Here is a 144,179-nt window from a genome sequence, read left to right as displayed (position 1 = left end):
AGCTGAGCTATATACCAGGTGACAGACAGCAATAGGCTGAGGACGCACAAGGGGTGTGACCCACAGCAGGTACAAAAAGCAGGAAGTGATCGGGCGCCGCCCTTAAGCAGCAGAAGCAGACACAAACAGACAGCATGGAGGGAAGCCAGAGAGACATTCTGGACTGGAGATCAAGTGCGCGCTCTTGCACAGTGGGAGATGGACCACCATGCAAGGACGCCGCCAGGTATGTTACACACAGCCTCAATAGCAGCCCCTATTCGAAAAGAATGAGGGGCAAAATTACGCGGATCCAACTCCAACTTATTCAAACACCTCCTAAAAATGCCGGTGAATTGATACTTTGATAAAAATGTTCCATCTTCGTGACACAACAATGGCCCTTTGGCCCTTCCAAATTTTGCCCCAACCCCCTAAAACACTCAAAAGTTTTTAAAGGACACATCCCTGACCCTTGTACCGCTCCGAACCTGTCACGCAAGGTGTGGGAAAGACTGCAACACAAAGGGAAGAGGGAAAGGGAGCCTAGACTCTAGGGAAAGGGGGAAAGTGGAGACCTAGGTTGGTCTAGTGCCACCCTGTCTCCCCTAACGTCCCTTTACTGGCTCTTCACCAATCGCCGCATTCGTGCCTCGCTCTGTCTTTCCCTGGCGTATGGCTAAGGCTAGGGAAGGGAGGAGATGAGCACTAGTTGATCTCCACTAAACACTATAGACAACAAGGGTGGACAAACAAGGGGAAATTGCTTAGCTTTAGATGAATCCAGACAAATGCACATGTCCTCAAGCTCCAGAGAGGACGAGGTACCGCCCTTGCTAAAGCCTTCACAAGTACTAATGAATATCGGCGGCAGCCCCTTCTGAAACACAGCAGGTATTTATACACCCAGGCAACCAACTGCAGGGCAACTGTCTTTCACCTCTGACACACCCGAGACACAACCATACCTTTTTCCCCCTTTCGAACTGGTCTGTTTTTGAATGCCTCAACCAAAATTCACCACCTTATTTTGTTGCGAACACATCTCCTGCTAGTACCCCCCCACCTTTCTTCTTAGATGGAGCCACCAACTCGCTAACCCTTAGTGCCCCAAAAAATGCCCATGTAAAAGCTAACTGGAAAAGCTTTACCTCATACTCCGTGCTAAAAATGTTAGATCCCTCCTGTTAGTTCTTTTTCTATTTTGTTGGTCACATGACTTTCTGCCTATATAATCCAGCTCCGCCCTTCTGGCCTTGCTGGACTTCAGTGTTACATTTACTCTTAAGCTAGCCAGGTGCCTTGTACCTAACTCTGTAGTTTGCTTGGTCTTTGGACCACTAGTACTTTTTGTTTGTTTGTCTTTGCTCTGCTACAATTTCTGCTAGGAGGTGTCCAACTATATCCCAGTCCTTAGTTCTTGTAGGGACCCCTCCCTTATATCTATAGTTCTGCGTTCAGACTAGCCGAGGACTTAGGTCTGTTCACAAGGAACAGGTCCCCCGCTGCATCGTAGGGAATCAGCTTAGTCCTATTGTAGGGACAGTTTTCCTTTCTTTCCTTAGTGCTTGTAGCAGTTCATAACAAAAAATACCTCCCAGCTCTTTTCCCAAACATTCCAGGAGCCTAAATGAAACTGGGCGCTGGCCATCTCTATGTGCTCGCCCCCTACGAAAACCCTTAACCGCTTGTTTCACCAGGAAATTCTTCATCAGATTCCTACTACCCCTGATCCTGAAGCCGAATGACAAACCTGCAATTAACCGGTTAACCTTGGATATCGACCAGTCCTCCTGAGCCCCCTCCCCTAACCATAAAAGCAGCAAGCCCACCTGGTCTTCTTCAGACAGAATGTTTTTGATAACTCTGAAACGGCCCTCTCACAACCCCCAAACTGATTGATAGGCCTTCCATGTGCTAAGGGATAAGGATGATTTAATTAATGGTTGGGATGCACAAATACCAAGTTCCATAAATGTTGGCACTCGAGCCCTCTCTCCTCTGCGTCCGGAGCCAGCGACCGAAAGCAATAACACTGGAAACGAGAAAGGGCGTCAGCAATTGAATTCCTTTCACCTGGCACATGAGAAGCAGTTATGCAAGCATTTAATAGCAAACATTCCAACACCAGCCGCCGTACACCCTGATTACTGGTGGGGAAGATGCCGTAATATTGTTGATTGCCAACACTACCCCTATGTTATCACAGTGGAAACGAATCCGCTTGTTACGAAATTGATGACCCCACAGTGTCACCGCAACCATTATTGCGAAAATTTCCAGCAACGCTACATTTTTTACCAGCCCTGCCACTTTCCCACTCTCTGGCCAATCCCCTGCACAACACTGGCTCCTGAAATAAGTGCCAAACCCTGTGCTATCTGCAGCATCCGTGAACAGCTCTAAATCGACATTGCCTGTTGCTTCCTCCATTATCAAAGAATGCCCATTGTATGCTTCAAGAAAACTGGCCCAAACCAATAAATCTTCCTTATGCTCTTTTGACAATCTAATGAAGTGATGAGGGGTCTTTAGCCCTGCAGTCACACTCGCCAATCTTCTGGAGAAAACATACCCCAGGGGCATTACCCTACACACGAAATTCAGCTTGCCTAGCAGCGATTGTGTCTCCCTCAATGTAAACTTTTTTAGAAGCCTAGCCCTTGCAACTTCAGCCCTTAGTGCCACCACTTTCTCCTCTGGTAACCGAACTTCCCACTTCCCCAAAAACTAATACAAGAAGACGGGCCCTCCGTTTTTTCAGGAGCCAAGGTGACTCCAAACAGCGTAGCTGTTATGATCTGCAACATGTACTAAGGAAAGATAGGGGAAAGCTGTCCCTACAGTAAGACTAAGCTGAATCCCTACGATGTAGCGGGCTGCCTGTTCCTAGTGAACAGACCCGCCTTAGTCCTCGGCTAGTCTGAACGAAGACCTATAGATTTAAGGGAGGGATCCCTAAAAGAACTAAGGACTGGGACAAAAATGGGACACCTCCTAAACAGTAGTTGTTGCAGCACACAAAAAGACAAACTGACAAGAAGTACTAGAGGTCCCAGAGTACCAAGAGAACTTGACAGAGAAAGGCACAGAAGCAGCAGGCTAGAGAAACAGTGAAACACTGAAGTCCAGCACAGCCAGAAGGGCGGAGCTGGAATATAAAGGCAGATGGTCACGTGACCGCAAACCACAAGATAGAAAAAAACAAACAGGAGGGTTCTAACAGTACCCCCTCTTTTATGAGGATCCTCTGGATCCTCCAGGCCCAGGCCTATCCAGAAACCTCCTGTGGAAAGCTTTAACAAGCCTAGGAGCAGAGACATCATCCGTCCTTACCCAGGAGTTGTCTTCGGGACCGAAACCCTTCCAGGAGACAAGATACTGTAATCTCCCTCTATGCCATCTAGAATTCAAGATACGAGAAATTTCATATTCGCCGTCTTCCACCACAGGAGGAACTGTGACAGTGGCGCCCCTATCAGATACGTCAGCCTTTTTCAACAACGAAACATGAAACACAGGATTAATCTTCCAGGAAGTAGGGACATCCAACCTAACAGCAGACGGGTTAACAACCTGAAGCACCTTAAGTGGACCCACAAACTTAGGACCCAGTTTTTTAGAGGGAATCCTCAACCGCAGGTTCTTCGAGGACAACCAAACCATGTCACCCACAGTAAACAAAACCTCTTTACGTTTCCTGTCAAAATACTTCTTGGACTTCTTGTTAGCCTCTTGAAGGTTACAACATACATTAGTCCAAACTCTCTCCAAATCACCGGAAAAATTCTCCTCCTCCGGCACCGCCGACCCCAATTTGGAGAACGAACCAAAAGACGGATGTCTCCCAGTACAACAAAAAAAAGGAGAACACCCAGCAGAGGAGGATGTATGATTGTTAAGAGCAAATTCTACGAGAGGCAGAAACTCAGACCACACCTCTTGATTGTCCGCCACAAAACAACGCAAAAACTGTTCAACATCTTGGTTCTTTCTTTCAGTCTGTCCATTAGACTTAGGATGATAACCAGACGAAAATGACAAATGGACTCCCAACCTGTCACAAAAAGCACGCCAAAAGCGAGCCACAAACTGAGGTCCTCTATCAGAAACAATATCCGTGGGAACGCCATGGAGCTTGACAATCTCCTTAACAAACGCCTTAGTGAGTGTCTTGACGCAGGGCAACTTAATGAATGGAACCAAATGACACATCTTACTAAAACGGTCCACGACCACCCAGATGACAGTAAAACCCTCGGACACAGGAAGATCAGTAATAAAATCCATAGTGAGATGCGTCCAAGGTGCACTAGGAACCTCCAGAGGGCAAAGCAACCCCGCTGCAGGAGTATGTGAAGCCTTTGACCTAGCACACACAGTACACTGACGCACCCACTTGATGACTTCCTTCTGCCATCCAGGCCACCAAAAACTGCGACTGATAAGTCTGTTAGTCTCCGAAATTCCTGGATGACCTGCCAACCGAGACTCATGACACTCCACAAACAAATCTCTCCTAAAGGCTCTAGGCACGAACAACCTCCCATGGGGAGTGTTAGATGGAGCATCATCTTGAGCTTTCAGAATCCCATTCTCCAAAACGGAGTACAAAGCCGCCACCACAACTCCTTTCTGTAAAATGCTCTCCTCCTCCTCGGCACCGACCGTAGGAGAGAAGCTGCGAGATAAAGCATCGGCTTTAACATTCTTAGTACCAGGGATATAGGTAACAGAAAAATGAAACCGAGAAAAAAAAAGTGCCCACCTAGCTTGAAGGGCATTCAAGCGCTTGGCAGCATCCAGATAAATCAAATTCTTATGATCTGTGAAAACCTGAATAGGAAATCTAGCGCCTTCCAAAAAATGACGCCAATGTTCAAACGCAAGTTTAATAGCCAGCAACTCCCGATTTCCAACATCATAATTCAGTTCGGTTTCCTACATTTTTTTCGAACAGAAGGCACAAGGATGTACTCCACCCTTGTTCTCCTGAGACAAAACTGCTCCGACCCCCACCGATGAAGCATCGACCTCGACCAAAAAAGGCTTGGTTTCATCAGGCTGCATAAGGATAGGGGCAGAACTGAACCTCTCTTTGAGATACTCAAACGCTTCAATGGCCTCAGTAGTCCACTGGGCCGTATTTGCACCTTTCCTGTTGAGATCGGTTAGAGGTTTAACAATTACAGAAAAATTTTTAATAAATTTCCTGTAATAATTGGCAAAACCCAAAAATCTCTGTATAGATTTCAAACCAATAGGCCTAGGCCATTCCTGCACAGCCTGAACCTTCACAGGGTCCATCTCAAAGCCGTCGCTGGAGACAATGTAGCCCAAAAAACTAATTTTCTGCACAGCGAACTCACATTTCTCCAGCTTAGCAAAGAGTGAATTATCACTCAATAACTGCAAAACTTCACGTACACTCTGCCAATGGGACTCTAGAACTGGTGAATAAATCAAAATGTCATCCAAATACACAACCACATTCTTACCAATCAAAGGTCTCAGGATGTCATTAATAAGGTTCTGAAAAAAATGCAGGTGCATTGGTAAGACCAAAAGGCATCACCAGATTCTCAAAATGACCTACCGGAGTGTTAAAAGCAGTTTTCCATTCATCATCCTCCTTCACACGTAACAAATTGTATGCTCCCCGGAGATCAATTTTGGAGAACCACTTGGCTCCCACTAACTGGTTAAACAAGTCAGGAATTAACGCCAATGGGTAGAAATTGCGTACGGTAATCTTATTAATTTCACGAAAATCCAGACATGGACGTAAACCGCCGTCCTTTTTTTTAACAAAGAAAAATCCAACTGCCACAGGCGACTTAGAAGGTCTAATGTGACCAGCAGCCAGGCTAGTCTCTATGTACTCCTCCAAGGCCTTTCTTTCAGGGATAGTCAGATTAAACAAGCGACTTTTGGGAAGAGTAGCACCCGGAACAAACTCAATGGCGCAATCATAATCCCTATGAGGAGGTAAAACTTGCGACTCCTCCTCCGAAAAAAACTTCCAAAAATCTTGAATAGGTACCGGTAATTCCCCTTTTTCCACAGCCGCAATGCGACCATTACAACATTTATCATTTATTACTTCGGACTCCAAGACTTAATCACATTAGTAGACCAGTCCAATAAAGGATTGTGCAGTCTTAACCAAGGCAATCATAGAACAACTGGAGAGGGCAAATTATCCAAAACAACCAAGTCCAAAATTTCTTGGTGAACTCCATTGATAGTGAGGGGAAATGCAGCAGTCTTGTGAGTAATACATTTCAAAGGAGTGTTATCAATTGCAACCACAGAAATAGGTGATGACAAAGGTTTGGATTTCAATTTAAGGTTTTCCAAAAACCCTTTATCAATCACATTAAGTGTTGAACCACAATCCACAAATACCTGAAATTCAATCAAATCTCCCTGCAGAGTAGTACTCCCAGAAAGAAATACTCCTGCAGAGCGTAAACAAGCTATACGGGCATAACTGACCCTGGACTTACTGTTATGATCTGCAACATGTACTAAGGAAAGATAGGGGAAAGCTGTCCCTACAGTAAGACTAAGCTGAATCCCTACGATGTAGCGGGCTGCCTGTTCCTAGTGAACAGACCCGCCTTAGTCCTCGGCTAGTCTGAACGAAGACCTATAGATTTAAGGGAGGGATCCCTAAAAGAACTAAGGACTGGGACAAAAATGGGACACCTCCTAAACAGAAGTTGTTGCAGAACACAAAAAGACAAACTGACAAAAAGTACTAGAGGTCCCAGAGGACCAAGCGAACTTGACAGAGAAAGGCACAGAAGCACCAGGCTAGAGAAACAGTCAAACACTGAAGTCCAGCACAGCCAGAAGGGCGGAGCTGGAATATAAAGGCAGATGGTCACGTGACCGCAAACCACAAGATAGAAAAAACAAACAGGAGGGTTCTAACAGTAGCCACCCATTCCATGGCATGTAATGTGAATTCGCACAGAGATTAATCTTTTGGGCCAAAACACAAAAAATCATCGAGATAATGAATGATCGGTGCCCCACCAGACATGTCTCGGACAACCCATTCCAGGAAGCTACTGAACGCCTCAAAGAGCAACCAATGGAACAGCCCAAGGGCAGGCAACGATCTATGAAATATGCTCCCGCCCAAAAACAACACTATCCGGGTGTACCGGCAATAACCTGAACGCCCCTTCAATGTCTGTCTTGGCCATCAGCGTACCTTTTCTTAATTTCTTGACCCACCCAATCGCTTATTCAAAAGAGGTATAAACCACGGAACATAGTTCTTTTGCAATGCCATCATTCACCGACCTACCCCTCGGATAAGAGAGATGATGGATTAACCTAAATTTGTTGGGTTCCTTTTTCGGTACGACCCCCAATGGGGAAACAACTAAATCTCCCAACGGTAAATCCTTAAATGACCCTGCCATTCTGCCCAATGCCACTTCCTTTGTCAACTTCTCTGCAACTACTGACGGATGCTGGTAAGCCGATTTCAAGTTTTTAAGTAAAAGGGACCTCAACCGCAAAGGAAGGAATCTTAAAACCCTCCTCAAAACCAGACACCAACAACTCCGCTGTTGCCCTATCCGAAAATCTGTTTGGAAAGGGGAGCATTTTTGCTAGTTTCACCGGCCTCACTCCCTTGGAAATTGCCGGGAGGGGCCCTTCCCCTTCCTTTCCTGAAGCATTTTCCCGCTCCGTGTGAGGAACCATTACAGAATGAATAGACGTGTTTGAATTTACAGCTGGTGCTGAACTTACACTGGCTGTCGTTAAATTGCCAACATAAACCTGACTTCTGCCCACCTGCTTGTCCCGACTGCCCATTATCTTTTGCCCCGCTTCCTTAGCCGGACAACCTGGCCCCGCCAGGAAAAAACTGCCCTTCCCCCTGCCTTACCCTCTCGCTACTCACGACCGCACCCCCCAATGGGACTTAAGCCAGTACTTGAGATGACGGGAAACTATGAGCCTCAAATGTACAGTAGCTACGCAATTTTTTAAGTCTGCGAGCATGCTCTGAATACCAGCCCCACTTGTGAGGATAAAAATTCTGTGGTGGGCCCCGCTGGATTCCCTACCACTGAACCTGCCTCTCCCTGCCCGCCTGCTGACTATGCACTGGACTTTGCGACATTAAAATTGGAGGAAACGGACATGACATAGAGTGATACTCACCTGGCCGCATGGGAGGTTCCACTCCACCTGCCAGAAATCCAGCATCCAGATGTCTGTCCCGGTCTCGCGCTGTTACCCGTCCTGGTGCCGATGCTCCCGCTGGGATGAAGGAATCCCCCGCCGCTGTTGACGGGGTGAAGGGGAGAGAAATCTGAGGGGCTGAAGTGCTGGGCTGGTCCTGGGTACTAGGCTCAGGGGGTTGAGTGAGAGCAGCAGGCAGGGGGGGCAAAAAGGGGGGTCCAAAACCCTTCCCGCTGTCCGACCTATGGATACTGGCCGTGTGCTGCAGGTCCTCCCTTGCCCTGGGCGAAGACCCGTGCTGTAGATCTTGATGTCCCTCCCACCGGTCACGAGGCCGCAGGTCCTCTATATCATGTGACTGCAGGTCCTGACGGTCACGTGGCCGCAGGTCCTCCATATCACGTGACTGCAGGTCCCGATGGTCACGTTGACGCGGGTCCTCCGGCGCCGCTGCAGCTGCTGCCCACAGCTCCTCCTCCCAGACCATCGCTGCATAGTGGCACCGCATCTCGTCACCGGGCGCACTTGCAGACCGCCCGGCCAGCGCATCACCGCCGCGGCCAGTCGCCAATGACGCGCTTCCTGTTGTGTCAGCGACTACAGGCCCACCCCAATCATGGGCAGAGGCCCGCTCACCACCGTGGAACTAGGCCGCTCCCGCGGATTCCTCCCGGTCCGGCTCCGGGCACAGGTCTGGATATTGGGGCCGCCACCGGGGGGTCCCTAGAGGGGCTCTCACGGCGACTCCTAGTTCTTGGGGACCATTCGGGGAACAGCTTTACCAGCGGCCTGGTATGTTGGGGACGCCGCTCTTGCAACGATGTTCCTGCTACTGTCCGGGTCCCACCGTCGGCGATCCGGGCCACTTGCTCCTCCAGCCAACCAGGGGCGTGACCCATGGCCGCCATCCTAAGGGTCTCCAGCAGCTGCTCTACCGATGACATGATTCAGGTGAGCACAGGGGACTTGATTAGTATATTGTACTGTGCCCTGGGAGGGGGGGGGGGGATGACCAGACCCCCTCCCAGGGTGACCTTATAAATGACCCCACCTGACCACACCCTCACTATCCCGGTCCTCACCTATTCCAAATCCCTCGTCATGCCGGCTTCTGCCCACTTGTCCTAGACCAGTGCTCCAGCCTTTCGTTTATAAGGGTAGCATCACAGGACCGTATAGAAAATAATTCAGAGTTTCATCCAGAAAATGGGATGATTTTTTTCTCACTTGTCAGCCGTATACAATCCGTTTTTTTGCTCACCATCTTTTAATAATTTCCTAGACCATTTACAGTTTGCTGTGTTACAGAATTACAATGTAGTTACAATTAATCTCATCCGATTTACAAAAGACACTCATGCATGCTTTTTTTTTTACACAGAGAAAAAAAAACGCTTATCTGACAGCCCCATGGAATAACATTGGTCCGAGTGCTGTCTGTTTTTTCCACGGATAACGCTGAGACTGAAAATACAGTCGTGTGAACGAGCTCTGACAAATTATTTTTGATGCACAATAGCATACACAATATAGGGCTGTACAAGTGATATGTGGCAGCAATGGTTCCTGCTACTTTGCACTTTAGCCTGTATGTATGCCGGGTGCTGAAAGTTTCACTTCTCTCCTATTTTTATGCATGGCTTCCTACTGTGTAAGGGTATGTGCCCACTGTGGTGCAGCGGCATTGCTATGGTGATCTAGTATGTCTGTTTATGCTATTTTCTTCCCCCTCAGGTGACTGGTCACATGACTGTGACATCAGCAAGGTCCTGTCTGTGTGTGTGTGTGCTACAGGATATATAAACCCTGGGTGTTCCTGTGTTGGGTGTTCCTGGGTGTTGAGAGTTCCTGTGTGAGGTGTTCCCGTGTGGACACCGTGTGAGAGGCATCAAGCTGTTCCCTGTGTGTGGGGGGAACACCTCTCGTGTGAGGCCCGGTGAGGCCTGGTGAGGCCTGGTGGACTCCTGGAGGGTGAAGCCTGGATCGCTGAGAGTGTGAACGTGATGCCAGTAAGCCTTGGAGTGCCAGAGGCTGGAATGTAAATGTCCTGGAGGACAGAGCCTGGATCTGTGTGTGAGAGATGCCAGTGGTCTTGGATGGGATAAGGTCAGGAGACCACGTGTGGTAAGCCTTAAAGCCACAGTAGTGGAAAACCTAATGGACTGAGACAGCTAAACCCGGCAAAGGTAATACTCTACGTTATATGGACATTGCTATGGACATTAGTATATGATTACCTTGCTGAAGGCTGTACCTGGAGCAAGTGGGCCTGTGTGCCACTTGGCTCACGAATACTGTATATATGTGTGTCGGCGTGCCACTAAGTTGAACCCGGTTATATGCGGTTTATGAGATAATAAACCCATAAATTGAGAAAAAACGGAAAGACATTGCATATGTGCATTGATTGTCGCAGCGAAGCGAGTATCCCCCAGGATGATGACAAGCGCTGCCTTACATGTGGTGGAGAATGCGGGCAACTGCAGTCTGGTTGCTAGGAGCAGCTGCAGTCTGGTTGCTAGGGGCAACTGCAGTCCGGATTCTAGCGGCAACGACAAGCCCGGTTGCTAGGGGCAACTGAAGCCCGGTTGCTAGGGGCAACGGCGCAGGACGACGAGTGTGGATGAAGCATCTTGCTGCAACTCGGCGGGGTTACGAAGATTGTCGTCGCACTCAAATCCCGTTGTTTTCTGCAACTCGGCGGGGTTGCGAAGATTGTCGTCGCACTCAAATCCGGTTGTTTGCTGCAACTCGGCGGGGTTGCGAAGATTGTCGTCGCATTCAAATCCGGTTGTTTGCTGCAACTCGGCGGGGTTGTGAAGATTGACGTCGCACTCAAATCCTGTTTTGCGGTGGCTCGGCGGGGCCACGAAAATTTTTTCGGGGAGAGCGGTGAAGTTCAAGTGTGAACAGTGTACCGTGATGGCTGTGAGCAAAGCAGCAGATGTGTCTGGCGCTATTGAGCGTTTGAAGGGCCGGTTGGGACCGGAGCAGGTATTTGAGAAACTCTTACAGGACATGGTGCAGGAACCGCAGGAGCTGTGGGCACCATATAGAATGGCAGCAGTGGACCATTCTATGAACTCTCCGGGGGCGCCAGTGTTGTCCCAGAGTGCCCGGGGAGGTGGTAAGAGATGTTGTGAACTGAGTCCTAAGACTGTCGCTGATGTTTTTGGTAAAAATGCCCTTACAGGTGTGGTTGTTTAAAAGGGGGTGGAGTCTAAAAAAGGGGCGGATTTTCACAAGAGGGTGGAGTGTAGAAAACTGGAAATTGTTGCTGATTGTGGGTTGGTACCTCCTAAAATTGACAATGTGACCGTTGATAATGGGGTAGCTCCAGTGGAAGGGGGTGACGTCAAAGTGGGAGGTGACCTGTTAGTCCACAACACCATAGGGAGTGACACAGACCCCATAGCTGACGGTAACACTACGGAAGTAGAAGGAGAGGGCGCAAGGGCCATAAAAAGGTTGCTCCGGTAGTCTTGGCTGAAAATGAAAATAAAGGAGATGTAATGCTGTGTGCTGTTGTTACAAGGGTGGATCCTCCTTCAGAGGCAGATGAGGAGGTGACGAACCTGGAGAACGTGTCCTCAGACCAGCGGAGCCTGGAGTCTGAACGGCAGAGGGTATACCAGGTTGTGAAGAACTTACAGCGAGATCTAAAGGGAAGCAACGAGGAAGTTGTCCAGTGGAAGGAGATGTTCCACGCAATTAAGGAGGACCGCTGCAAAATCAAGGAAGAGGTTTTGCAGTTGAAGCTTGAGAAGGAGGCGCGGCAGGATGGAGTTTCTGGACGTGAACAAATCCTAGAACGACTGCGCAAACAGCTCAACCAGGAGCTGTGTGACTCCAAGAAGGAGTGTGGTGAACGCAGTAGGGAACTGCAACAGATTAAGAGAGATTATGAGGATCTCCTCAAGGTGAAAGAAAAACTAGAGGAGGATAAGGCGGGTGCAGAGCAAGTGCGCCAAGTGGTTGAGACCACTCTGCAAGATATCCGTGAGGAGAATGATGATCTCCGCAGAAAGACCCTAGGTCTGGAAGCTCAGGTGAAGGAGCTACAGATGTCCTGTGATACTCTCTGTAACGGGTCTGGGAGGCAGAACCTCTGAGCTACTATACAAGGGGGCGGTCCTTGTAAGGGAGCGGGTGGCGACCAGGGTAGACGGGCAGGCAGTCACAGCAGGTGACCGGGACAGTCTCTGAATGAACGGACAGGAGGTCACAGCAAGTGACCGGGGCAGTCTCTGGATGAACGGGCAGGAGGTCACGGCAAGTGACCGGGGCAGTCTCTGGATGAACGGGCAGGAGGTCACGGCAAGTGACCGGGGCAGTCTCTGGATGAACGGACAGGAGGTCACGGCAAGTGACCGGGGCAGTCTCTGGATGAACGGGCAGGAGGTCACGGCAAGTGACCGGGGCAGTCTCTGGGTAAAGGATTGGTAAGACCTGTGGCGGCAGATGATAGACTTGAGCTCCCAGGTGAGCAGGCGAGAGTCTCTGGATGAACGGGTGGTCACAGCATGTGACGGCGGAGCCTCCAGGAAGACCAACAGACAGGTAGCAGATGAGCGCTCCCAGGTGAGCGGGCAGGAGTCTCTGGACAGGCGGGTGGTCACAGCACGTGACGGCGGAGCCTCCAGGTAGGCTAGCAGGCAGGTAGCAGATGTGTGCTCCCAGGTGAGCGGGCAAGCTGGTCCTTAGACAGACTGACAGGAGTTGGAAGGCAGACCGTCGGACCTCAGGCAAGCAGGCAGGTAGAAGATGTGCGCTCCCAGGTGAGCGGGCAAGCTGGTCCTTAGACAGACTGACAGGAGTTGGAAGGCAGACCGTCGGACCTCAGGCTAGCAGGCAGGTAGCAGGATATCAGGCAGGAATTAGACAGCAGACTGGCAGGTATCTGGCAGGTAACTGGCAACGGGACCTGAGGGCTGAAGCAGAGTAGTGAACAGTGCTACAACATTGCTCGGGCACCTCCATTTTGGAGGAGGTGCCTTTTATATGGGAGGTCCTCCGGCAATTGGCCGGGGACTCCTTAGGACGGCGCGCGTGGTCCCTTTAAGAGAGGGGGAGCGCGCGCGCCCTAAGCACGCTGCCGGGGAAGGAGCGCGTGCCGGAAGCAGCAGGGAGAGAAGCGCTGGAGGACGCCGCGCCAGGAGCGGGGAGGTGAGAGGGACGGCGTCTCTGCCTAGAAGGGGGCAGAGACGCCGATGCTACAGTACCCCCCCCTTTAGGCCCCCTCTTTTTTTGGCCAGAAAGAAATTTCTCAAGGAGAAGCGGGGCGTTGATGTTCTCCCTGGGTTCCCAAGTTCTCTCCTCAGGACCAAACCCCTTCCAATCTACCAGAAAAAAGGTTTTTCCTCTTACCCTCTTGGAGGCCAGAATACTCTCTACCTCAAAGATGTCATCAGCGGAAACCGGAGCAGGAGGGGCACCTGGATTTTGGGAAAAAAAGTTAAAGACAACGGGTTTGAGGAGAGATACGTGGAAGGAGTTGGGGATCCGTAGGGTGGCCGGGAGTTTTAATTTGTAGGCCACAGGGTTAATTTGCCTGAGGACTTCGAAGGGGCCGATGAATCGAGGACCCAACTTGTAGGAGGGTACTTTGAGCCGCACATGTTTGGATGAGAGCCAAACCTTGTCTCCCGGACGGAATTGGGGCGGATCCAGACGTCTCTTATCAGCATATCTCTTCATCCGCTCAGAGGAGAGAAGAAGAGCGGACCTGGTGCGCTCCCAAATAATAGAAAATTCGCTGACAAGAGACTCCGCAGCAGGGTTGTCCACAGAAACGGAGACAGGAAGTGGAATCCGGGGATGTTGGCCACCGACTATAAAGAACGGGGATTTGGAAGAGGACTCGCTCTCATGGTTGTTATAAGAGAACTCGGCCCATGGTAGGAGATCCACCCAGTCCGAGTGGTGAGCATCAACGAAGTGCCGGAGGTAGCTGGTCAAGATCTGATTGATCCGCTCCACTTGACCATTGGACTGAGGGTAGTAAGCGGAGGAGAAATCCAGGGTAATGTCCAGCAGCTTACATGTGGCTCTCCAGAAGCGAGAGGTGAACTGAACCCCACGATCCGACACGATGTGGAGGGGCAGACCATGGAGACGGAAGATGTGGCGGATAAAATCTTTAGCCAGCTCGGGTGCAGACGGAAGACCAGGCAGGGGAATGAAGTGGGCCATCTTAGAAAAATGGTCAGCGACAACCCAAATGACAGTACAACCGGCAGAAACTGGAAGGTCGGTGATAAAGTCCATAGCGATGTGTTGCCAAGGAGCAGCAGGTACGGGAAGGGGCAGGAGATGGCCGGCAGGTAGATGTCGGGGAACTTTGTTACGGGCACAGGATGAACAGGCCGCGACGAAGTCTACCACGTCCTTACGCAGGGTAGGCCACCAGTAATGCCGAGTAATGAGTTGGAAGGTCTTCTTTTGGCCAGCATGGCCAGCTAGTTTAGAAGAATGTCCCCAGCGAAGAACCCTCTCCTGATCTGGCACAGCTACGAACGTCTTACCGGGTGGAAGACGAGTCAGATCCAAGGGGGCCACATTCATCACCTTGGAGGAGTCGATGATGTGCGTAGGTTCCTCCTCTTGATCGGAGGACAGGAAGGACCGGGAAAAGGCATCAGCTTTGACGTTCTTGTCCGCCGGACGGAAATGAAGAATGAAGTCGAAGCGGGCAAAAAACAACGACCACCGGGCCTGGCGAGGATTGAGTCTCTGGGCATTTTGGAGATATGCCAGGTTTTTGTGATCCGTGTAGATAATTACCGGGTAGAGAGCCCCTTCAAGCAGATAGCGCCACTCTCCCAGTGCCAATTTGATGGCTAGCAATTCACGGTCTCCTATGGAGTAGTTGCGCTCCGACGAGGAGAAGATTTTGGAGAAGAAGCCGCACGTTACCATTCTCCCGGTAGAAGACTTCTGGGTGAGCACCGCTCCGGCTCCGGAGGAGGAGGCATCAACCTCCAGGTAGAATTGTTTATTACAGTCCGGACGGTGCAGGACGGGAGCAGAGGCGAAGGCTTTCTTTAGGGAAAGGAAGGCCTCCTCGGCTTCAGGCGACCATGTCCTGGGGTTAGCCCCCTTACGGGTAAGTGCAGATATGGGAGCAGTCCGAGACAAGAAGTGTGGGATGAAAAGACGATAATAATTAGCGAAGCCCAGGAATCGCTGTATCGCCTTCAAACCTTCAGGACGAGGCCATTTTAGAACGGAAGAGAGCTTCTCGGGATCCATTTGCAGACCTGTTTGGGAGATGACATAGCCCAAGAACGGAAGGGAGGTCTGATCGAAGAGGCACTTCTCATATTTGGCATAAAGGTGGTTCTGCCGAAGCCTAAGCAGGACCTGACGAACATCCCTCCGGTGTGTGGGGAGATCCGGAGAGAAGACCAAGATATCGTCCAGGTATACCACTACGCAGGAGTACAGGAGGTCACGGAAGATGTCGTTGACTAGTTCCTGAAAGACCGCGGGAGCATTACAGAGACCGAAGGGCATCACAAGGTACTCGTAGTGACCGTCCCGGGTATTGAATGCCGTCTTCCACTCGTCTCCTTGACGGATACGGACCAGATTATATGCTCCTAGTAGATCCAGCTTGGAGAAGATCCTGGCGCCCTTGAGACGGTCAAACAATTCGGAGATGAGTGGCAGTGGATATTTTTTTTTTACCGTAATGAGATTGAGTCCTCTGTAGTCAATACAGGGACGTAGCGAGCCGTCTTTCTTTTTGACAAAGAAGAATCCGGCTCCAGCCGGGGAGGTAGATTTTCGGATAAATCCCCTAGCCAGATTCTCTTCAATGTACTCAGACATGGCTCGGGTCTCGGCTGCAGACAACGGGTAGATACGCCCACGGGGAGGAGTGGTACCAGGTACCAGGTCGATCGGGCAATCGTATGGCCTATGGGGTGGCAACGTCTCAGCTTCCTTCTTACCGAAGACGTCCGCATAGGGCCAGTAGGGAGCCGGGAGACCAGGTAAGTTAGCTGGAGTAGGCTGAGGGCGAAGTGGACGGACCGGGACCAGGCAGGTCCTATGACAGTCAGGACCCCATCGGAGTACTTCACCGGACCGCCAGTTCAATACGGGTTCATGTGTCTGGACCCAAGGTAGACCTAGCAACAGGGAGTGAGAAAGTCCGGACAGCACATGGAATGAGATCTCCTCAGAGTGCAGCATTCCCACCTGCAGGGTTATGGGTTCAGTGACGAGCAGGATGGCCTCCGAGAGAAGTCTTCCATCCACGGAGGCGACTGACAATGGTTCAGCCAGGGACTTGGTGGGAATATGGTATCTCTCTACCAGAGACTGGGAGATGAGGTTTCCAGCAGCTCCAGAATCCAGATGGGCGAGTTCAAAGAGACGGTTCTCTCCCCAAGCAATAGAGACCGGTAAGGTCAGAGACGGAGAGGGCTTACTTTTGTCTAGGACGACCTCTCCGAGTGGTCCTAGACACTGGCGTTTCCCGGCTTTTCCGGGCAGGAACGGATGAAGTGCTTCATACTGCCACAATAGAAACAGCTTCCCTCGGCTCGGCGAGATTCTCGGCGAGAACCGACCATCTTGGTCTGGTCGACCTGCATAGGCTCAGGAGAGTGTACCTGAGGAGAGACGGAGGGAGTGACGGGTTTCTGAAAAGTAGGAGCTAGACGTGGAAACCTCCTCTCACGGGTGACCTCTTTGGCACGCTCCTGGAACCGCAGGTCAATCCGGGTGGCAAGAGTTATTAGGTCATCGAGAGTGGTAGGAATGTCCCGACCGGCAAGTTCATCTTTAATACGGCCGGACAGACCTTCCCAGAAGACGGAAACCAGAGCGTCATTATCCCAGGCCAGCTCCGAGGCAAGGGTACGGAACCGTATGGCATATTGGCCCACGGTGAGACTTCCCTGACGGAGGCGTAGCAGAGATGATGCGGATGAGGTCTTCCATCCGGGTTCGTCGAAGACTTTCCGGAAAGCCGTGAGAAAGGCAGGCAAGTCGGACACCAGGGGGTCTCCTCTCTCCCATAGAGGATTTAGCCAGGCCAGGGCCTCCCCGGTGAGATGGGACATGATGAAGGCAATTTTGGCCCGGTCGGAGTTAAACTGGTGAGACAGGAGTTCAAAGTGCAGGGTGCACTGATTTATGAAGCCCCGAGCCTGGGCGGAGTTGCCTCCGAAACGAGGAGGTGCAGAAAGCCGGGGTCCGGGGTAGGATACCATGTTATTAGTGGGCAGTGGAGCTGCCGGATTGCGAGTCATGGCACTGGCGGTGGTTGCAGGCAGAGCAGTCAGAGTGTCCAGGCGAGAATTGACATTCCGCAGGTGACCCAGGATGGACTCCTGTTGGGACCTCTGATGGAACAGTTCATGACACAGGTCCGAGAGCGAGGGAGCTTGGGTGCCACCGGGTTCCATGGCCCGAGCAAACTGTAACGGGTCTGGGAGGCGGAACCTCTGAGCTACTATACAAGGGGGCGGTCCTTGTAAGGGAGCGGGTGGCGACCAGGGTAGACGGGCAGGCAGTCACAGCAGGTGACCGGGACAGTCTCTGAATGAACGGACAGGAGGTCACAGCAAGTGACCGGGGCAGTCTCTGGATGAACGGGCAGGAGGTCACGGCAAGTGACCGGGGCAGTCTCTGGATGAACGGGCAGGAGGTCACGGCAAGTGACCGGGGCAGTCTCTGGATGAACGGGCAGGAGGTCACGGCAAGTGACCGGGGCAGTCTCTGGATGAACGGGCAGGAGGTCACGGCAAGTGACCGGGGCAGTCTCTGGATGAACGGGCAGGAGGTCACGACAAGTGACCGGGGCAGTCTCTGGGTAAAGGATTGGTACGACCTGTGGCGGCAGATGATAGACTTGAGCTCCCAGGTGAGCAGGCGAGAGTCTCTGGATGAACGGGTGGTCACAGCATGTGACGGCGGAGCCTCCAGGAAGACCAACAGACAGGTAGCAGATGAGCGCTCCCAGGTGAGCGGGCAGGAGTCTCTGGACAGGCGGGTGGTCACAGCACGTGACGGCAGAGCCTCCAGGTAGGCTAGCAGGCAGGTAGCAGATGTGCGCTCCCAGGTGAGCGGGCAAGCTGGTCCTTAGACTGACAGGAGTTGGAAGGCAGACCGTCGGACCTCAGGCAAGCAGGCAGGTAGAAGATGTGCGCTCCCAGGTGAGCGGGCAAGCTGGTCCTTAGACAGACTGACAGGAGTTGGAAGGCAGACCGTCGGACCTCAGGCTAGCAGGCAGGTAGCAGGTTATCAGGCAGGAATTAGACAGCAGACTGGCAGGTATCTGGCAGGTAACTGGCAACGGGACCTGAGGGCTGAAGCAGAGTAGTGAACAGTGCTACAACATTGCTCGGGCACCTCCATTTTGGAGGAGGTGCCTTTTATATGGGAGGTCCTCCGGCAATTGGCCGGGGACTCCTTAGGACGGCGCGCGCGGTCCCTTTAAGAGTGGGGGACCGCGCGCGCGCTATAAGCACACTGCTGGGGAAGGAGCGCGTGCCGGAAGCAGCAGGGAGAGAAGCGCTGGAGGACGCCGCGCCAGGAGCGGGGAGGTGAGAGGGACGGCGTCTCTGCCTAGAACGGGGCAGAGACGCCGATGCTACACTCTCCAGAAGGCGGAGACGTACCTTAAGGAAAGGCTCAGCAAGGTGGAAGCTGAGGGGGAAAAGATGGAGGAGTCCATCGGAGAAGCCACAGACCAGGGCCAGGAGTGGGTCGCTGGTGATGGGAGGTATGAAGCAGATACCTCCTCGAGTGATGTGAGTTCGGATGATTCGGTGGATGTAGGAGCCGAGATTAAGGAGCTCAAGGAGTTGATACAAGTTCAATGGACGCAAGAGAAGCTTGAGAGACTGACTGTTGAGAGCCGAGTGGGCGCATTGGAGACAGAGATGTCTGAGAGAACCCTACTGTTAAGGGAACAGTTGAAGCAGGAAGAGCTTCAGAGATGGGCTGCTGAGAGGCGAGTAGCTGAGGTAGAAGAAGAAGTTTTAGAGCTCAAAGGTCACCTAGCAAAGTGTCATGCAGTGGACGAGGCCTCCTTGGAGAAGGGAAAAGGCAAACAAGTTGCACTCGCTCCCTTATACCATGAGAAGGTGGACCTGAGGAGAGCTAAGAGTATGGTAACGGAAGATAAAAGTGAAATGGAAGTGGTCAGGACGAAAATTTGTGAAGTTGTGGCTGTGAGTCAGCTCAGGGGAAGCATACAGGGTGAAGAAGCTGGAAGTCAGTTGTCCCTGAAACCTGAGCTGGTTGATCATCTGGAAACCACTGGTGAGACCGAAACATCTCGGTACAAGTGCCTCGTAGATGTACCCGGGGATTTGAGGGAAGAATGCACCAGTGAGTCCGTGCATGCAGAGTTTAAGAAGGCCGTGGGAGCCTGTAAGGTGTACTTGACCTCAGAGGCTAAACAGCTGGTGGTCCTGTCCACAACCGAAGTCACGGTGAAGAGGGTGGCGATCCTAAGTGACATACATTGGCGATGTATTCGCACGAAGCGGTTTCTCCAGTTGAAGACGGAGCAAGCCGCTAGACAACTGGAGCTGATGAGGAAGGCTCACAGTCTGTGTGAAGAGGTCATCCGGGTACCTCATGTTCTGGTGAGAGAGCTCATTGGGAGAAATGGCCGAGCCATGCAGATGATGGTCAAGAAGTCTGGTGTGGTGAAAGTAAGCAGTCCACGTGATCGTCAGGACTGGATACCGGATGAAGACGGCATGGTATCGTTCTACGCTGTAGGAACGGAAGAAAGTCTTGCAGATATAATCATGCTGGTGGAGTACCGTGTGACCTACCTGCGAGAGGTGGAAAAGTTGAATCTCGCTAGACTGCGAGTGGATAGACAGCATCATCTGAGCAGCAGAAGATGGCAGCCGTCTGGAAAGTGTGAGACCTCCAGTGACTCAGGGTTGAGTGGCCCATACAATCGACCCAATAGAGGACGGAACCATGTGGAGTCACACTGCTATATTGACTGCTGGGAGCGGGGGAGACCTGGTAGGGTTTCGACTCACCGCTGGGAGCGGGGGAGACCTGACAAGGTTATGACTGACCGCTGGGAGCGGGGGAGACCTGACAAGGTTACGACCCGGAAATGTGACTTGACGAAGTCCGTGACAATGGCAGATAGTAGATCCCTGAGGAATGGGCTAATGTCATTGGCTAGTGTTCCAGGGGCTGAGCAGCGCAACTGTCAAGTTCACGGTCTCTGTGTGAGCTGGGGGTTATAGACTGTTTGTGTACATTGTGTGTTCAACCCCACAAGTTTGAACAGAGGGGGGGAATATGTGGTGCAGCGGCATTGCTATGGTGATCTAGTATGTCTGTTTATGCTATTTTCTTCCCCCTCAGGTGACTGGTCACATGACTGTGACATCAGCAAGGTCCTGTCTGTGTGTGTGTGTTCTACAGGATATATAAGCCCTGGGTGTTCCTGTGTTGGGTGTTCCTGGGTGTTGGGAGTTCCTGTGTGAGGTGTTCCCGTGTGGACACCGTGTGAGAGGCATGAGGCTGTTCCCTGTGTGTGGGGGGAACACCGCTCGTGTGAGGCCTGGGGAAGCCTGGTGGACTCCTGGAGGGTGAAGCCTGGATCGCTGAGAGTGTGAACGTGATGCCAGTAAGCCTTGGAGTGCCAGAGGCTGGAATGTAAACGTCCTGGAGGACAGAGCCTGGATCTGTGTGTGAGAGATGCCAGTGGTCTTGGACGGGATAAGGTCAGGAGACCACGTGTGGTAAGCCTTAAAGCCACAGTGGTGTAAAACCTAATGGACTGAGACAGCTAAACCCGGCAAAGGTAATACGTTATATGGACATTGCTATGGACATTAGTATATGATTACCTTGCTGAAGGCTGTACCTGGAGCAAGTGGGCCTGTGTGCCACTTGGCTCACGAATACTGTATATATGTGTGTCGGCGTGCCACTAAGTTGAACCCGGTCATATGCGGTTTATGAGATAATAAACCCATAAATTGAGAAAAAACGGAAAGACATTGCACGTGTGCATTGATTGTCGCAGCGAAGCGAGTATCCCCCAGGATGATGACAAGCGCTGCCTTACACCACGTATCGTTTTACAAGCGTATTTGCTGTGGATTTTCCGCAGCGGAAACGCTTGTAAAACGCTTGTCAATCCGCACCCCATGGTCCCCAATGACAATCCGCAAGTTCTATGCCCATGCTGCGGATTTTTCCGCAGCGTTTTTGATGTGCAGAAAAATCCGCAGCATGTCAATTAATTTTGCGTTTCCGCAAGCGGATTTGCCTTGTCAATGCAAGAAAAAACGCAAGGCAATTCCGCATGTGGAAAACGTGTGAAAAACGCGCGAAAAACGCTTGCGTAGTTCCTGCTTCATTTCCGCAACGTGGGCACATAGCCTAAATCATTAAAAACGAAGACCCTGCTTCATTAAGATTGGCGTCTGGTACATCGGTCTTAATGAGGGGTGTGCAGGAATAAGATGCCCCAAATTCATCAAGAGGGGCACACCAGTAAATTAATTTGGCACATCTTCTCAGTGGCGTGTACCTTTCCAAAAATGTTAATACCTTTCCAGGGTGTTAATATAGTGAATGCGGGGTTTGCAATCGCATCTGGAATTTGAGGATCACTTTGACCCATATAAGAAGACCAGTACTATTAAACACCTGCGATAATTGAGGGCCCTTTGGAAATTTTGCATTGGGGCCCACCTGCTTCACATTATGCTACTGTGCTCATCCCTCTATGAGCCAGAACAGAGAACCATTAGCTAGCTGCAACTTCTCGAGAACTGGAAGACTGGAGCCATCAGAATATTCCAATACTGACAGAATGAGCCATTGAAATTTAAAGTGAGTCTGTCACCTCCAAAACGTGATTTAAAGGGGTTGTATTTTGAAAACAAGTTATCATTTATCCACAGAATTGATCAGGGGGATGTGACCGATGGGACCAGCATCAGTTGGTAAGATGGGACAGTTTTATCCCTGTTAGAATAGAGCAGCATTACACAAGCCCAACTGCTGCTCTATTTATACCCTATAGGACTGCCAAGCATCGGGCTTGACTTTTTTCAACAGACCCATAGAAAATGAATGAATGGAACGTTGGTCGGACATCCAACCCATTGCTACATTTTGTAATGGGGATGAAAGTGCCCAGCTGGGGATAAAAATGTCCCATTCTGATGATTGGTTTGCGTCCCAGCGGTTGCACCCCCACCGATCAATAAGTTATCACTTATTCTGTGGATAGGTGATAACTACTCTGTGTGCAGAATTATTAGGCAATGAGTATTTTGATCACATGATACTTTTTATACATGTTGTCCTACTCCAAGCTGCATAGGCTTGAGAGCCAACTACCAATTAAGTAAATCTGGTGATGTGCATCTCTGTAATGAGGAGGGGTGTTGACTAATGACATCAAAACCCTATATAAGGTGTGCTTAATTATTAGGCAACTTCCTTTCCTTTGGCAAAATGGGTCAGAAGAGAGATTTGACTGGCTCTGAAAAGTCCAAAATTGTGAGATGTCTTGCAGAGGGACGCAGCAATCTTTAAATTTCCAAACTTTTGAAGCGTGATCACCGAACAATCAAGCGTTTTATGGCAAATAGCCAACAGGGTCGCAAGAAGCGTGTTGGCCAAAAAAGGCGCAAAATAACCGCCCATGAATTGAGGAAAATCAAGCGTGAAGCTGCCAAGATGCCATTCGCCACCAGTTTTACCATATTTCAGAGCTGCAACGTTACTGGAGTATCAAAAAGCACAAGGTGTATGATACTCAGGGACATGGCCAAGGTAAGGAAGGCTGAAAAACGACCACCTTTGAACAAGAAACATAAGATAAAACGTCAAGAATGGGCCAAGAAATATCTTAAGACTGATTTTTCAAAGGTTTTATGGACTGATGAAATGAGAGTGACTCTTGGTGGGCCAGATGGATGGGCCAGAGGCTGGATCATTAAAGGGCAGAGAGCTCCACTCCGACTCAGACGCCAGCAAGGTGGAGGTGGGGTACTGGTATGGGCTGGTATCATGAAAGATGAACTTGTGGCACCTTTTCGAGTTGAGCATGGAGTGAAGCTCAACTCCCAGACCTACTGCCAGTTTCTGGAAGACATCTTCTTCAAGCAGTGGTACAGCAAAAAGTCGGTATCGTTCAAGAAAAACATGATTTTCATGCAGGACAATGCTCCATCACATGCATCCAACTACTCCACAGCATGGCTGGCCAGTAAACGTCTAAAAGAAGAAAAAATAATGACATGGCCCCCTTGTTCACCTGATCTGAACCCCATAGAGAACCTGTGGTCCATCATAAAATGTGAGATCTACAGGGAGGGAAAACAGTACACCTCTCGGAACAGTGTCTGGGAGGCTGTGGTGGCTGCTGCACGCAATGTTGATGGAAAACAGATCAAGCAACTGACAGAATCTATGGATGGAAGGCTGTTGAGTGTCATCATAAAGAAAGGTGGCTATATTGATCACTAATTTTTTTGGTTTTTGTTTTTGCAAGTCAGAAATGTTTATTTTTAAATTTTGTGCACTGATATTGGTTTACGTGGTGAAAATAAACAAGTGAGATGGGATTATATTTGGTTTTTATTAAGTTGCCTAATAATTCGGCACAGTAATAGTTACCTGCACAAACAGATATCCTCCTAAGATAGCCAAATCTAAAAAAAAAACCACTCCAACTTCCAAAAATATTAAGCTTGGATATTTATGAGTCTTTTGGGTTGATTGAGAACATAGTTGTTGATCAATAATAAAAATAATCCTCTAAAATACAACTTGCCTAATAATTCTGCACACAGTGTAGTGTTGAGCGAGAATGTTCTATTAACCCTTTCGCCGAGTATGCTCGGGCCGAGCTCTGAGTATTTATAGCTGCTCGGTGATATGGTTGAATCACTCCCGTGTGCATGATTTGCAACTGTTTGACAGTTTTATTACATGTGAGGAATGTCTATTTCTTACACATTCCTTACATGTAATAAAGCTGTCAAACAGTTGCAAATCATGCCCACGGGAGCGATTTAACCTTATCACCGAGCAGCTATAAATACTCGGAGCTCGGCCCGAGCATACTCGGACAGAACATACTCGCTCCACACTAGTGATAACTTATTTTCACTGGAAAACACCTTTAAACTACTTAAACTGTCCTATAGGGGACTTAGACTCTACAGTATAAAACTAATATGCAGTATGGATTTTCTTATTTTAGTTGGACAGAAAAATGGTTTTATTGCATATGGAAATGGCATGACCAAGGTCTCAGTGCATTGTTCTGCTGTGTACCTCCCTAAAGCTTGATTGACAGCACTTGGTTGCCCAGAGTGAGCACTGTTTAAAGCATCTGTTGCTCTCCACATCCATAATAACACTGCAGGAGCCCAGAGAGCATGCACAAACAGGGTTAGGGCTCTTTCACACATCCAAATATTTCCAGCTGGAAAAAACAGTACCGAAGATATCCGTGTCCATGTGTATAATACGCGTGGCAACTGTGTGCTGTATCAGTATCACACATACCAGCGCCTGGGAATCAGCGGTACAGTTAGAGCTGTTCCCACGCTGCCCTCATCATTGTCCCCTGACAGCGCTGCGATCAGCGCCAGCAGTGGACAATGTTGAGTAATATTCTGCTGCCACTGTCTCAAAACCTGTAAAAATAAGAATAAAATAAAAAAAAATCCTTATACTCACCTGTCCTAAATGTCCCAAGCTGTAATCCATCTGACTGCTGTGAGTCAGTGAGGGGGAATCATATGCAAGGGATGGTATGTATCCCTCAGGATGCGCATAGAAGGTTATTGAAACCGCTGGAGTGCATTGCAATCACAGACACAGCTGTGGTTGCAGTGCAAAATAAAAGTAAGTTTGAACTTGGTCAAGCTATTTGACCAAGCTGGATTAAGAAAACCCGACATGGGCTTTTATTTTTGGACCGATCCACATGATGGAAGTAGGGCAGATCGCTCCCTCCAGCCGGGTCTTATAAGTGGCTCATGTCCACAATTTTCATTTAAAAACCTGCAGCAAAGGTTTGGGTGTGTCAGTGGTTTGTTTGCAAGCTGAAGCAGGAGGCTCTGTGCACTACAAGCTTGTGTGAAGGCACAACACAGGCCTGTGAAGGCAACGTAACTAGTGCACCTCAGAGTGAAACGGCGCGGCTGTCTCGCACGGCAACAGGTTTACACGGACTGTTTGGATCACTGGCTGTGATCCGGAGAACATCTTTTGCATTTGAGTTGTGACTTTTTGCAATTAAAGAAGTTTAAATTTAACTTTCCTTGGGTCACTGCCTCATTACCACACAGTGTGAACACCGCCGCACTACAATATGGTGGAGAATGCGGGTAGTGAACTGAGGTATACCCCAGCGCCAGCTGCATGTCTGTCATTAGGCATGCCACACTGCAGCCCAGGCCCGCTGACAAGATGGAGGAAATCCTGAGACAGTTGGTCCTCACACAGCAAGAGCAACAACAGACGAATAACCTGTTACTGCAGCAGATTGCGACTCTGCAAGAGACACCCCCAACATTGATCCTGATCCATTGTGAGGCCCAGGACAAAGTAAGAGCAGCGTTGAGGAAGATGAGTCCTGAGGACAACATGGAAGCCTTCCTCACAGTCTTCGAGCGTACAGCGGAGCGGGAGTGCCTGCCAGCCGACCAGTGGGCTGAATTGGTAGGTAAGTTTCCGATGGGAGATGCTCAGAAGGCCTACTTTGACCTCAGCCGGGAGGATGCCCAGGACTATTGGAAGCTGAAAGGTGAGATCCTTGTCCGACTGGGGGTTAATACATATGTGCGAGCCCAATGGGTGTTTCAATGGGGCTTTGTGGAGGCCCGGCCCGCCAGATATCAGGCGTATGACTTACTTCAGCTAGTCAAATGGTGGCTCCAGCCTGAGACCTTGACTCCATCCCAGATGGTAGAGGGTGGTGGGCGACCGGTTTGTGAGAACTCTGTCAGTCGCTATACAGCGTTGGGTGGGGCAAGGGGACCCGGGTAACCTGGACCAGGTGGTTAGCCTGATCGAGCATTATACAGCCACCCAGGACTTTGTACGGGACTCGGCCCCAATGTGAATAGCATGCCGGCCCCTGCAAGCCCAGGAGACTGGGAAGGGTCACATTCCGCTGCTGAGGACAGTCAGAACCAAGCCCATACTGAGGGGGTATCCCGGAGTGAGGGTGGCAGGAGACCAGTTTCCCCTAAATTGGTCTCGAGAAATAGTGGTACCACCGCTATTAGGTGCTGGCAATGACACACTACTGATGACAGTAGTGTGCAAAGTTTTTGAGGGCATCATAAGAGATGACCTGCAGAATTATATCACAGAGAATAATATAATAAATAATAATCAGCACGGATTCATGAAAAATAGGTCGTGTCTAACCAACATGTTGGGGTTCTATAAGGAGGTAAGTGCAAATCTGGATGTTGGTAATGCGGCTGATTCGATACTGTACCACATAGCAGCCTTATACTGAAGCTACAGACTTTGGGGAACTATATGTACTGTAGATGGGTAAGGAATTGGCTAAATGATAGGAAACAGAATCATCATAAATGGTACGTTCTCTAAATGAGATATAGTCAGTAGTGGGGTGCCGCTGGGTTCTTTGCTAGGACCGATTCTTTTTAACCTCTTTATTAATGACCTTGGGGATGGGATTGAGAGTAAAGTGTCAGTCTTTGCTGATAACACCAAACTATGTAGGAAATTAAAACCTGATCTTGACATTACGATATTGCAGAACGATCTGGATAAGATGACTGAATGGGCAAACACTTGGCAGATGAGGTTTAATGTAGATAAATGTAGAATAATGCACCTAGGACGGAGTAATCCTATTGCTGCATACACATTAAATGGGAGTATACTCGGGACTACAGAACAGGAGAAGGACTTGGGTATTCTGGTTACAAGTAAGCTGAGCAGCAGTACTCAATGTCAAGCAGCAGCCTCAAAAGCAAAAAAGATTTAAGGATGTATAAAAAGAGAAATAAAATCCCACGATCCCAATGTACTATTACCCCTTTATAAATCACTGGTGAGGCCACAGCTAGAATATGGGATCCAGTTTTGGGCTCCACATTTTAAAAAGGATATTCAGAAGTTAGAGTCAGTTCAAAGGCGGGATACTAGATTATTACAAGGGATGGAAGGCCTCTCATATGATGAGAGGTTGAAAAAGTTGAATCTGTTTAGCTTAAAAAAACGACGCCTCAGCGGAGATCTCATTTACATGTAAAAATATGTGTGGTCAGTACAAAGGACTAGCACATGACTTATTCCTTCCAAATACCATACTAACGACCAGGGGGCACTCATTGCGGTTGGAAGAAAGGCGATTCCGGCACCTAAACAGGAAAGGGTTCTTTACAGTAAGAGCAGTTGGACTGTGGAATGCCGACGACAAGAGGTAGTGATGGCCGACACTAACAGTTTTCAAAAAAGGGCTGGACGATTTCCTCGATACACATAACATTGTGTGCTACAGTTAAATTAGACATAATGTTACACCTATAGCAGTACATTTAATAAGGTAATAGTAATTACATAACTAGCAGCATAATTAGGTTTGATCCAGGGTTCTAGGACTGATCGCCTTTCCTCGGGGTCAAGAAGGAATTTTTCCCCGTGATGCAAATTGGCTGAATGTGTCCTGGGGTTTTTGCCTTCTTCTGGATCAACAGATTTAGGTATTGGGATTTTAGTAATACCATTATTAGAGTCATAAGAGTATCACAAAATATAAAACTAATTACAACAATATAAACGGATTCATTTTAATTGTAATAGTGCAGCAATAATAAAAATGGTAATAATACATTTGTGAGGCCTATTCCCAGTAAGTTAGTATGTTAATGTAGGGAGTACAATTGGGGGAGAAAGGTTGAACTGGATGGACCTAGGTCTTTATTCAACCTACGTTACTATTTAAAGAGACAGCGTACCTGTGTCTACCTCCGTGTGCAGCCGAGTGAGCCATCTACCACAGGTGGCGATAGAAGTGCAGGCAAGATCCCCAGGAGGCAAGGGTAATGGCTGAGGACAAACCGCATGTCCTGGGTAAAGGCGGCCATAAGCCAGGAGACAAAGACAGACAGTATGGAGGACCTTGTCAAGCATCTTGTGCTAGCCCAGCATGAGACAAGCAAGCCACTATTGCAACAGATCCACCAACAGTAGCAGCACCAACAAGACCAGCTCTGACAACAGCAGCAGCAGATGGAATTGCTCGCAGATGCGGTTCGTGGAAGGCCAACAGCCCCTCCCCCAACTCCAGGTGATGACTCAAATGTCTGGAAAGCGGTAAGACGAGCCATGCAAAAAATGACCCTGGGTGATGATGTGGAGGCATTTATGACTGTGCTTGAGCCCAGAAGGCTTATTACGACCTGGCCTTGCAAGATGCCCAGGAGTATATTAAACTTAAAATTGAAATACTGGCACGTGCTGGAGTGACTTTGTCAGTCAAAGCCCAAATTGTTCACCACTGGGCGTATTATAGTGATAAACCTCTTCGCTCCCAAATGTTCGACCTTCTGCATCTTAATCAGAAGTGGCTGCAGCCGGAGTCTTCCACTCCAACCCAGATGGTATAGCGGGTTGTCATGGACAGATTTCTGCACTCCCTACCTAGGCCGGTGCAGACCTGGGTTGCCTAGGGAGACTACCGGAATGCGGATGACCTGATTGGCCTTGTAGAAAGATACCAGGTGGTCAAGAGGTCCCTAAGGAAGCAGGGTGGTGCTGCATCCCCATACTGGGGTACTCAGGGGGAGCCAGAGTCCCAAAAGAGGGGGAGCAGAGCCACGATTGGGGGGAGTCCAAGGTCCCAAGGGGTTGCTGAGGGGTTGCCAAAGGCTGCTGGGAAAGACATGATCTGCTGGATGTGTCGCTGTCCTGGAAACAAAGCTGCCCGTCGTCCTATGTCGTCTGAGCAGATGGACTGCAGCGTAGGAAGACGCTCCTCATACTATGCCTACATCGCCTGCAGTGTAGACAGTCAGTCCTGTGAGGGACCCCAGTCATGTCCCGTAACCATAAATGGAGTGTTCATGTCAGGACTCCTGGACTCAGGAAGTTTGATGACCTGATGACCCTAGTAAAGACCACACTCCCCCACCAGTTGATCCCAAGGAAGTACGTGGGCATCCGCTGTATCCACGGGGACGCCAAGGACTGCCCCGTCGCCTGAGTGACAATAAAAACTAACTGTGGGGCTGAGACCCATGAGGTTGGGGTGGTTGAGGGCCTGTTACACCCGGTAATAATCGGGCGGGACTTCAGACTGTTCTGGGATTTGTGGGGAAAGGCGGAGGTACCCACAAACTCAGGTAAGAGCCGGTTTATCCATGAAGAATCCTCTTTGCAGTTGGAGGCAGAAGAGTTTCCCTTGTGTGTCCTTGATGGCGACGAGGACAAGACAGTGACCTATGAGGATGAGATTCCAGAATTGGTGGTTTCTGGGGGGAATTTTGGGACTGCTCAAATGGAGGACCTTACTTTAAAAGGGGCATGGGACAATGTGACTGTGATAAATGGAGGCGCCCAAGAGCCGGGGGCTGACACCAGGCTTCCTTATTTTGCAGTTAATGAGGATTTTCTATATTGGGTCACTGAACAGAGAGGGGAAGTGTTAGAGCAGCTGTTGGTACCAGGACCCTATAGGAGTAGGGTACTAGACCTAGCCCATTCTCATGTCTTGGGGGGGCATCTGGGCATAGACAAAACCCAAGAGCGGAACCTTCAAAGGTTTTACTGGCCTGGTTGTCACCAGGAGGTTGTTAATTATTGTCGGTCCTGTCCTACGTGTCAGCTAACTGCTCCCGTGTCCCACTTTCGTAGTCGCCTGGTCCCATTACCCATTATAGAGGTTCCGTTTGACTGAATTGCTATGGACCTGGTAGGGCCCTTAGTAAAGTCCGGTGGTGCTGGACTACGCAACACGGTACCCAGAGGCGGTACCATTGAGAATCTCCTCTGCCCAGAGTATAACGCGTGAACTAGTCCATATTTTCTCCCGAACAGGCCTGCCAAAGGAGATCCTGACGGACCAAGGAACTCCGTTCATGTCGAGAGTGATGAGGGAGTTGTGTAAAGCTCTGCAAATTACCCAACTTTGGACATCAGTGTACCATCCGCAGATGGACGGCCTGGTTGAGAAATTCAACAAGACCCTAAAGTCTATGCTTAAAAAGGTAGGTGGAGAAGGATGGCCAAGACTGGGATTGCCTACTTCCCTACCTGCTATTCTCCATTAGGGAAGTTCCCCAGGTTTCTACGGGGTTCTCACCCTTCGAGTTGCTTTATGGGCGGCACCCTCGGGGACTATAGGACATTTCAAAAGAGACCTGGGAAGCTGAGGTAACACCCCACCGGAGCGTCATCGAGCATGTGGCCCAGATGCAAGACCGGATCGCGAGGGTAAGACCGATTGTAAGAGAGAGTCTCCTTTAAGCACAAGAGGCCCAGGCCAGGGTCTACAATCGGTCAGCGAGACTGAGGCAATTTAGCCCTGGAAACCGGGTGTTGGTGTTGATCCCCACGGTGGAAAGTAATTCTTGCCTAAGTGGCAAGGGCCATATGAGGTGGTCGAAAAGTTGAGTGACGTCAACTACAAGGTCCACCAACCAGGAAGAAGGAAGCCGTATCAGGTGTACCATGTTAACCTGCTCAAACCTTGGCGAGACAGGGAGCTGGTGGAAGCTACGTGCCTGGGGGCCCATACGGAAACCCGAGTCAAGGATGTCACAGTGGCAGAGACACTATCACCAGCCCAGAAGCAACAGAGCCGAGAGCTGCTTCAGCGGAACTGGGACCTGTTTTCAGAGCTGCCAGGTTGTATGCAGGTGGTCGAACATGAAATCTTGACAGAGCCGCATGCGAGGGTGAATCAAAGGCCGTATAGGATTCCTGAAGCCAGACGCGAGGTCATCTCCAAAGAGGTGAGGAGAATGTTAGGCCTGGGCGTCATCAAGGAGTCAAAGAGCGGCTGGTCCAGCCCCATTGTCCTGGTGCCGAAGCCGGATGGAGAATAGTGGTTCTGTAATGACTACAGGAAGCTGAATGAGGTGTCAAAATTTGACGTGTATCCGATGCCCCGCATCAATGAGCTTATTGAGAGGCTAGGGTTAGCCAGATATATCATTACCCTGGACCTAACGAAAGGGTACTGGCAGATTCTCTTGTCCCCAAGTGCCAAGGAGAAGACGGCATTCTCTACTCCTGACGGGTGCTTTCAGTACACCAGGATGCCGTTCGGTCTGCAAGGAGCCCCAGCTACCTTACAGAGGGCCATGGACCAGATACTAGCCTCTCACAAGAAGTACGCTGAAGCTTACATGGATGACATTGTAATATTCAACCCGGATTGGGGAAGTCATTTACAGAAGGTCCAGGCGGCACTGGATGCGCTAAGGAAGGCAGGGTTTATGATAAACCCAAAGAAGTGCGCCATCGGGAAGGAAGAGGCAAAATACTTGGGCTGCATCGTCGGAAGAGGCAAAATAAAGCCGCAAGTAAATAAGGTGGAGGCTATCCAAAACTGGCTGCAACTGAACTCCGAGAAACAAGTTTGTGCGTTTCTGGGAATTGTGAGGTATTATCAGCGATTTATCCCAAATTTTGCCATGATAGCCATCCCCCTGACTGATCTTCTTAAGGGCACGAAGACATCGATGGCCAAATGGTCTTTGGAAGCGGAGATGGCATTCCAGGAGTTGAAGCTCGCCTTATGTAAACAACCGGTCTAAGTCGCGCCGGACTTCACTAAGGAGTTTGTGGTGCAGACGGACGCCTCCGAGGTTGGTTTGGGAGCTGTGTTGTCCCAGGAATTAGATGGGGACGAACATCCATTCCTGTCCCCCAGTAGGAAACTATCTTCCTGTGAAAAGAACTATGCCATCGTAGAGGAGTGCTTGGCCATCAAATGGGCAATTGAGACACTAAGATACTATGTTAGGCTGAAAAGTCAGGGTAGTGTCAGACCATGCACACCTGAGATGGATGAGGGACAGGAAGGGGAAGAATGCCCGGGTGACTAGGTGATTTCTAGTGCTCCAGGACTTTAATTTTCATGTGGAGCACAGGCCTGGGAAACTACACACTAATGCAGATGCCCTGTCCAGACTTCCTTGCTTAGCGAGTAAAGGTGCCAAAACCCGTGGCTTTGGACATAGAGAGGGGGGGGGGGTTATGTGGCAAAGTCACTGGTAAAGTGATAGAGGGAAGATATGTTTCACGGAGGCTATTTGCTTCCGTGAATTGAAACCATGAAGTGTACTCCAGCATATTATTTGCTGAGAGGGTTACACCTCAATTTTAAAAGGGAGTGTTTTTTTGTGAATGGCCACTGTGACGGGCGGGAGGTCATTCACCATATATCCACCTCAGTGAGTGGTCTGGGGGGTTTAAATATTCTGTCTGCAGAGGCATTCAGTGTTCAGTGTCTGGAGAAGCTAGCTCCAGAGGAGACCTAGTGTTTGTTTGTTCCTGAACCATGTGGAGTTTCTCGACTCTCAGCAGACAGATCCCTGCTACTACAAAGGCTGCGTTTTTGTATTACCATTTTGCTTAATTTTCCTGTTTTTGCCCAGGGAGCTGTGTTTATTTTCACGGACTAAATGTTGGTTTATGCCACACTATAATAAACCAACAAAAGATTTAAAGAGACAGCGTACCTGTGTCTTCTTCTGTGTGCAGCCAAGTGAGCGATCTACCACAGTGGGCTAGCCCCATTGTGCTGATTCCAAAGCCGGACGGATCGTTACGATTTTGTAACGACTTCCGTAAATTGAATGAGATGTCAAAGTTTGACCTTTATCCAATGCCCCGGGTGGACGAGCTGATTGAGAGACAGGAGCAGGCCCAGTACTTCACGACGCTCGATCTGATCAAGGGGTACTGGCAGGTGCCTCTGACAGAATCGGCAAAAGAAAAGACCACCTTTATAACATCAGAGGGCCGCTATCACTATGTTGTCTTGCCTTTTGGGTTACATGGGGCCCCGGATACATTCCAGAGGCTGATGGACATAGTGTTAGAACCGAACCTCATCAGAAGTATGCGTCCACGTATTTGGATATTATCATCTTTAGTACTGATTTACATACCTACTTGTCCCAGGTACAAGTGGGCCTGACAGCGAAGCCCAAAAAAATGTGCGATAGGTCTCTAGGAAGCCCGGTACTTGGGGTACGTGATTGGCCGCGGGGTTATCAAACCCGAAATAAACAAGATCGAGGCCGTATAAAACTGGCCCCGACCACTTACTACTAAACAGGTAAGAGCATTCCTCTACATTATTGGGTATTACCGACGGTTTATACCTAATTTTGCTGGGAGATCGGCACCCCTGACCGATTTCTTAAAGGGAAAGAAGTCGGTCATGGTTCGGTGGAACCCTCAGGCGGAAGAAACGTTCCCATCCATGAAGTTGGCGTTGTCCGGACAGCCTGTCCTCACCAGTCCCAACTTCAAGAAGGGCTTTATAGCACAAACGGATGCATCGGAGGTAGGCCTAGGAGCGGGACTGTCACAGGAGGTGAATGAAGAAGAATATCCGGTCACCTAATTGAGTAGGAAACTTACCCCGGCAGAGAGAAATTATAGCGTAGTTCAGAAGGAGTGCTTGGATCTTAAGTGGGCCTTGGAGTCTCTACACTATTATTTGCTTGGGCGACAGTTTCGCTTGGTGACAGACCATTCACCCTTGGTATGGATGAGAAATGCCAGGGAGAGGAATGCTCAAGTCACCAGATGGTTCCTGTCACTGCAAAATTTTAGTTTCTTGGTGAAACATCTAGCAGGGAAGTCTCAGGGAAATGCGGATGCCCTGTCACGGGCACCCTGTATGGTGACAGGTGTTCAACCCCACAGGTTGGAACAGAGGGGGGGATATGTGAGGCAGTGAGGGGGATCATATGAAAGGGACGGTGTGTATCCCCAAGGATGCGCATAGAAGGTTATTGAACCCGCTGGAGTGCATTGCAATCACAGGCAAAGCTGTGGTTGCAGTGCAAAATAAAAGTAAAAGTAAGTTTGGACTTGGTCATGCTATTTAACCAGAAAACCTGACATGGGCTTTTATTTTTGAACCGATCCACATGATGGAAGTGCGGCGGATCGCTCCCTCCAGCTGGGTCTTACAAGTGGCACATGTCCACAATTTTCATTTAAAAACCTGCAGCAAAGGTTTGGGTGTGTCAGTGGTTTGTTTGCAAGCTGAAGCAGGAGGCTCTGTGCACTACAAGCTTGTGTAAAGGCACAACACAGGCTTGTGAAGGCAACGTAACTGGCGCACCTCAGAGTGAAACGGCGCGGCAGTCTCCCACGGCAACAGGTTTACACAGACTGTTTGGGCTACCCGGCTGCATTCCCGAGGACATCTTTTGCATTTCATTTGTGAGTTTTTGCAAATAAAGATGTTTAAGTTGAACTTTCCTTGGGTCACCGCCTCATTACCGCACAGTGTGAACACCGCCGCACTACACCGCACAAGCTAAGAATGACTCACTCCAGCGAGTGGACCCTTGACTTATGCTGAGCTCACTGAGCGGTGTTCTGTCACTCACTGAGTTTAGTGCAGTTTATGGGCGCGCTTGGTGCGAGTCATCCTCTGCTCCTTAGCGTGTGCGGTCGCCTCAAGCCACCGCAGATGCTGAAGCAGAATTGTCGATCAGATGGATTACAGTGTGGGACAGTATGTCGGATAGGTGAATATTATGGTTGCTTTTTTCCAGGGGACAATGGCTTCAGGGAATTAGGTGTAAAGGTGAGTATAATGTTTTTTATTTTATTTTACAGTTGCTGGACACAGTGGGGGCAAAATACAACTGTCAGTATTGTCCCCTGCTGGTGCTGATAGCAGCGCCTGCAGGGGACAATGATGACAGATGCCTGCAACACTCGGGCCCTTGGGAACAGTGCAAACAGTACCGTTGATTCCCAGGTGCCGGTAAATGTCACACTGATGACACATGGATGTCATCTGTGTGCGGGATGTTTTGGAGCCCATGCTGCGAGTAAAAAATGGACATGCCAGCGTGTTTTGCCCATAGACACGCGGTCCGTGGAAACACACTGACATGTGCACAGACCCATTCATTTGAATCGGTCTACGTGTGTCCGTGTCTCCGGTGCGTGTGGAAACTGTCACCACATGTACTCAAACCACAGATGTGTGAAAGAGGCCTTAGGCTGTGTTCACATGTCCAGTAATCATCCATTAGAACAGATCCAGCAGCCATCTGCTGTCAAAAAAGTTGTGCAGACACAACTTTTTTGTCTGTTTAAAAAAAAAAAAAACTGATTTCAACTGGATCTATTTTTTTAACATTGAAATCTATGGAACTGCGAGTTCTGTTGATACAGGACGATGCCCCGCTGTGAACAATGATACTTTGCGCTGCACAAAAGATAATTTCATCCGATTAACAGTTGTTTTACTCATTCAGCAGGTGACGGGCAGCCTGAAACATAGAAAGATAATCATTTTTAAGAACTCTGTTCATGATTATATGACAGTGTAAATGCAGCTTATAGGGGTTGTCCAGGCTTGGGGTACAGTTCTACTGTCATTTTATGTGACTGCAAACTTGTGAATCCTCACATTGAGGATTCTCCAGTGTCGATGCCAGGAGTGAGTGATCATGGGACCGCAAACATGCGCTATGCACACTCCCGGCCACATTCCCACTAGACGTGTCCGGCCTCGCTCTATACACTTGCATTACGCGAGGCTGCGCCCCTCTAGTCGGCATGGCATGTATTCCAATCACATACTTGTGATCACGCGCCCACCACTGGCATCGGAGAAGCCTCACAGTGCCCGATGTATGGATTCACAGGTCTGCAGTCACATAGTGACTGCAGACTTATAGGCTAAGGCTGGACAACCCCTTTAAGGATGGAATTGATTACGTTTCACTCTAGTCTTGTGGTGTCTATAACATGGACCCTTATTGACACCACTTTGTGCAGTCTGGGCTGTGAGGTAAATCAGGTGTCAGCCAGTCATGTGACCCAGTGGTGAACTCCCTCCAGTGCCGGAATCATCTAGCCGGACACCCCTGTGCAGATAACCTCCCCATTAGTAATGCCAGTGTTAGTGGGCGCTGGGCTTGACATTGCTGTTTTTGAGGAGCCTTTATCCATAGGGGGCTGAGCTTAACACCACAGGCAGTAAAGCTGCGTACTGTGAGCCGGGGTGGGAGACAGGGTTATTACACCAGGTGGCGGTCACGTGAAGAAAAGACCTTTGTTTGCAATTAACCTGCACGTGACTTTGTACTGCGCATGCGTCCTGGAATTCCCCCCCCCTCCCCGACTTCAGCGCAGGCGTCCCGCGCAGCCGCATTGTGAGGTGCGTCAGCAGACGGGAGAAGCAGCAGTAGCAGCAGCAAGAATCGTGTGTGCCGGTACTAGGTGGGAGCGAGGGCCATGGCGGATGGAGAGCGCTCCCCTCTCCTCTCCGATCTCGGGGATGGAGGCGGCATGGGAGCCTCGATAGGCCCAGGAGCCCCTTCGCCGGGTACTACACTTCCTTCGGTTCCTCCATACGGTGGTCCCGGGCCCGCCCCCAGCAACAAGCCGCAAGGTAAGCCCCGCCCCCTGTGATTTGTTTATTAGCGATCTATTTAGCCCCGCCCACTTTCCAATCAGGCCACGCATGACTCGGGTGAGCGTTCCTGATTGGCTGGCGGAGAGAGTGGGAAGAAGGTGATAGCAGCCGAGGTCACACCCAGCCCGGCCGTGCGCTCTGCCGGACATGTGGGCGCAGTGCCCGGTGCTGCCGCTCTGCTGTGTGGCCGCTATAGTCACTGGCAGGGAGGCAGGTTACAGCGGCCGGTATGGAGGTGGTGCAGACACGTGTGGCGTTACTGCAGCACAGTACACACCTGTCATGTGACAAGGAGCGTCCTTTATAGCAGTCATGAGACTTCTCAACTGACGTCATCGTGCCCATAGGTAACACATCACATGCAGCTGTCCTGCCCCATAGTGAGGTCATTGCCCCCTGTATAACCCTGTGCCAACACATCACATGCCCCTGTCCTGCCCTATAGAGAGGTTATTACCCTGGGGTACAGGGTTGTACAGGTGGAGATAACCTCATTATAGGACAGGTGCATGTGATGTGCTGCCCCCTGTATAACCCTGTGCCCAGGATCATTGTAGGATCCTTACCGGGGTAATGGACGGAGACGTCTGTAGTATTTACCCCACTGAGTAATTTACCCCCTCCCCAACCACAGGATAAGGGATAACGTACCCAGCTGAGCCCCATCGTACGTGGAGCAGAGGTGCGAGCGCTTGGCACCTGCAGAGGATTTATCAGGTTTTTCCCTTTTTTTGGGGATAACCTTTTTAAAGGGGTTTTCCGATTTCAGAAAACAACAAATGTCCCTTCGTCTGCCGTTTGTTTAAAGGAAACACATCATGCTTTACTCACCCTCCACTGGTCCCATGTTGTGCTCACTGGCTGTTTATGTGACCTCACATAACAGATGCTGGGAGCAGCAGCAGCGGAGACTCTGTACAGGTCCCAGGGTTGGTCAGTAAAGCACAGGTGGTTTTTATTAATTTATTTTTAAATTAAATTGCGGTCAGTGCACAGGAGTTCTCCAAAACTGGGAAACCCCTTTAATTGTAAAGCTGGCCTTGCCTTTTAAATTAATGTTGGCCAATAGTACCGATTTCAGCAGCATCGGACAACCATCTGATGCATGTAGGGGCCTCCTGAACCTTTCCTGATGGCAGATGTGGCAGGAAAGAAGAAACAGGCAGTTGGATTTCCTTTTATCCGGACTAATTGTTCTCTGATAAGACCGTACAGTCTTTCATGCAGAATTCCTACATGCTCGGCAAGATGGATGGCAGCCTAATGACACCCGTGTTGCCAAGTGTCTGCTGGGCGTTCCTGCCCCAACAGTGTCCTGGCTAAACTTTCCCTCTGAAGGTGATTAACATAGTTTGTGTGACATTTATCAGCATCTGCTGGCAACGTAAAGGGGCTATCCAGAATTGTAATAAAATTCCCCTCCAACATGTAATTCAAACAGCAGCCCGTCTTGGTAATGTGTCAGGAGGGTTTCAGTCTGAAGAACCACAGCTCAAGACATGTCTCAACTGACAGAGGAGCTCTATCATAGCCGCACATAACTCCGTGAACCGAGAAGGGCTGTGACATCAGAGGAAATGAATCTTCTTGCTGACTGAGAACAAAGAAATTTTTTTCAGCCTCTGTCCTGCATGCTCAATCAGCCAAGATTTATTTTGTCTGATGTCGCAGCCCTTCTCCTTGGCTCATGGAGAGATGTGTGCTTACCTCCATGAGCCACAATAAAAATATAAAAAGTTAGTTTTACCTCGATTGTGGCATAAAAACGCACTTCAACCGCAACGTGTGAATGCTGCCTTAATACCGTTGATTAAGCCCACAGTTATTCTTTCTGGACCCCTTTTCCCCGAGACACATGCACTTTTGGAATTTACTTTCAGTTGGGAGAGGAGAGTAAGTAGATGCCGGACCCCTCAGCAGTAGGTTTTCTTATTTCAGAGCAAGTTGAAATTCAACATGCCCAATCTTTCTTTACCTGACATTATCTGTCCGGAGAGGGTCCGCACACCTTCTACACCGATCTCGCTAAAATCAGTAGGTGCAGCCAACTTATGTGTATGGCCACTGCAGACACCAGACTCTCAGAAGATGGAAGGGTGCTTATACACATGCATCATAGCAAAATGTTCATGCCCATGGCCAGCTTAAACTAGGGCATTGTTCCCATCTCGTACATGTTGGCTGTTATGTGTTCCAAGACAGTGGCGAAGGATGGCAGAGTTATTTTAGGAAGAAGTTAGTTGGGTGATTGCTGGCATGTTTACATGGGCTGCTCATTGGTCTATTCGGGTGCTCTGAAGAAAAAACTAATCTCAATTGCAAAAAGAACTTCGGCACTCCATACATGAATATATAAGAAATATTGTATCTAGACTAATGTCACTTTGAAAAATGAAGGTTTTTTGCGCATAATTTGGCCAATTTATGTGTGCCCATCAACCACGACAAGGTCACCTTCGTATGATGGGAAACTACGCTACGCTACCACTGGATATGCCACTCTTGGACTGTAAGCCTGTATGGACAATATGTTTCTGCTTGGGCTTTTAACCTACAATGTATGGGCTGGTAGAGCTAGTTAAAACCACCTGTGACTGAATGGGAGGGACACATGGTCAGAAAAAAGGCTGTCAAACCTTAATTTTTCAAAGTGACATTAGTCTAGATACAATATTTCTTATATATTCATGTATGGAGTGCCGAAGTTCTTTCTGCAATTATGTTTACATGGGCCAACAATCAGGTTCTTACCCCAGTGGCAGTGAGAAGTTATCACCAGAGATAACATTCTCTAGGCCATGTCTCATCTTTTATCAGGAGCTCTTTGCTGTTTCATTTTGACCTTTTTCCCTCTATTGTCCAGGCTTTCAGGTGTTCCCAGCAGCTGGCTCAGTGTTACCTGGTGAAGACCCCCCACCCTATTCTCCACTAACCAGTCCAGAAAGTGGTTCAGCCCCCATGATAACATGCAGGGTTTGCCAGTCACTCATCAATGTGGAAGGGAAGATGCACCAACATGTGGTGAAGTGTGGAGTCTGCAATGAAGCCACGGTAAGAAATAGAGATTGATGCTGTCAGAAGCTTGTCCTAACCATGGAGAGATGATTAATCTAGAGGAGTTTATTATTCAGTAGCGATACATCAATGACATGCCATTTATTTCTGCAGCCAATAAAGAATGCCCCCCAGGGGAAGAAGTATGTCCGCTGTCCTTGTAACTGCTTGCTGATCTGTAAAGTCACGTCCCAGAGGATAGCCTGTCCAAGACCTTATTGGTGAGTGCTGTCTGAGCGGAGGGCTCCTGTGCTGTAATATAGGAGCTGATGGTAAGCTATTGATCAAGAAGTAACAGGTCTGTCTCTTTACCAGTAAAAGAATCATTAACCTGGGCCCCGTCCATCCCGGACCCCTGAGCCCGGAGCCGCAGCCTGTCGGAGTCAGGGTCATCTGCGGACACTGCAAGAACAACTTTCTGGTATTATAGATTTAGTATTTTTATCTTGTTCCATCCACTATAGGAAGGGTTTGTTCACATCATACGTCGAGCTACACATGCTGGTGACGTGTGCTGGGGTGGGCGTTTTCTGTAATTATTCCTCTTTATAAAATAACATGAAGGAGTCAAATGTAAATTTAGCTGGCACACCAAACTTATTTTTAGTAGGAGGAAAAAAAACATGAATAAAGATAAGTGAAAGGCTACACAGGGGCTTGCGTGAGATCTTCATATTGTGACTAGTAAGAAAATTCACAAATGTAATACTTAGCATAATTAAGTATGTTGACATCCCCCTATATACCGGATAAGCCCGCACACAGCTCCCTATATACAGTATGAGCCCCCCACATAGTCTCCATATATACAGTCTGAGCCCTAAATAGCCTCCTATATGCATATAAATATCCGAAACACATGAAAAAAAAAAACAAAAAAACACATACCTAGTTCCCGTTCCCCCAACGCTCTGCTCCTGTCTCCTGTGCACGGAGTCTCAGCAGCAGCAGCAGCGTGATGAAATGACGTCATCGCGTCTGTTGTCTCTCACGCTGATTGATGGACGATGGAGGGGGCGGCCCCGATATCCACCAACGTATTCACCGCTGTCTGCGCCATGAGGATGCAGATAGCTGTGACAGAAGATGGACGGCGGGCAGTGGAGTGCATGGTGCAGCCCTTGGGCCACTGTTTCAGCCCTTCGGCTACTGCAGTTTACCCAGGCCTGTGCTAGGCAAAAATGACAAAACTGAACATGAGGTTCTTAATATGACAGTCTTCTCAGACTGTATGGAGCCCACTGCCACACCACAGCAAACCTCCTCAGTGGGTCCCTAGCACAAAGGGTGCGGCACCATGCGCAAACCACCATCACAGCGACAATGACCGCCACACAACACCAATACCAAGTGAAAGGAGCAAAAAAAAAAACCTCACCTTCCACAAGCTCTCTGACTGTGTACTGAGAGCAAAAATAGGCAGAATACCCAAATTAGCAGGAGACTGCAAGAGGGGCTTTGCCTATTTTTGTTCTCAGCTGAGTGTTAGAGCTTGTGGAAGGTGAGTGTTTTGCTCCTTTCACTTGGTGCTGTGGCCTGAAGTCATGGGGACTCTGCCTCGCAGCATGGCTGCTGTGAGGCACCAGGCCGCCCGTCCTAATGGTGCATTGTCACAGTGACTGTTAGGGACCTACTGAGAGGTTCCCTGTGATGTGGTAGTGGGCTTCATACAGTCTGATCAGAATGTTAAACTTAAGAACCTCATGTTCAGTTTTATAATTTTCGGTTAGGGGCATTGGATCTTTGTATGACTTTTGGATGTGTGGGACATCTTTTTTTTTTTTCTTCTACAGTTTTGGCATAATTTATAGTAGCCGCCATCCTTCCTCTGGCACAATAAATTAACACTCTAAAGGAAATCTGTAGAAAACCCCGAATAAAAGACTAAAATAATCTAGATGTTGAAGTTAACACTTTGGTTCTGTCGTCTTGTTCGTGAAACATTACAATGACTAACGTTTCCCCCTCTCCCTCTCAGTGGACAGATTTTTCAGACCGGACCTTGGCCCGCTGCCCACACTGCCGAAAAGTGTAAGCATGGGAGAAGTGGTCATTTTAAGAGTGGGGAACATGTGTAAGGATTTCCGTTTTTGACTTTTTCTCTTCTACACATGCAGCTCCTCTATCGGACAGAGGTACCCAAGAAAGAGATGCATCTGCTGCTTTCTGCTGGGCTTTTTTTTTGTAGTCGCTGCAGCCGGACTTGTGGTGAGTGCACAGATACAATGGTAAAAGCTGCTACAGCATGAGCTGTAGCCATATTCTATTTACATGAGAACATTATGTCTTGCAGGCAGGAACATGGACACTGGCACGTCAGTATGGTGGAATTTATGCCTCGTGGGCATTGCTGCTGCTGTTGGCATTGATCTGCATGGGTCGTGCTATTTACTGGGCATGTATGAGAGTCAGTCATCCCATCCAGAGTTTCTCGTGAACCCACCTAGTCCTACCTCCTCCAGCTTCCCCCCTTGGTGGCCAGAATGGCGAGTAACCTTGTGAAGGCAGAGGACAGTCATTGCTATGGCCATTAATCAGAGGACTAAATCCTTGCTGCCTTATGAAGCAGTACTGAATATGACGATTTGACAATTTTCAAACCACCTAATATTTACTGCTGCCCGATGTCAACCTCTTCACCGCCAGGGGCTGCAAAATGTGGCAGGACCCTGTAGCTGCTAAGGGGTTGATGGCTTTTTGATAATGGTGTGAACCTTCTGGAGTGTGGGGGGCACTATAGACAGGGAAGGGCTTTTTTGCAGCAGCAGATCCAGGGTATTGTTTACATGAAGGAGGAGCAGGCCCGTCTGGAATCGAGCATTAAGTAGGGTCACTGTACAAAAAGCCATGGCATAGTGAACAGGAAGGTTCGGACTGCCTCATGGGACAATGTTTCTCTACATTGTCATATCCGATTTGTTGCACCTTAATTTTCTGATTTTTTTTTTTTTGGGGGCAGGGCGGGGGGTACTTGGGGTTTTCAAGGAGTAGCATTAAGGCTTTACCATTTCACCTTCAGCCTTTTCAGAAAAGCCTTCAGAACACTATATCACTATGAGAAGGACCTTTTCTGTTTGCTTCAATCTACCGGTAACATAGCTGCATGAAGAGACCAGACCAATGCAAGCCCCTACATAATTCTTAGGTATATTTACAAAGAAAATCTCCAAGTCTTTTTTTTTTTTTGCTATAAATCCATTCCATTTCCTTGCATAACACATTGGCGGCCGCTGGTAAACTAGAATCTAAACTAAATGCCAATAACAGCGTCACTTGTATGATTTGTCACATTAATCATGTCTTCCCCATTGCTGATCTTTAGGCCAAATTTTAGAACACTGGAATTTTAACAATTGCAATCTACTAATGTTTTAAACTGAGAAAGCCTTAGATGGCTAGAATTTTTTTTTTTTTTTTTGTTGCTACCTCTAGGACACTACATAGGGCCACAGCCACCATTAAATGTGGTGCTTAAGTCTCCTCCTGTGTTTTTATTATCTTGCTCTGTATGAGGGCATTATTGATTTTATAGCGGGGAATTAAATGGTGGCAGTATGGGTGGGAAAGTAAGTGGAACTTACTGAGGAGGATGAAATCCATTGTGATGTCTGTAGGGTCCAATCTGTTTTTATGATTGTGCAGAATTGTAAATAATCAGATGTCTTTTTCTGTTGCTGCTGTGCTTCCTGCAAAGTTTATTTCACTTGAAAATATAAATGTTTGTTAATTTTTTTCTTTTTTAAATTGTCTTGGCTTATTTCCAGAATTGTGCTGAACATTGTTCCTAAAACATTAAAGAAAGAAAAATGACATGTCTTGTAGGGCTTTTATTAGTGTGTGGGGAAAAGACCTTGCTTCCAGGCTACTTCATGCCACTATGGATGATGCTGCATCCACATGTTTAAAGGGAATCTGGCAGCAGGTTTTTGCTTGTAATGGGAGAGCAGCCCAATGTAGGGACAGAGCCCCCTGATACAGCCATGTATCACTTACTGGGCTGGTAGCAGTTTTGATAAAATCACTGTTTAATCTGCCATTCCTTAGAATGCTGTGGACACAGAGCATGAGACAACTGGACCTCTAGTTATTTCTTTATGATAAAACACTGATTGTATTGAAACTGCAAAAAGCAGTCCAGTAAATGATCTATCCCAGGAATCAAAGCCTCTCTCCCTACACCATGCTTTAAAAACCTGTTGCCAGATTCCCTTTGTTACAGGTAGGAGAGAAGCTAGAACACCAGTCCTTGATAGGGAAAACTCAAGCAGAGGAAAGATTAGCCAGTCCTTGGTTGATCATGTGACGCAACATGCCAAAAGTATGGGTCAAGCCATAATTATTTGACCTTTCTCTTAAAGGGAATCGGTCAGTAGGTTTTTGCTACTTCATGAGAGCAGCATGATGTAGGCAAAGAGACCTTGAATCCAATGGTGTGTCATGTAGTTAATTAGTGAATCCGTTTTGATAGAGGTTTTAGATTTAGCAATGCAGCAGAGCTGAGCAAGCTAACCTCGCCCCCACCAGGCTCTGTATACATTGTCTATAGACAGTGAGCTGCTTATCACAGAAGGAGGGCAGAGTCTGACCGGAGACATGTGCTTCTGAAGTCCCAGCAATGATAATCACAAGGTGATAAAATGAAGATTAAGTAAACACCACCATGACATGTGACACATCCTTGAAATCTGTGCTTTAACACCTACCTCATATTACATAGCAAATACCTGCTGCCAGATTCCCTTTAAATATAAGTAACTTATGGTGCCTGTAAAACGAATGTGCCGAGTTAGTTCCCTAGTGTCGTCTGATGTAATATATCCTTTCAGACAGAACATGCATGCTGGATTTCAGTGTTCTAGCTCTTTTGTTCCCATGAGGAGTTATTACTCAGCAGGGTCGGGCATGCATGTTGATAAAGCATCATACCAGAATAGAAATATCTTGTCTGTATATCTTTTGAATATAGACAGTACACTAATGAGCAACATTTATATAAAGTGCAGGGAAAGATGTGAATCCCAGACAATGCGAAAGTAGACTGGGCTTCTAGTTATTTTGGTTCTACATCTCATTAGTTTAGGCCGCACCACCCACCCTAGATTTTCATGTTTGCACATAGGCTGAATTGTGGAGTTCAGCGCTTTAATCTTGTAACTGGAAAAGTCTTTAGCTTTAGTGGTGTATCCTTGAACGCTTGATGATGGAAAGTAGGTGTAGGCAGTGATAGCTTCAGATATTAACACTGCACCCAACCTCTTGCCATTAAAATCCTTATTTTGAAACTACTACTTAAACTGCTTTGGATTATTAAAAGTGCAATACTTATGAAAGAAAATAATTGCAGCATACAAAATACAAGTCTGTCTTAAAGCGTGTCTACAACGTACACAGAACAGCATGCACAAGGTAACATCTACTGTAGAATGTAATCTCTGCAGGAGAAGGTGTCTCGTTACCATGATGAGTGCACGGGATATTTATATGTAGCCATTGTATTGGCAGAGCTATGAATGTCACGCCGCCGGTATAGATCTGACTGTTCTTTGTCTCTGCTGGAATAAGATGCACTGTGAGATGTGCTTCATGTCCAGCGGATATCACTAGTTCTGTACCGTGCGTCTGCACCAGGGCTTTACCCGTGAATGGTTCTGTCAGGTGTGAAAAGATCCTCATTTATTTGGTATTTAACCTACATACATTGTAATTAGAGACACCACATTGGGTGAGATGTATGGCAACTCTGCTGCTGAAAGTGGTCAAGGGTCTCATACTCCAATATCTAAACCCAGATTTCCATATAAATATATAGTTTGGACAAATTATTACACGTCGTCGTTCAGTCTCTCCATGTCACCTCTACTTCATCTGTGCGGTACCTGGGGGGAAAAAGCAAGAGACTTAGACATTCGGTTATGTATAGTACGTCCACTTGTTTCCCCATAAGCTCAATAGGCCGAGCATATGCTAAATGATCCACTTTTGTCCTGGAAAAAAAAAACAAAAAACCCTGACCGTGTTACATCCATATTGGTGTTTTTGTCTGTTTTGCATATCCACATTTATTTATTTTTTTACCAAATAAAGTTTGAGATGCTATATCTGACATGCATCTAAAATATTCAACAGACAAGATATTGTGAATATCGTAACACCTCCAAAATACAATATGAGCACACACTGCGCAGTAGTAACATCATTGATCATAAAGCTGTTAGTGGGTACCATCCACATTTGAACTAGAAACAAAAACAAGCCCTGTTAATAATTAGTCTAATTCAAGCAATAGTCATTGCTGCTTGTGCATCATCGTCTGGTTGCGTTTTTGCGGCTTTTTTTTTTTTTTTCCTGCAGTAAAACCTGAAGTTACTGCATCAAAAAAGCAGGTTTTCCTGAGATTTTGCTGTGTTTGGTGCGGTTTTTTACTGTGGTTTTGTCTGGGTACATTTGTCTGTTGTGCATGCTAATAAAATTTAGTCCCCGAAAAAAAAATAACCTCTCTCAACTTCCTCAGTTGATACCTGCGTCTTTTCCATTGCCTTCAATGGGTGAAAAACGCTGAGAGTGACATGCTGCATTTTGCAAAACCCAAGATTTTGCACAAAATACTGACAAAAAACATCAACCTGTGTGCATGAGATTTCTAACATCTCATTGAGTTTGCTAGTACTGTAAAACGCAGGTAAAAATTAGCATAAAACACAGCGTGTGAACATAGCCTTAGGGTGATAGTGCAGGTCGAGAAGTCATCCTAGGCCGTATAGAAAAAGGCAGAACTCCAAGACTCCCTCCCGCAGAGTATCTAGTCTGTGTTCCATACGTATGTCCGTTTTGTCCATCTGTATGGCATCCGGTTTTTCCATGAATAACTTCATAAATAAAGGTGAAATAGTTTCCTATGTTAATAGTAGTAAGAGATGGGTGAAAACGGAAGACCTACAGCTGGTAACACATTGGTGATCTGTCTTTGTGCGCATCCATTGTCTTATGATGGGCAAATCTCATCCAGAACACGGATCAAAGTGGTGCAGGTGCATGCTGCAGGTTGTTTGCACGCAGACCATCGGTAAGTGTGTGAAAGCCTTCATGGGGACCACCACATTGATTTGCCTATGGACTTTATAGCGGTATTTCCATCTCCAAGATCATATCCCTATATGTAGTAGGTGTAATAATAAATATCTTTATTTACAAATATTTAATAAGGTATCTAGTAAAGTCCTTCAGATTCGCTATGTCACTCATGTACAGGCATTGCAGTAGCTTTTGTATCCAAGGTGACGACCACTCATATAGTGAAAGTTAGTTTCTAGTGGTAGTCACCATGGATACCTAAGCTACGGCAATGCCTGCACATGAGGTAAGTAACAGAGCTTATCAGAAGAACTATACTATATTTCTAAATGAAGGTATTTGCTAGTATTATTATTACACCTACTACATATAGGGATAGGGTCTTGGAGATGGGAATACCCCTTTAAAAATACTCTAGTCTGACTGAGTCCTTATATGCAAAGCCAACATCCTACAGACCCCCCCCCCCCCCCCCGAATAACTCCAGTGTGCAGCAGAAGGTACAGGTTCCTGCAATATATACACCTGAGAAACTGACTGGCCTTAAAGGAGCCCGCCTTCCTTCTGACAAACATCCCACAATCCTCCAACAGTATCAAAGCGTTAGATATTGCGCTGTTAACTAAAGTAACTGGCAGGTACTGATCAGTGACTGCTGGATTAATGGTGCAGACAGCGCTACTTTAGTTAACCCCTGAAGAATTAGTCCAAATTTAGCCTTAATGTCCACACGTGTTTTTGTTTTTAGGTTGCATTCTAGGAGACCATTTTATTTTATCATCAACATAGCCGTAGGAGGGCCTGACTTTTTGCAGGACGAGTTGTATTTGTTAGTGCCAGCATTTTGGGGTATGTACAAGCTAATAACTTTTATTAACTCTTTATCGGAAAAAAAAAACCTTAAAAAGCACAGCTAATCTAGGTATGTATAACATATATGGGCTCCGATTCAACAAGGAGTTAGCTTTACTTCAGAAAACTGGTGCGTTGTTTTTTTTTATGTCCCAAAACTTAATATTACTTAAATGTTACGACTTCTCATTTTTACACTTGTCCCGGTCAGCTATGCCATAGTGGGCAGAGCTGGGATGGAGCGCAGCACAGCCTGCTCGTCTAGGTCATAAACTGTGTATAATAGTAAATTATAGCAGAAATGAACGTCAGCCTATTAATGAATTTGGTGCATCTTCAGCGCACCTTTGCTCAGACGGGCCTGCAAACCACCCGGACTGTTACCACTTTTCATTTGCTGCACAGATAAAGTCAATTAGGCCATGCCCCCACTATCAGTATTCGGTCAGTATTTTTTCTCAGGAGTGGGTGATAAATGCAGAATTGGTGACCTCTTTCTATTATACCTTTTCTCTGTTCCTCACCTGGTTTTGGCTCCTACTCCTGAGAAAAAATACTGACCGAATACTCATGCCTTATTCTAAAAAATGGTGTTTAAACAAAACAGATCCAGAATTAGTGGTTTTTTTTATTGTTAATTTCACCTCCCAAAAACTGTAATAGAATGAGATCACAAAGTCATATGTAACCCAAAATGGCACCAATGAAAAGTACATTTTGTATGCAAAATAAAAAGTCTTGTATAGCTCTGCAGATGGTAATCTGTTTAAACTTACGGTTCTCAAAATATGGAGACACAAAAACAAATGATTTTTTTCTATACACCATTTTTATTTTGCTGTAGACAGTCGTGAGGTCTTACTTTTTTTCTGGATAAGCTGTAACTACCACTGGTACCATGTTTAATCTTAATGTCAGCATGTAACTAAGAATTACAAAGGGGTTTTCCCATGAACAAAGTACACTTAAATCAATAAATCTTGGATTAAAAATGTTTACAATCGGATATGTTAAAATAAAATGTTCCTGTGCTGAGATAATCTTATAAATGTGCCCCTGCTGTGTACTGTGTAATGGCTGTGTCTGACCGTGCAGGAATTTGGTCTGATCATACCACATCTCCTGGGCAGGGAGGAAACAAAAGAGTATACAGACATTACAGCTGCTGGTTTGTATAAGGAAAAACATTTCCCTGCCCATGCAAAAACTTGTTTCACCTCACAGAAAGAATCAGCTGTGGTCCCCTGTTGTATATACGCTTTGCTTCTTCCCCTGCCCAGGAGCTGTGGTATATCCGACCATGTTCCTGTATAGTCGGACACATCTATTACACGGGGCACATTTATAAGATTCTCAGGACAGAAATTTATCCAATTGTGGAACTGATTTTTATTTTAAGATCTATTAATTAAAATTTTTTTTTTTTTTTGTGGGACAATCCCTTTAAGAAAAAAGTCCTCTCCTCCCCCAGCAGGCTACACTCGCCTACTGGCAATAAGCTATTCAGTTAGTGAGCGCAATAGGAGAAGCAGAAAAAGAAAATCAAACATGTACACACCCAACAGAGCAAGCAGAAGAAAAGGGTGGGTGCTACCCCTTACCCCCAATGAAGGCTACAAAAAAAGGGATTTTATGGTAAGTCCAACAATCCTCTTTTCTCTGGCACTTCAGGAAGGATTGGGGATACAGGAAACTATGGGATGTCCTAAAGTCCCAAGAACAGGAAATATGTGTAAGGCAAATCCATCAGGTAGTCATTGAGTGAGTGACTGCCGTTTGCAGCAACTTTCTGCTGAGATTAGCATCCTCTGAGGCAAAACGGTATGCCCTGTTGAATTTTGAGAAGGTGTGACTGGAAGTCCAGGAAACATCACCATCCAGGAAAGTCAGAAATGCTGTGGATTGGTTCAAAAGGAAGACACTAATGCAATAAGCACCAGGTGCCAGGAGGTCTGGTAAGGAGGAACAGAGTATGCCACACCCTAAAGAAAAGATCTAATCTGAGGTTTTGAAGCCAGATCTTTCTTAAAAAGAATAGGACCGAGACCTGGCTCTTGAGGGAACTGAAAGCTAAGTCAGACTAAAGACAATTGCAGGAATGCGAGAAAAGATGGTAGAGAAAAACCATGGGGATGACACAGTGAGATTTGCACTAGTGGAAGAAGGCGTTCCAAGTATGTTGGTAGATACAAGACGAAGATTGCTTCTGTACCTTGATCCTGATCAGCACGACCTGATCAGAAAAACCAGAGGATTTTAGAACTGTGACTTTAATAGCCATGCCGTTAAATTGCGAGATTGAGAATTTGGGTGGAAAAGGGGAAGTTGGGAGAGTAGGTCTGGTCGATCAGGGAGACGCCACAAAATGTCTGCAAGGTGGTTGACCATTTCCAGGTTTCGATCTTGAATTCCTCACTGCAGGCAGATCTGATCAGTCAGGAGTACAGATCACTCTCCCACAGTTCCTTTGCGACTTAGAAAGTCCGTGGCCCAGTAGTCTACTGGGATGGATCGCAGAGATTCACTGTTTTGCCCAGTGAAGAATCTGTGAGCCCTCTGCCATTGCTTTTCGACTCCAGTCCCTACTTGATGGTTGATGTAAGCCGTGGTGGTGGTGTTGTCAGACTGAATTCGAATTGGAAGACCTGACAGCAGGTCCTGCCAATATAGAAGAGAAAGACGCATTGTTCTGAGTTAAGGACATTGATGGGGAGTATAACTTAGCCACTTTTCACCGACCTTGCACTGTAAACTCCCAGAAGGCTTGTGTCCGTCGTCACAATCTGCCAATGAATAGGGAGGAAGAAACAATCGAGAAGAATGAGTGGAGAGTTCCGCCACCAGATCAGAAACTGTCTGACTCGGCGAAGGTGAAGGATTGTGTGACAGAGTACAGACTTGTCCCAATGGGAGAGCAGGGCCAGCTGTAGAGGCCTAGTGTGGAACTGTGTAAATGGCATCACTTCGATAGCTGTCACCATCTTGCCTAGGACACTCACGCAGAAGCGTAAAGAAACAGCTCAGAGATTGCATGCTGGTTTGTAAAGCCAACATTTCATCCTCTGAAAAGGAAACTTTCGCTTAGATAGTGTTAAAGCATTCCCAGGAAGATGATGCACTGAGCTGGGATCAGAGATGAGTCTGATTGGTTGACAATTCATCTGAAGTGTGACATTAGTGTCCAGTCTGATCTGGAGGGTCTGTGTCCCAGCACAGGCCAGAGGATCCTCCAATGAGCCAGTCCGACAGCGTGTGGCTAGAGCAGCCTATGAGTGAGGTCACTGCCAAGGGGCTGGTTTTCTGTTTGTGGCCTAATCAGAACAAGTGGCTTTATCTTTATTTTGTACTGATGATCTCCAGGTCGCTCAGACCTGCTCTACTGACTCCTGTATCTTTCGTCTTACTTCTTCTCTCAACGTTCTGGTCTTCTTTCTTCACTGCCTCCTTATTGCCCTACCCCTGTTCCTTCCTCCAGTTTCTGACCTCTGCGCCTGGACTGGCAGACGGGAACAATCATCTGTTTGTGCGATGTCTCCATTCATTGCCATCTAGGACAGGGTTCCCCAACTCCAGTCCTCAAGGCCCACCAACAGGTCATGTTTTCAGGATTTCCTTAGTATTACACAGGTGATAATTCCATCACCTGTGCAATACTAAGGAAATCCTGAAAACATGACCTGTTGGTGGGCCTTGAGGACTGGAGTTGGGGAACCCTGATCTAGGAGCTCCCATTGGCTCTCCTGAATCCTCCTGGGCTTCAATTCGAGCCAGTGAACTGAGGGGAATACTAGTAAGAGGAGCTGCCAAGGTCGCTGCACCACACTCAACTTTGTAAGTAAAGCAGTGAGTTTATGCCTGCACAGCTTGTCTTAGTGGAACAGCTTTATTTATATTTGTGGCATTAGTAATATTTGGAGTGATGGACTTCTCACTCAGGGCCCTGGCTCAGAATCAGTACTTAGTGATGCCACTGTGCAGGCCTTTTGGCTGCTGCTGCTGCAAAGCAAGGCAGAGGACGAGGTGTGGAAGTATCCTTAGTTTTTAAGAATGTTTCCTCAACTTCTAAATAAGGTTAAACACCTTATGCTGCAATAGTAGGTCAAAATATTATTGATTATCAAAAGCTCATTGATATTTTTGGAGAAATATCTGTTGATACTGGAAACTATCAGAAAAGAGGATTTTTAGAACTCACAGTAAAATCCTTTTCTTGGAGCCTTCATTGGGGGACACAGGAAACCGTGGGATGTATGCTGCTGACACTAGGCAGCAAAAAGGCTAACTCCTCCCCAGCAGGCTACACCCACATTGGGAGAGAACTAACCAGTTTGTGAGAAAGCAGTAGGAAAGGAGGTATAAAAGATTACCCTAAGATGAACCAAAAATGGCACAAATAAGGGTGGGTGCTGTGTCGCCCAATGAAGGCTCCGAGAAAAGGATTTTACGGTGAGTACCAAAAATCCTCTTTTCTCTATCGCTTCATTGGGGGACACAGGAAACCATGGGACGTCTTAAAGCAGTCCCTAGGGTGGGAAGGGACAAGTACTCAAAAGGTAAGGTCGGTCCACTACTGCATGAGGGACCTTCCAATACAGATTGGCGCTGCTGAGGCCGAGTGGAGATACCGTGTAGTACAAAAAGGTGTGGACCGAAGACCAGGAAGGACGAACAGTCCATTGAGCGATAGGAAGATTCTGGATAATCTGGGAGTGTCCCCCCTTCAGGGGAGGAACTGTGGAGGAAAAAACAGAATGAGAATGAATGAGTTTAGACCGAAGCACCAGACTGTCTAATTTAGCGCTCCACCCTGTATGTAACAGACAAGACGGGCTCTAAACCTAAACGAGTCGGAAAAAGGTCCTGGACTTCCCGCGACCTTGGATTGGGGGGGAGCTAGAAGGCAGCTCCCAGGGCAGGGAACAAGTGTCCCAGAACACTTCCCACTTCCGACAGGCACAGGGCTCAGGCTAGGTGTGAGGATAGCCCCTCCCATACAGGGAAAACTTCGCCCAGGGGGGAAGCATTAAGGACCGATCTGGGGATGGGTCACCCTGTTCCATGTGTTACTGTCCCCCAAATTTACTCAACATGCTTATGTGGAGATGAGAGAAGCAGGGGAAAAAAAAAAAAAAAAAAAAAAAAGAGGACAAGGAGATGGTCATCAAAGAGTCCAACCCTCCAAGGAAAGGATCGAGAACTCGTACAGTGAGAGTAAAGACTATGGCGCCAATGGAGGGAGGATTCCACCCACGGTAGGATTAATCATGATGACACCTGTCAGGCAGGAGTAACAACTGCCCATCTGTAGGGAATGCTCTGAGGAGAACCTTACCTGTCTCTGGAAACGACCCACTGGTTCGTGTTACGCTGGACAGGACCGGCTTGAAGAAGGGCCATCATATCATGATAGGCAGAAGTTCTCTTTGTCGAAAGAGAAGGTACGGTAAGAGACATGGCATTAATAAGGTCCTAGTCAGGTAGACGGCAGACTGGCTCAGGTTGTGGAATCAGGTGTTCCATCATAAGGCGTCTGGAGACCGATAGTCCGTCTTGGTCCTAGACAAGTGGCAATCCCGAAAGGAAGGAAGAAAAGAAGAGTGCCTGCATGCGGAATCCTGAATCCAAAGATGAGTCTTCCGAGATGAGCTCCGTTAACAACAGTTCATCCTGCAATTGTTGGGTACTGCCAACAACTGTCTCTGTAAGTGGAAACTTCTGACTGGTCACATGTTAAGCCGGATAGTGCCGGCTTGAGGAAGGGCTTCCATGTCCTGAAAGTCGGAAGTTCTCTTGTCGAAAGAGAAAATTAGGAAAGACATATTACTGACGTAAATGACCGGTAGGAAGTAATCAGGTAATCTCAAGGCGTCTAGAGACCCTAGGTCTGTTTCTGTCCTTGACAGGTGACAGCTCTGAAAGGGAAGAAAAGGCGAGTACCTGTATGCGGAATAGTCTTCCTAGAGGAGCTCCTCAAACAGCCGATTATCCAACTGATGAAAGGCGTTGACGACAACTGTAGGGAAAAAGAAAACGGGGACAACAACTCGTGTATAGGCGTCAGACTGGTAGGTCCTACGGAGCCTGGGTGAACCGGGATGGACGGTCAGGATAAGCGGGACGAGAAGAATCTGTTTTCGTGACGAACAAAGACCTGCTCCCTGGTACGAACAGAGCCTGTAACAGAATCTAGTCTGTAATAACCATGTCTGTAACCTGTTGAAGACTTGCAGAGGTCTGCTTCTGAGGAAATAAAAAGGAGAGTGTCGACAAACCGACAGGCTGTGGATAGTGGATCGAATACTAGACTGTTAGCAACAACCGGAATAAACGCACTGTAGCTGCTATTAAGGGGGGGGGGGTAGTAGGTCTGAACCGCTAAGGATAACTGACAGAGAGCCCGGATATAGGTAAGATAGGTGCCGTGGAGCACCAGATGGATTTATGCCGTTGAAAAGAGACAGCTGTATAACTGTTGCCATGTATGTTAGTGGGCCTGACCAACAGCAGGGAGTACCTGACAGATGATGCCTAAGTAACCCTCTTAAACAGAGATAATGGAGGTTGTTGCATATCTGTTCTTAAATAGCAGTGCCGAGGTAACACTCGGTTACTAACTCACTTTAGTCCGAAAGGACTGTTGGCGGGATAGGCAACCACATAGATCTGACGCACTTAGGAAGTGGGCAGGAGTTGGCAGTGGTTTCCCTGGGTAGTAGTTCCATAGGTATGGTCCTGGAGCTGATGGAACACCAGGTATAATCTATAAAGGAAGCTCTACAGCTGTGGACATGGAGGATGGAGTGTTCTGACGCACTGCAAGTGTGGCAAAGTACCGAACAGCCAAGGTATGGGCAACTACTCCGTTATAAAAATAACTCTGGAGACACCTCTGTTCTGACTTACTATCGCTAGTAGGAACAGTGTGAGGGCACAACCTTGGTGAATTATGGACCTGTCTGTAGGGAGAGGCATAAAACAACTCCTGTGTGTACCATAAACAAGGTAACCTATTATAGACAAGGCACCCTGCAGGTACCAGAGTGGTAATCACCAGCAACCGTAGGCTGCGGAAGAATTCTAGAATGATAACTGCTCTGAACACCATTTCCTGAGTATACCTCATGCGCAGGGGCACTCAATCAGATCTCTTCATGATTGGAGGCGAAAGACACACTCGAGAAAAGATTGGTCTTTGTGAAACATGTCCGTCGTCTGACTCAGTCCTGCTTGACAGCTGATACCGGGCTGTTCGGCATGTCTTGTGACCTGGAGGTGCCAGTTCGAGTCTAGATCGGAATCCGACTCGGGTAGCAGGGTGGAGAAGTCCAACTCTATAGCGATCTCTGGGAAAGAGAAGTGAGACATGGGAGTAGTCCTAGATTATGTAGGATCAAGGGGAGTCCAGACGTAAAGCTGGAGGGCACCCGCTCCCTGGAACTCTGCGCGATCTGCTGTAGAAGCATGCGTCTGATATATCTTGGGAAATGATCAGAGCAGCTGAGCTTGTTAGTCAGTCGCGAAGTGACCTCTACCAAGGGTTGGTGAGGTCGGTTACTGGATGCAATAAGGCGGCAACCATCGAAATACCGCTTTCGATCCTGGTGGTGGGGAGCTCCGGAGAGAACTGTGTGCTTGGGGTTGTTGCGGTCGATGCACGGAGATTCCTACTGACCTATGGGCATAGTTGTAGTACCCTCATACCATAAGAACCTTGATGGTCTTTAGTATGGTCTGCCCCACAATCTGTACAGTTTTGGGATGTCCCATGAAATGTCCCACAAACGCTATGGCTTTGGCATGAAATGTCCCACAAACGTTATGGTTTTGGAATGAAATGTCTCACAAACGCTATGGTTTTGGAATGAAGTGCCCCATAAGTTTTGTGGTTTTGGGATGGAAAGTCCCTCTGTTTTTGGAATAGAATGTCACACAAACTCTATGGTTTGGAATGAAGTGCCCAACAAACTCTATGGTTGTGAAATGAAATGTCCCATAAACTCTATTGGACAGGTTAGAAAAAAAGGGGGACTGGGCCCGAGGGGCAGACGGCCGGGACAAGGCCTACCTTATCCTGTGTGGGGGACCCCAGTGTTTATTGCACGTCGGCTAACGGTAGAAGCAGTGCCAGGAGCCGAGACTGAGGAGAGCCAGGAACCGTTGTGACAGAGGCCGTGGCTGTAAATAATAATCCTATTTCTTTTGGGATTTGAACCCTGACACTGTAGTTTCAGAGGCTGATGCCTTACCATTGAGCTATCCAGTCAAGTGATGGTGACGGAGGGCGCGGCTGGCACTGCGATGGAGGCTGCGGCAGTCACTGAAGGGGACGCAGCTAGCGCCATGATGTAGGCCGAAGCTGGCGAGGAGACTCGGTAGTGCTAGCGCTGTGACAGGGGCCGCGGCTGGCGCTGAGATGGAGGCCGCGGCTGGCGCTGTGACAGAGGCCGTAGCTGGCGGTGTGGCGCGTGCAGCGGCTGTAGCTGTGACCCCGGCTGCGGCAGGCGCCAAGATGGAGAAAGCGCGAGTAATGGCGCCAGCGTGAGAGGGAGGGGGCGGAGTCGAAAGTCGCACAGAGAGCCCGCGCTGAGGAAAAGAAAAAACAGCAGGGATTGGATAGAAAAAAGGAGCTAGGAAGAGTCCGTGGCTCTGAGGGGCTAATGGTGCACTGGGGGACGTGTCTAGTCGTGGAATGGAACTAGGCCAAAGCGGTCCCCGACGGTGCAGAAGACGGTGTCGACCCTGGATGAGAGGAGGATCACTGACTAGTGATCATAGTCTTCCTCCCGGCCAGCTCCGAGGAGGGGACTGGGGAGGGGAAAGGTAGGACCATCCGCCACGAGTCCCCCCAAGACGCTTTGGAAGAGTTAGGGGGAAAAAAGGGTCCTGCCTGTTAGACAAGAGAGTGGACAATGTGGGCGACACCACATTGTTCTCTCTGTCCCAAAAGGTGGGAAATCAGGGTGATCAGTTACACCCTGTTACCCGAAGTCACAAGCTGCATCTGAAAAAGAAAGGGAAAACATTAATAAAACACAACAAGATGGTAGAGACTGGTCTGAACGCAGACCCATGTCTTGCCTCCTTGGGCACTAAGCAAAAACTGGTTGGTTCTCTCCCAGTGTGGGTGTAGCCTGCTGGGGAGGAGTTAGCCTTTTTTTCTGCCTAGTGTCAGCCTCCTAGTGGCAGCAGCATACACCCATGGTTTCCTGTGTCCCCCCAATGAAGCGATAGAGAAATAATGCCATTCTTAACCCCTTCACCCCCGAGCCTGTTTTCACCTTCATGACAGGGCCAAATTTTACAATTCTGACCACTGTCACTTTATGAGTTAATAACTTTGGAACGCTTCAATGGATCCCACTAATTCTGAGACATAATAGTTAATAAATAATATTTCACTGGCAGGGTTAACTAGTGGGACAGTTTTATAGGTCAGGTTGTTGTGGACGCGGCAATACCAAATATGAGTACTTTATTTATTTATTTCATAAAAATATTTATGGGAATAATATATTTTTTAATTATTTTGTGATATATTTTTTTAAATATTTCCTGACTCTGCAATGAAACATTACAATGTTTCACTATAAAGTGCCCTGAATGAAACCGCACCTCCTACATATAGAACAACTTGGCACAGTCAGCGACAACCCTGGCACACACTGCAAACACGTTTTCTACAGCGGTGCCCCAAGTGCACCGAACATCTGTGGAAAAAATCTAATCTGGCCGAAGATTTCATCCATTATAAATTTATGCTTAAAACATACAACTTTTGCCCTTCACCTCTCCAAACAAACCTACTTCAACACGCTCATCACCTCACTATTCAACAATCCTTAACGACTCTTGACACTTTTCCTTCTCTCCTCCAATCCAAGAGTGCAGGCTCCCATCACAGACTTCATCGCTGATGATCTGGCCAATTATTTCAAAGATAAAAATTGACCATATCCACAGCAAATTTTCTCCCAATCCCCTAATATTATGCATTTTCTTCCCTTCTGCACTTCATCTAGCTCATTTTCTGTTTTTGAACTAGTCAGAAAGAAGAGGTCAACTGGCTTCTCGCCCTACTACCTGCACCAGTGATCCTATTCCCTCACATCTCCTTCAGTCCCTTTTCCTGGCTGTCACCACTCACCTAACTAAAATATTTAAGCCCCATTTCTCATCTGGTATCTTTCCCTCTTCCTTCAAATACGCCAGCATACATCCATTACATAAAAAAAAAATCCCTCGACCAGAACTGCGCTGCTAACTTCAGACCTGTTTCTAATCTCTCCTTCATTTCTAAACTTCTCGAATGTTTGGTCCACTCCTGTCTAATCCTCCATCACTCAGATAAATCCCTTCTTGCCTCTTTACAATTCGATTTCCGCTCTTTAGACTCCACTGAAACTGCCCTCACTAAAGTCTCTAACGATCTAACAACTAAATCTAATGGTCACTACTCCCTGCTGGTTCTCCTCGGCCTCTCTGCAGCATTAGACACTGTGGATCACCAGCTCCTCCTCACTATGCTCCATCAGGCTCAAGGATACTGCTCTCTCTTGGTTCTCCTCCCTGCCTCACAAAATCACCATGAGCACATGCAATGTTGAATGGTGTGAATTCTATGTGCGCTTGGCAAATAACACACTGGAAGTCACATACCGCCGCACGTGTACAAATAGTGAGAGCATACATACGCTTTGCTTACTTGACATTGTGATACATAGTCTCAAAAAAATCTCATAAAATTTGAAGTTTACAATTTTGTGTTGGGCTGAATCCACAGACATCCAAGGCTGCATCTGGCCTTCGGGCCGCAGGTTGAACACCCCTTGATTAGTACATTTTAAATCAATACTTTTTAGTCAAACCATTAGTGTGTGGCTGCTCATTGTTTTCTTTCATAAAAAGGAAACACACAAAGGTGATGAGGATTAATATTTGTTACATTCACTTCTCCACTTTCCTACAAAAATTAAGCCTTTAAGTTAAATAATACTAAACTTGTAAGAGACACTGACCGCTGAGTTATCCAAGAATCTTGTAGTGCTGTGACTTGCCCCGATCGGAACATTTCCCATCCTGCTTGAGCAATCATTGCACCATTGTCAATACAGAACCTGTCAGATACCAAAGATATAAATGTACATAAAATAGAATCATTTTTATACATAGTGCCAACATAATACAGTAAAATGACAAATACTGTATATCAGAAACAATATGGGTTCCTGGCTTATCTGAATGTAAGGCTGTGTGCACACGTTGCAGATTTGGTGCGTTTTTGTCGCGTTTTTTTCTGCATGGATTTGTGGCAAAACCTGATGCCAGCGAAGTGAATGAGAAACCTTAAGTGTCATGCACACGTTGAGTATTTTTTGACTTGCAGATTTAATGCAGAAAATAATCTGCAGCATTAGGGTACGTGCACACGTTGAGTATTTGCAGCAGATTTTTCTGCACCAAGAACAGAGTTGGCATGAAAAACATGTAAAATAAGCACGTTTTTACTTTTTTTTCCCCTCTATTCATTTGAATGAATGAAAAATGTTGCCAAAACACTGAAAGAACTGACACGCTGATGATGTGATAAAACGCTTTGAGGGTTCAAATCTGCAAGTAAAAAATAAGCAACTTGATATTTCGGAAATCTCATTTACTTTGCTGGTACTGTAAAGTGCAGCATTTTTTAACCTTGAAAAACACAGAAAAAAAACAGCGTGTGAACAAGCCCTTACAATGATAAATGTGGGCCTATGTGATTAATATGAAGGAAAGACAGATATTCTACATACAAACAAGATGCTGTATTCGAATTGGAAATAATGAACTAAACGATTATATCGCTCTTACCGCTCATCTGTGGCAAATAGCTTGGCACCTCGTTCTTTGCACATTGCTTCCATCATTTTTTGCAGTCGTACATTACCTAAGTAGTTAAAATGAAGGCTAAGCTGCAATAATTGTCTATTCTCTGGCAGTAAAGCAGTAACTGTATATTGTTTAGTAAATCCTGAAAACACAAGTTACAGAAGTCCTGTATGACAAGTGACTTGGATCCATACTGGATAAATAGGCAGGGTTCACACAGCATGGATTGCAGTCGGAGAATCCATACTAACATGCCACCCTGAGGAAGTCACATACGCGAAACGCGCGTTGGGGACTGGCTAACGACCTGTCTGTGATTCAGCTAATTGGTACTTATCTTTTATAACCGTTAAAAGAAGTCTTTGCATTTATCTATATAAATTGCTATGATTAGGATTTTCTGCATGTCTCTTTACTCTGCATTACTTTACTATAGGCACAAAACCTTTTTGAGAACTTGATAAGCAATATGGCTTTATAAATGTTGGTATATCTGTCAATATGACATGCACCTATGTGAGATTTTATATGTATAGCGACCGGGCTACTGTTTTTCCATATATGGATATATATGACACCATTTTTCTTGGCTGTTCCCAACAGTATTTTTCAGCCCTTTTCTAGGGCCTTTCAATGAGATAGCGAGTTTGCCCACTTGCCTTGTTTTTTATGCATTTTCAATAAAATGTAAAACTTTATATGGTATCATGGACTCTTGGTTCTCCTTTTTTCATTAACATTCTACCCTGTACAGTATACAATGTAAGCAAAGTTTTTAACACACCCCATTCAGAAAAAGTATAAAATATCGCCAGTGGGTTCTAGGCATGCTGTGGATGTCCTCTGTGTTGTAGATTTCTGCTGCAGTTGGTGAAATTTGAGCTGAAATCTAAACACATGAGGGTTCATCATCCATTTTTAGTACAGCCCTGGAGTGTATCTTTTATAGTGTGAGTAAACTTCAAACCCATACACAGTCTACAGTAGTAGGCACAGTAGTATCACAGAGCCAAATGATCATTATCCCATATTTACTTTCCAGTCACTTGTTACTTACATCCAACGCCACCCACTATTAAAACTTCTTGTGAACCGCAATGAGCCATAGCACGCTCTGTTATCTCCACAAGCATAGAGAAGAGGGTTTCCTGCCAGGAAAAAAAAATGTGGCCTTGTAACTATGTGAAAGTGTTTGGAAAGTCAAGTAAGTGTTCAACAATATCACCTAAGTACAACTATATACTGAGACATTTTTTTTCTAAATGCAGATCTGTATTATCCTATTTTCTGTATATGATTATGGGAGCAGTTACTTTGACTAAGCTGTTGGTCAGGGCTGTGAACAGTCACAGCTGCCACACTGTCATTGGAAACCTCAGACAGAAGAAAACTACAGTAGATTGTTGTAAGACCTATGCAGAGGGAAACCTGTCACAAGCAGGAGGCAGGGAAGACAGGCAGAAGCTGCATCATATAGAATATACTGATACTTTACAATGTGAGTCAGGGACAACAGTTCTACAGTAGTGTTCAAAATAATAGCAGTCCAATATGACTAACCAGATTAATCACTATTTTTGGTATAAATTAGATTACCACATGTTACACAATTTACCAGTTGGTGCAGTAGATTCTAAGAAAACCAACAGACTCAGCATTCATGATCTGTATGTTTTTGAATCTGTGTATTTGAATAATTAATTGATATAGGGGATGTGTTCAAAATAATAGCAGTGTGGAGTTCAATTAGTGAGGTTGATCATTATGTGAAGAAAAAGGTGTGAATCGGGTGGCCCTTATTTAAGGGTGAATCCAGCACATGTTCTACATGCATTTCTCCTTGAAAGCCTGAGAAATATGGGTCATTAGAGACATTGTTCAGAAGAATAGCGTACTTTGATTAAAAAGTTGATTGGAGAGGGTAAAACATATAAAGAAGTACAGACAGTGATAGGCTGTTCAGGTAAAATGATTGCCAATGCTTTAAAATTGAAAGTAAAACCAGAGAGATCTGGAAAAAATTTGAAGACTACCCTTCGAATGGATTGAAGAATAGCCAGAATGGCAAAGGCTCAGCCAATGATCAGCTCCAGGATGATCAAAGACAGTCTCATGTTACCTGTGAATACTGTGACAGTTAGAAGACGCCTGTGTGAAGCTAGTCTCTTAGCAAGAAGTCCCCGCAAAGTCCCACTGTTAAAAAAAAAAAAAAAAAGTACTGAAGCGGATACAATTTACCACAGAACACATCCAACTGGCCTAAAGAGAAATGGAGAAGCATTTTGTGGATTGATGAAAGTAAAATTGTACTTTTTGGGACCAAGGGCCGCAGGCAGTTTGTTAAACTCTGCATTCAAGCCACAGTACACTCTGAAGACTCTGAAGCATGATGGTGCAAGGATCATGATATGGGCATGTTTCTCTTACTATGGTGCCGGACTTATTTACCGCATACCAGGGAACATGGACCAGTTTGCATATATTAAAATACTTGAAGAGGTCATGTTGCCTTACGCTGAAGAGGATATGCTCTTGAAATAGGTGTTTCAACAAGACAACGACCCTAAACACACCAGTAAATGAGCAAAATCTTGGTTCCAGTTCAACAAAATTTAGGTTATGGAGGGGCCAGCCCAATCCCCGGATCTTAATCCGATAGAACACTTGTGGGGTGACAACAAAAATGTTGTTTCTTAGACAAAGCCAACAAATCGCAAAAAAGTGTGGGTTGTAGTCAAAGCATCCTGGGCTGGAACAACAGTTGACAGGTGGCAGAAGTTGGTTGACTCTATGCAACATAGATGTGAAGCAGTTCTAAAAAACTGTGGTTATACAAACTAAATATTTGGTTAGTGATTCGCAGGAATGCTAAATCCTAAAAAAAAAAAAAAAAGTACATATTGTGAGTTTGTAGAGACAAATTGCAGACACTACTATTTTTTAGAACAGCCCAATGTTCATTTTTTGCTATTTTCTGTAAAGTAGTTTAAAACTATATACATTTCTCTTCATGTTTTGCATTAGAAAACAATGTGCAATGTTGCCAGTGCATTGAAATAAAAACTAATATAAAGGTTTTGTGCTTAATGTTTTTGAACACACTGCTATTATTTTGAACACTACTGTAAGTCACCGATCTAGTACTTGCTCCCATTAGATAGGACTCAGCACAGCAAGTGCCTCTCCCATGCAACAAAAAAAACCAAAGGCATTATCATCGTTGTATTCAGCATTAGGGTAATCATATCAGAGAGAAGAAAGCAAAATCAAGACAGCCTAGAAATGGCACGTCAACTAGAACAGATGTATTCAAGGCATGCACAAAAGCCTCTACATTATATTTAAAAAAACATATGCTGCACAATATAGAGAGAATGTTAGACTGCTTCTTAGAGTTACGTTTTTCCTTAATACATAGAAGAATAAACCTGTAGGGAGAAGCAGAGATCTTCAGGCGTACACGCTCCTGATGAAAGCATCTTGTGTGTAACATCCTGCAAATAAAATTAAAGATTGTATTAGCACATGATCATTAACACACAAGTTACAAATAATGCTAATAATTGATCAATTATTACCAAAATTCTCATTTCTTAGGTAAAATCTGTATTCAGTGAAGACAGACTTTCCCATTACTGAGATAGGAGATGGCAGTTCCTATGGATACAATTCTATGTAGACGGGAGGGAGGAGTTAGAGGTACAGCTCTTCGGTCACCGATCTACATAGAATCTCATCAGTAGCAGCTGCCATCTCCTATCTCAGTAATGGGAAAGTCTCCTCACTGAATACACATTTTATGTGGGAATTGAGAATTTGAATAATAATTGATCAATTCTGGCAGAGAAAGAAGCAGATTTCTCTGGTAAGATATTATATTACAAAGTTGCTTATTTTCACATGTACTATTGATTTATGAAATAAAAATTAAAACTATGGTTACTCCAAGTTATGGTGGTCATGTAAAGATGTGTGCATGGAGACATAAATCTTGCCCATCTTCCAAGTTTTTTTTAGATGCCCTTTAGTAAATATGTGGCTACAGCATATATGGGGGGTATAATATGATTATATAAATATCAAGATTGATGATACAAACCAGGATAAAAAAAACAACATTTATAAATACTTATTTATATATACAAAATGTGTCTATAATAAGCAGACCCAACAGACATCATTGCTGTTTCATTGCCCTTACAATAACCTTAACAGAAAAAAAGTAATCAATACCGGCGGGCGGCAGTGGAGAAATGTTATGTCTGGTGGGTAATAATAAAGCAGAGGAATCTGGAAATTATACAGTACAGGATGCAGACAATGAAAATGATGTTAATAATGTTTCCTTGCTCTGCAGACATATGGAATACTGTACCCAACATGTCTATGGAGTACATGGCCAATAGATAACCGAGTTATACTAATGAGAAAAAGATCTCTATGTACTAAGCCCTCTCTGGAAATGTAACACTTTTCCTAAAATGCTGTATACACTATACACGATCTATTGAAGATGAAGCTTCTTTAATAAAGTTGCTTACTCAACTAAAACTAGAACTAAAGCAGTGGTGCAGAGTGTTTTCTGGTCGTTGGGCCACAAAGTCAGATTGAACGACTTCCAAGGGTCGTAGGAAAACTTAACTAGGTATTGTTGTTTAAGAGGTTTGTGGCATATCAAAAATATATGTCAGAAATGTCTAAGAGATAGAGGTCGTCACATATGTGGAGAATGGGCGCGCAGTATCCCCCAATCAGTACTCTATAGAGGAGGAGACCCTGCACTTATGTAACTCCCTCCATTGAAGACTATGGGTGTGGTACAGGGAAAATATATATCTTTGTACCGTGTTAGCCAGTAGATAGAAAAATATTTAGATTGGAGAGTCCTCAGTGGTTGATACCTTTTAATGGCTAACTGAAAAGATGGTAACAAATTGCAAGCTTTTGAAACTACTCAGGTTTCTTCATCACCAGGCATAGTATAACACAGAATCTGAAGAGTCACATATTTATACACAGCAAGACACAGAAATAATGCAATAGATGAGACAAGTGACGTAAAGCAGAAGTATTACTATAGGAGAGGGATAAACAGTTATGGCCATAAATATTGGAATAGTTCATAGATAAGGAGTGTGAATGTTTTATTAGCCTGTGATTGAGGTCTGGTCCAGGGTTGTGATGACCCCACAAGTCTGAGGAGCACATTCCTTAGTTGATCTAAAATGACATAAATCCATGAGACACATTCATTCCTGCTCTGACGGTGTCAAAGGTCATCATGAGTTTATATTCCCAAACTTTTCTGTCTCTCTTGAGAATTGAAATTGCCTTTTAATACCAGTAATTTCATGTCCATTATGCTGTGATCAGGGATCCCTGTTGTGCAATTTCTCCTGAGTACACAGATGCCCCATATGTGGGGGAAAACTACTGTTTGGGCGCACGGCCGGGCTCTGAAAGGAAGGAGTGATGTTGTGGAACGTAGACTTTGATGGAATGGTCTGTGGTTCTCATGTCGCAATTGGAGAACCCCTGATGTGCCTAAAGAGTGGAAACCCCCCACAAGTGACTCCATTTTGGAAACTAGACCCCTCAATAAATTTATCTAGACATGGTGAGCACCTTGAACCCAAAGGTACTTCACAGAATTTTACAAGGTTGATCTTTGAAAATGAAGACAAAATATTTTTCCTACAAAAATATTGTTTTAGCCCCAAATTTTTAAATTTTGCGCAATTTCTCCTGAGTACACCGATTACTCCATATGTGGTCGAAAACTACTTTTGAGGTACAGTGCAAAGCTCAGAAGGGAAGAAGCGCTATATTGGGGTTCATATTTTGCTGGAATGGTTTGAGGTGCCATGTCACATTGCCAGAGCCCCTGCGGTGTCAAAACAGCAAAAAAAAACCCACATGTGATTTTATTTTACAAACTACACCCTCCCATGAATTCATCTAGGGGTGCAGTGATCATATTAACAACACATGTGCCTCACAGAATTTTATACCATTTGGGGGGTGAAGAAAGAATAATTACATTTTTACAGGTGAAATGTTGTCTTAGCCCCAAGTTTTTAATTTTTCTATAGGCTAGTAGGAAAAAAATGGACCTGAGTTTGTTGTAAAATTTTCTCCTGAGTGCGCCAATACCCTACATGTAAATCGGGAAACACTTTTGAGGCACAGTGCACAGCTCAGAAGGTAAGAAGTGCCATGTCACATTGGCAGAGCCCCTAAGGTGCCAGAACAGCAGAACACTCCATAAGAGACCCCATTTTACAAACTACACCTCTCAAAGAATTCATCTTGGGGTGCAGTGGGCATGTTGACACCACATGTGCCTCACAGAATTTTACACCATTGGGCGGTGAAGAAAGAATAATTATTTTTTTACCCAGTTTTCTCCCACATATGGGGTATCAGCTTACTCAGGAGACATTGCACAACAAATTGCATGGTGCAATTTCTCCAGTTACCCTTATGAAAATGGAAAATTTGGGGCTGAAAAACACTTGTTTTTTTAACATGGCTCAATGTTATAAACTTCTGTGAAGCACCTGGGGAGTCAAGGTGCTCACCGCACAGCTAGAAAAGTTCCCTGAGGGGTCTAATTTCCAAAATGGTGTCACTTGTAGGGGGTTTCCACTGTTTAGGCACATCAGGGGCTCTCCAAACGCAACATGGCATCCGCTAATTATTCAAGCAAATTTTACATTCAAACAGGCAAATGGCGCTCCTTCCCTTCTGAACCCTGCAGTGCGCCCAAACAGTGGTTTTCCCCCACATATGGGGTATTGTCGTGCTCAGGAGAAATTGCACAACACATTTTGGGGTCCATTTTTTTCATGCTACCCTTGCAAAAATAAAAAAAATGGGGTCTAAAGTAAATTTTGTGTGAAAAAAAGTTAAATGTTAATTTTTTTCCTTCCACGTTGCTTCAGTTCCTGTGAAGCACCTGAAGGGTTAACAAACTTCTTGAATGTGGTTTTGAACACCTTGAGGGGTGCAGTTTTTAGAATGGTGTCACTTTTGGGTATTTTCTGTCATAAAGGCCCTTCAAAGTCACTTCAAATGTGATGTGGTCCCTAAAAAAATGGTTTTGTAAATTTTGATGGAAAAAAGAGAAATTGCTGGTCAACTTTTAACCCTTATAACGTCCTAACCCCAAAAAAATGTTGGTTCCAAAATTGTGCTGATGTAAAGTAGACCTGTGGGAAATGTTATTTATTAACTATTTTGTGTGACATAAGGCTGGGTGCCCACGTAGCGTTTTTCAAGCGTTTATGCTGCGGAATTTCCGCAGCGTAAACGCTTGTTAAACGCTAGGTAATCCGCACCCCATGGTCCCCAAGGGGATTCCGCATGTTCTATGCACATGCTGCGGATTTTTCCGCAGCGTTTATGCTGCGTACAAAAATCCGCAGCATGTCATTTAATTTTGCGGTAGCGCAGCGGAACTCCCGCCATTGACTTGCATTGAGATGCATAGAAACCGCGACTATACATTTTTACAAGCGGCTTCTATGCGTCTCTATGTGCGGATGGTACCCAGTTCTGGAGAAGAGGAGACTCTCATCCAGACCTGGGTACCATTGTACCTGTAAAAAAAGAATAAAATAACAAATAAAGTTATATTCACCTGTCCGGCGGCTTCTCTCTGAATGCCGGCATCGCTTGAGGACCTGCGGTGACGTCACAGTCATGTGACCGCAGGCCCTTCACCGCTCTGTCTCGCGATATGCCGGCAGCCGGGAACCAGACAGGAACGAGCGCTGCAGCCACGCCGGGGCATCGGGGGTGAGTATAGCTTTATTTGTTTTAATTTTTACGGTTCACACTGTATAAATCCATGCTGTTTGCATGGATTTATACAGTGTGACCTAGTTGTCAAGCACTTTCCAAGTGATGCTATCGCCTGGAAAGCGCTTGTCAATCTGCATGCGGAAACGCATGTGAATCCGCATGTATTCTGCAGGAAAAACGCATGCACAATCTGCATGCATTTTTTCTGCCCGGGAGATGCAGAAATGCTGCAGAAATTTTCTGCTTCATTTCTGCATCGTGGGCACATAGCCTAACTCTCTGATTTAACCACTTTACAGCCTGTGCCGTATTTGTACGCACAGGCTGTAACCCCACGGTTCAGTGAGGGCTCCGGCGGTGAGGCCGCACTGAACCGGGCACATGTCAGCTGATTATTACAGCTGACATGTGCCCGCAACAGCCGCGGGTTGAATCGTTAAATGCCGCTGTCAATCTCTGGCATTTAACATCGCCCCGCCGGAAGAGCGTCACTTACCCCGCCCATCGGTGACCCCGTCACGTGATCGCGGGTCACCGATGGGTGGGCATGACAACCCTGGGTCTGCAGCAGACTCCAGTGGTTGTCATGAGCTGGTCGCTATGAGCGCCACCTATTGGTCGGCGCTCATAGCACAGGACCATTTCTGCTACATACAGGTGGATCTGCTGATCATCTGTATGTAGCAGAGGCGATCAGACAAGTGCTGCTTCTAGTCTCCTATGGAGACTATAGAAGCAAGCAAAAAGTGAAATTTTTTTTTTCAAAAAATATAAAAAAAATATAAAAGTTTAAATCACCCCCCTTTCGCCCATTCAAAATAAAACAATGAAAAAAAACCCACATACACATATTTGGTATCGCTGCGTTCAGAATCGCCCAATATATCAATGTAGAAAAATAATTAATCCGATCGGTAAACGGCGTAATGAGAAAAAAATTCTTAATGCCAGAATTACGGTTTTTGATTGCCGCAACATTGCAATAAAATGCAATAACGGGCGATCAAAACATCAGATCTACCCCAAAATAGTATCAATAAAAACGTCAGCTCGGTGCGCAAAATATAAGCCCTCATCCGGCCCCAGATCCCGAAAAATGGAGACGCTGTGGGTCTTGGAAAATGGCGCCTTTTTTTTTTTCACCACTTAAATAAAAAAGAACCTATACATGTTTGGTATCTACGGACTCGTAATGACCTGGAGAATAATAATGGCAGGTCAGTTTTAGCATTCAGTGAACGTGCTAAAAAAAAAAAAAAACATCTGTGGTATTGCACTTTTTTGCAATTTCACCGCACTTGGAATTTTTTTCCCGTTTTTCCGTACATGATATGGTAAAACCAGTAATGGCGTTGAAAAGTACAACTCGTCCCGCAAAAAATAAGCCCTCACTCGGCCATATTGACTAAAAAATAAAAATGCTATGGCTCTGGGAACAAGGGGAGCAAAAAACGAAAATGCAAAAACGGAAAATCCCAGGGTTGTGAAGTGGTTAAGAGCATGGAAATTCAAAGTTTGAAAATTGCAAAATTTTCGCCAAATTTCCTATTTTTCACAAATAAACACAAGTCATAGCGAAGAAATATTACCACCATCATGAAGTACAATATGTCACGAAAAAACAGTCTCAGAATCAGTGGGATCCGTTGAAGTGTTCCAGAGTAATTACCTCGTAAAGTGACAGTGGTCAGAATTGTAAAAATTGGCCTGGTCATTAACGTGCAAGCCACCCTCGGGGGTAAAGGGGTTAATATTATCGACCATTTACTTTTTCTTCCTGTGAGTGGTTGTTGTAGGGGCCTCACCACACTGGTTTGCTGTGTAGACAGCCTGGCTCTAAAGGCCCCGTCACACTTAGCGACACTACAGCGATCCCGACAACGATACGACCAGTCAGGGATCGTTGCTGCGTCGCTATGTGGTCGCTGGTGAGATGTCAAACAGTCAGATCTTCCCAACGACCCGTAACGATCTGTATAACGATGCACACCTATGTTTTTCTGTGTCTGGGTCGTTTAACAAGGTCGTTGGTAAGGTGTCAAACACACCGATACATGCTACCCAGCGGGGCCTCAACGATCAATTAAATGTCCAGACCTTTCCGACAGGACCAGCGATCTCACAGCAGGGGCCTGGTCGCTGCTAAGTGTCAAACGTAGCGAGATCGCTACTGAGGTCGCTGTTGCGTCACAAAACTTGTGACTCAGCAGCGATCTCGCTTAGTGTGATGAGGGCTTTAGTGTTGTGCTTATCAGAACAATTGTCTGCAGCGGCTTATCCTCAGAGTTAGTGAGTCACAGGTGCTGAGCTGTTCACTGCCATCATCTGTACTCCAAATGAATATGTTCTGATATTAATGCAGCTAAAGTCAGGCAAATACAGTGGATAAAAGCAGGGGTTTGAAAGCCACTTGCATACTATTTTTTTTATACAGGCAAATTCCTTAATAAAGTGATGAAGTCTCATAACTTTAAATGCTGGACAAAATTATTAAAGCACCACTCCAGCGTTTTTGTTTATTGCAGCACTGGAGAGAATCTAAGTTCCCTGCCCCTACTTTCATTCTCACCTGCTGGCATCTTCTCCTTTTATCACTATGGTTCTCGTCAGTCTCCTGCAGTTTGTGACCTGCCGGATCGCTCCAGTGTTTCATGGAGCTGAGGTCGCAACTCAATACAAGTCTATGAGACCCCCGTTCTGGCCTAGTTCTGGTTCTCATAGACTTGCATTGAGAGCTTGTGACGTAACTTCTAACTACAGGCCAGTCAGTTGTGGTCATAAGATGGCCCTGTGAGACCGGAGCAGTGCTGAAAAAAGGTGAAGACGGCGTAGGGCGAGTATAAGACCAGAAGCAGGGACACTAGAAGCACCACTCCAGTGCTGAAAAAAAAACAAAAAAAAACACTGGAGTGGTGCTTTAACCCCTTTACAACCCTTGCCGAATTAGTACGCATATTTGCGTACCGCCCGTTCAGTGAGGGCTGCTGCGCTGAGCCCTCACTGAACGGAGCACATGTCAGCTGATTCTTACAGCTGACATGTGCCCGCAACAGCCGCGGGTGGAATCGCGATCCACCCGCGGCTGTTAACATGTTAAATGAAGCTGTCAATCTCCGACAGCGGCATTTAACGCGCGCTTCCGGGTCGCGCGTCATAAGCCCCGCCCATCGGCGACCCCGTCACGTGATTGCGGGTCACCGATGGGTGGGCATGACAACCCAGGGTCCGCAGCAGACGCCTGTGGTTGTCATGATCTGGTCGCTATGAGCGCCACCTAGTGGTCGGCGCTCATAGCACAGGACCATTTCTGCTGCACGCAGGGGATCTGCTTGTCCCCTGTATGTAGCAGAGCCATCAGACAACTGCTGCTTCTAGTCTCCTATGGAGACTATCGAAGCAAGCAAAAAGTGAAAAAAAAGTTTTTCAAAATATAAAAAAAAATGAAAAAAAAATGAAAGTTTAAATCACCCCCCTTTAGCCCCATTCAAAATAAAATATATAAAAAAAAACCCTACATAGACATATTTGGTATCGCCGCGTTCAGAATCGCCCGATCTATCAATATAAAAAAAGAATTAATCCGAACGGTAAACGGCGTAACGAGAAAAAAATTCTAAACGCCAGAATTACGTTTTTTGGTCGCCGCAAAATTGCAATAAAATGCAATAACGGGTGATCAAAACATCGGATCTACCCCAAAATGATATCAATAAAAACGTCAGACCGGCGTGCAAAAAATAAGCCCTCACCCAGCCCCAGATCACGAAAAATGGAGACGCTAAAGGTCTCGGAAAATGGCGCTATTTTTTTTTTTTTTTTACCAAATTTTGGATTTTTTGTTAACCACTTAAATATAAAAGAACCTATACATGTTTGGTGTCTATGAACTCGTAATGACCTGTAGAATAAGAATGGCTGGTCAGTTTTAGCATTCAGTGTACATGGTAAAAAAAATAAATAAAAAACAACTGTGGTATTGCACTTTTTTTTTGCAATTTTACCGCACTTGGAATTTTTTTCCCGTTTTCCCGTACACGATATGGTAAAACTAGTAATGGCGTTGAAAAGTACAACTCGTCCCGCAAAAAATAAGCCCTCACACGGCCATACTGACCAAAAAATAAAAACACTATGGCTCTGGGAACAAGGGGAGCAAAAAACGAAAAAGCAAAAACGGAAAAAGCGCTGGTCCTTAAGGGGTTAAAAAAGAAAAAAAAGTGTTGCTGTTTAACCATGAAAATATTAAAGACCTTATATTTGGTATTGCCGTAATTGTATTGACCTGGAGAATCATTTTACTAGGTCATTTTTACTGCACAATGAACAACATAAAAACAAAACTCAACAAACAATAGCTTTATTCTGTATTTATTCAACATTTCACACCAATTTTATTTCCATTTTTCTGTATATTATATGGTGAAATGAATGTTGTCGTTTAAAACTGCAATTTGCCCAACAAAAAAGCTCTCACATGGCGATGTCGACAAAAAAAAAAAAGTGATAGTGCTTGGAAATAAGGGGAGGTAAAGTGGAAGTTCAAAAATGAAAAACTGCCCGGCCTAAAAGGGTAATATACACAAGATAAAATGGCAAAACAGTGTAAAGCTTTACTCACACATCAGTATCTGTATGCCAAAACCAGGAGTCTCTCCTAAACATAGAACAGGCGTCATTACAGTTTCTCTAAGTTCCACTCCTGGTTTTGGCATACAAATACTGACCAAATTCTGATGTGTGAATAAGCCCTTAGACATGTTTCCCATGGTCCGTGTTCATGGACCATGGTTGGATCAGAATAACAGGTCTGACGACCAGATCTCACTGCCTGCAGGGAATACTTTACCTCCTGATACAATAGTCTAAAGGTAAGAAATCATTTTGATTGAATATCTTAATAGGTCCAGGTTTCTTAATATGGGAATATGTTTTACCTCAGTGTATGACAGAATACCGGAGAAGGACACATCCATCCCCTTCACATTGTAGGGAAGCTCCACAAACTTTTTGCCCCTAAGATTAAAATGAAGGGAAAGCTTTAATGTACGCAAGTGGCTAATGCGACACACTTAGGTTATGTCTAATGTTACACAGCCATCAATCAGTCTTACAACTGATTTAGGGGATTGTAATTCCAGCAATACACATGGAATCAGTCATTGGCATAAATGCACAGTGCTTTGACGATGAAGGCATGGGCCACAATGATGTATACCAGGTAGCTGGGGGCCTACAAATGGCTCTCAGGTCTGCCTTCTTAGTGCACCTATTACACCATAAAAAGTAAAATATATAATAATTCATGTTTCAAGATATTAAAAATAAAAAAAGCCCAAACAAAAAGGTTTCCCAATTAAAAAAAAAGTTTCATTTTGTAAAAAATAAAGAACCTGTAACTACACGAACTATAAAGCAAGCCTCAAAAATCTAAACATAATCAAAGAGTTACCTCCTCCTGTATAAAAAAAAAGGAGATCACTTCTAGCAAAATGCAAGTTGGGAGTGGTGGGTGCCTTGTACCCAGAATATTCGCTTCAACTTAGCATTATTACAGTGTTACTTTCTTTGCCTAGCTGGGTGCTTATTTAGTTTTTCCTTGTTACTGCATCTCACTGGTGCCACTTCCTCTGATCATCACTATCTTGTGCTGACATCTCAACACTTTTACTTGCTCTGGGCTATCTTGGTCTTATAGTGCCCTCTTGTGGCTAGAGGTTTCATTGCAGTGTTCTGATTCCCAGTACCGTTTGTGATCTTGAGTATATACATGACCGATGAATTTTGTTTTTTATTTGTGATTTAATAACGTATTTTTTCAATATATGTTGGTTATCTTACATTTTTTTTTATTTTTATGTGCTCTGATGTTACTATAGTAAAACACTATATGGACAGTGATCAGCACTTCATACTCACTTCTTAGCCATTTGTTCAATGTTATAGCCAGGGCTGGGGTCATTTGAGATCTTGGACAAACCAGAAGTATGAAACAAATTAGTATAATTGCAAATAAATTATTGTATTTGACCATTAGTTAAAAACAAACAAACAAACAAACAAAAAAATGTGCATTTTTATAGGTATAATAATTCCTCATTGTAAAAATCAAAAATCCTGTTTGCTTTTTTTAAAGGATTCTAAGGAAAGAGAAAAATAAATACATAATTGTCATAATATATAAATTCCTAAATACCTTAACAAATCACACTCCTTTTCACTAGGGAGGTAATCACTATAGTACATTAAAATGACCACCATCTTGTTGCACTGACATAATTCTGTCCCAGAATATTAGTACACGTGCTTGTGACCATGCACAGTAGGAAGCTTCGCCACCCTTCATGTCAAGGAAGATTTCCTCCCATTGGAATTTTGAAACAGGAGAGGCTGCTCACACTGCTGTCCCCCCTGTCTTTCTAATCTAATACTTGAGATACCAGGGGAGCGGAGGTAAAAAGAGGCTGCTCACACTGCTGTCCCCCCTGTCTTTCTAATCTAATACTTGAGATACCAGGGGAGCTGAGGTAAAAAGAGGCTGCTCACACTGCTGTTCACCCTGTCTTTCTGATGCAATACTGTTGATACCAGTGGTGCTGAGGTAAGAAGAGGCTGCTCACACTGCTCTTCACCCGTTCACCCTGTCTTTCTGATGTAATACTGTAGATACCAGTGGTGACGAGGTAAGAAGAAGCTGCTCACACCATTGTCCACCCTTCTATCTGATATAATACTGTAGATACCAGTGGTGCTGAGGTAAGAAGAGGTCACTCACACTGCTGTCCACCAAGTCTTTCTGATCGAATACTGGAGATACCAGTGCTGCTGAGGCAAGGAGAGGCTGCTCACACTGCTGTCCACACTGTGTTTCTAATCCAATACTGGAGAAACCAGGAGCGCTAGGTAAGAAAAAGTTGTTTACACTGCTTTCCACCCTGTATTTCTGATCCAATACTTGAGATAACAGTGGTGCTGAAGTAAGAAGAGGCTGCTCACACTGCTGTCCACCCTGTCTTTCTGAATGCAAGTTATCCCCAGGTCAAAGGAGAAGAGCTTCCAATTGTACGTACTCACAGGCACCAGTTCTAATAACATTCTAGAAAGGGTTCCTGTCAAAGTAACCAGATAGCAGCCATTTTAATTTTCTATTGTTATTACCTAGACAAGTTGAGTGTGTTTAGAAATGTATTCATAATACGATCTTCTTTCTTTCAGTAATATGTTTTATATGACATGTTTTGATTAGAAAAGTAAAGAATCTCATACCTTTAGAACCCTGGCAAAACGGTCTAGACAATTTCCTACAGCAATATCTATCGTCTCCCCAAATATCCGGTATCGGCGCTCAGAATATACAATTACCTATGCATTAGAAGACAATGACAGAGGTCTTACTTTATTTTATATTAAGAATCCCTATTCTTCAGTAGACAGTTTATGTACACACTAAATTATACAATGAAATGCATGGCTGTTCTCCTTGTGCGCTTTTATGACAAAAAGAAGTTAATAGGGTTTTCCGGTCTTAAAGGGGTTGTCTGGTCCAAACTGATAAGTCTGCAGTCACTCTGTGCGGGGATTCGCTGGTTTCTAAGCCGGGACCAGACGGTACGTAGGAGTTATACTTATTCACAGCCAGAGCCAGACTAGTGATCGAGGCCTCGCATCTCACACTAGTGGTCGAGGCCGTGCCCCGAGTGACGTGGCCGTTCAGTGGGACTCTATATGACTGCAGACTTGTGAATACTCACATTGCAATGCAACCCCTTTAATAATGCCAGTAGGAAATAGAAAACATACAAGTGTCAGCCCTGCTAAGCCACAATAACGTGTCTCTGCCCTTAGTTTGGATACAATTCTGTTTTATGAAAAAGACTGGTAGCTAGAACCATAATGGCAAACATCAGACGGAAAGGGATTGTTGGGCAATGTATATGTGACACACACCGTCAGATTTGGTGCTTTTCTAACAGGAAAGGAAAAGATTTTTTAGCCACAAACCATGCAGCCGTTTAGGATACCCAAGTATAGTCTGTCATTTTTTGCTTATGTTAGTGTATACCCTGATAAATGCTTATACATGCCTCTGAGATACATATACCGTATGTCTTATTGACTCCCACTGTAAAATAAAGTATCCCGCCATACAGCACCTAAATGGAAGCCTGATTGGAACTCTTTTCTGAATATGTCAGACTCCCTTAAACCCTACAGACACAGTCTAGACACTTCCTAACATATACCCCAAAAATAGGAAAAAATGAGGAATGAACAAAGTCTGAAATAATAATTACTTTTGGCCACATTTCTTTGGGTAAAGGATAAAAGTTGTCACCAACTCCTGTCTATATGTCAGATTGTGACCCCTTATGGCAGATTCAAGACCTGTATGTATTACATGAAACACCGCCATACAATGCCACATTACAGATACTGCAGGGAAAATGTCTGGTTTTCCTCAGCTAATCTAAAAGGGGTTGTCTCTGATGATGAAACATGCACTTTAAACAAATATTTTCTATCATGAGGTTAGTGCATTTTTTTGGTTATGTACTGCTCACTTTTAGGACGTACCTGTGTATTGCCTCCACTGACATACAGCACAGTGGGATTTATAGCTCCTGTAATCAAACGCCCCATCTCAATGTGCCCAATGCAATGATTCACGCCAACAAGTGGCTTCTTCCACAGCTGAGCGACTGTACGTGCAACTATGGCCACTGACAACAGAGGTGATCCCATGCCAGGTCCTACATAGTGTAATGGAAAATACGATATTATAGTAGAATGGATGCCTTAGGTCCCATGAAAAAGTTATTATGGAGCCCCCCGCCTAACCACCAATTACATGACACTCCACAGTATCACAATGATCTGCAAGAAACAGTGCAAGAGTTTTATATATGAAGAGTATATTTTCCAGCGTTAACGGGAACCTGCCAGGTTCAATGATGCTTTTAAATTGTGTCTGTGACTTTTTGTATGTTTATTCATGTTTTCCAGTTATATAGTTAATGTGTTTTGGAATTGCGCACATTTGAGAAAAATCTACTTATATACAGCACCTCGCTTTATGCTAAAGAAAGAGGAGTAGCCCGGGGAGGCGTTTACTCACGGAGATAAGTCCGGGTTCAGTAGGTGCAGTCACTCCCCCTGGATGTGATTGTGCCCCTAGTGGCATTTCGGTTCCACTGACACAGCTCTGCCTTGCATGCAGAAACTGTCAATTACGTCCTGGACCTGTCTCCATGAGTAAACGCCTCTACGGACTAGTCCTGGTTCATTAGCATAAAGCAAGGTGCTGTGTATATGAAGATTTTTCTCAAATTTGTTCAGTTCCGAAACACAATAAATATATAACTAGTATACATGAATAAATGTCTAAAAGATCATGAGGACAGTTTAAAAGAATTGGGGACCTGACGGGTTCCTGTAATTTTTTTTCCAAGTTTTGGGACTGGGATGCAATTGCTATTTCTGCATCCCTTTCGGGTGCTCCATCGTAGCTAACCTTGTAACAAAGCTCCCATGGTGCAGGACGTCAGATCAACTTTGTTAAGATCAGATGCAGAATTTGATACAACATGGCAATTTAGTGATCGAGCCTTGAATGGACTTTGAATGCAGACTGTTTATGAGTGCGAGATAAGTTTTGGTGCAATGTATTCAGAGAAGCTGTGATCACACGGCTGTTGACATTTGGCTGCTGCAGGAGGTGATGGCAGCCGACTGGGGGTGCCGATCAGCAATATGATATTTAGTCATTCTTCTAGCCAAATGCTGTTTTTCAATAAACGCTTCTGATAGACTTTTATGGTCATATGCTCTTCCATTGACGCCATGTTTACAGTGGGATCGCTATGCAGGTCCGCCCATAGGACCGTACTAAAGTAATTTTAAAAATGTAGACATTGGATATGAGCATTTTACACAAGCACACATCAATTGCAGTTATACCTTTTGTGTAAGCCACGCAGTCTATGTCCTCCGGTTGGACTTTCGCCTCTTCAAGAGCATCCCGGAGAACACCCAGAACACAGGAGCGGTGGTGACGGGCAGTATCGCTTGGCATGAAACCTTTTTTTAGCAAACATAAATAGCAGTATTATGAAGGAATCCTGGAAACTTTGAAGAATTAGTCAGGAGAAAATAATGGTTCTTAAGAATACAGGGAATTTGAATCTTATGTACAGGTCATTACCAAAATTATCGGCCACCTCAGTAATCTATCACAGGTAGCCAAATTCCTAGGCAAGGATTGTGCGCTAACAACCTCTTCCGTATAGAGCTAGCAAGCGTTGCTATGAGACTGTCCGGATCATGGATCCAGCCAGCTTTAGTGGCCCTTCTCCAAAGCCGCCTCTGCTTACAGCATCAGAGAAGAGCAAAGATCAGACCAACCACACGACTATGCTGCTGGCCCAAATATCAGTCAACCAGGAGCGCACCCTGGCCCCTGGCAAGCTGAAATCTAGGAGGTTGGGGAGCGGTGTGATCCTGAAGACCAGAACATGGGACAACCCCTTTAACTGTATTTTTGACGCTATAAGAAGACAACAGAACTAAAAGAAAAAAACAGCCAATGTTACATACTCAGATGGTAAAGGACAATGGATAATATGTCAGTGCCAACATCCCCATTGATTTAGGGATGAGGATGGATTAATACCCATAGAGTGGCTTACATGAAACCCAAGGCTTCATCAGTGCCCTGCTGGATCACTAAGGAAATGATGAGGGGAAATCCAGTAATGCCAGACCCCGGTACCTCAGATCAGAAGGCTTTTCTTGCATGATATGTGAACCTTAGAAAAATACATGTACATGACAGTAATCGTGAGCTATAGTTTTTTCTGGCTCATTGTCTTGTTTTACGGATGCGACTATGGCCAGCTGTAGTGAGAATTCTCCGACTGCAGATGAATTGCAGACATTTTTACACCAGAAAGGTGAGGCTCCATGCACATGCCACAAACAACCTCATTGTGTGGAGGTGATTTTCAGCCACAGAAATTTCTGCCACGTGTGAATATACAGTACCTTTTGGGAGGTCACCCTTTTTGGATCCTCTTACCTTGTCCTGGAGGGGTAATGTAGGTTCTTCGAGGGTTGCTGAGAACATTCCCATCCTGAACAATTCCTACTCCAATCTTGTTGGCACTTCCTTCAAACCCCAAGACAATAGTCATAGTGACAGCCTATAACAAAAATACCAGATTTAACATACCTGGGTGTTCCTAACCTCTGCAGCCTATTATATGCCCCAGAGCGGCCTGTGTTGGATCAAAGGTGGATAATGTAACTAACATTATCAACGTTTTATGTAACATACAAATCTGGTTGGTTACGCCATTTTCTGAAGCCTACAACTTAGTATTTTTCCATCTATGGAACTGCATGAGGGCTTATTTTTTGCATGGTGAGCTGGAATTTTATATGTAGACTATTTTGGGGTAGATAGGATGTTTTGATCGCCAATTATTAAATTTGTTTGCAGTGTTGCAGCTCAGAAAAACTGCAATTCTGGAGTTTCGATCCCCATTCCTCTTTAAAGCGTTTACCAATCAGTTTAATTAATTAAAAATTTTGATAGATCGAATTAATTTTTAGGGACACTGCAATACCAAATATGTTGATTTTTTTTTTTTACATTTCTTGATTTTTAACAGGAGAAGTGAGTCAAACTTTTTTTTTTAAAACATGTTTCCACTTATTTGTTAGCCCCCTTTGGGGACTTAAACCTACAATCGCTTGTATTATAAACAATCCTTCAGTATTGATGTACCGTATATACTCGTGTATAAGCCGACCCGAATTTAAGCCGAGGCACCTAATTTTACCACAAAAAATGGTAAAAATTATTGGCTCGAGTATAAGCCTAGGGTCGGAAATGCAGCAGCTACTGGTAAATTTCCCCATCCTGGTATGCATGGCCCCCCTCATCCCCAATCCAGGTATGCATGGCCCCATCATCTCCATCCCCAATCCTGGTATGCATGGCCCCCCTCATCCCCAATCCTGGTATGCATGGCCCCCCTCATCCCCAATCCTGGTATGCATGGCCCCCCTCATCCCCAATCCAGGTATGCATGGCCCCATCATCTCCATCCCCAATCCTGGTATGCATGGCCCCCCTCATCCCCAATCCTGGTATGCATGGCTCCCCTCATCCCAAATTCTGGTATGCATGGCTCCACTCATCCCAAATCCTGGTATGCATGGCTCCCCTCATCCCAAATCCTGGTATGCATGGCTCCCCTCATCCCAAATCCTGGTATGCATGGCCCCCTCATCCCCAATCCTGATATGCATGGCCCCCTCATCCCCAATCCTGCCATGCATGCCCCCCCTCATTCCCAATCCTAGTATGCATGGCCCCCTCATCCCCAATCCTGGTATGCATGGCCCCCTCATCCCTAATCCTGATATGCATGGCCCCCTCATCCCCAATCCTGGCATGCATGGCTCCCCTCATCCCAAATCCTGGTATGCATGGCCCCCTCATCCCCAATCCTGGCATGCATGGCTCCCCTCATCCCAAATCCTGGTATGCATGGCCCCCTCATCCCCAATCCTGATATGCATGGCCCCCTCATCCCCAATCCTGGCATGCATGGCCCCCCTCATTCCCAATCCTGGTATGCATGGCACCCCTCATCCCAATCCTGGTATGCATGGCACCCCTCATCCCAATCCTGGTATGTATGGCCCCTCCCCATCACTGAACACATTCAAAAAAATAAACACTCATACTCACCTTCCTCCCCTCTGCTCCAGTTCTGCCAGCAGCAGCTCGCTTCGGAATCTGAGCAGCGCATGACGTCACTGCCATGCGCCCTCAGACGCTGAAGTGAGCTTCATGGATATTCACTCCTCTCCACGCCGGGTCTATGTGCGTGGAGAAGAGTGAATATCCCTGTTCTTTAATGGTGTGCGCACAGTGTCCGCAGAACCGCAGCTCCTGCTGCGGCTCAGCTATTTTGTGTGCCCGCTACTAAAGAGAATGCATATTCACCCTTCTCCACGCCCATTGGTGTGGAGAAGGGTGAATATGCATTCTCTTCAGTAGCGAGCACAGATGATCACTGAGCCGCAGCGCTGCTGACACTGTGTGCACACTATTAAAGAAATTAATATTCACCCCTCTCCACTCCCATGGGCGTGGAGATGGGTGAACATTAATTCCCTTTAGCAGCGAGCACCACACGTGGTAGCTGCAGTAGCCGGCTACTGCGTGTGCCCCACTCCTCCACTGCCGCAACCCCCCCCCCCCACTATCCACCACCGCATTATGTATATACCAGAGTATAAGCCGAGGGGGGCTTTTTTAGCCTAAAAAATGGGCTAAAAAAGTCAGCTTATACTCAAGTAAATACGGTATATAGTAAAAATCACAGTCTCCTATGATGTCCATCATGTGGCTGGACCTCGATGGAGAATGAACATGAGCGTGGCAGTTGTGGCAACTCATCAGCTCCCTGCGGCCGATGGGTGCCGGAATGAGCACCTGGGCTAGACCGCAGCGCTTAAATGCTCGCCAGTGACTAAGTCTGCAGCGCATGCTCTAAGGCTATGTGCACATGGAGTCTTTTGGAGCGGGTCTACTTCTAAGACACCTGGAAAAGCACTTCAAAAACACTTGACACTTCCTTTTCATTTCTATTGTACAACCACTTTACTGCTCAGACGTTCAGTCTTTTGATCGTCGTTCTTCCCGTTTTGAAAAAAACACCTGGTAGAAAAAAGAAAGTGCATATAACTGTTTTTTTAAGCGGATTCTAAAAGGAAACCACTGCAAACTAAGGACTGCCCAATTAAAAAAGCTGCAAGAAAACTCTTCCAAAACCGCCTCAGGAAAATTAAAACTCCTCCCAAACCTTCCCAAAATGGGAGAGTTTCCAGAAGCTATTTCTGCTTGAAAAAAATCCTTAAAAGCCTCAGTGTGAACATAGCCTGTATACTGATGTACACTTTTTCTCTGCTTGTGGTTGCTCCAAATCCTTAAGTACACCAAAACATCTTCAATAGATCACTCACAGGTAGACCAGGTTTTTCTGTGAGAGATTTTCAATACCGATCTCTTCTTCATATATCGGCCTCTTCCTTAAATGGGTTGTCCAACTTTAAGCTACAAGTCTGCAGTGACTCTATGTGACTGCAGACTTGTGAATCCTTACAGGGCATGCACTGTGGGCTGTGAGAATTCTCTAGTGCTCGCGCCATGAGTGGGCAGTCATGCAACCACAACTATGTGATCTTAATACTACTAGTCACATTCCGACTAGACTGTTTCTGGCCTCGCTCAATACACTTGCATTGGGTGAGTTTGATCCACAAATCGGATCAAAAACAGACGTCTTTTTTTTTCTTGCAAAAACACTGGTCGGATTTTCTGCATTATAAATGTGAATAAAAGGGTTGTCCACTACAGGACAATTCCTTCTGTACCGCCACAAGGTGCATTAATAAATAACAAAAACCCATATAATTACCTCCCGCACCAGTGAAGCCCCTCCGTCGTTAGTGCTGTATCCCCCTCAGCGGTCACATGACATTATGTCACATAACTGCTGCAGCCAACTAGTGGCCATTGATTGGCTGCAGCCTTTAGTATCTTGTCAGAGGGGAAGCCTGGTCTGGCTCCCATCTAGGAGATGAGTACATTTTTTTTTATTATTATGCACCGTGTTGGGGTTTAGAAAGGAATGTCCAGTAGTGGAAAACTTCGACAGGAATTTTGTGTCCGTACTTCTTGGTGTAGTATCCAATAGTGGCCATCAGTGATGTAAGCTCATGGGCATCAATGCCAACTATCATGTCTTCACATATGGGCCAAAGGGACCTTTTGGGCCGATTGCAACTCCTGCACCCAATATCCTTATGCCCCAGTGGCAATGTGCCCGATACTTCTGTGTAAGGAGATGGACCTACTGCCCACGTTCCCCCTTGAAGACACGTGTATTATTAGTAGTGTATAATGTGAACTGTGCTATGCGTTAGTAGTGTTGGTGTCGCGTTCTGCCCAACAGTAGGGAAAGTTGGAGCTAATGATTGGGACTAGCCCAGAGTGGGAGGAACTAAGGTGAAGAGCAGAGACAGTTTCTTGTCAGGACGTCAGATAGGGCCCAATGGGTGTCAGAAACAGACCAAAGGTCTGGACAGTGACCAGTGCCACATAACATAGGTCTCCCAAACAGAGGAGACCAAGACAGAAGTTAGCGTGAACCGGAAGCGAAGCTGACGGAAGGACAGGGTGGTCAACCGGATATTGGTCCTGGGAGAGGACGCCTAATAGTAAGGCCCTGAGTTTATAAGTTAGAAAGGTAACGGACCAGGACATGACGCGAGACGGAGAGTGCCTTGGGCGGAAGTTCCAAGACGTCAGCAGCAGAGAAGAGAGGTACTGGCCATATTTAACTCCCTTGAGGGGAAAGACGACGCAGAACCGTGGGTTGAGTTTAGGACTCTCACTAACTGGACTATAGTACAGGATAGGTGAAATCCTATAGTATAGGAAGGTGAAATAGTGAAGGCAAGATCAAGAGAGTAAAGAGGAAGGAATTGAGACTGTGTGGAAAATGCTCCTTATTCTAAGGCTATGTGCCCACGATGCAGAAATGCTCTGGATTTTTCTTGAGCGTTTCTGCATCACCCTGGCAGAAAAAACACATGCGGATTGTACATGCGGATTGTACATGCGTTTTCCTGCCAGGGACAAGCGGATGTTTAGCGTTCTTCACTTGCATTTCTGCATGCGGGTTGACAAGCGATTTTAGCATCACTTGGAAAGTGCTTGACAACTCGGTCACACTATATAAATCCATGCAAACAGCATATTACCGAGCAGGGCGTCTGGAGTATGGGGCATAGTGCACTGTTAAGAGACCAGCACCTCGCCCATAGCTGCCGCCTGTGCCACGTTACATGTGCACCTCATGGTAATAGCGCAGGGCGTAGACCTGAGAGCCATCAATGCAGGACAGTGAAGAAGCACCAGTAGTCCCATGGGCACATGTAATAACAGTGCACTATGCCCCATACTCCAGACGCCCTGCTCGGTAATATGGTGGGTGCAGCTACTGAACTGTGCCCGCTGGGGACAGGGGAGAAGCTTTACAATCCATAGTGATGGCGGCCATTAATAAACGTGCCCTAGTGTATAACCATGAGCCCCGGCAGCGGCGCAGCTCCCGTACGGTCCTGCGCTGCTCGGTCACACACGTGCACGGTACCTGCTCTCGGAAGCTCCGCCCTTCCCGCCGCCAGCACCACGTGCTTCTGTTGTGTCCCGCTTTCCACGACGTGTTTCCGGGCAGCCTCGTGTGCAGCTTCTCCGCCGGTGTCTTTGTGTGGATCGGAGGGTGCGGGTATGTGCAGGGGGGTAATGTACAGGGGGGTATGTAGGGCTGGCATGGCGCCGTGCCACCTGCGGGCCCATTACTCTGCCTGTGGCATCCACAGTGAGCAGTGAATGGCGGACACGGTCATGTGTAGCGGGGATTGCAGGGGTCCTGACTTAGTCCTTCTTGCAGCCTGCTGCCCTGTGACAGGAGCCCTCAGCTGCATGTGCTGATGTAGGTTTTATCTGCAGAGCTTCCACATCCCCACATTACATTTGGCTTGTGCGGAGAATCTCCCCTTATTTGTTGCCAGAGTGACAGTGACAATTCCCTGTAAGGCTATGTGCCCACATGTCCTTTCCCGGAAAAACACTTGCGGAATTTGGCAAGCGTTTTTTGCGCGTTTTAGAAGCGTTTTGGACATGCGGAATTGCCTTGCGTTTTTTCTTGCATTGACAAGGCAATTCCGCATGCGGAAACGCAAAATGAATGGACATGCTGCTGATTTTTGAGCGCATCAAAAACACTGCGGAAAAATCCGCAGCATGGGCATTGAAGTTGCGGATTCTCATTGGGGACCGTGGGGGACGGATTACCTAGCGTTTCACAAGCGTTTACACTGTGGAAATTCCGCAGCATATACGCTTGTAAAATGCTACGTGGGCACATACTCTAAAGGATGGCTTTTTCAATCCGCACATTGTGTGAATTAAAGGGAACCTGTGATCAGATCAGCGCTGCCTGAACCACAGGCCGTAGAGATCCGAGCCTCTGTGCGACTGCAGCCAGGTGTGGTGTACAGTGACATGTGGCGTCCGGGGGCTATGGGGAGAGGCGGCACTGGTCCGGGTCACTGTGTGTGGGAGACCTGTCAGTCAACTAGAAGAAGCTGGCCATGGAGTAGAACATCCCGAGCAGCAATCATACAGCCAGGCTCGGAGTCACACCGCCCGTGGTCTCAGCTCCATGAATTCACTGACAGTTTCCGTCAAGCATACTGTACAAACATGATATGAACAGGTCCTTAAAGGGAATCTGTCACTCCTTTGAACTTTTTAAGTTATTAATATGGGCATACAGGTTGTATACAGCTGAGATTAGTCATACTGTACCTGTATGCCTCCTGGATAATGCCTTGTTCAGTAAAAGTCATCTTTTATAGCTTCGATCTTCCAGGCTATGGTGCGTACGCTGCTCAGAAGATAAGACTGCCTCCGGTCGTCATTATACAAGATTTCTCCTCCCCTTCTCTTCAGTTTCCTTTTGTTGTTATGTGCGCTGCCGGACATCCCGCGCCTGCGCATCCTGCCTGTCGTCTCTCCTCTGCACTGTGGGGAATCACCTTTACTGTGCACCGGAGATCACTGGGACCGGAAGTGACAGTGACTCTCTGCCGCCTGCCCACATTAAAATTGAATACCGTGCCCACAGAAGAGCAGAACGGTGCAGATGAGAGACGGCAGGCAGAATGTGGGAAACTGAAGAGAAGGGGAGGAGAAATCTTGTATAATGAAGACCGGAGGCAGTCTTATCTTCCGGGCCACGTACCCCCCATAGCCTGGAAGATCAAAGCTATAAAAGATGATATTTACTGAACAAGGCATCATCCAGGAGGCATACAGGTATGACTAATCTCAGCTGTATACAACCTGTATGCCCATATTAATAACTCAAAGTATGAAAGGGCGACAGATTCCCTTTAAAGAGGTTGTCTACTCCATTCTGTTTTTCTACAAGTGGCCCCTGCACCATTGAAAATAAAGCATTATATATACTCCCCTACTGATCCCTGTCTACCTTCTGTAGCACTGCCAGGTCCATCGCTGGTCTCAGAGCTTCCACTTCTGGTGGGGACAGGCAGATGACCGCTGAAGCCAATCATCTAGAAACAACAGCCTTAGTAATTGTCCCCTATTATCTTTCTGCAATCTCCAGATTGTACATTGTTAAAGAAGGAGGAAGGTTGTAGGCAGATGTATTGTTATCCTTGGAATAATGCAGACAGCCTGATCTTAGTATTGGGATGTCCATGCTGTTTCCTACTGCACTCTCTATATTGGGAGAACTGCTTGGGCTATGTACACACCATGTTTTTTTGTCTCTTTTTTTTTTTTTAAACATACACCCCAGGAAAAGCTCCCGACATATGTCCGGTATGCCTTTCAGACTCTGTTTAACAGTGGCATCAATCACCCATAGACTTCCATGTAAAAAAAAAACTTTTTTATCACATTCATACTTTTACTGGATCCCATGGAACAAAAAAGTCTAGTCTACACTCTGTTCCATTATTTGTCTTTTTTGAGTAAGCTCTTATATACCAACCAGGCATAAGCCAAGAAGTCAGTTTTTTGGCCTCTGCCTTGCAATGAAGTCCTCTGGAAACGTAAGCGTGTATGGCATAAGCTTTCCTGCCATACAAGCTGAATGGTAAGTAATAGATAATGTAGATGTAAGAAGGAAGACTTGCCTAGGGACTGGTGCGGAGCTTCGGTGCCGGAACTGCCAGAGTTCTGCCCAGTGTTGCCAGGGGACGGGATTAAGAGTGCACCGGGGACTTCCTGGACAGTGCTGGGGGACAGAGGAGAGGGACTGAAGAGAGGAAGTCAGGTGTCTGGGCTCGTGCGAAAGAGACAGTTGGTTGTGGAGAGCATACCGGCAGTTGGGAAAAACAGTCTGACCTGCCGACAACAAGAGAGAGACGTGCTGCCCTGTCCTCGGTGAAATAGGGACGTGCTGACCTGTCTGCGGTGACAGACGAACGGGTGACACCGCTTGCCGCAAAACAAGGTGCGTGCGGTCTGTACCGGGCCTACAGAAAGTGATCGTTTAGTTACCTGCGTCACCACAGTTTTCCCGACATCTGACGGTGACCTACGGGTGAGGACGCACCCGGGATTAGTGATCCTCACACAGTTTGTTGTACACCGGAGGAGCTTGCTACGGCTCTTAAAGGAGTCGTGACCGCTGTTGTGTGGTCAAAAGGACTGGGGGCCCAGTGGGTGAGACCCAAAACCGCTCACTGCCGCCAGAAGACGGACACCCTCCGAGAGTGAGTGTCTGAAGACGGACGTAGTTATCGCTAAAGGACAGATAAGTGCAAGCCTCCAGTAATCTACCTTCTCTTATTCAGCCTGAACTTTTGGGACTGCGCCGTATTGTTCATCCTTTCCGTGTTATAGTTAAACCACAATCGTTTATTGTCTTATTTTACTGTTTTATTGTTGTGTTACGTAAATTTACACTCCCTGCGTGGAGAAACCAAATCTTGAATTAAACCTCTGCCATACTCTCTGCGTACTGTGTGCGGCATCCGAGCCTTTTAACATTGATCTAGCCCTACTGGTTGATTACATTTTTGTACTGACTTGGTATTTTATGTCTCGCACACCAGGTATAAAGGGTTGAACATAGCATTATTTACTTCTGGACAGGTGCAAATACAAGACGCTCCGATCCTTGCTGTATCCACGTCTGATCTCTTTGATCATCAGAATGCCTAAAAGAGGAAAGAAGGACGACGTTAAGTGTGAGACGGAGTCTTCTGTACAAGATGAGGGTAGGTGAAGTCCTGGGTGGCTTATGGAAATACTCCAGCCATTTGTAGCCTTTAGTCTTCATCATGTGTCTATACATCTATCAGAACCTGAAAACAAGAAGGGAAAGAAGGGAGGTAAGGAAGCTGAACCCGTGATCCTGTACGAGGATGCCCCTGACAAACTGACCACTGAAGATGGCAAGAAGTCCACACTGAAAATCAGCTCCTGGAACGTTGATGGTGTTAGAGCATGGGTCAAAAAAGGTGGTTTAACGGTAGGTGCATTACCTAATTTGTCCTGCGGTTGCTGTACTGCGATTACCTGCTGTGGATTCTGTATAATGCGTTGTTTTATACCCTGCACAGTGGGTACGAGAGGAGGACCCCGACATCCTCTGTCTTCAGGAGACAAAGTGTGCAGAGAAGGCTCTCCCTGCAGACATTAAGGAAATGCCAGAGTACCCCCATAAGTATTGGGCCTGTTCTGATGAAAAGGAGGGTTACAGCGGAGTGGCAATGCTTTGCAAGGAGAAGCCTCTTGATGTCTCGTATGGCATTGGTAAGTATATTCAGGCAATTTTCTGCTAGACTTCTTCTATGCAGATTGACGTTTTGGATCGCAGCTTGCACGTTTGGAAATGTGGGCAAAGTTTGGCTGTCTGAATATTTAGACCCTGTTCATTACTAAATGCAAGGAGTCACGGTGGAGAGTAGTTTACTTTGAAGATCCCAGCTAAAAATGAATCTCTGAGACATGGGGAAATTTCTTTTCAAAGTGGAACTAAACCTTTAAAAATTAACTTGTCATGTGTGATAGCCAGTATTCAGTAATTTTGATCAATGTGATGGGTGGTTCCAGGAAACCCTGTCAATTAGTGAAAGGAAGGGGCAAAAGTGTTCAGCTGATCTTCGAGCTGTCTAGTGACCCTTAGACTTTAAATTGAGCCCTGCTGGAACCTGAGAGTAAACTGAGCACGTCTGCACCTGCTGGTGGGAGTTTTGAGATCCACATCAGTATTTGTAAGCCAAAACCAGGAGTGGAACAATCAGAGAAAAAGTAAAATAGAAACACGTCACCACTTCTGTATTTTTCCCCAGCGGAATACTGACCCTGTGAGCGTGGCCTTACACTGAACAAAGCTATTGAATAATATATATATATATTTTTTTTAAGTGCCCTATTCATTATTGCTTCGTGTCTACTTTTTTTTTTTTTCCCAGCTATTTGCGCCTTTTTAAAAAAAAAAAAAAAAAAAAGTCCACTACTTGTTCATTGATAACCTGTCCTTAGGATAGGTCTTGAATGTCTGATCAGTCGGGGTCCAACACCTGGCACTCCCGCCGATCAGCTGTCATCGCCGGCGCCGGCTGGAAGTACTCACTTGCAGAGCTGGCAGTCTTCTGATAGTGGCCTAGGCTTGGTACTGCAGCACATCCGCATCCTATTGATATGAATAGTAGTACCAAGCCTCGGCCACTATCAGAAGACGGAACAGCTCCGCAATTGAGCAGTTCCGGTCGGTGGCCGCCAGCGCCGATGACAGCTGATTGGCAGGGGTCGGACCCCGACTGATCAGACATTGATGACCTATCTTAAGGACAGGTCATCAATGAAAAAGTAGTGGACAACCTCTTTAAAGTTCCTTTTATGTGTTCGTCACCCCCCCCCACCCCTGTTTTTTATGTTTGTCATTGTAGGCAGGCAATGGAGTTTCCAGATGTTTTCAGGTTGATTCATCAATTGCGACTTTTTAAAAAGTTGCTAAATTTTTTGCAAATGTACTCCACTTCCATTCTAAAGCAATTTTATGTGTGCCTGACGTTTTTGTGCAAATCTTGCATCGTTTTAGCACTGTTTGAGTTTGTGCAAAAGTCATGAACCACGTGCCCCATATTGAGGAATTTGTCCTAAAAGAGTCAATGAATACCACAAGACAAATAAATGAAAAGTGACTTTAATAGAACACAAATGATGAACCTGGCCGTTGGCTTCTTCTTTGTGGTCTTAGATTCCATCTTGTGGGTCAGCATCTGCCTATTTACTGGCCACATGGGCAGTTTGTCACATACATTTTGTTTTCAGGTCTCTAACCTTATTTTTCTAACTCTTTCTTACCAGGGATTGAGGAGCACGATAAGGAGGGTCGTGTGATCACTGCTGAGTTTGACTCCTTCTATTTGGTGGCTACTTATGTTCCCAACTCCAGCCGTGGCCTTGTCCGTCTAGATTACCGTCAGCGCTGGGATGTAGACTTCCGTGCTTATTTAAAGGGATTAGACAGCAAAAAGCCACTCATCTTGTGCGGAGACTTAAATGTTGCACATCAGGAGATTGACTTGAAGAACCCCAAAACCAACAAGAAAACCCCTGGATTCACTCCCCAGGAGAGAGAGGGATTCGGGGCACTGCTGGATGAAGGCTTTATAGACAGCTTTCGTCAGCTGTACCCCGACAAGCAGTATGCGTATACCTTTTGGACTTACATGATGAATGCTCGGGGCAAGAATGTTGGCTGGAGACTGGATTACTTTGTCCTGTCAAAAGCTTTGCTTCCAACCTTGTGTGACAGCAAAATCAGGAGCAAAGCCATGGGAAGTGACCACTGCCCAATAACCCTTTATATGGCCATATAAAGGCTACTGGTGGTTGACCCTAGACATACTGTATGGACGTTTACCTTGAACTATGATATAAGCATAGCACTTGGTAAACTGCGACACAACTCTCTACATGACCATGAAAATATAGTTCAGCTCGTTGATATTCTGCGATTTCAGAATGGTCCATTACACTGGCCTGTATAACGTATATAGATTTGCTAAAAAATGCCCTTATAAAGCGATATTGACTTAGTCATGGTCATATAGAGGTTAATGATGTATATTGGTCATGAGATTAGGGAAAGCTTGGTGGTGCTTTTCTTTTAATTGGCTTTTGCCATGTAGTGTTTGACTGAAAGAATAAAAGTTTTGTTTTTCTATTTCTTAATATTTTTTTTTTTTAAGAGCTAGATCATCTTGAGTCAATCAAATTGGTTACTTCTTTGTACTACGAGAAAACAAGGCAAGGGCTATTCAGGCTTTTTCTTCATTTGTGATGGAGATGTGTTGGGGCTTATTCACACATCAGTGTTTGTATGCCAAAACCAGGAGTGGGACTTACAGAGAAAAACTAAAATTGAAAGATTGACTCCTGGGTTTGGCATACAGATACTGATGTGTGAATAAAGCCTTACACTGTAACACACTTGGCACACGTGCTGCTAGAATTCATATACAAGGAGGTGGGATATTGGTGACCAAGAAAAGATCTAAAAAAAAAATAGGAAACACATTTTAGATATTTTTCTGAAAACACATTTTTGGGCAATCTCATATTTTTAGGTTTGATGTTTTTTTGTTTTTTTTAATTTTGGGAATTTTTATAGTTTAGTAACGGTTTGTTTTGCTATATAAAGGATTAATCTCTTTTTTTGGTTAGGAATGTTTGGTGCTTACTATAGAATTAAAAAAACCTCTTAAACATCTGTGTATAACGGCTTAGACTACGTGACAATGGGCCCGATTCATGAAGATGTTTTTTGACAGAATTTGACAGGTCCCCTTAAGCGTAGAGAAATATGGAGCGCACTTCGCGTTGATGAGGGGGTGCAGGTTGAATTGGGAGACCAAAGTAGTAGAGTTGTGGAAAATCATCCGCACTCACTGTCGGGGAAAGGGGGTGAGGGGTAAAGTTAATATCCTCCCGGCTGCGGGGCTCTAAGTGTGGGTGGTGGGCAGGTTCAGAACGCTATTAACCTGCAGGTTAATAGCATTATTTTACATGACAGGTTCACTTTAAGAGGCTAAAAAAGCCCCGGTGCCCAGTGTGAAAATTGCAAAATTTCTATTTATATTTTTTATAGATTGTGATATCTAAAAAAAATTTAAATTGGCAATATTGTGTTTTAAATACATTTAACACAAATACCCGACTCAGACGATAAGTCGTTTTCTGATTAAAGCTCTTTAAAACAACTTTGACCTGTCAAGATAATCCACCCGTTTGTGACTTTATATAGAAATGAATCCATACATGTCATGCTTCATGCTAGATCTCCTTGTCTTGTCATTCTTAAGTTTTAGTATAAAATATGGTGTATTAATAAACTTAGCACACACAGTTACAGCAAGGAAATGTTGCAAATTGTGCAAAGTTTTGGGTACAAATGCAGTAAGTGTTCCCCGAGGAGTACATTAGGGGTGCTGTGCTTTAGAGTCACTGTAGTATTACGCTTTGTAGTATTTGGTTTATGGAAGGACAATAAGCGGGTTGTGTATTGAGTTTTGTTATTTAGACCAATATAAAAATAAAGTTTTACTTTAACTTAATGAGTTGTATGGTGGGAGCTGTAATTGTTCTGTGACATCTTGTTATATGATCCTGTTATGAATCTGTAGGTACGAGAACATGGAGGAATTACCAAGAAATCATCGCTATAATGCTCTACTAGGCCGTGTTCACAAACTGCAAAATGCCTCCAAATTCTTCATTTTACATTTCTTTTTTTTTTGTTTAATTTCATAAGCGTGAGTGGTACATACATACAGTATGTACGGTAACTGTATAGCAGTTTGGCGGTCAGATACGGTGTCAGTCTAGCCCTATGGCTGACCACCTAACACACCCGGTAGTGAGCCTTCTTTTGTTCAAGGAATTCTATGTTTCTAGTAGGATCTTTTAACCCCTTCATCCACAAGCCTGTTTTTCGCCTTCCTGACCAGGCCAATTTTTACAATTCTGACCAGTGTCACTTTATGAGGTAATTACTCTGGAACGCTTCAACAGATCCCCCTGATTCTGAGATTGTTTTTTGTGACACATTGTACTTCATGATCGAGGTAAAAAATTTTCTATACGACTCGTTTATTTGTGAAAAATCATATGTTTGGCAAAATTTTTCAAACATTTCATTTTTATGTCCTAGAGAGCTATATCACACACAAATTAGTTAATAAATAATAATTCTCACATGTCTACTTTACATCAGCTCAATTTTTGAAACATACCGTGTTTTTCGGACCACAGGACGCATCCAGGTTTAGACAAAAGAAAACAGGAAAAAAATGTCCTAGTATTTAAACTTCTAAGTAACACAAACTTTATGAAATAGTTTAATACTGTTTTGCATTTCAAATTGTAATGCATAAATGGAAGGTGTTAGGGGATGCGCACATTAAGTATTTCCGGAAGTGCATTGAGGTGAAGGGTGCATTGCTGGAAAAGGGGGAAAAAAAAAAAAAAAAACCTCTTTATATCTCTTAGTTTGCGAGTGTGAACGAGCTGCGTGTGTCCGGAGCGTAAGTGCGAACGAAAGTTAGTGTGTGACTTGTTTTTCAGTGACTTTGTATTCAGGGAGTTTGGAAGGGAGGACTTTGGACTGAATTGCTGACTGTATTTCATTAATTTCTTTTCTTTTTACTTAACATTCTGTATATTGCAATCCCCATTAGGAAATGAGCTCCATTATTGACAATGCTATCCAGTGTACATCTTGCCACATGTATGTATTCCTTGAACAGCCAGTCGTGGGTGCATACTGCTGTGCGAGATGTGTGCACGTTGTGCGTTTGGAAGCCCAGATACTGGATCTAAATGAGCAGCTGGCAATACTGAGATCCATTGACAACATGGAAAGGAGTCTGCTGCTCACTGAGCAGCAGCTCACTGGGGTAGATGTGGGGGAGGGTGGTAGTCGGGAGCTGCAGGACAGTGAGGTCGCTAGTTGGGTGACAGTTAGAAGGGGTGGTAGAGGGAAGAGTGCCAGGGAGGCTAGTCCTGATCTGGCACACCCCAATAGGTTTGCAAAGTTGGCAGATGAGGGGAGTGACGGTACAGGGGTAGCACTACTGCAGCAAGGCATGTCCCCTGAAAGCCGGAGGAGTGTCAGCTCCAGTAAAGAAGGAAATAGGAGAGTAGGGCAGGCCAGGCAGGTGCTGGTAGTGGGGGACTCAATTATTAGAGGAACAGATAGGGCAATCTGTCACAAAGACGGGGATCGTCGAACAGTGTGCTGCCTACCTGGCGCTCGAGTCCGGCACATCGCTGATCGGGTTGACAGATTACTGGGAGGGGCTGGTGAGGACCCAGCGGTCATGGTGTACATTGGCACAAATGACAAAGTTAGAGGTAGGTGGAAGGTCCTTACAGATGATTTCAGGGAATTAGGCTGCAAGCTGAAAGCAAGGACCTCCAAGGTGGTATTCTCTGAAATACTACCGGTACCACGTGCCATGCCAGAGAGGCAACAGAAGATTAGGGAGATAAATAAGTGGCTCAAGAACTGGTGTAGGAAGGAGGGATTTGGGTTCCTGGAGAACTGGGCCGACTTCTCAGTTGGCTACAGACTCTACGCTAGGGACCGGCTACACCTTAATGGGGAGGGTGCAGCTGTGCTGGGGGAGAAAATGGCTAGAAGGTTGGAGGAGTGTTTAAACTAGGGATTGGGGGGGGGAGGGTATTCATTTTATAGGTGGGGAAGATAGTGCAGATAGTGACCTGGGCACAAATAAAGAAATTGGGGGTGGGGCTAGAACAGTCAATAAAGTAAGAAGGAATAGAGGTACAGAGAGATACATAAAATGCATGTACACTAATGCCAGAAGCCTCACCAACAAAATGGAGGAATTAGAATTAATTTTGTTGGAAAATAATTATGACATGGTAGGGATAGCTGAGACGTGGCTGGGCGAGAGCCATGACTGGGCAGTTAATTTACAGGGCTATAGTCTGTTCAGAAATGACCGACCGACCGAACAAACAAGCGAGGGGGGGTGTGGGGTGTGTTTATATGTAAAATCATCCTTAAAACCTGTCTTGAGGGAGGATATATGTGAATCTAATGAAAATGTAGAGTTCCTGTGGGTGGAGATAAGGGGAGGGGGAAAAATAATAAATTACTGATAGGAGTTTGTTATAAGTCTCCAAAAATAATGGAAGTAGCGGAGAATATCCTCGTAAAGCAAATAGATGAAGCAGCGTCTCATCGAGAAGTCATTATTATGGGAGACTTCAACTACCCTGAAATACATTGGGGGACAGAAACATGTAGTTCAAGCAAAGGAAATAGGTTTTTGACTACTATGAGAGACAATTACATTTCACAACTGGTTCAGGACCCAACAAGAAGGGGGGCACTGCTAGACCTAATATTAACCAATAGGCCAGACCGCATATCAAATATACGAGTTGGGGGTCACTTGGGTAATAGTGATCACAAAATAATACGTTTTCATGTAACCTTTAATAAGATGTGTAGTAGAGGGGTTACAAGGACACTAAACTTCAGGAAGGCAAATTTCCAACGGTTAAGAGATGATCTTAGTGCAATAAACTGGGACGATATCCTGAGACATAAAGATAAAACAAAGCAAATGGGAGACATTTATTAACATCCTGAATAGGACCTGTGTACAATATATACCCTATGGGAATAAACATGCTAGAAATAGGAGGAAACCACTATGGGTAAATAGAGCTGTAATGGGTGCAATAAGTGACAAAAAGAAAGCATTTAGAGAACTAAAGCAAGTAGGTAGTGATGAGGCATTAAATAAATATAGAAAATTAAATAAATTATGTAAAAACCAAATCAAGGCAGCAAAGATTGAGGCAGAGAGAATCATTGCCAGAGAAAGTAAAAATAACCCCAAAATATTCTTTAACTACATAAATAGTAAAAAACTAAAAAATGATAGTGTTGGCTCCCTTAAAAATAGTCTGGGTGAAATGGTGGATGAGGATGAGGAAAAAGCCAATATGCTAAATGATTTTTTTTCAACCGTATTTACACAAGAAAATCGCATGACAGAAAACATGATTAGTGATTACAAAAATTCTCCAGTAAATGTCACTTGCTTAACCCAGCAGGAAGTACGGCGGCGTCTAAAAATCACTAAAGTTGACAAATCCCCGGGCCCGGATGGGATACACCCGCGAGTACTGCAGGAATTAAGTAACGTCATAGATAGACCATTATTTTTAATCTTTAAAGATTCCATAATAACAGGGTCTGTACCACAGGACTGGCGTATAGCAAATGTGGTGCCAATATTCAAAAAGGGGACAAAAACTGAACTTGGAAATTATAGGCCGGTAAGCTTAACCTCTACTGTGGATAAAATCCTGGAGGGTTTCCTAAGAGATGCTATACTAGAGTATCTGAAGAAGAATAACCTCATGACCCAATATCAACATGGATTTATGAGGGACCGTTCCTGTCAAACTAATCTGATCAGTTTTTATGAGGAGGCACGTTCTGGACTGGACCAAGGAAATGCAGTGGATGTTGTGTATATGGACTTTTCAAAAGCTTTTGATACGGTTCCACACAAAAGGTTGATACATAAAATGAGAACAATAGGGATAGGGGAAAATATATGTATGTGGGTTAAGAATTGGCTCAGTGATAGGAAACAAAGGGTGGTTATTAATGGAAAACACTCAGACTGGGTCTCAGTTAACAGTGGGGTACCACAGGGGTCAGTATTGGGCCCCCTTCTTTTTAACATATTTATTAATGACCTTGTAGGGGGCATACAGAGTAATATTTCAATATTTGCAGATGACACTAAACTGCAGGGTAATCAATACAGAGGAGGACAATTTTATATTACAGGAGGATCTATGTAAACTAGAAGCTTGGGCTGATAAATGGCAAATGAGCTTTAATGGGGATAAATGTAAGGTAATGCACTTGGGCAGAGGAAATAAAATGTATAATTATATGCTTAATTGTAAAACACTGGGCAAAACTGTAACTGAAAAAGACCTGGGTGTATTGGTGAACGACAAGCTCACGTTTAGTGGTCAGTGTCAGGCTGCTGCTGCTGCTGCAAAGGCAAATAAAATAATGGGATGCATTAAAAGAGGCATAGATGCTCATGAGGAGAACATCATTTTACCTCTATACAAGTCATTAGTGCGACCACACTTAGAATACTGTGTACAGTTCTGGTCTCCGGTGTATAAGAAAGACGTAGCTGAACTAGAGCGGGTGCAGAGAAGAGCGACCAAGGTTATTAGAGGACTGGGGGTTGTGCAATACCAAGACAGGTTATTACACTTGGGGTTATTTACTGTGGAAAAAAGAAGGCTTAGGGGTGATCTTATTACTATGTACAAGTATATGAGGGGACAGTACAAAGACCTTTCTACTGATCTTTTTACTCTGAGGCCAGAGACGGGGACAAGGGGGCATCTTCTACGTCTGAAGGAAAGAAGGTTTAATCATAATCACAGACGGGGATTCTTTACTGTAAGAGCAGTGAGACTATGGAACTCTCTGCCGCATGATGTTGTAATGAGTGATTCACTGTTAAAATTTAAGAAGGGCATGGATGCCTTTCTTGAAAAGTATAATATTACAGGTTATAAATACTAGATTCCTTGATAGGGCGTTGATCCAGGGAACTAGTCTGATTGTCGTATGGAGTCGGGAAGGAATTTTTTTCCCCAATGTGGAGCTTAGTGTTTGCCACATGGTTTTTTTTTTTTGCCTTCCTCTGGATCAACAAGTTAGGCTATGGGTTGGACTAGATGGACTTAGTCTTCCTTCAACCTTAAAAACTATGTTACTATGTAAATGTCAGATCAAACTTGCTAAAGTAAGTCTATGGATCAGTGAAAAAAAAAACGGACAGCACTCAGATGCCATCCATGTGCTGTCCGTTTTTTACCGCATATGGTTCCTAACGATGACGATGCAGGGCGGAAGTGGGCAAAGCACCTTAGTGGTGCTCTCGCCTTAGGTCACTGGAGCGGAAGTCACAATGTCTCGCCGGTGCCTGTGCACATGATTCCTGCTGTACAATGAGCATAATGGAGTAAGAAGTGCACCGGCTCGGGATCTGGCCGGCGAAACTGCACGTCAGGGCACTGTGACGTGTAGGGGAGGGGGGAAACATTGTAATTACCACAGGAGACGGGGATTTCTTTCGTCCTCAGGGCCTGCAAGCATCAGAAACCTATATGTATAAAAAGTAATTTCACAGCAACTAGACCTCTAATATGAGGCATACAGGTAGGTATGGATTTACATTTCTATCACCTGTATGCCCATATTCGAGATCAGATAAGTCCCAGGGGGTGACAGATTCCCTTTAATGAAACTTTGATGAAACTGATAGTAAAAAATTACGCACTGACTAAACTCTGATCAAAGAGACTCATGACACTCAGACCGATTTTTGTGTACCAGAAAAATCACTAACCTCTGAATGAGCCCTTTCACTGATGTAAAATGACTGATGTGACTTGAGAAATAATGCAACAGCTAAATCAGGATGAATTAGTCATACTGTTTGTAGCAGAGCTGAGCTGTGTGTCATTGATTTCATGATATCTACAGCTTGTGGCACAAAGCAGACTTTGGCCATGTGCCCACGATGCAGAAATGCTCAGGATTTTTCCTGAGCGTTTCTGCATCTCCCTGGCAGAAAAAAACGCATGCGGATTGTACATGCGTTTTCCTGCCAGGGACATGCGGATGTGAAGCGTTCTTCACTTTCATTTCTGCATGCGGGTTGACAAGCACTTTCCAAGCGATTTTAGCATCACTTGGAAAGTGCTTGTCAACTTGGTCACACTATATAAATCCATGCAAACAGCATGGATTTATATAGTGTGACCTGAGAGAATGTCAAAAAATAAATATATACTTACCCTCCGATGGCCCGCGCTGTCTTGCTTCACTGTCCCGGCAGTGGTGGATTGAAGGACCTGCCAACGTCAGCGTCGCGTGACCCGTCACATGACTCTGACGTCAGCGCAGGTCCTTCATTCCATCGCGAAGTGCCGAGAAGCAAGGAGGAGCGCACCGCGGGCCGCCAGAAGGTAAGTATACATTTATTTTTTATTTTATTCTTTTTTTTACAGCTTTTTAAATGGTACCTGGGTGTGGATGAGACTCTCCTCTCCTCTACACCCGGGTACCATCCGCACATTAGAACGCGCCAATTACGCAAGTACAGATGCAGTCTTGCGGAATTGGCACGTTCTAATGCAAGTCAATGGCGGCGAAAACGCAGCACTTCCGCAAAATAATTGGTAGTGCTGTGTTTTTTTACGTAATGATAATCCGCAGTGGAAATTTCCGCAGCATGTGCACAGCACATGCGGATTATCATTGGGGGGACATTGCAGGCCTTCTACCATGCGTTTTTTAAGCGTTTCTGCAGCGTTTTTGCCGCTGCGGAAACGCTTAAAAAATGCATCGTGGGCACACAGCCTTAGAAGCAAAACTTAGCCTGCCTTATCACAACTCCTAGGATATGTGCCTGGCTATGCAGCAGTCCCCACAATTTGTGCTGCACTTTCACTTTAAGCTCCACTGACATCGGAGGCTTGTCCTGCAGGGAGCAGCGGAAGATGTCTGTTGGCTGGAAAATGTGTATGTGACAGGAGAGCATCGGAGCTGGGGAGTCTCTGTCACGCAAGGTGTGGGAAAGACTAAGTGCAACACAAAGCGAAGAGGGGAAGGGAGCCCAGACTCTATTGAAAGGGGGGAGTGGAGACCTCCTAGGCTGATCTGATATCACCCCATCTACCTTACCATCCCTATATTGGTTCTTCACCAATCACTGCACAGGGACCTTTCGCTATATTTCCCTAGCGCTTGGCCCTAGATAAGGAAGGGGAGATGAGTATTACTTGATCCCCACTAACAACTAAAGACAATAAGGTAGACAGACACGAGGGGGAAGATAACTTAGGTTGAGCCGACTTCAGAGAGGTAACACACACGTCCTCTTAGCACCAGCGAGGAAGTAAACAGACTGCACTCGTTCCAAGCATTCACAAGGAATCATGTGAATATCACCGGCACCACCCTTCAGCAAACTGAAACTATTTAAACACCCAGGCAAGGGTGTCAATTAGAGCAGGAGGGAGGTAGCCGCTGGGTCTTAAGAGTGAAATAGCTAAGAAGGTCTGTAATGCCAAACGAAGAAATCTGCAACCAACTGCAGGGCGACTGTCACATCTGACACACCCGTGACAGTCTCAGGCAGACAGAAAGATCTGCTGTCTTCTCCGCCCAGCACTAATTAGCCAGATTAGTGTCCAGCAGAGAGACCGCTCTCCACATGACTGTGTTCTGCTCTTGGTGAGCGCGCTCCCAGATCACTGAGGAAGCAATGTGAGGACGGACTAACTGGGGGACGGGCGGGGAGAGCTGCATCCAGTCTATAAGACTCAGGGTTTTTTCCTGCTAACAAGTGCGTCTTATAGTAAAAAAAATGTGGTAATTTTTTTTTGTTAGGGAGCTATAAGGGTTAAAAGTTGACCAGTGATTTCTCATTTTTCCAACAAAATTTACAAACCCATTTTTTAGGGACCCCATCACATCTGAAGTGACTTTGAGGGGGTCCATTATGACAGAAAATACCCCAAAGTGACACCATTCTAAAAACGGCGCCCCTCAGAGTACTCATAACCACATTCAAGAAGTTTATTAACCCTTCAGGTGCTTCACAGGAATTAATGGAATGTGGAAGGAAAAAATGAACATTGTAACTTTTTTCACAAAAATTTTACTTTAGACCCACATTTTTTTTGTTTTCACAGGGGTAATGGCAGGACTTGGAAAGGAAGGAGCGCCATTTGACTTTTGGAGCACAAAAGTGGCTGGAAACATTAGCAGACACCATGATGCATTTGGAGAGCCCCTGATGTGCCTAAGCAGTAGAAACCCCCCAGAAGTGACCCCATTTTGGAAACTAAATGCCTCAACGAACTTATCTAGATATATGGTGAGCACCTTGAACCCCCAGGTTCTTCACAGAAGTTTATAATGTGGAGCCGTGAAAATAAAAAAAAATCCCATTTTTCCCACAAAAATGTTTTTAGCCCCATTTTTTTTTATTTTCACAAGGGTAACAGGAGAAAATAGACCACAAAATATGTTGTGCATTTTCTCTTGAGTACACAGATCCCTCATATGTGGGGGTAAACTACTGTTTTAATGTAGGGCAGGGCTCAGAAGAAGGAGGGAACGCAGACTTTGATGGAATGATCTGCGGGTGTCATGTTGTGTTTGGAGAGCCCCTTATGTGCCTAAACAGTGACCCCATTTTGAAAACTAGACCCCTCAAGGAACTTATCTAGATGTGTGGTGAGCACCTTGAACCCACAGGTGCTTCACAGAATTTTACCACGTTGATCTGTAAAAATGAAAAAAAAACATTTTTTCCTACAAATATTGTTTTAGCTCCAATTTTTTCATTTTCACAAGGCTAACAGGAGAAATTGGACCCAAAATTTGTTGTGCAATTTCTCCTCAGTACACCGATACCCCTTATGTGGTCAAACTACTTTTGAGGCACAGTGCGAATCTCAGCAGGGAAGAAGCGCCATATTGGAGTTCATATTTTTTGCTAGTAGGAAAAAATAGACCTCAGTTTGTTGTAAAAATTTCTCCTGGTTATGCCAATACCCTGCATGTAATTGGGAAATCATTTTCAGGCTCAGTGCAAAGCTCAGAAGGGAAGAAGAGCCATATTGTGTGTTTTTTACTGTTATGGTTTGCGGGTGCCATGACCCACTGGGAGAGCCCCTGAGGTGCCAGAACAGCAGAACCCCCATAAGTGACTGCATTTTACTAACTATACCTCTCAATGAATTCATCTAGGGGTGCAGTGATCATACTGACACTAAAGGTGTGTCACAGAATTTTATACCATTGGGCAGTGAAGAAAAAATAATTGCATCTTTACCACCAAAATGTTTTAGCCCAGATTGTACATTTTCTCAAGGGTAAATGGGTAAAAATGGCACCAAAATTTGTCCCACAATTTCAGCAGAATGTGGCAATATCTCATTACTACTTAGACACATGGCAAGACTCTGGAGGGACGGAGCACTATTTGCCTTCTGGAGCTCAGATTTTCCTAGAATAGTTTGCGGACTCCATATAAAGAGCCCCTAAGTGCTATAAGAGCAGAATCCCCCCTCCAGTGACTCCATTTTGGAAATTATACCCCTTTGGGAATTTATCTACAGGTGTGGTGACGATTTTGACTCAATGGGTGTTTTCCAGAAACAAGCAGCAGTGGATGTTGCTGAGTGAAAATTGCGAACTGCCGTTTTAGTGACCAGTATGTTGTGCCCAGCTCGTGCTTCTGAAGACACACACCCAAAAACTAGGCTGACTCTCATCGCTACAGAAATGCCAATTATGTGGATGCTAAATGCAGTTTAGGCACACTGGGGCACAGAAGGAAGGGGGCATTTGGATTTAGGAGCGCAGAATTTGCTGAATATCTTTTTGGGGGCAAGAGCCATTTTTCTTTTCCGGAGCCTTTGTACTACAAGTAACGTGGAAGCCCTCTATATTTCCGTTAACAGATGTCGAACCTGTTCTTTTTGTGGATTGATTTGAAACTTTTGTTTGGAACATTTTACATAACATTTTGGATCACATTTATCCAGCGTTCTATGTTGAGCACTTTCTTTGGGGTTTCCATCTAAATCTTCGAGTGACGTGATTCAGATGAAACCCCTACGGGATCCATTCACTATAATGAGGCAGCAGAGTTACTCTGGACTCCGTCTGGCCTCTGTTCAGCGTTGTCCTTCTCTTCAAAAGTGCTCAAAACTGTGATGGACTGCGCTTTTATGCACGCTTCAAAAGACGGTCACCGCCAGATCATAGGCCAGACTATCAGTGCCTCTATCTCCCTTATTATAGGGAATCTTCCGCTGGGAGTTCCATCTGAATTACGGATTTCAGAGATTTACATGGAAACCCCGATGTAAACGCTCGGCGTAGAGCACAGGATAAATGTGTGTTGAGCCTTACTGCGATCTTTGGGAGGCAGAATGAACAAATTAACAGCAGATGAAGAATTGGTTCTATTTATTTTTTACGCCGTTCCTCGTGCGGTATAAGTGATTAGACTACTTTATTTTTTGGGTCGGTGCGATTATAGCGATACCAGATTTATATCTGGTTTTTATGTTTGGCTGCTGTCACATACTAAAAGACGCTTTTTTTTTTTTTTGCAAAAACTAGTTTTTGCATCACTATGTTTGATAGCTATAATTTTTCTATATTTCGGTCGACAATCATGTGAGGGCCTGTTTTTTGCGGGACGGGTTGATGTTTTTATTGGTACCATTTTCGGGCACATGACATTTTTTGATCACTTTCTATTCAGATTTTTGGGAGGCAGAATGAGTAAAAACAGCAATTCAGGAATTGCTTTTTATGTTCTTTTTATGCCGTTCCTCGTGTGGTAAAATTGATAAGGCATCTTTATTCTTCAGGTCAGTACGATTACAGCGATACCCCATATATATATATATATATATATATATATACAGACCAAAAGTTTGGACACACCTTCTCATTTAAAGATTTTTCTGTATTTTCATGACTGAAAATTGTACATTCACACTGAAGGCATCAAAACTATGAATTAACACATGCTTTGCACACTCTTCGCATTCTTTTGATGAGCTTCAAGAGGTAGTCACCGGAGATGGTCTTCCAACAATCTTGAAGGAGTTCCCAGAGATGCTTAGCACTTGTTGGCCCTTTTGCCTTCACTCTGCGGTCCAGCTCACCCCAAACCATCTCGATTGGGTTCAGGTCTGGTTTACTGTGGAGGCCAGGTCATCTGGCGTAGCACCTGATCACTCTCCTCCTTGGTCAAATAGCCCTTACACAGCCTGGAGGTGTGTTTGGGGTCATTGTCCTGTTGAAAAATAAATGATGGTGCAACTAAACGCAAACTGGATGGAATAGCATGCTGCTGCAAGATGCTGTGGTAGCCATGCTGGCTCAGTATGCCTTCAATTTTAAATAAATCCCCAACAGTGTCACCAGCAAAGCACCCCCACACTGTTAGAACTCTCCTGTTAGGTTTTTTCTATTTTGCTGGTCACATGACCTTTTTGCCTATTTAATCCTGCTCCGCCCTTCTGGCCATGCTGGACTTCATTGTAATTTCTACTCTTAAGCTAGCCAGGTGCTTTGTAACCTTTTTCAGTCAGTTTAGCTAGGTCTTTTTGACCTTTATGTTCTATGTTGTGTGTTTGTCTTTTTACTGCTACAATTTCTGCTAGGAGGTGTCCATCTTTCTCCCAGTCCCTAGTTCTTGTAGGGATCCCTCCCTCACATCTATAGGTCTTCGTTCAGACTAGCTGAGGACTTTAGCGGGTCTGATCGCAGGATCAGGTTCCCTGTTACATCGTAGGGATCTAGCTTAGTTCAATTGTAGGGACAGATCTCCTGTCTTTCCTTAGTGCTTGTAGCCTATCATAACAGTAAGTCCAGCCCAAAAATATCTCTAAGGAAAGACCTCCAGTTTCCATCATGGTGTAGGTTCAGGATTTGGCTCAACTCCTGCAGGGACTCTCTCTGGAGGTGGCCAAGCTCCAACAACACGTGAGTAGCTGTTCTGGAGCGCATTTTGTGGAGCCAAAGGTACGATTGCCTGATTTATTTTTTGGTGAACAACAAGATTTTTTTTCCTTTAAAAATGCTTGTTTATTGTATTTTCGTTTGAGACCCAGATCCTCTGGTGATGAATCATAGCGCATAGGGTTCATAATGTCACTTTTGCGCAAAGAACCTCAGGGATGGGCCTTTTCTCTCCAACCTAGTGATCCGTGCTTTAGATCAGTGGATAGTTTTTTTTCTGCTTTGGGATTGTTGTATGATGATCCTGATCGTGTCTCATCAGCTGAAACGGAATTAAGACTTTTGAGACAGGGATCAGGTAATGTGGAAAATTATTGTACTCACTTCCGTCAGTGGTCTGCTCAGGTGGGGTGGAACGATTCAGCTCTGAAAAGTTTGTTTCTTGCTGGGCTAGGTGAAAGGGTTAAGGATCTGCTTGTTGCTTATCCTACACCTGGAAACTTGCAGGAGGCAATGCAATTAGCTATACGGGTGGACTGCGTGCAAGGGTTAATGAGAGTAAATCCTTTGCCATGTCAGCTCCTAGTCTTGAGAGGGCCTGTACTGACATTGGAGAGCCGATGGAGATTGGGGCGATGCCACCCCACTCTCAGGAAAAAGACCGCAGGTTTTCTGAAGGTTTGTGCTTTTATTGCGGAAAATCTGACCATTTCATTAAGAACTGTGTACTTCGTATGAACAAAGAAAAAAAAAAAAGGTCAGTTACGCCCGTATAGCCTGTTTAAATTCTAAGGGGGTATTTCTTTCTGCCACTACTGTAGCTCAGGAAGAATTAATTGAATTTCGGGTATTTGTGGATTGTGGTTCTACTCTGAATGTGATTGATGGGGGATTCTTGGAAAAACTTAAATTAAAACCCAAACCTTTGTCATCCCCTATTGCCGTGGTTTCTGTCGATGGCTCTCCCTTGAAATGTGTTACTCACAAGGTTTATGAATTTCCCCTCACTATTAATGGTATTCACCAAGAAAATTTGGATTTGGTAGTATTAAATAATTTGCCTTCTCCAGTAATTTTGGGGTTACCCTGGTTAAAATTGCACAATCCTGTACTGGATTGGTCTACTAATGAAATTAAGTCCTGGAGCCCTAAGTGTTATGACAAGTGTTGTAACGGGCGCATTGCTGCTGTGGATAAAGGGGAATTACCTGTACCTATTCAGGATTTTTGGAAAGTTTTTTCTGAGGAGGAGTCGCAAATTTTGCCTCCCCATATGATTGTACCATTGAATTTGTCCCTGGAGCGACTCTTCCTAAAAGTCGTTTATTTAATCTTACTATTCCTGAGAGAAAGGCTTTGGAGGAATACATACAGACGAGCTTGGCCGCCGGTCATATCAGACCCTCTAAGTCACCTGTGGCTGTTGGATTTTTTTTGTTAAAAAAAAAGGACGGCGGTTTACGTCCTTGTCTGAACTTTTGCGAGATTAATAAAATTACTGTACGTAATCCCTACCCACTGCCATTGATTCCTGATTTGTTTAACCAGTTAGTGGGGGCCAAGTGGTTTTCTAAAATTGATCTCCGGGGGGCATACAATTTGTTGCGCATGAAGGAGGGTGATAAATGGAAGACTGCTTTTAACACTCCTGTGGGTCATTTTGAGAATCTGGTTATGCCTTTTGGTCTTACCAATGCACCAGCATTTTTTCAGAATCTTATTAATGACATCCTTAGACCTTTGATCGGCAAAAATGTGGTTGTGTATTTGGAGGCCATTTTGATTTATTCGCCTGATCTGGAGTCTCATTGGCGGAGCGTACGTGAGGTATTACAGTTATTAATTGACAATTCGCTTTTTGCTAAGCTAGAGAAATGTGAGTTCGCTGTACAGAGAATTAGTTTTTTGGGCTACATTATCTCCAGCGAGGGCTTTGAGATGGACCCAGTGAAAGTTCAAGCTGTGCAGGAATGGCCTAGGCCTATTGGTTTGAAATCGATACAGAGGTTTTTGGGTTTCGCCAATTATTACAGAAAATTCATTACAATTTTTCTATTATTGTTAAACCACTGACCGATCTCACCAGGAAAGGTGCTAATACGTTTCAGTGGACTACTGAGGCCATTGAGGCGTTTGTGTTTCTAAAGGAGAGGTTCAGCTCTGCCCCCATCCTTATGCAGCCTGATGTGACTAAGCCTTTTTTGGTTGAGGTTGATGCTTCTTCTGTGGGGGTCAGTGCAGTGTTGTCTCAGGAAAACAAGGATGGAGTACATCCCTGTGCCTTTTTTTCAAAAATTTTTTCTGAGACTGAACTTAATTACGATATTGGTAATCGGGAATTGCTGGCTATTAAACTTGCATTTGAACACTGGCGTCATCTCTTGGAAGGTTCTGAATTTCCCATTCAGGTTTTCACTGATCATAAAAATCTGATCTATTTTGATGCTGCCAAGCGCTTGAATGCCCGTCAGGCTAGGTGGGCACTTTTTTTTTTGCGGATTAATTTTTCCGTTACTTACATCCCGGGTACCAAGAATGTTAAAGCTGATGCGTTGTCTCGCAGCTTTTCTCCCATGGTCGGTGCTGAGGAGGAGGAGAGCATTTTACAAGAAGGTGTTGTGATTGCTGTATTGGACTCCGTTTTGGAAGATGAGATTCTTAAAGCACAGGAGAATGCCCCATCTAACACTCCCCATGGGAGGTTGTTTGTGCCTAGGACCTTTAGGAGAGATTTGTTTGTTGAGTGTCATGAGTCTCGGTTGGCAGGTCATCCAGGAATTTCTGAGACCAAGAGACTTGTGGGTCGCAGTTTTTGGTGGCCTGGATGGCAGAAGGAAGTCATTAAGTGGGTGCGTCAATGTACTGTGTGTGCTAGATCTAAGTCTTCTCATACTCCTGCTGCGGGGTTGCTTTGCCCTCTGGAGGTTCCTAGTGCACCTTGGACACATCTGGCTATGGACTTTATTACTGACCTTCCCTCCTCTGAGGGTTTCACGGTCATCTGGGTGGTCGTGGAGCGTTTTAGCAAGATGTGTCACTTGGTTCCCTTCATCAAACTGCCCTGCGCTAAGACACTCGCTAAGGCCTTTGTCAAGGAAATTGTCAGACTTCATGGTGTTCCTACTGACATTGTTTCTGATAGGGGACCTCAGTTCGTGGCTCGTTTTTGGCGTGCCTTTTGTGACAGGTTGGGAGTTCATTTGTCGTTTTCATCTGGATATCATCCTGAGTCTAATGGCCAGACAGAAAGGAAGAATCAGGATGTTGAGCAGTTCTTGCGTTGTTTTGTGGCAGACAATCAAGAGGGGTGGTCTGAGTTTCTGCCGCTTGCTGAATTTGCTCTTAACAGCCATACATCCTCTTCTGCTGGGTGTTCGACTTTTTTTTGTTGTTCTGGGAGACATCCGTCTTTTGGGTCATTCTCCAAATTGGTATCGGCTGTGCCTGAGGAGGAGAGTTTTTCCGGTGATTTGGAGAGAGTTTGGACGGATGTGCGTGGTAATCTTCAGGAGGCTAACAAAAAATCTAAGAGGTACTTTGACAGGAAACGTCAAGAGGTTTTGTTTACTGTTGGTGACATGGTTTGGTTGTCCTCTAAGAATCTGCGGTTGAGGATTCCTTCTAAAAAATTGGGTCCCAAGTTTGTAGGGCCCTTTAAGGTGCTTCAGGTAGTTAATCAATCTGCTGTTAGGTTGGAGGTTCCTACCTCCTGGAAGATTAATCCGGTGTTTCATGTTTCTCTATTGAAAAAAGCTGATGTATCAGATAGAGACGCCACTGCCACTGTTCCTCCGGTGGTGGAGGACGGGGAATATGAAATTTCCTGCATCCTTAATTCTAGACGGTATAGGGGGAGTTTGCAGTATCTCGTCGCTTGGAAGGGTTTCTTTCACGAGGATAACTCATGGGTGAGGGTGGATGATGTTTCTGCTTCCAGACTTGTCAGAGCGTTTCACAGGAGGTTTCCTGATAAGCCTGGTCCTAGGGGATCCGGAGGATCCTCTTAGAAGAGGGGGTACTGTTAGAACTCTCCTGTTAGGTTTTTTCTATTTTGCTGGTCACATGACCTTTTTGCCTATTTAATCCTGCTCCGCCCTTCTGGCCATGCTGGACTTCATTGTAATTTCTACTCTTAAGCTAGCCAGGTGCTTTGTAACCTTTCTGAGTCAGTTTAGCTAGGTCTTTTTGACCTTTATGTTCTATGTTGTGTGTTTGTCTTTTTACTGCTACAATTTCTGCTAGGAGGTGTCCATCTTTCTCCCAGTCCCTAGTTCTTGTAGGGATCCCTCCCTCACATCTATAGGTCTTCTTTCAGACTAGCTGAGGACTTTAGCGGGTCTGATCGCAGGATCAGGTTCCCTGTTACATCGTAGGGATCTAGCTTAGTTCAATTGTAGGGACAGATCTCCTGTCTTTCCATAGTGCTTGTAGCCTATCATAACACACACCATCACACCTCCTCCTCCATGCTTCACGGTGGGAACCAGGCATGTAGAGTCCATCCGTTCACCTTGTCTGCGTCGCACAAAGACACGGTGGTTGGAACCAAAGATCTCAAATTTGGACTCATCAGACCAAAACCTAGATTTCCACTGGTCTAATGTCCATTCCTTGTGTTCTTTAGCCCAAACTTGTCTCTTCTGCTTGTTGCCTGTCCTTAGCAGTGGTTTCCTAGCAGCTATTTTACCATGAAGGCCTGCTGCACAAAGTCTCCTCTTAACAGTTGTTGTAGAGATGTGTCTGCTGCTAGAACTCTGTGTGGCATTGACCTGGTCTCTAATCTGAGCTGCTGTTAACCTGCGATTTCTGAGGCTGGTGACTCGGACAAACTTATCCTCAGAAGCAGAGGTGACTCTTGGTCTTCCTTTCCTGGGGCGCTCCTTATGTGAGCCAGTTTCTTTGTAGCGCTTGATGGTTTTTGCAACTGCACTTGGGGACACTTTCAAAGTTTGCCCAATTTTTCAGACTGACTGACCTTCATTTCTTAAAGTAATGATGGCTACTCGTTTTTCTTTACTTAGCTGCTTTTTTCTTGCCATAATACAAATTCTAACAGTCTATTCAGTAGGACTATCAGCTGTGTATCCACCAGACTTCTGCACAACACAACTGATGGTCCCAACCCCATTTATAAGGCAAGAAATCCCACTTATTAAACCTGACAGGGCACACCTGTGAAGTGAAAACCATTTCCGGTGACTACCTCTTGAAGCTCATCAAGAGAATGCCAAGAGTGTGCAAAGCAGTAATCAAAGCAAAAGGTGGCTACTTTTGAAGAACCTAGAATATAAGACATATTTTCAGTTGTTTCACACTTTTTTATTGAGTATATAATTCCACATGTGTTAATTCATAGTTTTGATGCATTCAGTGTGAATGTACAATTTTCATAGTCATGAAAATACAGAAAAATCTTTAAATGAGAAGGTGTGTCTAAACTTTTGGTCTGTACTGTACATACACAAATTTTTTTTTCACTTTTTTTCATTTTTTATGGAGTTAACCTTCCTGTTTGGACATGAAACTTCATGCCTGTGTGAACGCTACCAACTACCAACGAGCTAAATCCCTACAATATATAGCATGTTCAGAACAAGTAGCGTTAAGTCGGAACGTGACACTAAAGAGATTTATCTACTGAGATCATAATTTTCCCATCCCACCAGTGTGACCAGGAGTATTATTGTGTACTATATCCCTTCTACCACCAGTGATCATGTGGGTAATATAACATCGAGGTGGCCAAACTACCTGAGCCCTTAACATACTATTACGTCAGGGAGCAGAAAGGGTTCATATCCCACCAAAGTAGTGATTTATACACATGGCTAATACGGGCCATGAATCTGGGCACAGTATAATAAATAAGACCTGAGGCTCCATAGCAGCATACGTTAGAATAAAAATAGTATAATATGCATTTTTTATAGTGTCCTAATTTAGAGGAGACCTATCAAAGTAGCAAATAGAAGTGTACATTAAATTTCACCCTTTTTCCCCTTATTTGTCACCTATGACAAAAAAGGAATAATTGCTGAAATAGAATAAAACATCTCTACGAAATAATTACAAGGCAACTTTTATTTATAGGTTATTTTACAGGTTCAGGTAACAGACAGAAAACATAGTTGTCTTCAAGGTTTGTTCTATTGTCGAGCGCTCGTGTAGATTGACGGTTTGTACCGGTGGAATGGTCGTGCCTTTGGTGTGAACTCTGCATTTTCTCAGGCTGTGAGCAGAGGTAGCTCAGCCTCTGCAGCATCGGGAGACCCTCGGGGGCACTGAGGCTGGACGTACCCAGCACTCCGGCCAGCTTCAAAGCACCATGAATAGGCTATAAAGCATAGAGCCTACTAGCAGCACGCTATTTGCATAGGTAACTGGCCACTCTGAAGACTGTACAGTGGCCAGTAACATAGGCAATGGGCTACAAAATTAAAAAGCCCTCCATTCTTGAGAATGGTGAGGATTTTTAATAGGGTGTCAATTGCCAAGTTAATTGTTTTTTTTGCAAGCACTTTGCAATTGATCTCTTTAAGAACTTAAGACAATCCATTTACATTTCATGTACTTCACAAAGTACCGTATTTATGACAGTAAATTTCTGTACTGGATGCCTGTATGTCATAAGATCACTAAGTTAAAATAATACCTCTTATCTTAAACAAGCAAAAAAATCCTTGATGGCATCATTGGACCAGAAAAGTATCTTCAGTTGTATTAAAGGGATTTTCCCATGAAGAAAGTTAATTTTAATCAACATTTTAACCAATAGATCTTTGAATAATAATATGTTTCACAATTGAATGTGTTTAAAAAAAATGTTCCTGTGCTGAGATAATCTTATAAATGTGTCCCTGCTGTGTACTGTGTAATGGTTGTGTCTGACCGCGCAGGAACATGGTCTGATCATACCACATCTCCTGGGCAGTGGATTAAGGAAAAGAGTATACAGACAGGGCAGCATGGGATTGCAGCTGATTCTTTCTTTGAGGTAAAATATTGCTTAAAAACAGACAGGGAAATGTTTTACCTCACAAAAAGAATCAGCTGTGATCCTGTGCTGTAATGTCTGTATACTCTTTTGCTCCTCCTACCCTGGAGCTGTGGTATGATCAGACCATGTTCCTGCACGGTCAGACACATCCATTACACAGTATAGAGCAGGGACACATTTATAAGATTATCTCAGCACAGGAACATTTCTTTTTAACACATCCAATTGTGGAACTTATTATTATTCCAAGATCTATTAATTAAAATGTTCTTTATTCATGGTAAAACCCCTTTAAATAATATCTTATTTTTTTCTTGTTTGTTATAAGAAAGATCCATAATCCATTACTTGGGTGCTTTTATCATACACATATATGTGTGTATATATAGATCTATGCATATATCTATATATAGTTATATCTTTAGATATATCTATTATGTATTATATATAGCTACACACATATTTATCTCCTGCATAACGTGATACAAGATTCTTTTACAATTCCAAAACCACAGCTACAGTTTTTATTAAATCTAAGTAGTATAGAATAAATTGATAAACTTACAACTATTGCAGTTAAAGAATGACTATTTACATGGGGGATGCCTAAAAAAATGACAGGGTCCTCCTTAACTGAGATTTGACAAATGCAGTTCTTAATTTTCATCAGCTGCATCTCACCCTTTCCTTATAAAAGATTGTGATATTACATGCAGAGACCCCATAGGTAGAGAGAATTTAGGGCAACACTACTTGGTTTTCTCCAGAAAAAACAAAATGTGTTCCTTAGTAACAGACTACAATTCACTGTATAAATAAGGGAAGGTAGTCTGTTGCTATGGATAAGAGTGGATTTACAGCACCATAGAGCAAATCTCAGCAAGACGACCCACTCTTTTAAGAAATGTAAGCACGATTTTTATCATAACTTTAAGATCCGCTTTCTTCAAGGCTCACTGGCAGTATATTGTCAGAGTGTCCTGCTGATTACCACGAATGAAAGTTACTGGTGGGACGATGTCTCGAGATAAGCTTTCCAGCCAAGCCATGTAGAGGGAACTGGGACAGGCTGATTTGATGGCAATTGGCAGGCTTCTGTAACACGAATAAGAGAAGGGTACAGTATTAGCACCTGACTAATAACACATCTTACAAATGCATTTTGTATGTATTTGGTGTTATCTGTCAGATTTATAGGGTATATGAAAGAGAAAATACTATAGGGAGACATTGTGGAGGACACTATGGGGCAGGATCACTAATCTCTATTAAACAAAAGCAGCAAGTAGTTTTTCTTTTAAACACAGTGTACAAAAGGAATTTGTAGCATATTAGATACTTACAATCATCAACATTGAAATTACAACTGCCAAGAAGGAAAAGTTGTGGAATTCAGGAAATCACAGGATTGATAGCTCTGTTAATAATATGCATATGATATACGATATTCAGTATCAAGTGTGAGCCCCACGTGCAGAAATACACTCACACTCCTTGGCATGTTATCAGTGAGGTTATTAATGGATGTTTGAGGAATGTTCTGCCATGCTGAATGCACTTGGGCAAATCATCATGATCCACTGATGGTCGGTAAATGGCATCCAATATCACTTGCAGTTCGGAATGGATCAATCTTGGAACTAGTGGTGCGACCATTTCTCCAAAGTGTCAGATGAGCTGTTTTTTAACGTAGCAATGCCAGTCTACATGTAGATCGTACTACTGTGAGCAACTTGTATGGCCTAAACATGCTACCATTCTGTACAGCATCTCCGGACTTGTCTCTCATTATGCACATCTGGGGACATCATTGGTCGGCACTTGCAAAGGGAGCTGCCAGCAGCGGATCATGTTGATTTGTGTGCCCAAGTGCATTCGACCTGCCATGACGTTCTTCAGACAACCATTAATAGCCTCATTAATAGCAGACTTGTATTTCTCCACATGGTGCTTATATTCGATACTGAACAAATCGAGATGTTTTGAAAGTGTTGTTTCCATTTTTTTACCTTTTGCAAATCACTAACAAGTCTATCCATCCTGTAATTTTCATAACTCCTCAAATACTCCTTATTGGTGTTGCAACTCCCATGTTGAGGAGTGTATGTTTTTTCAGGTGAAATATCGAACATAGATGAGCAACACCTTTTATTGTCTTGTGAATTTCCTACATTTATCTGCTTTTCTCACAGTTGAAAATTTTTAGGCAAGTACTCATCCGTTCTGTTTATGAAGGGTGCAAGAAAACCAGAATTGCATACAGTACGTGGCCAGACTTTTTGCAAATGACAAAAAATAAAATAAAAATAAACCCACAATTTCCTGTCATTTCGTTCTGCATTTTTTTCACTTACATTGCAATAAGAGCGGCATCCTGGGAGTTTTGTTTCAGGATCTCGTTTATTCTGACATATCGTTCCGTCTGAGAAGAAAATACATGTCATGTTAATAAAACATCTTAAGTACTTCTCTCCTTAAATGCTATTGGTTTTCCTCAGTTTGGAGAACGTTTGTCTCATTTTACCTGAGGAAGCCGTGTTATACCTCGAAATGTGTTGAATACTGAGGCATTAAATAAAGTTCCACAATTAAACATCTGGATTCCTCCACTATTCGGAGGCGCCCAGCCTGCTGTCACCATTGGAATTGACTGTGTCACATATGGACACCACAAAAGCAGCTGCACCCATCACACAATCTAAACTGGTGAGCAACTTTCCCCTTAAAGAAGACCCATCACGTGCCATAAATATGTATTTTTTGAATGCTGCTGTTCTCTTAAATCTGCCTTTGTTTTTCTTTTCTTCCTACGCCTTTCATGCCTGAGACATGTCCGCTCTTTCAAGTATGTAAATCTAGTCTTTTTATTCAAGGGGTGTAGTCATCAAGTCTTCCTTATGGGAATCTTCTTGAAGACCACCAAAGATGCCTAATAAACTAGATCTATATTGAGGGAAGAGGGCTATACTTCAGGCATGGAGAAGCACAAAGACAGATTAAGAAGAAGAGAGACATTTACACCAATTGCAAAAATTACATTTTTATGATGGCAAGTGACATGTCCTCTTTAACCCCTTCCCTTCACAGACTATTTTCATTTTTTCCTCCCTTTTTTTCAGATAGACATAATGTTTTAATTTTTCCATCCACATTGCCGTATGATGGCTTGTGTTTTCTTTTGGGGACAACTTGTGGTTTTGAATGAAACCATTCATTTTACCATCCAATGTACTGAAAAATGGAAAAAAAAAGTGTGTGACACTGTGAAAAAATACACTTCTGACATGTTTTTTGGGGTTTTGTTTTTATGCCGTACATTTTATGGTAAAAGTTACTTTGAATCACAATTCTTCAGGTCAGCATGATTATGGCAATATCAAATGTGTATAGTATAGATTTTTTTTTTTTGATTTAAATGGAGGAAAAAAAAATAATCAGAAATTAAAAAAAGAAAAATTTTGGATCGTGTCTCCATTAACCGAGACATCCGTAACATTTTTGTTTTTCCATTGATTGACCTGTTTGAGGGATTGTTTTTTTACGTGGCAAGGTGACTGTTTTATTGATACCATTTTTGGCTATATGAGACGTTTCGATCTGTTTTCATTATTATTTTTAGGGAGGAGAGTGGTGACCCAAACAATGCATTTCTGACGTTTTAATTTGTTTTCCATTATGGCATTTACCGATCGTGTTAATTAATTTTATATTTTAATAGATCGGACTTCTAGTAATGCGGTAATGATATGTTGTTGTTCTTTTTATTATTATTTTTTTTATTTCTCATGGGGGAAAAGTGGGATAATTTGAACTTTTAGATTTTTTAACTTTTTTATATTTTTAAAAACTTATATTTTACTTCTTTTTTTTTTAGTCCCTTTGGGAGATGCGAATGTGCGATTTCTTATACTTTATACTGCAATACCATGGTATTTCAGTATATACTATAAATCTTGGTCTCCTTTGGAGCTCAGCATATCGTTGTGCTTCTGAGGAATACCAAGATGGTGGCAACAAGGGCCTTTAGCAGACCCCAGCTGCCATGGTAAACCAACGTAACCTTGCTATCATGAAACAGGGTGCCAGTAAGTGATAGTGTGTGCGTTTCATCTAAATGCTGGTGTTAGAGGTCGACAGTGGGGTTCAAATAGTTAACAGCTGTGTCTGTTAGAGGCAGATGTCGGCTATTAAATATAGCCACTCTCTGCCCTGTGTGGGGAGATCAGCTCCCGAGCCCCCTCCACATGCGATCACCCCCATAATTAAGCACGTGTGTGGTTATGGCGCCCCTGAGGGTTCGACCGCCACAGGAATGCTGCACTTTTTCAATGGAGTGTGGTGTTCCTCCTCTGAGGTAAGGCCAGTGTGATGGTTGTGATCTAACCTTTTAGCATCCAACACCACATTTCTCCTCCAGAGGGAGCTAGTATGCACTAGGTGCTGCTCCCCTGGTTACAGGGAGACTGGGGAACATAAAGTGGTAGGAACCAGTTAGTGGGTGTGGGTGGAGGAACAACTAGTGAGTGACACTTCAAATTTCATATTTAATAGAATGCCATCTTTGATCTTGGTCTTTTTGGTTCTTCTTCTCTGGTCCTTCAGTCTAGCCTTTGCTAGTCTGTCGGCCATCACTGTGCTGTCAAAATACTGTGTGTAATGTGACTTCCCTCCGGGAGCGCAGATCCTGTGTGGGCCTGCACCGGAATGGGACACAGCCCTCGTACACTGATCTTTGGGATGAGAGATAGGTTGCAGACAAGGAATGTCTCAACCTGGCCAAGGACCAGGATCAAGAAGGCCCGGGAGCTTTAGAGTGTGGCTCCCTAGCAAATGGGTCCCGGGGAGGATGCAGACGGAGCGGAGCACGCCACCTGTCCTCGCCTACCTGATCTATTCAGAGGGATTCCGGCTGCAAGAGGGGTACCGGCCCCCGACACCCGACCTTGTACTCTATGTCCAGGATGGGAAAGCCCGGTTAGGCCCTGAGGATCCCGCCGGGCGTCATATGGAGAGGAATTGCCACCCGAGCCCTACACCTGAGAGGAGCTCAGAGGGAGACCTGGCCTATCTACACACGCACAGACGGGAAAGGGTGAAGTCTGTAGTGCAGGAACACTCTGGTGTAGGGTCGCTAACCGAACACTGGACTTCCTCGGAGGTAGTCGGACCCCCGTCCCTGGTGGCCGCTGGACTCCGCGAGGAGCAGGGAGTCGCCTTCCCGCTAACATCTCTGAGTGAGTAAAGCCTTGGAAGTTCACCCCTATGGCCGCCGGATTGTTCATTACGCGCCATACCACGCGACGCGGTGCCCGTACTCCCCGTGCTACTACTACCCCCCTTCATTCTGTCTTGCTTGCCCTGAGGCCTTGCTCCGCCTGTGGGAAGCAGTAATAACTTTAGCTGCCATGACATCGAGCCTCAGCGGACTGCTAGCGGCGCTGGTGGCCCTTCACCAGACACCACAGGTGGCGTAGTCGTTAAACAGCCACTCAACCCGGAATAGCCCACACCATCTCTTTCTAATGTGACGGCCCTGAGCACGGGTCGGGCCCGGGCCACGGCTGCATCCCATCTCTCCAACACAGGGCCCGACGCCGAGTCCCCCAACACCCAGGGTAAAACACGGGCTTTCTGAGTAGAGGCGTCACATGGTATTGATTTAAGGGGTTAAAGAGGTAGCCCATCTTTTTTGTTGTTGTTTAAATGCATATATAGTATTTGGGCTAAAAAGCATTTTCACAACTCGATCTCATTAAAATTTTGCAATGTTTTGCTTTTACAAGCTTTGTTTCCCCACACAGTCAAAAATGTGTCCCCAACCCCTTTAACTTTTTTTCCCCAAAGGGGAATAAAATAGTTGAAGCTTATTGTCCCTTGAGGCTCTCTGCCTTTTTTTTTCTTTTTTAATATTTCTACGCATGATCTTTTGCCACATTTTGCTGGCCTATAGAGGATATTGACCTTCTAGTAGAAGCCAATAACTCATGTATATATACATATACAGTATATATATACATATACAGTATATATATATATATATATACACTGTATATATATTTATTTATTTATATAGTACACAAGAAGCACTGTCATTTTCCTATGAAAACTCGCCATCATCCCAATATTATGTCATATCAATATGATATTTACCTTAGCTGTGTGGTTTAGGAGGTCCTTTTCACTGATCCTCCAGGGTGGGATCTCTAATTCATTCCCCCTCTGGTCATCATTGTTATATGGGGCAATAAGGTCCTCAAACAACTGCATGCTGTTTACGGGGAAGAAAAAGAGATTAAAATGGCGCTTGATAAGAGGATCTTATATTTAGAAAATGGCAAGGTTTTAGATTTTTCATTTTCTAGAAGAAACAAACAGTATATACAGTGCCTTGAAAAAGTATTCATACCCTGATAAATTTTTCACATTTTTTTCACTCAACACCCGTACAAACTTAAATGTATTTTATTGGGATTTTATGTGAGGCAATTGGTCACTTAGGATTTTATTTAGTGGTATCAGAATACAGAGGGCTGAACACAAATGCACGTCATAATTTTCAGATTTATATTTTTCAAATATTTAGAAAACCATGTACCATGTATTTGTGTATTGCACTTCACAAGTACTTGCTACTTTGTGTGGTTATATTACATAAAATCCCAATAAAGTACATTTAAGTTTGTGGGTGTAACGTGAAAAAATTTGGAAACGTTCACAGGATATGAATACTTTTTTAAGCACTGTTCGTTATCTGAAGGTAATTCTAACAGTATACTACTTATTGAAATTGTCCTCTAATATCTAAGAAGTTAGCTGAATAAATGTAAAAAGATGCCTGTAATAAGGTTTATAGGAACTGTAGACAGGCAGCTGGATAAGTCCGGAATGGAGTGTATGTATCATCGAGGTGCTGGGCCTCGGTGCTGGGCCTCGGTGCTGGGCCTCGGTGCTGGGCCTCGGTGCTGGGCCTCGGTGCTGGGCCTCGGTGCTGGGCCTCGGGTGCTATGAAACCTGGAAAAAAGGCTCCAATTCTGATCGAGTGCTGAGAGGTTTGTTAAATGGAGCAGCATGGGTCTAGGTTTCAGGAATGGCTGGTAAGAGATGGGCGCGACTGGTCATTTCTATTCTTCAATCCGTCAGGTGCAGCTGGGTTAAAAATGGCAGCTGACCTGCTCACAAGTATTCTGGTTTAGAGGTGGTAACACCTCTGGTGTTTGGGTCTCTGTGTGGAGGGTGAAAGACCTTGTTTATGGGGCTCAGATTCTGCCAGAGGCTGAGTGAAGGACTGACGTTTAAATGGGTGAGCCCGTGCAATGTATGGACTGTTTATTTTCTGTTTTGGTTGTGTTATACCTTTTGTGCCCAGCAGAGCCTATTTTGTTTGGACTTTACCTGGAAGTTTGTGGAAATTATTATGACTGTGTGAACGCTACCGACTACCAAAGAGCTTGATCCCTACCGAACCCTATGTACTTACTTTTTAGGATGGGGTTTCTGGTCAATATCTGTTAGCACAACAACATCCTGGAATCCCAGCCTGAACTTTTCTAGCAGTATCTGCATTCTGTTGGTAGAAATTGGATATGAGACATTAGTAGGGTGCTATTGCTCTTCTGCTGTCATCCACTTGACCATCCGCTTTCTCTCGGCCACCCATATAGCATGCATATTAAAAACATACTCTTTTCTCTCTTCTTCTGCATTCTCCTGGGTTCCTCTGATGTAGACTTGTACTTTGCATTGGCTCCAACGTTTTCTCCGAGTTAGCAGGTAAGGGATAAGAAGGGTGAGACCTTGAAGATAATAAAAATAAAACTAAGGTTAAGTGCACACGTATGGTTTTTGATGCGTTTTTGCGCGGAAAAGCATCAAAAATGCTTGGTAATCAGTCTGCCAGCTGTTAGAACCTTGCTGTTAGGTTTTTTTTCCTTTGCTGGTCACATGACCTTGTTGGCCTATTTAATCCTGCTCCGCCCTTCTGGCTTTGCTGGACTTCATTGTATATCTACTTTCTAGCTAGCCTGTGCTCTGTATTTAACTCTGTTAGTTTGCTTGGTCTACGGACCTCTATGTTCTATCTATTTTGTTTGTTCGTCTGTCTGCTACTATTTCTGTTAGGAGGTGTCCCATATTCCTCCCAGTCCTTAGTACTTGTAGGGATTCCCTCCCCACATCTATAGGTCTCCGTACAGACTAGATTAGGACTTTAGCAGGTCTGATCGCAGGATCAGGTTCCCTGTTACATCGTAGGGATTCAGCTGAGTCCTATAGTAGGGACAGATCTCCTCTCTTTCCTTAGCTTTGGTAGCAGAACATAACACCAGCGATTGCAATGGCAATCCTGATGTGCTCTGCACATGATGCGGAAATTTCCGCTCATGATTGCCATTGCGGAAAAAGATGCAACATGTCCTTTCTATGCAGCGTTTCCACAGCGTTTCCCGTCCATTGACTTTAATTGAACTGCAGCAAATCCGCCGGTATAATATTTATACCTGCGGATTTGCTGCAGTTCAATTAAAGTCAATGGGCGGTGAAACGCTGCGGAAACGCTGAGAGTGGTACCCGGGTCAGCAGAGGAGGACTACTACTCCCCTCATCCGACCACCGCTCCCGCTGATAACAGCGAGAGCGGCGCGGCTGAGGGGAGTAGTAGTGTCCTCAGCCGAGACGGCGTACGAGGGGTGTAAAAACAAGAAAAAAAGGGGAAAAAAAGAAACATTATTCTCACCTGTCCAGCGCCCCCTGGTGTCCTCGCGATGTCCCCCGCCTATGTCATCCTCCTGGCGGCCGGCGGTACACTGCTGGGAGCGCGCTCGCTCCCAGCAGTGTACATCGCTGCGCTGCCAGGACCTGCGGTCACGTGAACTCACTTTACGGCATCGGTGTTGCGTGGGAACATTCTCAAGAATGTTCCTACCAGTACTGGTGCTGAGGTCACCGGGGCTGATCAGCTGATCTTCAGCTGATGAACCCCAGTGACCTCACTCCTGCAGCAGCTTGTACACTGACAAGAGTGATTTTACACCCCAGTCAGTGTACATTGCTGTCTTCTACAACAGTGACATCAGTGATTGCTGATGTCACTGCTATAGAAGTGGCTCAGGTCACCAAGGGACAATCCAATGGACTACGTCGTGACGGCGGACAGGTGAGGGATATGATTGTTTTTTATTTTACTTTTTTTTTCAGGAGACAAAGGATTGGGCGTACAATAAAAATTTTTTTAAAACCGTGTGTCATTTTATTTCATTAAAATACTTTATGCTCTTATAGACGCCCTCCATTACTACCCTGGACTTCACAGCAGCTGCCAATACAAGGCTGACATGAACCCCAATCCCATTAACCCACTCGCCACCGCTACAGGGCAGTGGGAAGAGTGCCAGATTTGGCGCATCTTATGGATGCGCCATTTCTGGGTCTGCTGAGGGGTGATATTATTAGCCATGGAGGGGGCCAGGATCCATAGCCCTGTCCCTGGCGATTAATATCAGCCCACAGCTGTCTGTTTAGCCTTTTCTGGTTATATTTTATAGAGGGACCTTAAGTAAAAATTTTTCTGGGGTCCCCCTGTAATCTAGCCAGTAAAGGCTAAGCAAACAGCTGTGGACTGATATTAATAGCCAGGGAATATTTTTGGCTAATGGCCCCTTCCCCGGCTACTAATATTAGCCCCAAGTGGTTGGCTTTTCCTCTGCGGGTTATGAAAATGACGCGGGAGCCCATGCCATTTTTTTTTTAATTTTAGGTTCTGTGCCCAAGATCTGAACGTAGTAGCTCTTTAGACGCATATTTTTGCTGTGACCAAAACGTTGCATTCTATTGAACGCAGGTAAATCCATATGGGTTCACTGAACCATGTGGATTTGCCGCATTCAATACATTCTAGTGGTCAAATTTATGTTGCAGAGACTAGTGACTCCACAAGAGAATTTGACATGCTGCAGTCCTGAAAGACGCGCCGTATGTCAGTGTCTGCAGGTGATTCCCAGCCTCTGATGCACGCATAGTGGACATGGGATTTCTAGAGATCCCATCCACTATGCTGTAACATCTGGACGCTGCGGGTTTGACGCTGTATAAACATGCAGCAGCTCCTGATTGTGGCCACGTACCCAAACTCACCCGCAGCATGTCAATTTCTGTAGCGGACATGCTAGTCTCCACTACAGATTTTGACCGATTGAAGTGTCATTATATGTGATGGATTCACATTCACATGTACCAACAACAAAAGTGCGGCATTAGAACACCGTGTTTTGGACGCAGCAAAAATATGCTGCGGTCAAAGCGCTGCTTGTTGCTGTTAGTGGGGACATAGCAGCTAACAAAACAGCTGTGAGCTGTTAATAACAGCCAGGGACCATGTTTGCCTAATGGCACCTTCCTAGGTTAAAAATAGCAGCTCACAGCTGCCCCAGAAATGACATGAATGGGAATGCTAATGAAGATTGGGCGAATGGGATTAGCTGACATCTAGCTCTTTTGTTTGGTGAAGACAAGATGTCAATCAGACCCTTTCATCACCAAACCTAATTAAAGTAAAATAAAGAGTTAAATAAACACACAGACAAAGAGTAAACACTTCATTTGAAATACAACAGACACATTCAATAATCATTTAAATTAACCAATATTCTCACCCCAGTTCTGACGATAATCCAAGGGTTAAAGCAATGTCCCACGAAATAACTTTATTTAGCTCCAAAAAGCATTCATTGATGTACAAAAATGCTTCAAAAAATGCTTCAAAAACCGCGTCAAAAGCACGGCAAAACCGCAGATTTTTTCCGCAGCGTTTTTCCTGCCAAGCAGATGAAGAAACGGTGCAGAAATTTCTGCTTCAAATCCTGAGCATACCCTAAAAAATCAAGCAAGCGTTTTTATTCAATATGAAATATTTGTTGATCAGTATATACAATGTATTAATAAGCAAAAAAGTATTGAATTGTTCTCACCTCCATCATCATAAAGCCAGTAAATATGGATGCTTTTTTTGCCTTGGCGGCTCTGGAATTCAGTATTGGTTTGATTCATTATCTCTGGCAATATAGTCGGGGGCTCTAGAAATGAAGAACAGACGTGATACTAAATAATGAGAATTTTCATCACAAAAGAGTACCCCATGGTATGAGAGAGAATCTTACCTTTTTCTGTTTCTTTGTCACATATGACCTCATCGTCCGAATCCTGGAATGCCAAGTTATCTGAAGCAAAAATAGGACATTTACGATCACTTGTGAATTAACGGTTTATACATTATTCTGATGTTTACTTTTACTTTGGAGATTCTCCATAACTAAACTAACTGGCTTGTAAATTTGCTGTCGCAGAATCAGATTTTCTATTTCTAAAACACTAAAACGTCTTAAACTACATGTCCTAAGGATTTCACATTTTCCATGCATGTTAGTGGGTCAGCCATCATGTAAAGACATGTCCAAAATGCGTCAGTATTTAACATCTACTATATACAATTGTTTATTAAGGACACTTGATAGAATATATATCAATCTATCTACCCATCCCATATCTATCTATCTATCTATCTATCTATTTATCTATCTATCTATCTATCTATGTTGTGCAATTATTGCTGCCAGTGCAGTCGTAAAATGAGAAATGGAGCTGATTAAGATGGGCTGAAGCGCTAGCTGTGGTATTTTAGTTCAGTGCTTTAAATATTGCAGCACAACTTTTACTTTAATATAATAGTGTGTAGTGTATGCTCAGCATATTTTTCAATTGTTAAGAATGGGCATCCATAAGTCTTACTATCTTGTAATGTACCCCCCTACCTACTTACATTGCCCCTGCATCCTGCGGGATACATCAAGGCCATCCTTTATGTGTAGAATGCACACGCCAAACTGACAGTCGAAGGAGTCGCTGTGAAAAGAGTAAAAAGTACAGAAAAATAAATCGCAGATTATACAATAAAGAGGAAAATGGTTCTAAACAAACGACCTAAATGAGCAAGTCAGAGAAGGAAGGTCATCAGTGATAGTATACTGCCATATATAGGACCTGTTTCATCATTTGCATTTTTTAAACCGCTCTTCCTTTTTTTTTTCTTGTGGTATTCATTGCTATTTTTTTGTGCCAAATTCTTAAAAATTGAGAAATAGTAGAGAGGTTTGACGTATACCTGACCACGCTGCTATATAGAATAAGTTCTTCCATGCTTGAACTAGTGCTATGTAAGTACTTTATAACGCGTTTCGAGATTGTAATTGTCTCTGTCTCAAATCAAATTACAGTAGTTTGATTTGAGAAAGAGAACAGTATGGACTCGAAACGCGTTATGAACTACTTGTTCGAGTTGTGACATACAAAGCCCAATCAGGTGAGCACCACTCTCGCCCCCTATCTGTTAGAACCTTGCTCTTAGGTTTTTTCCTTTGCTGGTCACATGACCTTGTTGGCCTATTTAACCCTCTCCGCCCTTCTGGCTTTGCTGGACTTCATTGTATAACTACTTTCTAGCTAGCCTGTGCTCTGTATCTAACTCTGTTAGTTTGCTTGGTCTACGGACCTCTATGTTCTATATATTTTGTTTGTTCGTCTGTCTGCTACTATTTCTGTTAGGAGGTGTCCCATTTTCCTCCCAGTCCTTAGTACTTGTAGGGATTCCTTCCCCACATCTATAGGTCTCCGTACAGACTAGCTTAGGACTTTAGCAGGTCTGATCGCAGGATCAGGTTCCCTGTTACATCGTAGGGATTCAGCTGAGTTCTATCGTAGGGACAGATCTCCTCTCTTTCCTTAGCTCTGGTAGCAGAACATAACACTATCCACTGTTACCAAACACTACCACCCAAATTCTTAAAAATGGTGAATGTGCTGCATAAATTTTGCACAAAATAAAAAAAAATACACCTTTTTTTGGTCTTTAACCAGTTTTGCCACGTTTTAGTTACATTAGTGCCAAATTTTGTAACTTTTTAAAAGTTGCATTTGATGTATCAGTCTACATCATCTGGAAAAGCCACATTGATGTAAAAATCAGAAAACTAACAAAAGAATAAAAGACAACTGTAATTAAGGAACAAATCGTTTGTTAAATTTAACACAAATCAAAAAGTCACTAATTGTGATATATTCATGCCAAAACACTGGCAAAAATGCAATGATGAATCAGGCCCATAATGTTTAGAGGGGAAGAGATTATACATTGCATATCGAAGAATCATCTTCAAATCAAGACTCTACTCACTTAATGATTCCCACATATTCTTCTAAGCATTGCCCTGGAACCTGTTGCCAATTACTTTTATAACCCAACACCACTGTGTTTGGCTTTAAACGACCTAGACCAGTGACCTGCAAGGACAGAACATATCATTTGCTGTAGTATGTATACAGTAGAGAATACACATGAGTTATTTCACAATCTGCTGTTAATTGTACATGTTTATATATTACATCTTTCCGAAGGGCCCACAATCAGGGTAATTATGTCACACCTATATTAAGGACCATAGTGAATTGTTAGTAAGTGTTAGTTACTTAAAGGGGTTGTCCACTACTCAGACAACTCCTTTTTAATCTGTATGTTTGCCCCCGTAAAATAATGACACTTATACTCACCTTCGGTGCCGACGCCATCCCAACGGTGTTGGCACTTGCTCTCCTAGGTCTCACGGACAAATCGGACATCAAGAGGAAGTCAGAGCTGTGGCTGGCCAATCACTTCCTTTTAATGTCTGATACGTCCGAATGTGGGGAGAGTGAAGCCAGCGCTGATTTGGGTGCAAGGCTCGTGTAACACAAAAAGAGGTCACGTGAGCCCTGGGAGAGCGAGTGCCGATTGAGTAGAGGTTGTCCGAGTAGTGGACAACCCATTTAGAATGATAATAAGGTCTTCAAAATAAGATTGAAAATGTCATAATTTGAAATGGTTAAGTGTTAAATAAAAAAAAGAGCAAAATAGTTTTCTTAGAATTGCAGGTGTTGGAAAATAGTTGTGGGAATCAACTCTTAGTAAGTTTTGACCAAAAATATTAATAAAAGGGGCGTTCTCACAGTAGCATACGCCATTTTTTAATTATTGTAGATCTTTCTGCAGCAGCCCCCACTGATTGCCGGAATGAAGCCACAGCAATGATGTACTATAGGAAGGGGGCCAGCAAATTCTATGGGAGTGCACAATTTCTTCCTCCCCTACTGTCAAATGGCTGTCAAGACTCCACTGCACTGAGCCACTTTTTGGAGCGGCACTCAGCTGCAGTGCATGCTCGTACTGCAGCCAGCGAGATGACATAGGCCTCAGAATAAAGAAATGAGCTTTGTCATCTCAGTCACTGCCTGTGAAGCCGATATTGACAGGTTCCGCCGATGGTGTAATGTGTATGGGGGCATCGGCTGACTGATGGTCAGGAAAGACTGCGGAGCGAATTGTTCTCCCGGAGATAAGCTGCCAGACGACACGTCAGCCAGCGGCTTTCTCATAGAGGACACAAGAACGCTTGGCCGAATGAGCACTTCTGTGTATGGGGGAGCCTACTGAGATGGCTGTCAACCAAATGATCAGCTGAAGCATCGTTCAGCTGACATCCATCTAATGTGGCTTTAAGCCCCCATCTCACATAGCGAGATCGCTAGCGAGATCGCTGCTGTGTCACGGTTTTGGTGACGCAACAGCGACCTCACCAGCGATGTCGCTATGTGTGACACTTTGCAGCGATCAGGCCACTGCTGATGAGGTCGCTGATCGCTGCAAAGTGTCCTGGACCATTTTTTGATCGTTGCCCTCCCGCTGGTCAGCACACATCGCTGTGTGTGACCAGCGGGAGCAGCGATCAGGCTGGTAACCATGATAAACATCGGGTTACTAAGGGCACACGCGCACCTAGTAACCCGTTGTTTATCATGGTTACGAGCCTGCTAAAGTGACCGGTAACCTCCCGCTCACCGTAGCAGAGTGGTAACCATGATAAACAACGGGTTACTAGGTGCGCGTGTGCCCTTAGTAACCCGATGTTTATCATGGTTACTAGCCTGCTCCTGCTTCAGCAGGCTGGTAACCGGAGCAGGACATTGTGGAAAGATTCTTTCCACGATGTCGCTGCTCCCCTGATCGTTAGTGAGCCTGCCTGTTTGACAGCTCACCAGCGACCACATAGCGACGCAGCAACGATCCCTGACAGGTCGTATCGTTGTCGGGATCGTTGCAGCGTCGCTAAGTGTGACGGGGCCTTAAAGGGGCCTTAAAGTGATTTGTCTTCAAATCACCTAGCTGGATATAGGGATTGTGCAATTATCAAAAGTGTAAATGCAATCAGATCCCCATGATTAGCAAGTGATGACATATCTTACATCTATTGCTTACAAGTGACACATTGAAAGGGAACCTTCAGCATGAAAATACATTCCAATCTACTTGATATATCGTTGTTTGAGAAAAGATTCAGTATACCTGTGTTTTAATAAATTAATCCTCTGCTCTTTCTGGGATTTTCAGTCCAGTTGGTGGTCCTATCAGTGACTGACAGCTATCCCTGTATGTACACATGTACAAAGAAAGCTGTCAATCACTGATCGGACCACCAACAGGACCCAAAATCCCAGAAATAGAAAATGTTTAAATTATTAAAACTCAGGTTATAAATATATCAATCTACTCAGCTCCTCCTGCTCTATATCATGCTGCCTGCAGATTGGGCTGCATTTTCATGGTGACAGGTTCCCTTTAAGAAATATTGCCATAAGTAAAGTTGTAAGTTGTTTCATGAGTAAAGCAAACACTTAATACATACTGTATTATCAGATGTACTGTCTGCAACTCATTGTGAATTAGTTGTAGATGGGATTGCACATCACTACGGCATATGTTGCTGCTATATAAAGTTTACTATCAGGTATTAAAGTGGTAAATCTTTTTACCTGCATGAGACTTTTGGCTCCAGCTCGTAATGTCTTTTCCTGGATCACACTGTAGAATGATCGCACCTTCCTAGTGTTTAACCACCGAAGTTGCCCATCTGAGTCTGGTACCTTGTCTGAGTCCTGTCAATAAAAAGTGGTTACAAATGGAACTGTTTCTTTTTAAAGGGGTATTCCCATCTACAAGATCCTATCCCAATATGTAGTAGGTGTAATAATAATAATATTAGCAAATACCTCAAATTAGAAATGTAATATAGTTTTTCTGATTCTCTAGGTCTCTTTCCTCATGTGCAGGCATTGCAGGACCTTAGGTATCCATGGTTATGACCACTGATATAGTGACATTTAGGTAGCTAGCTGCTAGTGGTCTTAATCATGGATACCTAAGGTCCTGCAATGCCTGCACATGAGGAAAAAGACATAGCAAATCAGAAGAACTATACTACATTTCTAATTGGAGGTATTTGCTAATATTATTTTTATTATACCTACTACGTATTGGGATAGGATCTTGGAGATGGGAATACCCCTTTTTCTTTTTTCTTTAATCATTTATGTTCATGTCATTAAATACAAATGAATAGGGTATTAAATATAAAATAAATACAAATAAATGGGTATTATCGGATAGCGCTTGTAAATAAAGCAATGTGGCAATACACAGCAGTGTCTGGTTTCCTAGGCACCAAGATGTAAATTAAAGTGTTACTATCTCAAGAACAAGCACAAATTCTAATAGTCAGTAATTTGCAAAAAAAAGTGCTTGTTTTTACAAGCTCTAGCCAACAATCTCCATCTATGAAGGTGGGAATAATCCTTTATGATCTCAATTCATAAGAAATATTGCATGTACTTCAGTACAACCAAGTTCCAATATCTAATACTCACAATTACAACATTCCCGCAGATCATCAAACTTGTATCCTTTGTTACAGAACTGACAAAGTCAACCAGGGCAGGACGGAAGTTGGGTGGTCCAGTTAGTACGAGACATTGTGGTCTAGCAGTAAGAATAAACAGTAGAAGTTAATGTATTGCACACAGTTCTTGCTATGGTTATTCAGCATCATATTAACTTCCATACCTAAAGTTCTTGACATGCTCTTGTACTCCGGTCAGGCTCACACTGTAGGTTAGCGCCATGCTGTAAGCTCCAGCCTGCACAGAAGACCCCCAGTTCACATCTAATGGTTCAGAGGAGAACTTGTTTAATACTACAGAGTCCGGATCACTCATCCGAAAAGACATAGCAATACGTTTTTATGTTAGACATGGAATAAAGGTAATCATTCTTACCAGGCTTTTTGTAGGTGACATAACCTAGGAGTATGACAATGATCGCTACAGCAATGATAGCTGCCCACCATGTCAGAAGAAACATAATGACCACTGAGACCACAGCACCAAAAAGGGAGGTCCACTTGTTGTAGTAACGGAATGATGGTCGCCATCCTATAAGATATTAGATTTAAATTATAGTTGGAACAGAGTGAGAAACACACATATTGTATATCTATCTATCTGTTTATCCAGTGCGCGGCATAAATGAGTACATTCTAAAAGATTTGTCAGAAAACCTTTAGTTTCCTTTCAGAATCAACATTTTCTATGAGATACCATATAACAAAATATGGAGCGTTGATTGCAAACAAGATTTGTTATTTTGCACTTAAAAATATAATTTTCCTAGCATATTAATTCACGACCATATTGCAAAAAATCAGTACACCGCAATGAAAGTCTTAGAAGCAAAGCTAAAGTTTAGACTACAAAATTCTAATTAACAAGAATTAGAGAGGAAGGAGCAAAGTTTAATTATTCAATAAACAGCTGTCCAACAGACAGTTGCCTATAAAAGGGCTTTACTTAACAAACAAATCCCCTTCCCATTTCATGCTATCAGCAATGGCACAACATGGAAGAGAAATGTCACAAGACCTGAGAATGAAAATAATTTCTTTATGCAAAACAGGTCATGGCTACAAAAAGATCAGCAAAGCTTTGCTTATCAGTGAGAATACTGTAGCAAAAGTGATACAAAAAATTTAACAAAGATGGACCTGCAAACATCTCACAGAGACGTCCAGGCCAACCATGGAAGTTAACACCTAAACAGGAGCGTCTTCTGATGAGAGGACTGAAGAAAATCGACACAGCAATTAGCTAAAGAAGTAGAAAGACAACTGGGATAAGTGCTTCCCGTGATGCAATACTGAATGGCATGGGTGTTGTCCATGAAGGAAGCCCAGGGCCCGTGCTGAAGAATATGAAGGCTACTGGGACTCTATACTCTGGAGTGATAAGACCAAGATAAATGTTTTTGACTTGTTCATTCCATGCTTAGAAGACTTGGTGCTGTTCTTAAAAATCATAGAGGTCATGCAAAATACTAAATGTAGTAGTTTTTGACATGGGGTGTATTCATTTTTGCATCAAGTAATTTGTGTAAATTGAAGATTTTGTAATGAGAGTTATATTATTAACCTTACTTTCAGGTTAAAAATAATGTTCTATAAAACTCAGTCTTGTCAAAAATTTTTACATTTTTGTTGTGTTCACTGAGAATTGATTAAAATCTTACTTTTCAAAGGGGGTGTACTCATTTATGCAGATATCACTATATATATATATATATATATATATATATATATTACAGACCAAAAGTTTGGACACACCTTCTCATTTAAAGATTCTTCTGTATTTTCATGACTATGAAAATTGTACATTCACACTGAAGGTATCAAAACTATGAATTAACACATGTGGAATTATATACTTAACAAAAAAGTGTGAAACAACTGAAAATATGTCTTACATTCTAGGTACTTCAAAGTAGCCACCTTTTGCTTTGATGACTGCTTTGCACACTTTTGGCATTCTCTTGATGAGCTTCAAGAGGTAGTCACCGGAAATGGTCTTCCAACAATCTTGAAGGAGTTCCCAGAGATGCTTAGCACTTGTTGGCCCTTTTGCCTTCACTCTGCGGTCCAGCTCACCCCAAACCATCTCGATTGGGTTCAGGTCTGGTGACTGTGGAGGCCAGGTCATCTGGCGTTGCACCCCATCACTCTCCGTCTTGGTCAAATAGCCCTTACACAGCCTGGAGGTGTGTTTGGGGTCATTGTCCTGTTGAAAAATAAATGATGGTCCAACTAAACGCAAACCAGATGGAATAGCATACTGCTGCAAGATGCTGTGGTAGCCATGCTGGTTCAGTATGCCTTCAATTTTGAATAATTGCCCAACAGTGTCACCAGAAAAGCACCCCCACACCATCACACCTCCTCCTCAATGCTTCACGGTGGGAACCAGGCATGTAGAGTCCATCCGTTCACCTTTTCTGCGTCGCACAAAGACACGGTGGTTGGAACCAAAGATCTCAAATTTGGACTCATCAGACCAAATCACAAATTTCCACTGGTCTAATGTCCATTCCTTGTGTTCTTTAGCCCAAACTTGTCTCTTCTGCTTGTTGCCCGTCCTTAGCAGTGGTTTCCTAGCAGCTATTTTACCATGAAGGCCTGCTGCACAAAGTCTCCTCTTAACAGTTGTTGAAGAGATGCTAGAACTCTGTGTGGCATTGACCTGGTCTCTAATCTAAGCTGCTGTTAACCTGCGATTTCTGAGGCTGGTGACTCGGATAAACTTATCCTCAGAAGCAGAGGTGACTCTTGGTCTTCCTTTCCTGGGGCGGTCCTCATGTGAGCCAGTTTCTTTGTAGCGCATGATGGTTTTTGCAACTGCACTTGGGGACACTTCCCAATTTTTCGGACTGACTAACCTTCATTTCTTAAAGTAATGATGGCCACTCGTTTTTCTTTACTTAGCTGCTTTTTTCTTGCCATAATACAAATTCTAACAGTCTATTCAGTAGGACTATCAGCTGTGTATCCACCAGACTTCTGCACAACACAACTGATGGTCCCAACCTCATTTATAAGGCAAGAAATCCCACTTATTAAACCTGACAGGGCACACCTGTGAAGTGAAAACCATTTCCAGTGACTACCTCTTGAAGCTCATCAAGAGAATGCCAAGAGTGTGCAAAGCAGTCATCAAAGCAAAAGGTGGCTACTTTGAAGAACCTAGAATATAAGACATATTTTCAGTTGTTTCACACTTTTTTGTTGAGTATTTAATTCCACATTTGTTAATTCATAGTTTTGATGCCTTCAGTGGGAATGTACAATTTTCATAGTCATGAAAATACAGAAAAATCTTTAAATGAGAAGGTGTGTCCACACTTTTGGTCTGTACTGTGTGTGTGTGTATATATATATATATATATATATATATATATATATATACATACATACACACACACGCTGTACCTTGGGCAAGATATGAATTCAACACGTCACCAATTTTCAAAGTAAATATATTTCTAAAGATGCTAATGAAATGAAATTCTTACCAGATGTTTATCACAACCCATCCAGTCCACACAGGCAAAGAAATCAAACCATAGATGTCCATAAATTAAGTTATGTGTAGTAATGAGAAATGACACAGGGAAAAAGTATTGAACACGCTTACTGAAATTAATTGAATACTTCGTACAAAAGTCTTTGTAGGTGAAGACAGCTTCAAGATGCCTCCTGTATGGAGAAACTAGTCGCATGCATTGCTCAGGTATCAATGTCCTAAAGCTCCTTCTATTACCTCTGAGCTTTAGTTCCTTCCATAGATTTTCTATTGGATTCACGTCAGGTGATTGCTGGGCCATTCTATCAGCTTTATTTCTTTCTCTGAAATTAATTGAGTTTCCTTGGCTGTGTGTTTGGGATCATTGTCTAGCTGAAATACCTACCCTTATTTCTTCTTCCTTATCCTAGTAGATGGCAGCAGATTTTTATCAACAATATCTCAGTACATTTGTCCATTCATCCTTCAATTATATGAAGTTTGCCAGTGACGGATGCTGAAAAACAGCCCCACACCATAATATTCCCACCTCCAAACTTCACTCATGGTATGGTGTTTTTTGGGATGATATGTAGTGCCTTTTGGACTCCAAACATGGTGTGTATTATAGCAACCAAAGAGTTCAACTTTGGTCTCATCTGACCAGACTATGTTATCCCAGTATTTCACAGGCTTGTCTAAATGTTGTTGAGCAAACTTTAAAGGTGCTTGAACATGCTTTTTGTTCATCAATGGAGTCTTGTGTGGTAAGCGTGCATACAGGCCATGGAGGATGAGTACATTACTTATAGTTTTCTTTGAAACAATTGTACCTGCTGATTCTAGGTCTTTCTGTAGCTCTTCATGGATGGTCCTTTGCTCTTGGACAACTCTTCTGATAATTATTTTCACTCCTCTGTTTGAAATTTTGCGGGGAACACCTACAGTGAAATGATGTTCTTTCTTGATTATTTCCCCATCAGTGCTCACGGGAACCTTCAGTAGTTTAGACATTTTTCTGTAACCAATGCCATCAGTATGTTTTGAAACAATAAGTTTGCGAAGGTGTTGAGACAGTTTGCTGGTTTTACCCATCATGAGATGTTTCTTGTGTGGCATCTTGGTAATGAGATACCTTTTTATAGGCCATCGGTTGAACCAGCTGATATTATTTTTCACTAAGTGACTGGATTGCTTTCTAAGTACTGATGGATTTCAGTTGGTGTTATGACTTTCCATGGCTTTTTGCATCTCTCTTTCTTCATGTGTTCAATACTTTTTCCCTGTGTCATTTCTCATTATTACATATAACTTAATTTATGAACTTCTATGATTTGATTTCTTTGCCTGTGTGGATTGGATGGGTTGTTATCTACATCTGGTGAGAATTTCATGTCAATAGCACCTTTACAAATATATTTAGCTAGAAAATTGATGACGTGTTTATTATTTCACCCGCTGTACATATTGATATATACAGTAAAAAAAAAATCACACAAAAGAGAAAAAAAAAGATGTAGTCCCTGAGGAAAATGGAAGAATAAAGTTTTCTCTTTACCTGGAGAGTTGGTGATGGATGCATGGAAGCAACTGAAGTTGATGAGAGCATAGGAGCACAAAAAGAAATTGGAAATAATAGGGGCAATTGTGTTTAGCTCAGCTGTGGAGAGATAAGAGTTAAATAATAGATTTAACTATTTTCAGGAAGGAAATGACAAGTAACAACTGAAAATTGAAATAATCTTCTATGATTAGTAAAAGCAAATTAACTGCACTGAAGTAAAAATCTGCCAAACCTAAAAGGACCTGTCACCATGTCAATAGTGCCCAGGGTTTGCCTAGTGCTAGTTATTCTGGTCTTTACTAGGGGCTTTATTCTCGGAGTTCTCTAGGGTCATGTCTTTAGGCTGCTCTGTCTAATTAACCTGTGAGCAACCCAACTCCCCAGGTAAAGACCATAAAAGTTGCACTAGATAAAAAGACCCATATCTCTGGAACCGTACGAAGGACTAAAAAAAATCCCGAAAAACAAAATCTGTAATACCCAGGGAGGCAGCAAGAATAGGATAAGAGCAAAAACTGGCCACTTTTGACTAGATGACAGGTCTTCTTTATAACCATTTGCATTTTCTGTCAATTATTCCTTAGTGTATTTCATTTCCGTCTCTATTTCTTTACATGAATGTTGTGATAAAAGGGGTTTGGCAGCTACACTTTCTGCCCTAAGCTTTTTTTGACTGACTGGTTCATTTTAATTCATAAAAGATTTATCCCATGCACCACTCTAAAGTCTGTGCCGTGTTGGTACATCCCTCCATGATGTTGTAGCAATATAAAAATCCATGAACCAAAGCACCAGAAGATCTATCACTTTATTAGTAATATTGTACACAGAAAAACATTCCATGCGACGTTTCGGCCATTCAGGTCCTTTATCAAGCCATAAAATAACATCTCTTATTTGTATGGCTTGATAAAGGCCCTGTGTGGCCGAAACATTGCATGTAATGTTTTTTTGTGTACAATATTACTAATAAAGTGATCATCTGAAGAAGATCTTCTGGTGCTTTGGTTCATGGATTTTATTTATTTTTTTGGTTCATTTTAACTGCTAAGTCAGACCCATTCTCTGTTCCAGCTTATGGATACAGAGGAAGTGGCTGGCATAGCTACCCAAATCAGCCAGGCAGCCCCCTTCACATCCTATGTCAAGTATTGAGTTGAGCTGCCAGGACACATGAATATATTCAGATAGGGACATCTTTGGAAGTAAAAGTATATTAGTAGTTTGCATGTAATCATATAAGGAGCAGATATTAAGGTAACTTTAGAAGTGGACACCTTTGATGATTTTCTATTTCTATGTATAGTACTCTGACCACTGATATAACGACATAGGTAAGGGCAATACATTTTATCTGCACTAGATTTCATAAATATGGGTTATAGTATTGGATATCCTCCGCCCACTGTATAAATGGAGCAGATTGACAGGTTGTAGAATACACTTACCAATAAGGATAAATGCAATGGCAATAATAAAAGCGAGAAGGTATCCACGAATAGGCTCGTTGTTCTTCCCATAGCCTTTCCCAAAGAATCCAATAAAGGGGTATAGCTTATCCTTACACAGGCACTGCAACAATGAATTCTCTAGTTAGTGGTAAGGAAATGTGCATAAGAGTGCCCATAAAATGATTTCAACCACCTATAATAGACATGTAAGTACTGTATATTGGATAATATGATGTGTGTGTCCATAATATGTTGTACCATGTCAGTATCCCACAGATATACATATTTGCTTTAAAAGGAGAACATATGCGGTGTTGTATCTTATGGTTCATTGTATAGATTCAGGCTCAAAATGAAGTGAACATCTGACAAATCAATGGACATTTCCAATATCCTCATACCTGGAAGACTTTGGGAGCAGAGACCAGGCAGGCCAGAGCGGAGGACAGAGTGGCTGCAAAGATTCCGGCTGTGATGAGGGGGCTGAATGCAGAAACCATGCTCATTGCCTACAATGAAAAGTCAGAAATATTATGTAAAATAGGACATTTTTTTCTTTCTATTCCCCATAATAGGTGCAAAAAATAAGAAAAAAATCACTACATTTCAGAGTTCTGGAAATCTGATCATAAACTTGTCACTATTTTATTTGCCTTTGGTTTTGGAGAATGAAAACCTAATATGAAAATAAAAATATGACATTCATTTCATTTTTTTCTTATTATATCCATAACATTTTCTCACCTGATAATGGTTTGCTAGCCCGTAGTAGCAGGTTTCATTTTGGCGACATTCGCTAAAATCCCAGCCGAACTGACAGCTAAGCCCTTCGCAGTCTGTGTTATTGAGAAGTATTGTATCATTTATGATGCCAGAGGCGTCGCGGAGGACACAAGAGCCTGTAGAGATATATGAGAATAACTTATACGAGAATGTTCGGAACAGATAAATATCCATGCGGATGAATCACATTCTAATTGCTGATGCTACTCAACTACCTACTCACCTATAGTTGCTGAAATAGCCAGGTATGACACTGTGGTCCAAAATATGGCCATCAGGGTTCCTTTAGGTATGGCCACTGCTGGATCCTGAAATATGCATTTAAAGGTGAGTCTTCAATACGTTGTCCACTATTAGCTCAACCAATTCTTAAATACTATATACTCCCTAAAAAAAAAAATACCCTATACTCAACTCTCATACCAGCGCTGTTCCAGGAATGTCATTGCCTGGTCTCCTGAAGCTCCCGTGACATTGTTATGCCATGTGAGCTCTGCAGCCAATCAACGGCCGTTATTGAGCTACTGTGCTGTCACTTTTTTATGACGGACCTTGGACGTTTGTGAAAGGTATTAGAAGTGCTGCCCATTAGCGCTGATTGGTTACAGGGCTCATGTGGTATAACTATTGTATTTCCCTGAAAATAAGCCCTAGCATGATTTTACAGGATTTTTGGTTTATAAGCCCTACTCCAAAAACAAGCCCTAGTTACAGTCAGAGCCAACATTGGGGGACGTAACTGGGCAATTGCCCAAGGCCCCCACTCTCTTAGGGCCCAGTGTTTCTATTCTGAGTTTAAGACTGCTTAAGGACCTTTGGTGACCACACAGTCATACAGTGGCATGTAAAAGTTTGGGCACCCCTGGTCAAAATTACTGCTATTGTGAACAGTTAAGCAAGTTGAAGATGAAATGATTTCTAAAAGGCCTAAAGTTAAAGATGACACATTTCCTTTGTATTTTAGGCATATATATATATGTATTCATCTTTTACAAAGGTCCTTTAACTGCAAAGTATAAATGGTATGCAGGGCCAGCATTAGAGGGAAGAGGATGCAAACTGGGTAATTTCTCAGAGCCCCCACTCTCTTAGGGGCCCCCAGCTTTTCTATTTTGTGGTTAAGACTGCGTAAGGACCTTTGGTGACATCACAGTCATATGACCCCAATGTAACCAAAGATCCTTTAAGGGCGGGAGTCTAAAGGAACTAGGTTGGTATGTACTATATGTGCAGTGTGTATCTATATACATGTGTATGTGCAGTGTGTGTGATGACATCATTATATTTGAATAAATGTTGATTTTATTTGTTCAAGAATAAATTTGGATTGTTGTTCATGGAAAAAAATGAGACATCCCCTGAAAATAAGCCCTAACCCATTTTTCCGAGCAAAAAATATTATTTTGGGAAAAACACGGTATGTCATGTGAAAGGGAAACCCAGCGCCGACATCGCTGGAATGGCATCAGTATGGGAGGTGAGCATAGGGTATTTTTATTACAAGGGGAATATAGTATTTAAGAAGGGGTTTTTCAAGTCGTAGACAGTTCCTTTAATAAAAACTGCAATGGTCTAACTGTATCTAGATATGTATGTCACTGTGATCTGTAAAACTACAATATTCAGAACACTATACCTTAAGGTCTCCTGAGATGTTTGCACCAGCGAGGATGCCAGTAGCAGATGGAAAGAATATAGAAAACATTCCAAAGAACGTGCCAGTTTCCCCACGCCAGTTGGGAACAATATTTTCCAAAAAGATTGAGCCTGTGTGCACATGAAAGGATTACACATAGAGATGATCAAATGAGCACTGATGAAAAATGTTTTTGGTTTCATTTAATAAATTTTTTATTCATGTCTAAGACTGGGTTCAGATGAACATAGGGACCAATTGTAGCCTATGTGCTAGCCACATGAGCAATTTTCCACAAGGACCTCAAGATCAAATCGCAGGATGAACAACTCTGGTCCATCCGCAATGTGTACAAGCGTATGCAGTTGCATATGGAGCCAATCATATCCATTCGCAATTTGCATACTTGAGTGGCCCGATTATTATAACACCCATCTGAGAGGATTGTCTATGTGGGTTCTCACCTTGGTAACTGAAGAATCCTTTAGTTTGTTTCTCTTCACTAGGAGGCAACAGTGTCCCCACTATGTAGCTTGCAAAAGACACCATGATGACGAAGAAGAACACTATTTGTGCCTGGAGAAAATTGTCAAGATAAATATTAGTTTATTTGTACTAAATAAGGTTTTATTATGACTGGAAACGTCTTATGTTATAAATTGTATTCCACGATACAGACCTTTGCTTCCCACTCCATTCCAGCTAGTGAGATGAAGAGAAGAACTGTCACAGTAACTACACCTATGATCCTGATGTCATTCACAGGGTCGACAATCACAGCTTTATATTCCTAACAGAAAAAAGTTCAATAGACAGTTAGGAACACGCTTCATCAATATCCTTTCTTACCGATTTTTGTTTTATTTTAGACCATGTACACCGTAGAAGGTAAATGCACAAACTTACTATAAGTAGGTCTCGAACTGTCTCCGCAAAGCCTACAGTGTGCATTGCAACTGCTACTGCGTTGGCGAAAGCAAATATAAGTCCAATAGAGCCTCCTAATTCTGGTCCCAAACTTCGAGAGATGAGGAAATATGTTCCACCTATAACCAAGGAAATACATGTTACATTTCAAAATGCCAGAGAAGACAGATAAAAATGCAAGGTATTGTTATTTTTAAGGTTCGCTCACACTGGCGTATAAGAAATCAGTCTAATTCTCATCCAGGAGTGGGATGATTTTTTCTCACTTGTCATCTGTGTGCTGTCCGTGTACAATCTGTTTTTTTACTCAGCAGCTATTAATCTTTTACACGACCATTTACAGTCTCCTATGCTACAGAATAGCAATGTATCCGTAAAAATCTGATGCCATACTGATGGTCCCTATGGCATTCGATTTTTTTTCTCAGACCCATCAGATTTCGGACTGAAATCGCAGCACACTGCAATTTTTATCTCATGCCAGATACAGCTGAGAAAAATATGCAGATCTCCACTGACTCATAGAATAATATTGGTCTGATTGCAATCTGATATATATGTTATAAATAAGAAGTATCACTTCGAAGTGCATCATCCAATACTCTGAATGTATCTCTTTTGGGACTATTTCCTGAGATGATATACTTATCCATATATCTATGTGGATTTTTTTATGGAATTATATACTTTTTATGGATGGACTTTTTCTTAAATAAAAATACATGTTTTACTTGAAGTGCTGCCTTTGTTACATGGACTGTTTCCTTTAGAATTGAGATCCTTGCACTCCTGCAACTGTGGATAGGTGAGCTGATCGTCTGAATTTTTTCTCTGCTATTGATAAAGTATGTAGTTTGACAGTAGGGACAGTGAGAGTTAATGTTTGGGACTAGCCCAGAGTGGGAGGGGATAAGTTGAAGAGAAATTGATGGTTTTCCTGTCAGGAAGTCAGAAAGTGCCCAGTATGCATAAAGGACCTAAGGTCCAGAGTGAGCAGTGCCACATTTTGGGTGTCCCTAAATGAGAGGAGACCGAAGGGGAGAGAGAGCGAGATCCGGAGCAGAAGTGAGACAGGATGATCTACCGGAGACAGGTCCTGGGGAGGACGCCTAGCAGAAAGGCCCAGAGTTTATAACTCTTGAGCAGGACTGAGTACGTGATACGAGTAAAATGTCCTGGGCCGGAGTTTCAGAGCGTCAGCATTAGAGAACATATGTACCGGCCATAGTGGCACCCTGAAGGGCAAGAAGATGCGGAACCGCGGGTCGAGTAAATGGCTCTCGCTAAACATGACTGTAGTGTTAAACTGGGTTGTGGTGAATTAGTGAGAAGCAGTGGAAACAGAGGACAAGTAAAGAGAGTATAGAGAAAAGGTGAAGATAGAGAACCGTATAGAAAAGAAGGAAGGAAACTGCGGAAAATGCTTCGAGTTGTAAAAGAAACGCTCATAAGACTGTGTACTCGCTATCTCTTGTATATATTCCCTACCAGGTTCCTGTTCAGTAAAATGTTTATTTTTAAATGGTGGTCTCCCTCATTGAACTGTCTAACACCTAGTTCTTGCAAATCAGCAACATCGGTTACATGCAGCTAGCAAGCTAGCACGGGAGTAGCGCCCTGACAGCACAAGTCCACACACCCAGGCAGGACCCCCACCTTCATGTAACGTGCCGGGGCGCAAGAGACGAGTACTTCGCCCATGACTACCACAGCGCGCCATATTACAATGTGACACATGTCTCCATGTAGCCCTAGCCTAAAGGCTCATTATCAAAGCTAGTTTGACCTGGGAATTTCTACAAATAAAAAAAATGACACACTTGTACAGTCATGGCCAAAAGTATTGAGAATGAGACAAATAGTAATTTTTCCAGAGTTTACTGCTTCATTTTTTGTAATGGCAATTTGCATATACTCCTGAATGTCAAAGAGTGATCAGCTTAACAGCAATTACTGTACTTGCAGAGTCAATATTTGCCCAGAAAATGAACTTTAACCCCCAAAACACATTTCAACATCATTGCAGTCCTGCCTTAAAAGGAGCAGCTAACATCATTTTAGTGATTGATCCATTAACACAGGTGTGGGTGTTGATGAGGACAGGGCTGGCGATCAATCAGTCATGATTAAGTAAGAATGACATCACTGGACACTTTAAAAGGAGGCTGGTTCTTGGTATCATTGTTTCTCTTCAGTTAACCATGGTTATCTCTAAAGAAACATGTGCAGGCATCATTGCACTGCACAAAAATGGCCTAACAGGGAAGAGTATCGCAGCTACAAAGATTGCACCTCAGTCAACAATCTATCGCATCATCAAGAACTTCAAGGAGAGAGCTTCCATTGTTGTCAAAAAGGCTCCAGGGCGCCCAAGAAAGACCAGCAAGCGCCAGGACCGTATCTTAAAACTGTTTCAGCTGCGGGATCGGACTACCAGCAGTGCCGAGCTTGCTCAGGAATGGCAGCAGGCTGGTGTGAGTGCTTCTGCACGCACTGTGAGGCGGAGACTCTTTGAGCAAGGGCTGGTTTCAAGGAGGGCAGCAAAGAAGCCACTTCTCTCCAGAAAAAACATCAGGGACCGACTGATATTCTGCAAAAGGTACAGGGAGTGGACTGCTGAGGACTGGGGCAAAGTCATTTTCTCTGATGAATCCCCTTTTCGATTGTTTGGGACATCTGGAAAACAGCTTATTCGGAGAAGAAGAGGTGAGCGCTACCACCAGTCTTGTCTCATGCCAACTGTAAAGCATCCTGAAACCATTCATGTGTGGGGTTGCTTCTCAGCCAAGGGAATCGGCTCACTCACAGTCTTGCCTAAAAACACAGCCATGAATAAAGAATGGTACCAGAATGTCCTCCAAGAGTAACTTCTCCCAACCGTCCAAGAGCAGTTTGGCGCCCAAAAATGCCTTTTCCAGCATAATGGAGTAACTTGCCATAAAACAAAGGTGATAACAAAATGGCTCATGGAACAAAACATAGAGATTTTGGGTCCATGGCCTGGAAACTCCCCAGATCTTAATCCCATTGAGAACTTGTGGTCAATCATCAAGAGACGGGTGGACAAACAAAAACTAACAAATTCTGGCAAAATGCAAGCATTGATTATGCAAGAATGGACTGCTATCAGTCAGGATTTGGTCCAAAAGTTGATTGAGAGCATGCCAGGGAGAATTATAGAGGTCTTGAAGAAGAAGGGGCAACACTGCAAATATTGACTTGCTGCTTTAACTCATTCTAACTGTCAATATAACCTATTGGTACTCATAATATGATTGCAATTATATTTCTGTATGTGATATAAACATCAGACAAACACTAATAAAAACCAGAGGCCAGCAGATCATGTGAAAATATAATTTTGGTGTCATTCTCAAAACTTTTGGCCATGACTGTACTTGGGCTGTGGCTGGTATTACAGCTTATTTAATTGGATGAGACACCTACAGACAGGCACAGCACATGGACAAGTATGGAAATAAATGAAGTCCCTTTTTAACAACCTCTTTAATAAATAGCAGTAATAACTTACTTTTTTTAGCGATCAATGCTACTGCATCACTAAAAGTGATAAAACTTACCTGATTTAACTTTGCCATTAGTAGAGATAGCAGAAATGGACAAGCCGGTGATAGTTGTTACTAGAACGGACATTAGAATGATCAGCCATGTGAGACCTAAACAAAAGTACGATAAAATATGGTGGTTTTAGTCACTTTCCCCTGTGTATATTTCTATATAAATATATGTTTTTGTATTCTGTATGGACCTTATCTTATAAACTCCACTAACATTCACTTTGTTCACAGATAGTCTACAGTATCAGTCCAACACAGACTTTCCCTTCTTGGTAGCCTCTGAATGTCTATTCCTTTTCCATGTCTTTATTTTACCAATTCCTGGAAATCCCTCTCTTTCCATATTCTGTGCATTTTCTCATAATATTTAATAATCTAGCTATAATGTAATATTAAAAAAAAGGTAAGACAAAATAAAGAACAACAAGAAATAATCTGTTCATATTATATTTGGTGATATCCAAATCAGATTATTTAGGGTATCTAATTATCCATACCTATTCCAGCTTGTGCTGTGATCCATGGTAACCTCAAGTATAGGATAACACCCCAGATATTTAACATGCACCGGATCTGAAGAGTGAATAGATATAAAATAATAAATATATTAATATACAAATATTTAGGAAAATACTTGTACATTGTTAAGGGGCTTCTTCTACATGGTCAAGGTTCTTCTTACCATTACACCCTTGATCCACCCAAACCGAACAGGTTCAGAATTAGTTTTCTTTTTCTTATTCTTCTCATCAGTCTCCTCCTGTAATTCAAGCTCATCTTTGTCACAAATTTCTACATCTTGATCCAAATGTACTGGAACTAGTTGCTGTTCGTCCTGAAGACAGCAAAAAGCAAATTACTCATGATTGTAGTGACAGAGAAATAAGGAAACACTTCAAATATGAAAGCTATAAAAAGTGGGTAAGACATTTATCTTCTTCACATTACAACATGCTGACTTACCACTATGGCATTGCGAAGAAGATCAAGGGATGGGCGACTCCTTTTCAGTCTTCCAGGGGCTACAGAGTAGACGTAATGTTCATGCCTTGGTATAGCATCCAGAGTATTGTAGGCGATCAGATTATTACTCACGGGTAGTTGTGCAGGATTTAGGCAGATGCCAGCTGACAAAGAATTATCTGTTTCTCCACAATTCCCAACCATTTCATGTACCTCATTTTCAATGGAGCATGGAATCATCTGAAGTCCTATACTAAGGTCCTCGATTGACTGGTTAAGGTGATTCAGAGCTTCTTGTACCTGTTCTTCTGATCCATCTAAAGCTAGTCCATCGGTAGTAGAGGTGTATCCCAAGGAGAGGTCATCACTGCCAGATGAGCATTCTAGAGACTCCACACTATTAGATGTGTTTGTGACAGCCATCTTTGTATTTCTCTCTGGAGAATATCCTGGAGTTGGGCAATTGTAGTTCTCATGTACATGGGCATGGTCATTCTCAGCAGCAAGAGTAGACTTTTTATGGACATTTTTGTAACTTGGTCGATCTTCAGAGCAGTAAACTGTATAGGAAACTTGCTCACTGGATTGGGGGATTCTGTTCGGAGCCCAAGTTCCACAGTGGCCAGACATGGAGACTCTCTCTATAGTGAATCTGCCAATAGTGAATGGATTGCTCCTTGGGCAATTCATAAGCTCCAGACAGAAGATCTGCTGGAACTGTATATATTTTCTGGAAAGTAAAATGTAGCAATTAATCATGTTATATCAACACTAAGGCCACGTGCACACATTGAGCATTTGGTGAGTTTTTTACCTCAGTATTTGTAAGTCAAAACCAGGAGTGTAACGATCAGAGGAAAGTACAATAGAAATACATGCATCACTTTTGCATTTTTTACCCGCTCATAATTTTAGACTACAAATACTGAGGTGAAAAACTCATCAAATACTCAACATGTGCGCATGACCTAAGGGCTTATTCACAGATTGCAATTTTTTACTTCTAATGTCATCTCACTGCGCAAAAAACAAGCCCTCACTCAGCCCCATCAACAGAAAAATTATATATTTTTTTCTCTCTCGGAAAATGGCAACGCAAAGCAAAAACATTGTTTACAATATTCTGAATTTTTTCTCATCACTTAAATATAAGAAAATTGCTGCTTGTTTGGTATCACCATAATCAGACTGACCTGACCAATTACATTTCCAGGTAATTTTTACCGCGCAATGAACACCACAAAAACACTTTCCCACACACACAAAAATGGCAGAATTGCATTTTTTACAACATTTTATAACACTTAGAACTTTTTTCTCGTGTTCCAGTACGTTATATGGTAAAATGAATGGTGTCATTCAAAACTATAACTTGTCTCACAAAAAAACAAGCCCTCATATGGCTATTTTGATTGAAAAATAAAAAAGTTATGGCTTTTGAAAGAAGGCTAGGAGAAAACAAAAGTGCAAAAACGAATAATTCCTTGGTCCTTAAAGGGTTTTAAAAAACCCCAAAACATTACAAAAGTGTGGAGCTGCCAACGGACCAAAAGAGAATCCTGGAGGTACACAACATGTTGTTTGATGGAAATACAATTATGATAATTCCAACGAAAATGTTAAGATTTTTGAGCATACATACATATACAGTATATGTATGTATGAATGAATGCTCAAAAATCTTAACATTTTTGTTGGAATTATCATAATTGTATTTCCATCAAACAACATGTTGTGTACCTCCAGGATTCACTTTTGGTCCGTTGGCAGCTCCACACTTTTGTAATGTTTTGCTATCTTTGTGTTTTACATATAATAATGCATACGCATAATATTATTATTCTTATTAGAGTTAGCCACAGGCAAATATACACATAGATGTATACACAAAAGTAGAGAACCTCAATGTTTTTTGATCCAGCTAACAAACAGATTGCAGCTGGGAATAAGGCAAATGAAAGACATTTTATGACACTTTAGTTCCCCATCAAATGAATGGATCCTGTACTGTAACATGTTTTATGATCCCAAAACGAATCCAAAAATGAAAATAACTACTGGACATGTGAACAGAGATTAACGGCCCAAAAAAATGAAAATATTTTTTTAGCCATTGCATGGATGATCAGAAATTAGAATATATAAAATAGCTAGGGAATAATACAAAGACCCACACAAACCAAGCACTGATAATATGTAATACTTTTCTAATATGAGCATA

General features: G+C 44.2%; 4 protein-coding genes across 6 annotated transcripts; 2 read left to right on the top strand and 2 right to left on the bottom strand.

The window, feature by feature from the left end:
• Positions 1 to 36,529: 36,529 nt before the first annotated feature.
• On the top strand, positions 36,530 to 43,697 carry PIP4P1 (phosphatidylinositol-4,5-bisphosphate 4-phosphatase 1). The gene is made up of 7 exons (XM_073671268.1): positions 36,530 to 36,814; positions 39,702 to 39,889; positions 40,007 to 40,113; positions 40,208 to 40,313; positions 41,871 to 41,923; positions 42,010 to 42,100; positions 42,186 to 43,697. The coding sequence occupies exons 1-7, from the start codon at positions 36,658 to 36,660 to the stop codon at positions 42,327 to 42,329; spliced, it is 846 nt and encodes a 281-aa protein (XP_073527369.1). The 5' UTR covers positions 36,530 to 36,657; the 3' UTR covers positions 42,330 to 43,697.
• Positions 43,698 to 43,704: 7 nt separating this feature from the next.
• Positions 43,705 to 83,840, bottom strand: OSGEP (O-sialoglycoprotein endopeptidase). 2 transcript variants are annotated; one of them, XM_073671223.1, is made up of 12 exons: positions 83,716 to 83,840; positions 78,558 to 78,681; positions 77,441 to 77,560; positions 76,058 to 76,233; positions 74,750 to 74,845; positions 73,403 to 73,452; positions 72,421 to 72,499; positions 63,109 to 63,174; positions 60,738 to 60,828; positions 59,663 to 59,738; positions 58,831 to 58,929; positions 43,705 to 45,768 (listed from the first exon to the last, which is right to left on the bottom strand). In XM_073671223.1, the coding sequence occupies exons 2-12, from the start codon at positions 78,670 to 78,672 to the stop codon at positions 45,729 to 45,731; spliced, it is 1,008 nt and encodes a 335-aa protein (XP_073527324.1). In that variant the 5' UTR covers positions 78,673 to 78,681; positions 83,716 to 83,840; the 3' UTR covers positions 43,705 to 45,728. The 2 variants fall into 2 exon arrangements, with proteins under 2 accessions (XP_073527324.1, XP_073527332.1); XM_073671231.1 differs by lacking the exon at positions 74,750 to 74,845.
• APEX1 (apurinic/apyrimidinic endodeoxyribonuclease 1) lies at positions 83,720 to 91,275 on the top strand. Of its 2 annotated transcripts, none has more exons than XM_073671247.1 (5): positions 83,720 to 83,850; positions 87,218 to 87,382; positions 87,467 to 87,636; positions 87,728 to 87,920; positions 89,481 to 91,275. In XM_073671247.1, exons 2-5 carry the CDS (start codon positions 87,319 to 87,321, stop codon positions 89,993 to 89,995), a joined length of 942 nt encoding a protein of 313 aa, XP_073527348.1. In that variant the 5' UTR covers positions 83,720 to 83,850; positions 87,218 to 87,318; the 3' UTR covers positions 89,996 to 91,275. The 2 variants fall into 2 exon arrangements, with proteins under 2 accessions (XP_073527348.1, XP_073527357.1); XM_073671256.1 differs by having other exon boundaries at positions 83,730 to 83,850; positions 87,258 to 87,382.
• A 20,439-nt stretch (positions 91,276 to 111,714) lies between these two features.
• On the bottom strand, positions 111,715 to 142,648 carry LOC141259075 (solute carrier family 12 member 3-like). Its single transcript, XM_073674590.1, has 26 exons — positions 141,959 to 142,648; positions 141,678 to 141,830; positions 141,493 to 141,568; positions 140,999 to 141,094; positions 137,397 to 137,536; positions 137,170 to 137,280; positions 136,955 to 137,066; positions 136,491 to 136,621; positions 135,078 to 135,162; positions 134,816 to 134,970; positions 134,473 to 134,580; positions 134,069 to 134,192; positions 132,615 to 132,716; positions 127,949 to 128,104; positions 127,737 to 127,836; positions 127,541 to 127,652; positions 126,650 to 126,772; positions 123,981 to 124,087; positions 122,571 to 122,653; positions 121,912 to 121,971; positions 121,723 to 121,827; positions 118,443 to 118,554; positions 118,239 to 118,325; positions 116,912 to 117,029; positions 113,116 to 113,183; positions 111,715 to 111,856 (listed from the first exon to the last, which is right to left on the bottom strand). The coding sequence occupies exons 1-26, from the start codon at positions 142,646 to 142,648 to the stop codon at positions 111,715 to 111,717; spliced, it is 3,456 nt and encodes a 1,151-aa protein (XP_073530691.1).
• Positions 142,649 to 144,179: the final 1,531 nt, after the last annotated feature.

This window comes from Phyllobates terribilis, unplaced genomic scaffold (assembly GCF_046119375.1).
Source record: "Phyllobates terribilis strain yellow unplaced genomic scaffold, ASM4611937v1 Scaffold_1__5_contigs__length_1240528914, whole genome shotgun sequence".
Lineage (NCBI taxonomy): Eukaryota > Metazoa > Chordata > Amphibia > Anura > Dendrobatidae > Phyllobates > Phyllobates terribilis.
Note: the sequence above shows the minus strand (reverse complement) of the source record. Positions and strands in the feature narration are given on the sequence as shown.

What these genes read in the sequence shown, in the direction of transcription:
- PIP4P1 (XM_073671268.1), top strand. Translation starts at nt 36,658, where the DNA reads ATGGCGGATGGAGAGCGCTCCCCTCTCCTCTCCGATCTCGGGGATGGA. An exon ending in GAGTCTGCAATGAAGCCACG is followed by an intron (nt 39,890 to 40,006) that starts GTAAGAAATAGA and finishes TTATTTCTGCAG; the next exon opens with CCAATAAAGAATGCCCCCCA. An exon ending in TGCCCACACTGCCGAAAAGT is followed by an intron (nt 41,924 to 42,009) that starts GTAAGCATGGGA and finishes CTACACATGCAG; the next exon opens with CTCCTCTATCGGACAGAGGT.
- LOC141259075 (XM_073674590.1), bottom strand. Translation starts at nt 142,648, where the DNA reads ATGAATTGCCCAAGGAGCAATCCATTCACTATTGGCAGATTCACTATA. An exon ending in GAGCATGTCAAGAACTTTAG is followed by an intron (nt 127,653 to 127,736) that starts GTATGGAAGTTA and finishes TCTTACTGCTAG; the next exon opens with ACCACAATGTCTCGTACTAA. An exon ending in CTGGCTTTATGATGATGGAG is followed by an intron (nt 118,555 to 121,722) that starts GTGAGAACAATT and finishes ATTATCTTCAAG; the next exon opens with GTCTCACCCTTCTTATCCCT.
- OSGEP (XM_073671223.1), bottom strand. Translation starts at nt 78,672, where the DNA reads ATGACTATTGTCTTGGGGTTTGAAGGAAGTGCCAACAAGATTGGAGTA. An exon ending in CTGCGTGGCTTACACAAAAG is followed by an intron (nt 76,234 to 77,440) that starts GTATAACTGCAA and finishes TACACTATGTAG; the next exon opens with GACCTGGCATGGGATCACCT. An exon ending in TCAGTGGAGGCAATACACAG is followed by an intron (nt 74,846 to 76,057) that starts GTACGTCCTAAA and finishes TCTAATGCATAG; the next exon opens with GTAATTGTATATTCTGAGCG.
- APEX1 (XM_073671247.1), top strand. Translation starts at nt 87,319, where the DNA reads ATGCCTAAAAGAGGAAAGAAGGACGACGTTAAGTGTGAGACGGAGTCT. An exon ending in GTCTTCTGTACAAGATGAGG is followed by an intron (nt 87,383 to 87,466) that starts GTAGGTGAAGTC and finishes TACATCTATCAG; the next exon opens with AACCTGAAAACAAGAAGGGA. An exon ending in TGATGTCTCGTATGGCATTG is followed by an intron (nt 87,921 to 89,480) that starts GTAAGTATATTC and finishes CTTTCTTACCAG; the next exon opens with GGATTGAGGAGCACGATAAG.